This window comes from Dama dama, chromosome 1 (genome assembly GCF_033118175.1).
Source record: "Dama dama isolate Ldn47 chromosome 1, ASM3311817v1, whole genome shotgun sequence".
Classification (NCBI taxonomy): domain Eukaryota; kingdom Metazoa; phylum Chordata; class Mammalia; order Artiodactyla; family Cervidae; genus Dama; species Dama dama.
The window spans coordinates 43,572,594-43,694,489 of NC_083681.1; the positions used below are offsets into that span (position 1 = coordinate 43,572,594).

The window sequence follows — 121,896 nt, forward strand, 5'->3', positions numbered from 1 at the left end:
TCTCCAATCCAAGCTTTAACAATACGTGAACCATGAACTTCCAGATGTTCAAGCTGGATTTAGAAAAGGCAAAGCAACTAGAGATCAAATTGCCACATCTGTTGGATCATTGAAAAAGCAAGAGAATTCCAGTAAAACATCTGCTTCTGCTGTATTGATTACACCAAAGCCTTTGATTGTAGATCACAACTAACTGTGGAAAATTCTTCAAGAGATGGGAATATCAGACGACCTGACCTGCCTCCTGAGAAATCTGTATGCAGGTCAAGAAGCAACAACTAGAACTGGACGTGGAACAACAGACTGGTTCCAAATTGGGAAGGGAGTACGTCAAGGCTGTATATTGTCACCCTGCTTATTTAACTTATATGCAGAGTACATCATGCAAAAGGCCGGGCTGGATGAAGCACAAGGTGGAATCAAGATTTCCAGGAGAAATATCAATAAGCTCAGAAAAGCAGATGACACCACCCTTACGGCAGAAAGTGAAGAAGAGCTGAAGAGCCTCTTGGTGAAAGTGAAAAACCAGAGTGAAAGATCTGGCTTAAAACTCAACGTTCAGAAAACTAAGATCATGGCAACCAGTCCCATTCTTCATGGCAAATAGATGGGGAGACAATGGGAACAGTTTAATTTTCTTAATTTTCTTGGACTCCAAAATCACTGCAGATGGTGACTGCAGCCATGAAATTAAAAGACACTTGCTCCTTGGAAGAAAAGTTATGACCAACCTAGACAGCATATTAAAAAGCAGAGACATTACTTTGCCAGCAAAGGTCCATCTAGCCAAAGCTATGGTTTTTCCAGTAGTCATGTACAGATATGAGAGTTGGACCATAAAGAAAGCTTGGTGCTGAAGAATTGATGCTTTTGAACTGTGGTGTTGGAGAAGACTCTTGAGAGTCCCTTGGACTGCAAAGAGATCCACCCAGTCAATTCTGAAGGAAATCAGTCCTGAATATTCATTGGAAGGACTTGATGCTGAAGCTGAAGCTCTAATACTTTGGCCACCTGATGTGAAAAACTGACTCATTGGAAAAGACCCTGATGCTGGGAAAGGTTGAAGGCAGGAGGGGAAGGGGATGACAGATGATTGGATGGCATCACCAACTCGATGGACATGAGTATGAGCAAGCTCCGGGAGTTGGTGATGGACAGGGAAGCCTAGCATGGTGCAGTCCATTGGGTCACAAAGGGTTGAACATGAGTGAGCAACTGAGCTGAACATAGTCAAAGGCTTTGGCGTAATCAATAAAGCAGAAGTAGATGTTTTTCTGGAATTTTCTTGCTTTTTCAATGATCCAATGGATGTTGGCCATTTGATCTCTGGTTCCTCTGCATTTTCTAAATCCAGCCTGAGCATCTGGATGTTCTTGGTTCACATACTATTGAAACCTGGCTTGAAGAATTTTGAGCATTACTTTGCTAGCATGTGAGATAAGTCCAATTGTGCAGTAGTTTGAACATTCTTTGGCATTGCCTTTCTTTGGGATTGGAATGAATACTGGCCTTTTCCAGTCCTGTGGCCATTGCTGAGTCTTCCAAATTTTCTGGCATATTGAGTGCAACACTTTCACAGCATCATCTTTTAGGATTTGAAATAGCTTTTAGGATTGGAATATCATATAATCCAACAACTGAGCTCCTAGGCCTTTATCCCAGAGAAATGCAGACTGTTCACAAAGAAATTTGCATATAAATATATATAACAGCTTTATTCATAATAACCTCAAACTGGAAACAATGCAAATGTCTTTTAATGGGTGAACCATTAAACTGTGTCCCATCTATATCATGGAATACTGTGCAGCAATAATAAAGAATCAGTTATTGATTCATGAATCACCTGAGTTAATCTCCAGAGAGCTATACTAAGTGAAAAAAAGCCAGTCACAATATAATAGATATGATACATCTGTGTAACATTCTAGAAATGACAAAATTATAGACATGGATAGATGCTAGTGGTTGCCAGAGACTAAGGAAAGGGTAGATGTAGGACAGAAATAGATGTGGCTATAAAAGGATCACATTAGAAATTGCTGTAGCATGGAAGTGTTCTGTATCTTGACAGTAACAATGTTGATATTCTGGTTGTGGTATTGCTTTGCAAAGTATTGCTTTTGGAGGGAACTGGGTAAAAAGTAAATGAGATCTCTCCATATTATTTTTTAAGTGAAAATTGCTCAGTTGTGTCCGACTCTTTGCTACCCCATGGGCTGTAGCTGGCCGGGCTCCTCTGTCCATGGAATTCTCCAGGCAAGAATACTGGAGTGGGTTGCCGTTCCCTTCTTCAGGGGATCTTCCCAACCCAGGGATCAAACCCAGGTCTGCAGCATTGCAGGCAAATTCTTTACCATCTGAGCCATCAGGGAAGCCCCATTATTTTTTAAAGCAACACATAAATCTACAATTATCTCGGAAAAAAATGCTTAATTAAAAAACAAACAAATCTAAACAAGATGAAGAGGCAAAGAAATACCGAACAGGTAAAGGAACATGAAAAATGCCCACCAACTCAAACAAAAGAGGAGGAGATAGGGAATCTACCTGAAAAAGAATTTAAAATAATGATAATAAAAATGATCCACAATCTTGAAAACAAAATGGAGTTACAGATAAATAGCCTGGAGACAAAGATTGAAAAAATGCAAGAACTGTTTAATAAAGACCTAGAAGAAATAAAAAAGAGTCAATTAAAAATGAATAATGCAATGAATGAGATCAAAAACACTCTGGAGGGAACCAAGAGTAGAATAACGGAGACAGAAGATAGGATAAGTGAGGTAGAAGATAAAATGGTGGAAATAAATGAAGCAGAGAGGAAAAAAGAAAAAAGGATCAAAAGAAATGAGGACAACCTCAGGGACCTCTGGGACAATGTGAAACGCCCCAACATTCGAATCATAGGAGTCCCAGAAGAAGAAGACAAAAAGAAAGGCCATGAGAAAATACTCGAGGAGATAATAGCTGAAAACTTCCCTAAAATGGGGAAGGAAATAGCCACCTAAGTCCAAGAAACCCAGAGAGTCCCAAACAGGATAAACCCAAGGCAAAACACCCCAAGACACATATTAATCAAATTAACAAAGATCAAACACAAAGAACAAATATTAAAAGCAGCAAGGGAGAAACAACAAATAACACACAAAGGGATTCCCATAAGGAAAACAGGGTTTCAATAGAAACCCTCCAGGCCAGAAGGCAATGGCAGGACATACTGAAAGTAATGAAAGAGAATAACCTACAACCTAGATTACTGTACACAGCAAGGATCTCATTCAGATATGAAGGAGAATTCAAAAGCTTTACAGACAAGTAAAAGCTGAGAGAATTCAGCACCACCAAACCAGCTCTTCAACAAATGCTAAAGGATCTTCTCTAGGCAGGAAATGCAGAAAGGTTGTATAAACGTGAACCCAAAACAACAAAGTAAATGGCAACGGGAACACACCTATCAGTAATTATCTTAAATGTAAATGGGTTGAATGCCCCAACCAAAAGACAAAGATTGGCTGAATGGATACAAAAACAAGACCCCTATATATGCTGTCTACAAGAGACCCACCTCAAAACAAGAGACACATACAGACTAAAAGTGAAGGGCTGGAAAAAAATATTTCATACAAACGGAGACCAAAAGAAAGCAGGAGTCGCAATACTCATATCAGATAAAATAGACTTTCAAATAAAGGATGTGAAAAGAGACAAAGAAGGACACTACATAATGATCAAAGGATCAATCCAAGAAGAAGATATAACAATTATAAATATATATGCACCCAACATAGGAGCACCGCAATATGTACGGCAAACGCTAACGAGTATGAAAGAGGAAATTAATAGTAACACAATAGTAGTGGGAGATTTTAATACCCCACTCACAACTATGGATAGATCAACTAAACAGAAAATTAACAAGGAAACACAAACCTTAAATGACACAATGGACCAGCTAGACCTAATTGATATCTATAGGACATTTCACCCCAAAACAATCAACTTCACCTTTTTCTCAAGTGCACACGGAACCTTCTCCAGAATAGATCACATCCTGGGCCATAAATCTGGTCTTGGAAAATTCAAAAAATTGAAATCATTCCAGTCATCTTTTCTGACCACAGTGCAGTAAGATTAGATTTCAATTACAGGAAAAAAATTGTTAAAACTTCAAACATATGGAGGCTAAATAACACACTTCTGAATAACCAACAAATCATAGAAGAAATCAAAAAAGAAATCAAAATATGTGTAGAAATGAATGAAAATGAAAACACAACAACCCAAAACCTATGGGACACTGTAAAAGCAGTGCTAAGGGGAAGGTTCATAGCATTACAGACTTACATCAAGAAACAAGAAAAAAGCCAAATAAATAACCTAACTCTACACCTGAAGCAATTAGAGAAGGAAGAAATGCAGAGCCCCAGGGTTAGCAGAAGGAAAGAAATCTTAAAAATTAGGGCAGAAATAAATGCAAAAGAAACTCAAGAGACCATAGCAAAAATCAACAAAGCTAAAAGCTGGTTTTTTGAAAAAATAAACAAAATTGACAAACCATTAGCAAGACTCATTAAGAAACAAAGAGAGAAGAACTAAATTAACAAAATTAGAAATGAAAATGGAGAGATGACAACAGACAACAGTGAAATACAAAGGATCATAAGAGACTACTACCAGCAGCTCTATGCCAATAAAATGGACAACTTGGATGAAATGGACAAATTCTTAGAAAAGTATAACTTTCCAAAACTGAACCAGGAAGAAATAGAAGATCTTAACAGACCCATCACAAGCAAGGAAATCGAAACTGTAATCAAAAATCTTCCAGCAAACAAAAGCCCAGGACCAGATGGCTTCACAGCTGAATTCTACCAAAAATTTAGAGAAGAGCTAACACCTATCTTACTCAAACTCTTCCAGAAAATTGCAGATGAAGGTAAACTTCCAAACTCATTCTGTGAGGCCACCATCACCCTAATTCCAAAACCAGACAAAGATGCCACAAAAAAAGAAAACTACAGGCCAATATCACTGATGAACATAGATGCAAAAATCCTTAACAAAATTCTAGCAAACAGAATCCAACAAAAAAATCATACACCATGACCAAGTGGGCTTTATCCCAGGAATGCAAGGATTCTTTAATATCTGCAAATCAATCAATGTAATACACCATATTAACAAATTGAAAGATAAAAACCATATGATTATCTCAATAGATGCAGAGAAAGCCTTTGACAAAATTCAACACTCATTTATGATTAAAACTCTCCAGAAAGCAGGAATAGAAGGAACATACCTCAACATAATAAAAGCTATATATGACAAACCCACAGCAAGCATCACCCTCAATGGTGAAAAATTGAAAGCATCTCCCCTGAAATCAGGAACAAGACAAGGGTGCCCACTCTCACCACTACTATTCAACATAGTGTTGGAAGTTTTGGCCACAGCAATCAGAGCAGAAAAAGAAGTAAAAGGAATCCAGACAGGAAAAGAAGAAGTGAAACTCTCACTGTTTGCAGATGACATGATCCTCTACATAGAAAACCCTAACCAGAAAATTACTAGAGCTAATCAATGAATATAGTAAAGTTGCAGGATATAAAATTAACACACAGAAATCCCTTGCATTCCTATATACTAACAATGAAAAAACAGAAAGAGAAATTAGGGAAACAATACCATTCACCATTGCAACAAAAAGAATAAAATACTTAGGAGTATATCTACCTAAAGAAACAAAAGACCTATACATAGAAAACTATAAAACACTGATGAAAGAAATCAAAGAGGACACAAACAGATGGAGAAACATACCGTGTTCATAGATTGGAAGAATCAATATTGTCAAAATGGCTATTCTACCCAAAGCAATCTATAGATTCAATGCAATCCCTATCAAGCTACCAACGGTATTTTTCACGGAACTAGAACAAATAATTTCACAATTTGTATGGAAATACAAAAAACCTCGAATAGCCAAAGTAATCTTGAGAAAGAAGAATGGAACTGGAGGAATCAACCTGCCTGACTTCAGACTCTACTACAAAGCCACAGTCATCAAGACAGTATGGTACTGGCACAAAGACAGAAATATAGATCAATGGAACAGAATAGAAAGCCCAGAGATAAATCCACGAACCTATGGACACCTTATCTTTGACAAAGGAGGCAAGGATATATAATGGAAAAAAGACAACCTCTTTAACAAGTGGTGCTGGGAAAACTGGTCAACCACTTGTAAAAGAATGAAACTAGAACACTTTCTAACACCATACACAAAAATAAACTCAAAATGGATTAAAGATCTAAATGTAAGACCAGAAACTATAAAACTCCTAGAGGAGAACATAGGCAAAACACTCTCCAACATAAATCACAGCAAGATCCTCTATGACCCACCTCCCAGAATATTGGAAATAAAAGCAAAACTAAACAAATGGGACCTAATGAAACTTAAAAGCTTTTGCACTACAAAGGAAACTATAGGTAAGGGGAAAAGACAGCCCTCAGATTGGGAGAAAATAATAGCAAATGAAGAAACAGACAAAGGATTAATCTCAAAAATATACAAGCAACTCCTGCAGCTCAATTCCAGAAAAATAAATGACCCAATCAAAAAATGGGCCAAAGAACTAAACAGACATTTCTCCAAAGAAGACATACAGATGGCTAACAAACACATGAAAAGATGCTCAACATCACTCATTATCAGAGAAATGCAAATCAAAACCACAGTGAGGTACCATTACACGCCAGTCAGGATGGCTGCTATCCAAAAGTCTACAACCAATAAATGCTGGAGAGGGTGTGGAGAAAAGGGAACCCTCTTACACTGTTGGTGGGAATGCAGACTGGTACAGCCACTACGGAAAACAGTGTGGAGATTTCTTAAAAAACTGAAAATAGAACTGCCATATGACCCAGCAATACCACTCTTGGGCATACACACTGAGGAAACCAGATCTGAAAGAGACACGTGCACACCAATGTTCATCGCAGCACTGTTTATAATAGCTAGGACATGGAAGCAACCTAGATGTCCATCAGCAGATGAATGGATAAGGAAGCTGTGGTATATATACACCTTGGAATATTACTCAGCCATTAAAAAGAATTCATTTGAATCAGTTCTAATGAGATGGATGAAACTGGAGCCCCTTATACAGAGTGAAGTAAGCCAGAAAGATAAAGAACATTACAGCATACTAACACATATATATGGAATTTAGAAAGATGGTAACGATAACCCTATATGCAAAATAGAAAAAGAGACACAGAAGTACAGAACAGACTTTCGAACTCTGTGGGAGAAGGTGAGGGTGGGATGTTTCAAAAGAACAGCATGTATATTATCTATGGTGAAACAGATCACGAGCCCAGGTGGGATACATGAGACAAGTGCTCAGGGCTGGTGCACTGGGAAGACCCAGAGGAATCGGGTGGAGAGGGAGGTGGGAGGGGGGATCGGGATGGGGAATATGTGTAACTCTATGGCTGATTCATATCAATGTATGACAAAACCCACTGAAATGTTGTGAAGTAATTAGCCTCCAACTAATAAAAAAAAAAGAAAAAACAAACAAACAAACAAAATGCAGTACATTGTTAAAAAGCCAAAACCAAAATGATGGAACTTTCATTGTGGTCCAGTGCTTAGGATTCCATGTTTTCACTGCCAAGTGCTGAGGTTCAACCTCTGGTCCACAAACTAAGATTCCATAAGCCACACAACTTGGCCAAAAAAAAAAAAAAGAAACTAGCAAGCAAATTATATAAATATGCTGGAAACAGAGAAAAAAATCAAAGCCCAAAACAAGACAAACAGAAAACAAGAATAACAGTACAAATTAATGAAATAAAGAACAAAAAGGCAATAGAGAAGATTAACAAAATAAAAATAAGTACTTCAAAGATTAAGTTACATGTTTGACAAGACTGATCAAAGCAAAAAAGGAAAATGTGCAAGTAAATAAAACATAGACAGAAGAAAAAATGGTTATATGTACAACAGAAAATTTTTATATTTGTGAATTAAAATTTGTGAATTAAATTGAAATTTGTGAATTAAATTGAAAAATTGTGAGTTAAAATTTGTGAATTTGTGAATTAAATTGAAAAATCTAGATGAAATGGATAGATTCTTGGAAAAACTTCAAAAATATACAGTGGGGACTTCCCTGGTGGTCCAGTGGTTAAAAATTGCCTTCCAATGTGTGGGACATGGGTTCAATCCCTGGTTGGGGAACTTAGAGCCCACATGCCATGGGGCAACTAAGCTGGCATGAACCTCAACTAAAAAAAAAAAAAAAAATATATATATATATATATATATATATACATACATACACACATATACAATGCCACAACTGGCAGAAGAAAAAACAGAAAGCTGTACAGACCAAAATGTATTAAAAGAAATTACAAGGAGAACCAGACACATCGCTCTCAAAACCCAGGTGTTTCTCAGGTAAGTTCTAACAAATTTTCAAGGAACAGTTTATCCCTATCGTATACAAGCTTTTCCAGGGGGTAGAAAAAGATAGAAAACCTTCCAGTTCAATGTGCAAGCCTTTTATAATTTTGATTCCCAAACCTGGTGAGAATAATTCAGGTAAAAAAAAAATTAGACACTTTTTTTATGAACACAGATGCAAAAATTCTAAGTATTGTATATCTAAATCCAGCTCTTATATTTAAACACATCAAGAATGAATAGAATTTATTCTTAGAGTATAGTGATAGTTTAACATAGGAAAAATTTATCAGGGTAATTTGCTATATTAAGAGGAGAAAAATATATATTATCTTGATAGCTGCGGAAATTTTTTTTATAAATTTCAATCTCTATATATGATAAAATTATAATTTTTACAATTACAAATCAGTAATAAAGGATTATTTCTTTAATTTGATAAATTGTTTACCAAAACCTTATAACAAATGCTATTCTTTTTTTTTAATTTTTTTTTTTTTTATGTGGACCATCCTTAAAGTCTTTATTGAATTTGTCACAACATTGCTTCAGTTTTATGCTTTGGTTTTTGTCCTCAAAGCATGTGGGATCCTAGCTCCCCACCAGGGATCGAACTTACACCTCCTGCATTGGAGAGCAAAGTCCTAACCACTGGACCACCAGGGAAGTCCTCCAAGTGTCATTCTTAATGGAAAATTTTAGATGCATTCTCTTTAAGACTGGGAAACAAAATAAAGATTCCCACTGTGATTGCTACAATTTGATGTGGTACTAAAGGTCTTGGCCTAATGCTGTAAGGAAAGACTAAGAAATATTAGTTGTAAAGAAGGGAAAGATTTAACTGTCATTATTTGGAATTGCTACAATCATTGACATTAAAACAGCAGAATAAACAAAACAATTGAAACTAAAATGAGGCTTTAGCTGGTTTGTCAGACACGAATAAATGGCATACTGGTTAATAGGATCTACCCTGTTAAAAGGTTATCTTTGGACTCTCAGCCTTAAACCACAAGACAGTCTCCTCCATGAGGAAATTTTGTACAGCTGCTAAAGGAATAAATGTTCTCAATGTAGTTAGGTCTATTTACTCTTAAGTAACCACGAGTATTTTGAGGACAGGAACTTTGCTGTTGAGAGGGAAAGTTGATGAAGTTCCAATCAACTGGTAATTCCTTCAAGATTGGAGATATAAACTTCCAGTTGGAAAATAAATGAGTCATCTGCCAGGAGGAAGTATATAGCATGGGGAACACAGTCAATAATATTGTAAAAATGTTGTATATGGCAAAAAGTAATTAGACTGATCACATTTGTCATTTTGCAATGTATAGAAATATTGAATCACTATGTTGTACACCTGAAACTAACATAGTGTTGTAGGTCAATTATACTTCAGTTAAAAAAAATAACCATGATCAAATGGATGTGGAGGCAGGGAAGTATGCCAAATTCCTTTTAGCAGCATCCTGTTACTAAACATAATTAGATAAAGTCGTGGGAAGAAGTTGCATTGAAGTCTCACTCAGCTACAGTGTCTGTATTCCAGATTCCAAGTCCAGCTCAAATGCCATCAGACAAGACAGAAATCATGAAAGCACAACAAAAATATGGTGCTATCTCTGAGGGTGGCATTGTGGGTCATTTTATTTTCTTCCTTATACTCTTATGTATGAATTACTTGTATAATAAAAACTGGCATTAAAAAAACAAACAAACAAAAAAACTGGAAACAGAGTCATTGATATGGAGATAAAAACAGGTGGTTGCCTAAGGGGAGCAGGGCTTGTAGAGGCAAAATAGTGGAAGGGGATTAACAGGTACAAACCTCCCATTATAAAATACAAGCCATGGGGATGTAATATATAGCATAAGGAATATGGTCTATGGTTGGGGAAAGATGGGTACTAAACTTATCATGGTGATTATTTCATAATGCATGCAAATATCAAATCACTAAGTAGTACACCTGAAACTTACATAGTATTGTACATCAGCTATATTTCAATAAAAAAGAAAACAAAATGCAGAGCTCCTTTTTCAAAAAGCAGGGAAGAAACAGTGCTATTAAAAGTACTAAAATGTAGAGGTTTTTCCTTCCTTCCAGGATCTTCTTCTTGATGTGTCCTGGCGTTTTTATTTAATGTTGGTCTAAGCAAAGAAAAATTAAAATAGTAAATTATTAGCTTGAATTTTATATTTGATTTTATATTGTGCAGTGGCAGTTTTAAATGCAAGTATCAGAGGGTTTTACTGCATGTAGACTTGCCAAAATTATACAGTTCTGCTTTGAAACTCATATATGCATATGCATTTTATTCTTACATGAATAGTGGAATTACTGCAAAAAGTAACTCAACCGATTTTATTTCACTTCTTGATGAGCACATGTTCTACCAATATTCTTTGACTTACTGATAAATGAGAAATGCCTGAAAGGAAAAGAACTATGGGTTTCCCTGTTTTTCCCTTTCCTTTTATGTCACCAGTTTTGGCAACTCATTGGTTACCACAAGGAAGTCACATAAATAAGGATATGATAGGGTTCTTCCATTGTCTGCATTTTTAAATTTTGTTTTAAGTATTGTTTTATTTTCTTAACTAATAAACAAAAATTAGGCTTTGAATAGAAATTGAGATTCTTATTTTTCCAAGTGAAAATGCTGATGCCAGCTAAAGTTGATTATTTTCAAGAAAGCAGTACTAGTAGATTACTTAGAATTATGGCAGCAACCACCAGAGGAAACAGCAATCAGGAGGACTAGGAATGAGATGGCAGATTTTTCCTTATGTAGAACTAGGCAGCAGAGTCTCTTAAGATGATTTGGGCTTACATACAGTATTATATATAAAGTACATCAGGATTTCAAGTGCCTTCAAGAGCTTAGAAAATCATCTTAAGTAAAGCCAGGCACATAAAACAAAAACCAAGAAGAACCAATTGTACATATTAGTTGGGTCCCCAGGTAACTGAAAATTGTTTGTTTGTTTGTTTTTAAACCATCCCCACCATACCTTTAAAACAGGTTTTATCCTCACGGGGAAAGTAGCCATGTTCAAATGAGTTAAGGGATAAGTAAAAAGGAATACAACTTTATTAAAAGTAAATAAATGTAACATATAACATGTACAGATAGCACATGGTGCCAATTTTATTTGCAGATAGTATCCCAAAGTTCACAAGTTACACCTTTGCCACAGCCTTGGCTAAATCTTGAACTAGTGCAGAATTCAGCTGTGCTGATCTTAGCATGCTTAGATGTGGCATACTTGTTCTTGATAGTCATGTGCTTTGTCAGCCCACGATTCACCATGACCATATTTTTGCTAGGTGTTGCATAACAACAAGAAGGGATTCTTCAGTGTATGACAGTAATGCTGTAGAGTTGGTGTCCATTCACCATTATCAAGAATTTTCAGTGCCAAGCAAAAAGCTCCCGCTGCAATTTGAGGAGGAAAGTACACCATATTGTAGTCCAGTATAGTTAGTTCCATCAGATACTTGGCCAGATTATATAGCTCAACATCAACCTCTCCAATCTTAGATGCTCTCTGAAGGAAATGCAGGGGTAGAGGGTGACCCTGACTAAAATTTACAGCTCTTAGAATCTTCATTTCCATCTGTCTGATATGGACCTTGGTGTAAGTGTTGTCAGTCACAAAGGCCAAGTCACTGATTTCTGGAGGGTACGTTTCCTCGTATTTGCTTGCACCAAACATGGCAGTGACTCCAACCAGCTGCAGCATCTTCTTGGGCACACAATTATCCTGCATGAACCGATCAATTTTGGAACAGTCATGTACATGTTCTCCTGCCGAAACCTGAATTTCATTTGAACATGGGCTTGCCAGTCAATTAGGATGGCTCTCATGTTTCCAGTGACTTCACGACCCTTTAGGTATTTTGGTTTGACGGCTTGCTCTTCCTGAAGTTGTCTCAGATAAGCATAGATATCTTTTACATATTCACTACAGAGGTTTGGATACACTCCGTCTTCTGCATCCACATCACTTACTGCAAGAATTATATCCGAGAAAGCCTGACACAGATATTCTTCTGCAGGGGCACAACCAGATGTTTCCATGGGGCTTGGAGAGGGAGTATCGACCAAAATGGGCTCAGGGGAAAGTTTCTCTTCCTTAACAGGCTCCGGTTCTGTCTCCAGCCCCAGCTGGGGCTCCGACACAGGTACTGGAGCCTTTTCCAGAGGCTTTGTTCCTTTTTTAGCAGTAACTTTTCCTGCAGCTATAAGTTTTTGCTTCCTTTTTCTGGGGCAGTTTGCCTGCGGCTGTTCACTGACTTTGTTACGGATGTCTCCAAGAGCTGTGTCGGGGCCTCAGCCCAGGCTTAGAGGTTGCAAGAGTGGCCACAGCAAGCGCTTTGCCCCTGCCATACTGATCTTCAGCTTATTTTCAGCATGAGTCTTCGTGTCCCTGGTGATCCGAAGCACCATGGCTTCTTCTGCACCAGGGGGCAGCTCAGTGGGGATGAGGAGAGCACTGGAGCCCCGGGCCAGCCTGGAACTTGATGGGTGTGCCACAGGCCAACCTATTGTCTGCATTTTAAAAGAATTTTTTTCTTTTTTAAATTTTGGGCTATGGTGCATCTTCATTGTCCCACATGGGCTCTCTCTAGTTGCAGTGTGCAGGCGTCTCATTGCGGTGGTTTCTGTAGTCGGGGAAGAAGGGTTCTAGGCCTGAGGGCTTCAGTGGTTGCAGTAGGTGGACTCAGTAGTTGGCAGCACATGGGCTTAGCAGCTCCTCAGCATGTAGGATCTTCCCAGACCAGGGATGGAACCTGTGTCCCTCGCATTGCAAGGGGGATTCTTAACCACTGGGCCACCAGGGAAGCCCTGCCTTTCTTAGAATGCCATTGCCTTCTTTCTGTGTTAGAAGCGAGTTCTGGTTTGAACAGAAAGCACACCCTGTCGGGATAGTCAGCGCCCCTGCTTATGCAGCTGTAGACATCACGAGTTTGCCTTGTACTGGCTTTGAGTCTCTTGAATTACTGGGCATCATAGGTCCATCGGAATTCATCACACGTGTAGTACTATAGAGGTTGTACGGGAATGAGACAGCAAGGAACACCATCTGCTCATGAGCCTCCTCCTTCATCCCATTAGACTTCACTTACAAAAGTTCAAAGATAAAGTTACTAAGAATTTTAAGGCAACTCTCTGGCGGTCCAGTGGCTTGGCGCACTCACTTCTAGGGCCCAATTCCATCCCTGGTCCTGGAATTAAGATCCAGTAAGCCCCTTCGAAAGACCAAAAAAAATAAATAAATAAAAATTTAATGCTGGCAACAACCCAGCATTAAATCAAGTTCTCAATACAGAGTCCTGTGCATAGGACATACATACACCCATGGCAGTGGCCCTGGGTGTAAGAGAAGGCGGTAAGAAAGGTTGCAGACTCCAGTTACTATATCCAACATAGTGCACTTGTAAACAGATGAGTAAGGAATGTGGATGGAAGGTGAGGGGGAAGAAAGAGCAGAGGAACTGAAAGAAGCCAAGAGAGACAGAGAGAGAGAAAGAGGGAGAGAGAAGCTGGTGTTGACTTTCTAGTTCTGTGAGGCCCAGTTCGACTTCGTGCGTCCTGCTGTTTACCAGCACTACATTGGGCAATGCAGAGAAAATGGAGCCCCACTGGTAGTTCATGCTGTGATTTGGGGTGAACTAGAAAAAGATGCCCCTTTCTTAAGATACTTTACTGCCATCTGTTGGGAAACTGTCATAATAACTATGTGAAGGAATAGTGACCACGATGAATGGTATCTCTTGGGCAGAGCTCAGTCTGTATACTTGTGAATGGCAGCCCTGCCTGTTACCCTCAGGGTTCCCACGAGTCAGAGGCGCAAATGGGGATAACTTACAACCTGAGCTTAGCAAACTTAGTGGGTAGCAGGCAGCAGTTGAGACAACAGGCCAAGGGGAGGCCCAGACATACTTCTGAATGGCAGCTTCAGAGACATTCAGTTGAGAATCAAAACCAAATCTTCAGTTTTTATCGCCTTGCCCCTAGGAGCTTATGAAAATTATCTTGGTGAGAGCTTTTGGCCAATTCCAACATTTGAGAAAGTCTAGTGGAGGAGAATAATATTTCCATCTAGGAGAAGCCTGTGCAGGCCAAAAAACCCCACCAAGCTTCCTTTTCTTTTGCTTTTGGCTAGAATTACATTAACTTGCTGTGGTCTACATATATTGTGTTAATTAAAAGGTCTGAATATAAGATTAATGTATCTTTTATGAATAAAAAATGGGAAATCTATGCAGTTTGTTTCAGAGATATCTTTCTAATTATAGGGTATCTGAGGTGGGAAAGCTATAAAAGGACTCTGAAAGTTGCAGTTATTAGAAACTGTATTTCTATGTAAAACTGGGTAAGCCAAAGACTTGAGAGAATGAGAAATCTGCCAAGGGTCACATCATCCGAGCACATTGCATAGTGAGGATTCTAACCCGGTTTCCTGGTTCCTGAGTGCCATTTACTGAGTGTTTCCAGTCCCCAGGAGTGGCATATACATCTTTCTTCTTCCTCCTCCTCTTCCTGAAATTTCATGAACTTTTATTCAGACTCAGAAAAAACCAAAACCATTTCTTTAACATTTGCTAAAATCTATTGAACATTGTGAGTGTATTGCAATGAATAGCAATTGTTAATATTGCAAGCTCCACAGTTACAAGCAACCCAGTAATATCTCTTCTTTGTCCACAGAGTACATTAAACTGTACTCTTAAAAGAGAACATCTCTGGAATTCCCTGGCTGTCCAGTGGTTAGGACTCATCACTTCCACTGCAAGGGGCTTGGGTTTGACCCCTGGTTGGGGAACTAAGATCTGGATTACTGTGTGGCACAGCCAAAATAAAAAAGGAACATTTTCTTATGTATGAATAAAAACAAAGAGGACCCCAAATATAAACTAGGACATAATTCTGTGAAGTTTTTTTAGAAATTCAGTTTGATTATAGGTAATACTTGATGTGTTAAAAGTGTTATGCTGTTTAATTCTGCCAATTCATTATTATAAATTTAATCATTTCAATAATTGAATTTCTTTAATTTTTCTATATGTAATTACTCTTACATGGTTTTTTTGTCTGCCATACTAAAGACAAATTGATATAAACTAGCAAATTGATAGTGTGACACTGGTTTTGTTCATAGCTGAAAAAATATTAAATTATTCAATTGTCAATTATACAGACTTTTTCCCATTTTTAAATTAAGGTATGATTTACAGCAAAATTTACTTTTTTGGTGTACAATTCTGTAAGTTTTGACAAACATACACAATTATGTAACCACCATCACAATTAAGATATATAACAATTTCATCACCTCCCCCTCCAAAATCTTTGTGAGCTCAGCCACAGTTAAATATATCTTCCTCTTGGGATCTGGTCCAAAGGCCTTTCACTTCCCCTCAGCAGACCACCTGGCCTTTCCCAGAAAGCTCTTGGCTCTTGAGTTGATGGGAATAGTAAGGGGCTGTGTTCACAGCCTAAGGGATGCAGCACATATAAGGTCATCCACCCAGACTCTCAGGCTTTCCTGGTGGCTCACTCAGATGGTAAAGAATCTGCCTGCAATGCAGGAGACCGGGTTTAACTCCTGGGTCAGGAAGAGCCCCTGGAGTAAGGAATGGCTACCCACTCCAGTATTCTTGCCTGGAGAATCCCATGGGCTAAAGTTTATGGGATCGCAGTTGGACACGACTGAGCAACTAACACTTAGACTTTCACCCAGAACTCTCAAAAGACTCTCAACCTAGGAGGATAGAAGGGAAGAGGGGACAGAAGGGACCACCAGTGAGTCACTCCTAGGTTTGTCAAGAGTCTCTGCTTATCTGGTCTAGCAACTTGTTCAGCCTTCTCAGATACACACAGCACACACACACACACATACTATTATTAACACATGCAAATATGAAGACACATCTAAAATATTTAAGTGACTACATATACATGATCAACTCTGTATACAAATGTTCACTCACATATAAGTAAACAGACACATACACGTGGTCATGTACAACTTCTGGGAATGTTGCATCATTGTGAACATTATCAGCAATTTGCTCTTCCTGTTGCTCAATTTTATACTTCCTCAGGCCATGGGGCAGGAGAGGCTGCTTGCTGCTGACTCTTCTTTAGGGCTTCTTGGTTGCTGTGAGTTATGGTGGCTAAATGTGATGTCTGATTTGCAACCAATTTAGAGCTCTTGGGTCAATGAGCGACATGAGGAGCCTGATGCTGGTTATGAATGAGGTACTGGGGGCTGGTGGGACAGTAGGGCATGGATCAGTGTACAGAGGGACCTGACTGCCTGAGATGTTGTGAGTGTGTCGCTCTACACCCAGCAGTGTTTGCATTTTCTTGTATTAAGAAAGCTTGTATTGGGACTTCCCTGGTGGTCCAGTGGTTAAGACGCTGAGCTCCCAACACAGCAGGTCCAGGTTCGATCCCTGGTCCAGGGAACTAGATCCCACATGCCGCAACTGAGAGTTCACATGCCACAACTAAAGACCTGATAGGCCACAATGAAAATCAAAGATCCTGAGTGCTGCAACTAAAAGCCACCATAGCAAAATAAATAATTTTTTTAAAAGGAAGAAAGCCTGTATTATGAAGCTTGCATTTTTCTATATTATCAGTGGGATTCATTTCAGTTTGTACATGGTGGACTCTTCATGAACATTGGAGAGGAGGGGTTTTGAGCACCTGTGAGTTCACCCGCGGGCCTTTCTTGAATGCCGTACTGTGAACTGGGAGTGGGCAGGTTCAAGCCACCCCTGAAGGTCAACCCACTGATCTGCCCCTTCCTCATCCCACTTAAGGGATCAACTCACTCCCCTCAGGGAGTGAGCAAGGGCACATGTTACTTTGTACTGCAGCAGGAGTCCCAATAAAGCCTTGCCTGAATGTCTCATCTCATTCTTATCAACTTCTATCAATTAAAGGGTCCAAGGGTCCAAGGGTCTCTTACCCTGGTGGGTAACAGAGGAGGAACCACAAATGAGTGATTAACTCTGGGCTTTCCAAATGAGGATTGGTTATGGGTACTTCGTCCCAAGTGGGGTGACTGCTGGGAAAGTAGTGAGTAGTAAATTTTGACTGGAGATAGACGGTGTGAAGGGGGATGTTGGAAGAATAATAAGGTGGGTGGGTTGAGCCTGGATCATACAAAGCCTTAGCAGTCACACTGGAAAGAGTTTGTGCCCTACCAAGGATTCTGACTGGGAGGGTGTAGCATGACCAGAGCCGTGTATCTGGAGGATTAATCTTGCTGTGTGAGTAGGGGGCAGTGGAGAAAGGGTATAACATTTTTAAAAGTTTTAATATTGTCTGTTTTTTGAGTAAATAATGCATTCTTATGGTTCAAAAGTCAAAAAGTATGAAACAACATATAGAAATATTTCCCCTCTATTCTTGATCCCTGTCAGTTTCCATTTCTAGAACAATACATTTTAACAAAATTATTTATTCTTCCAAAAACAGTATATGCATATACAAGAAAGAATAAAGTACATATTTCTTTTATCCTTTTTACACAGATGATAGCACAGTATACACACATTCTTTTTTATGTTTATCACTTTAATTCACACGACAAACATATGAGACAAATAATATTATTGTCTTCCTTTTACAGATGAAAAAATTAAGGCACAGAGAGGTTAAGAAATGTACCTAAAATTACAGATTTCATAAATGGTAAAGTTGAAATTTGAGCCTTGGGTGTCTGACTTCAGAGATCTGTTTAGAGCTCCACTCAGAACTCTTCTTTAGTAAGTCTGTTTGCTTCTTCTACATTTTATTTATTTTTATTTTTTGAAGAAGAGTTGATGTAAAAATTATGAAGGTTACAAGTGTACAATATAGTGATTCACAATTTTTAACGTTCTTATGTCATTTATGTTTATATATATTAAATATTAGCTGTATTCCCTTGTACAATATATCCTTGTAGCATATTTTCTAGCTAATATTTTGTATCTTTTAATCCTCTACCCATATATTGTTTTCTTCCACATTTTAATTGTATCTTTAGCTCATATCTACCTTTTCATTTTTAAAAACCAGGGTCCAAGAAATAAGTTCAGAATAACTGAAGAATTGTGAGTTACTTTGAAATTATTTATTTATTTATTTTTGGCTGTGTTAGATCTTCGCTGCTTTCCTTGAGCTTTCTCTAGTTTCAGCAAGCAGGAGCTACTCTTTGCTGCGTGCACAGGCTTTTCACTGTGGTGGCTTCTCTTGTTGCGGAGCACAGGCTCTAGGCCTAGGGGTTCAGTAGCTGCGGCATGGGTGCTCTAGGGACTTAGTTGCTCTGCAGCGGGTGGAATTTTCTTGTACTAGGGATTGAACCTGTGTTTCTTGCATTGGCAGGCAGATTCCTATCTACCATACCACCACAGAAGTCTACCTTGAATTTTTATTTTATTTTTACTGTGTATTTTTTTTCTTAATTTGAGAAATTGTGATAAAATACACATAAAAGTTATCATTTTAATCATGTTTAAGTGTACAGTTCGGAGGCATTAAGTGCATTCATAATGTTGTGCCACCACCATCGTCATCCATGACTCTTTTCATTGTGCAAAATAGTACTCTATGCCAATTAAACAAAAATGCCTCATTCCTCTCCCCCTGCCTCAGCCCCTGACAACCACCATTCTTTTTCTGTCTCTATGACTTTGACTTTTCTAGGTACTTAAATAAGTGGAATCACACAGTGTTTGTCTTTTTGTGACTGGCTTATTTCACTTAGCATGATGTTCTCAAGCCTCACTGGTGTTGTAGCCTATGTCAAAATTTCCTTCCTTTTTCAGGCTGAATAATATTCCACTGTATCTATTTATCACATTTTGCTTGTCTAGTCACCTACTGATGGCCACTTATGTTACTTCCATGTTTTAACTATTATACACGCAGTTTTGCACCCTGGTTTTTACATTAGCAAAGCAACTTGTATTTTTTCTGTGTCAGTATCTAATGAGTCTCCTTTTTTCTTGTCTTTTCTTTTATCCTTTTCTTCTTGTTTTGTTTTACAGGTGCATATTTCAGTATTTGTACAAGCTGTAGTTTCTTTAACCTGGTCCCTAAAGCTGGATATCAAGATTGTTTCCAGTTGGCTTTGTCTGCTTTGTTTTGTCTTGTTTTGCTCTTACAAACAATACTGCAATGCAAATATATATAATTTTGCAGTTAGTGTTGATCCAAGATATACCAATGACCTCATTCCAGCTTTTAAAGGAAGGTTCGGCTCTGTAAGTGGACCTGTGTGGACCATTCCTAGGGGCTCGCTTGCTCTGCTCTTGAGCTGATCTATTGGGATCACATCCTCCCTCCTTCCCTTTACTTTGGTGCTTCTCTGTAAGGTACAAACTTGCAAGATTAGCCCTGCTATTCCTACATTTCTCTAGGGAATAACTGACATCCATGGGAGTTATAAGGCAAGTAACCCTGTGTATTTCAAACTGATATTTTAAAAATGTTTATTGACTATATATTAAGCAAAGGGGAATAAACTGACTTATTAATAAAATTATCTACTTTTTTCTTTATATTAAAAATAAAGGATTTATTATTGTATCTATCATTATATTTTATACAAAATGAATTTGTGTTTTTCCTCAGTTTTTCTATTATTGATATCATTATCCAGCAATACTAACTAAAGGTACGGGTAACTTATAAGATAGTTACAAAGTGTTGGGTTGGTCAAAATGTTCATTCAGATTTTCCCAATAGATGTTATTGAAAAACTCAAATGAACTTTTTGACTAACCCAGTATTTTTCAAACTATGCTTAATGATTTTCTGGAATTCATGTAACCAAGATGTTTCACACTTTCAGAAACCTGTTCTTTCTCCAGCTTCCTTTTATAACTTTCTGAACCAAACAAGGATTAAAAGTAGACAACTTGCTATGCTTTACTCATTGTTAAAATTTTCAAAAGCAATAGATTTTCTAATGGATACGATATGGTATGTGTGCATATGTGTGTGTGTGTGTTTGTGTGCATGTGATATAGGTGTGAAGAGGGAGGGAAAGAGAGAGCGAGGAATGAGTGTGAAGTTTTTGAACTGAACTGAAAGCATGAAGTTGCCAGTTACTGAGATAGGGAAAGTGTATGCAAGGAGCATCGTATTACGGGTATAAATTAGAAATTTGATTTGGAATATGTTAACTTTGAGATGTCTCTTAGCGACTTCCAGATTTATATGATAAGAAGTTGGTTGGATATACAAATCTTGAGTTTAGGACGAGTTCTAGGCAGAGTTAATGTATATAAAATGCTTAAAATGGTACCTTTTGTTGTTCAGTGGCCTAGTTGTATCCAATACTTTGCAACCCCATGGACTGCAGCATGCCAGGCTCCTCTGTACCTCACTATTTCCTGGCATTTGCTCAAACTCATGCCTATTGATGATATCAATATTGATATATCAATAGCATCAATGATGCTATCTAACCATTTCATCCTCTGTCACCCCCTTCCCCTTATGGCTTCAATCTTTCCCAGTATAAAGGTCTCTTCCAATGAATTGGCTCTTTGCCTCAGATGGCCAAAGTATTGGACCTTCAGCTTCAGCATCAGTCCTCCCAGTGAATATTCAGGGTGGATATCCTTTAGAAATGGTTAGTTTGATCTCCTTGCTAGCCAAAGGACTCAGGAGTCTTCTCCAACAGCACAATTTCAAAGCATCAATTCTTTGATGCTCAGTCTTCTTTATGATCCAACCCTCACATTCATATATGACTACTGGGAAAACCATAGCTTTGACTATACCTTTGTCAGCAAAGTGATGTCTCTGCTTTTTAATACACTGTTTAGGTTTGTCATAGTTTCCTTCCAAAGAGCAAGTGTCTTTTAATTTCATGGCTGCAGTCACCATCCACAGTGATTTTGGAAAGTGAAAGTGCAGTCGTTCAGCCGTGTCTTACTCTTTGCTACCCCATGGATGAGAGCCCACTAGGCTCCTCTGTCCATGGAATTCTCCAGGCAAGAATACTGGAATGGGTTGCCATTCCCTTCTCCAGGGGATCTTCCTAACCCAGAGATGGAACCCAGGTCTCCCGAATTGCAGGCAGATTCTTTACCATCTGAGCCACCAGGGAAGCACAAGTAAAAGTGATTTAGGAGCCCAAGAAAATAAAGTCTATCACTGTCTCCTTTGTTTCCCCATCTATTTGCCATTAAGTGATGGGACCGGATGCCATGATCTTAGTTTTTCGAATGTTGAATTTTAAGCCAGTTTTTTCATTCTCTTCTTTCACCTTCATCAAGAGGCTCTTTACTTCTTCACTTTCTGCCGTTAGAGTGGTATCATCTGCATATTTGAGATAGTTGATATTTCTCCTGGCAATCTTGATTCCAGCTTGTGAGTCATCAGCTCAGCATTTCGAATGATGTACTCTGCATTTAAGTTAAATAAACAGAGTGACAATATACAGCCTTGATGTACTCCTTTCCCAATTTGGAACCAGTCTGTTGTTCCATGTCCGGTTCTCACTGTTGCTTCTTTACCCGCATGTAGATTTCTCAGGAGGCAGGTAAGATGGTCTGGTATCGCCGTCTCTTTAAGAATTTTCCACAGTTTATTGTGATCCGCATTGTGGATCTCCAGTGATTTTTCATTTTATTCAGAGACAAAGGTAAAATGTTTACAATGTGCCTACAAGGCTCTCTGTAATCTGTTTCCCCCACTGCAATGTCTTCTACTTGAGTGATGGTAATGCTAGTTGCCATAACAAAAAACAACACACTACCAGTGGCTTAACACAACTGAAGTCTGCTTTCTGTTCACCAAACAGTCCTAAGTGGGTATTCTTGGTCAGCTAGAGCCTTTCTCCATGTAGTTGATTCAGAGATCCGAGTTTCTCTGTCTTCTGTTTTGCCATTCCTTAGAACCTCTGAATTCTCTACTTCTAGCTGGTGGAAGGCAAAAAAGAGAGATGGAAAAAGCCTCATTTGTTTCTTAAAATTTTAATTAATTAGTTAATCTCACTTGCTTCTTTTAAAAATTTTATTTTTTTTGACGTATAGCTGATTTACAATGTGTGCCAATCTCTGCTATACAGTAAAGTGACTCAATTACAGACCACGTAGACATTCTTTTTAAAAATATTATTATTCTTTTTTACTATAGTTTATCACAGAATATTGAATATAGTTCCCTGTGCTATACAGTAGGGCCTTGTTATTTGTCCATCCTGAAATAGTTCATGTCTGCCAGTCCCAAACTCCCAGTCCTTCCCTCCCTCACCCTGTGCCCCTTGGCAGTCACAAGCCTGTTCTCTGTCTGTGAGTCTGCTTCTGATTTATAGATAGGTTTACTTGTGCCATATTTTAGATTCCACACATAAGTGATATAGTATTTGTCTTTCTCTTTCTGACTTCACGTAGTATGTTTATCTCTAGTTGTATCCATGTGGCTGCAAATGGCATTTTCATTTTTTATGACTGAGTAGTATTCCATTCTGTGTGTATGTGTATATATATATATCACATTTTCTATATTCATTCATCAGTAGATGGACATTTGGGTTGTTTCCATGTCTTGGTTATTGTGAACAGTGCTGCTGTGAACATAGGGTACATGTATCTTTTCGAATTACAGTTTTGTCCAAGTATATCCCCAGACATGGAAATGCTGGATCATATGGTAATTCTATTTTTATTTTCTGAGGAATCTCCACACTTTTCCATAGTGGCTGCACCAACTTACATTCCCACCAACAGTGTAGGCGGGTTCCCTTTTCTTTCATTTGCTTCAGTACCCTAATCTAGCTGTGAAACACAGAGTCTTTCACATAGTCTATCGGTCAGAACCAGTCACATGACCAATATCTGAATGCAAGTAGCGTGGGAAATGTTTTCCCTGACCAGGCAGCTGCTCCCTAGGAACAACTCCACACACTGTGGAAGGGGAAACATGATTATTTGGTGAATTGTAGGCCCATCTTCTCTCATTCCTCCCTCCTCCAACACTCTCTAGCCACCCTAGCTTTCTTATTGCCCCTTGATCACTCCAGGCACACTTTTGCCTCATGCCCTTTCCTATATTTGTGCTGTTCTTAGTCGCTCAGTCGTGGCCGACTCTTGGCGACCCTATACTGTAGCCCCCATGCTCCTCTGACCATGGGGATTCTCCAGGCAAGAATACTGGATTGGGTTGCCATGCCCTTCTCCAGGGGATCTTTCCAACCCAGGGATCAAACCCAAGTCTCCTGCATTGCAGAATGCTTTCCCATCTGAGTCACCAGAGAAGCCCAGGAGTATATCCTGTATTTATCTTCCCTCAGACGTCGACTTGCTCTCTCTCAGATCCTCAGTGCTGAAATGGATGCCCCAAGTTGCCGCTTATTAAGAGTATGTTATGGAGACTTCCCTGGTGGTCCAGTGGTTAAGAATCCATCTTGCAGTGCAGGGGACATGGGTTGGATCCCTGATCAGGGAACTAAGATCGCACATGCCATGGAGCAACTAAGCCCGAGCCACAACTACTGAGCCTACGTGTCACAACGAAGATCCTGTATGCCATGACTAAGACCCAGTGCAGCCAAATACATAAATAAATATTAAAAAGAAATATTGTCTTAAGAACAAAAGAGTATATTATGTTCCAGATATTTAAATTCCTTTCTTCATTCATTAAAAAATATTAGGAATCTTGAAAACAATCTTGTGGGGGTAAGAATGATTATTCCCATTTCAGAGAAGTTAACTGATGTACCTCTGCTCACATAACTAGCAAGAGTGGAAGTGAGGATTTAATCTAAAACTTAAGAGCATGTAGCTCTGTTGTTTTCCTCTGAATCTGGAAGAAGCAATCACTCTGCCAAACATATTTCTTACTGGAAAGAGATCACAGTTGAATATTCGGGGCCTCTGAGCAGTTACATTTCCCAGGGCAAATTAATACAGTCTTTTGTTTCTAACTTGTTTTAAGAGTTCAGTTAGTGTGAGAGGTCTCCTAGCACCTGATCACCCTGGACACATTGGATAAAAAGTTTCTAGACTTCAAACCGAGAATAATCAAGCCCTTTTTTAAGTCTCTTCTTCCACATGACTCCCAGAGTGATCATTCTAAGATGTAAATCAGATCTTGTCACTCCTCAGCTTAAATTCCTCCAGGTTACCATTCCTCTGACACAGGGTAAATTCTTTAGCCTGGCATTTGAAGCCTTTCCTGCTTTGTCCCTCTTCTCTCTCCCTGGTTTCATCTTTTAATTCTCTGTCTTCCAGAGAAATGAATTATCTTGTTGCTCCTATGTAACCATTTTAACCTGTCACTCCCTGTGTGTTGTTGCACATGCTGTCTGAAACATCTTTCCCTCCCTGTTTTACTTGAGATATTTCTTTTGATCCTTTGGAACTCAGGTCGGATTATATCTCCTCCTGGAAGCCTTCCCTGACCATCACCCATCCTGGAAGGATGCCCCCTTTCTAGGCATTGTAACCATTTAGCTCTCTGAGCCTCCTCTCCTGTCTCTGTGTCCCCAGCATGCAAGACAGGATGAGGCACCTCCCTCAATGCACTTTGTAAAGCTACCTTTTCTGCACTTTTTTTTTTTACTGGTTCAGGCAGGTTACATACAAAGAGGATCAGGTGCTATGGTTTCAAGTGACATCGGCTGTGACCTCTAAGTCACCCTCCCTGTGGGAACCAATACTTGAGAGTGGTACCCAGGAGAGAACTCAGGGTGAGCCTTTGTGGAAGCCAGCTGCCTTCTCAGGCCTTTAGCAGCAGCCTGTCAGAGCAGACCCTAGGCACACCTCTTGTTGGAATAATAATATAATCTCTAATATTTATTGAGTGCCTTCTACTTTCAGACACTACTCTGATCACTTAACCTGTATGAGCATTCATCTTATGTAATCACAAGAAAGATGACTGCTGGCACCTGGAAACTGCCCAAGGTCACACAGTAAATAATAATGTCAAGTTTCGAATCTGAGCACTCTGTTTCTAGAGCCTACTAGAAGTAACCACTATACACATTGCCTTCTTGATTTCCGATCTCCAGTTTTCTGCTTAGATTCTGTGGCAAATCAAATCGGAGGGTCCCAATCCAAGTACCAGGAAGCAAGTTTCTCTCCTGGTCCCCCACTTCTCTAAGGAGAACTCGCTCAGGGATGGAACTAAGAATTGTCAGAAGCAGAAGGGGAGCTCGCAGTGACAGGGGCCTCCGGAGGCTCTAGGAGAGAGAAAGGCACAGCCATGTGCAAGAGAAAAGCCATGTGCATGGAGTGGGGGTGAGAGGGCAGGGACTGATCTCAAGCCCAGGATTCAACTCCAGGCTTTGTCTTGCAGAGTTTATGTAACCATGGGGAAAGGCCTCGCTTCTTTCTGAGCCTTAGTTTCCCTATTTATAAGCCAAGGGTAAATACAGAGCGGGTTGATCACCTCTGGCAAAAGAGGAGACATCCCCAGCTCTACTCGAGAAAGTCAGCCATGGACGTCAGGGAGCAGTGCTAGGGAGAAGGCTATCTGCGGTTTAGGCCGGTGGGCTTCCTAGAATGAGGATGAGCTGGGCTTCCTAGCTCAATCTTAAGACCTATTCCGGAGACAGAGTCCAGCTAGGGAGCTCTTCCGACCTTTAGTGGGAGGCGGGGGTGGGGGCGGAGCATGGGCCAGGGGCCAGGCTCTGAAGGATGCGTCCACTCATCCCGCACCTCCGCTGCCCTTCCTAACGGAGTCGCAGCCCCGAGGGGGGTGGCGGATGCAAGCGATCCAGCAGTTGCCTGCCGCGCTGCGGCGACCGCCTGGGAAGCTGCGGCCCGCTAGGCCAGAAGAGCATCACGTCATCCTTTCCGCGAGGAGCCCTCCCCCTCCCCAACGGCGCCTGCGCAGGCGCGGCTGGAGGGAGCATTGGTGGGGGCTCTCCTCAGCGCTTTTCGCCCTTCTCCGCGCTCGCTCCGGCCGCAGCGCTCTCGGCTGGCGACAGCGGCCGCGAAGCGGAGGGGAAGGAGTCCAGGATGCGGCGCGGGGCGGCCCGGTGCCCCCCTGCCCCGTCACGGCAGCCGCGGCGGCCGCGGGGACCGGGCCAAGGCCGGGGGCGGCGGCCGGAGCCGCGGTAGCGGCGGCGGCGGGAGGGGCGGCTTGAGGGCGGGCGGGCGCCCGGGTGCGGGGGCTCGACGCTCCGCACGGCCCGGCCCGGCCCGGCCCCGGCGCCATGAGCGGCGGCGGCGGCGGCGGAGGGGGCTCGGCGCCCAGTCGCTTCGCCGACTACTTTGTCATCTGCGGGCTGGACACCGAGACCGGGCTGGAGCCGGACGAGCTGTCGGGTGAGTGCGCGCTGAGTCCGGGGCCGCTTCCCCGCGCCCCGGCCGCCGGGGACCCCGAGAAATCCTCCTCCACCCTGGCTTTGTCCCGGGAGGCGGGCGAGGGGCGAGCGCGGGGAAGGGGACGTCGGGCTGAGGAGGGGAAACGGGCAGAGGGGCTCTGAGCCGTAACGGGTCCCAACGGTCCCTGCTCCCCGCTGTGCTTGTGGCCAGGTCCTCCCGGATGAGGAGGGAAGGATCGGGTTCTCAGTTCGGTGAAGGTTGAGTGGCTTAGTGTAAAATAAAAGGGAAGCTTGTTCTCGAACACCCGTTAGGGAGGGAAAAAGGCATCCCACTCCTGGTGAAAGTAAGTTCCACCCAGACTTAAAAAAAAAAGGAAAACAAAAACTTCGTGAGTTTCGTTTGGCCTCCTCCCAAGAAACCTGTGATCGCAGTTCCTCAAAACAGTTCTAACCCAGCCCTGGGCTAGGCCCCCTGAGTTGATGGGACGTGAAGTAATAAAGTGAACTTGGGCCACACCAAGGAGGGCGAGAACTCCCTTCGTTCTGGAAAGGGTTTGTAACCCGGGGCCGTACCTTTTTTTTTTTTAATTGAAAATAATTTATGCCCTTTATGAGACCAGCGTCGTTGGTGAATAAAAGGGCAGCAGCCTAGTTGGAGAGCCTGGGTTGCGTAGTGATGCTTCTCAAGTCATCTTTCAACGGGAAGTGGTGGGGAAGTGAAGATAAGGCCCAGATCATATCTGGCACTAATTGTCAGAATTGTAAAATCCTGTGAATTCCACTGCATCGATGTCAGAGTTGTAAAGTCCCCGCGAATTCCACTGCACCGTCATTGGTTTTGGAAAAGTTTTCGTCTGGAGTGTCCAGTTTGCAGGTTTTATGTAGGTGGAGGTTTGTTGTGTCATCCTGCTTTGATGAGAGATACTCCTTTTTACTGATGTGTTTACTGTAAAGTTTTTCTCCTGAAAGCGAATATCCTGTTGACTAATTTTCCTTTGCTTCAGAGATGACAGGACAAGTTTTGTGTGTTCCTTCCCCCCAGAAAAATTTCAGTATTTCTTATGAAAAAAAATTAGATGCATACATCAAAATGGACTGTCTTTTTAAAAAACGATAAATTGATGACCTTTAACAAGGTCAGAGCAAATACACTACTTCCTCAAACTAATAGCAGGTGGAGAAAAAAATCATGAAGCAGTAATACAATTAATACTTGGTCTGATTAATTCTTGGTCTATTGTTGGGGTAGTTTTAAATTCTCTTTTTTAGGTCTTTGAATTCCTGTAATCTGATGCTGATTTTTCATTTGTGTTTCCTATTTGTTAAATTTATGACTTTGAGATTTAGTTGTTGGAATTCAGTTCATGGTACTGGAGCTGGAAGGACCTCAGAGAAGAAAATGAGCCCAGGAAGGACAATAAATTGCCTCACTTTGATCCAGTGCCCCTCTTGTGCCATAAACTGTATTTCATTGCTTGGCTGGGTTTTTAGAAAACATGTTGACATGTTTTCTACATGTTAACATGTTGACAAAGAGACTTAAAATGACACAGTTCTCCTCAGTAAAAGAAACTTTAAATTGATGAAATAAACCAGTGTTATTTTTATGCTGTGCTTTTGAGTGTCTATTTGATTTTCAAAAATAAAATGATTTGCAGATGATAAAGCTTATGAGTGGAACTGGGAATGATTTGATTTGTTAGTGAGAACACGAGTTTTGGGGTTAAACATTCTCACTCTGCTATTGACTGTCTCTGTGACTGGAGGCCAAGTTATATAACTGCTGGGGTCCTCATCTCTAAAAAAGAGAATGTAAGTAAAAAGTGTCTTATCAAGTAGACTCTCAAAAGTGTTAATTCTCTTTTAGTGAATATCTGTTAATTATCTGGCTTTTCAGGAAGCTAAAATTATATCCTTGTGAAAGCTTATTGAGCTAATAAAGAGGGGGATGAGATGTATAAAATGTGTAAAGAAGGGTATCTTTCTTTTTAAATATGGTTGCAGTAGTGGAATGCCAAGACTGTTTATTCAGTAGGTGGCCTTTGCTAGAATAAGCACTGATTGAAGGATTTCTTTTTTTTCTTCATTTCATTTCTGGTAGGTTGATAGGGGAATCTGGACCCCAGGGGGAATCTTTAAGGAAAACAAAACAATACAAATAGCTCTATGCTGGTCAGTCTTGAAGCTCTCCAGGGTGCATTTTCTCTCTGCCTTATAGCTCCCAAACTGATGATGTCATAGTAAATGAAACTATAGGAAATTGTGAGTTGCACCCAGATTCCCTAGGGAGGTACTAAGGAGTCTATGTTCTCTTCAAACAAATTAAGTTATATACCTCAGATAGATTCTATACTCTTAGTAAGTGAATCCAGAACAAACAGATCAAAGATGCTGTCTTCTTCTGGCTTTGTGGAGAAAGATTAAGATTCCTTCTTTTCTGTTTGCAGCAATAACCATAACTTGCACTGTCGAAAAAACACTTTGATCATTTAATTTTATATGAAGTCTCTCCCTGTCACCTCTTCCTCTTTCTTGTAGACTTAAGCATTTAGGCAAGTTGTGTAGTTACTTCTTGTGCAGGAACTGAAGAAGGTATGAAAATTTATTTTGTCTCTCTTTGAGTTAGTTGAGGAAGTACTTTGGGTGGAAGGAAAGAAAAAGATAATCTGTTGGTGAAGCACAGGTCTAGCCAACTGGAAGAAATGGTATCTGCTTGTTTGGGTTTTGAGTTTGTCAAGGAGATAGGGAATTCTGGAAGGAACATTTTTGATTTTGATTTTACAAAACGTTGACCCATTTTGTTGGCCCGTTCTAAGTGGGGAAGCAGATGGTAGTAGATTCCAGTCTCTCTTTCTACCTCTTTGATAGATGGGTATTCTGGACATCTTCATTTTCGCTTTTTCTTCTTATGGTCACCACTAGGTGACTGCAGCAGAAGGTTTACCAGGACATGGGACTCTTGAGTTAACTTTCCCTATCTCTGTCTGAGAGTTAAGTTTCCGGTATGCTTGTAACCTATTTCTTACTTTGGAATCTTTACATTCCTTTTCACTGACCTGCACCCAGCACTGAGATATAAGTATCCTAGGTTCATGAATCTGCTACTCCAGTTTCTTAGGCTCTGAATAGTGGGTCTTGCCAAGAATTAAAGAGAGGGCTTGGGAACATAGATGGGAAACTAGCCAGTGTCCTGTATGAACCTACTTAGAACACAGTACCCTGAAATCATCTTTTATTTATTTATTTATTTTTGAAATCATCTTTTAATATCATCATTAAAAGAGAAAAAATGGTTCACTGTCCAGGAAAGCCAGAGGACTGGTCAGATCTTACTGCCCCTTAACTATATTGGACAGTGAAGTTAGAACAACAGAATCATGGAATGTCAAACATGGAAGCACCTTTTTTTTAAAAAAATATGTATTTATTTGGCTGCATCAGGTCTTAGTCGTGGCATGCAGATCGTTGCATCATTTGAGACTTTTGTTGCTGTGCTGTGTGCAGATGCTCTAGTCGTGGCACGTGGGCTCAGTAGTTGTGGTGCCTGGGCTTAGTTGCTCCAAGGCATGTGGGGCTTTAGTATTGCATGGAGAATACACAACCACTGGACCACCAGGGAAGTCCTTGCCAGCTCTCTTAGAGATTATATAACCTGATTTTTACTGATGAGGAAACTGAGGTCCTGAGAAAGTTGGGGAACATTTGTCTAACTTGCTACATTTTATCCTTTTTTTCTTCTCTTAGAGTGTATGCTTTGCAGGACTTTGATGGGTGGTGGGGAGACAGTAAAACGTTTGTTTGGCAGGAGCAGACCTAAGATTGTTTTTTTTCTAGGGCAGGTTTCTGTTTCATGTTAAGCAAAGATACTGTGTGTGATTAACAAGAGAGAGATCATGTCTTTTTTTTTTTTAGTTTTTTCTTTTGATGTAACTTCACACCAAACGTTGTCATTCAGTACAAAGAACTCTAGTGCATCCTTTTTCCAGACTCAGTGTTAACATTTTGCTCCATTTGCCTTATCACTTAGTATGCATCATCTTTCTCTTTCTAATATATAAAAATGTCTTTATTGAGATATATATGTCTTCTATTTAAAATACACAATTTTGTGTTTTTTAGTATATTCACAGAGTTGTACAATTATTACTACAATCAGTTTTAGAATATTTTCATCATTTGCCCTTCAAACCTATATCCATTAGCAGTTACTACCTGTATCCTTCCAACTCCCTAATACCCCAGCTGTAAGCACCCACTATTCTACTGTTTTTTTTTGGGGGGGACCTTTTATTTTCTTATCACTAAATCAATACTAGTTCACATCATTATTCACATCCATAGTATAAGAAAAATGTAATCTCTTCATGCAGAAATAGTAGTTAACATTTTAATATAGATTCTTCTAGACCTTTTATTAAAATGAAAGGTACTTCTATTATTGTAATTATAATTTTGTAAAAACAAGTGCTGATGAGTTTGAGAAAGAAGAGAATTTGAAGGCGGTAGGTTGTCTGAGAACCCCTAGATAGCATATTAAAAAGCAGAGACGTTACTTTGCCAACAAAGGTCCATCTAGTCAAGGCTATGGTTTTTCCAGTGGTCATGTGTGGATGTGAGAGTTGGACTGTGATGAAAGCTGAGTGCCGAAGAATTGATGCTTTTGAACTGTGGTCTTGGAGAAGACTCTTGAGAGTCCCTTGGACTGCAGGGAGATCCAACCAGTCCATCCTAAAGGAGATCAGTCCTGGGTGTTCATTGGAAGGATTGATGCTGAAGCTGAAACTCCAATACTTTGGCCACCTGATGCGAAGAGTTGACTCATTGGAAAAGACCCTGATGCTGGGAAGGATTGTGGGCAGGAGGAGAAGGGGATGACAGAGGATGAGATGGCTGGATGGCATCACTGACTTGATGGACATGAGTTTGAGTAAACTCCGGGAGTTTGTGATGGACAGGGAGGCTTAGTGTGCTGCGATTCGTGGGGTCGCAAAGAGTCGGACATGACTGAGCGACTGAACTGAACTGAACTGAATCTATCTTTGATCTTTATGGATTTGTCTATTTTGGACATTTCATACAAATGGAATCATATAATATATGGTCTTTTGTGACTGGCTTCTTTCACTTAGCATGTTTTCAGGGTTCATCTATGTTGTAACATGTATCCGTACATTGTTTCTTTTTATGGCAGAATGATATTGTATATAGATATACCACCTTTTGCTTATCATAGTTGATATACATTTGGATTATTTATATACTTTTCATTTATTACAGATAATGGTATTGTGAACATTTGTGTATATATATTTTCATTTCTCTTAGGTATATGCCTAGGAGTGGAATGGCTGGGTTAATGGCCAGTGTTTAACCTTTTGAGAAATTGCAGACTGTTTTCCAAAACAGCTGCACTATTTTACATTCCCACTAGTGGTGTTTGAGGGTTACACGCTCTGTATCCTCACCAGCACTTACTATCTTTTTGATCACGGGTGGCCTAGGGGGTGTGAAGTGGTATCACAGTGTGGTTTTGATTTGCATATTCCTGGATGACTCAGAAGGATATTTTACTTAAAAGAAAAGAAAAAAAGCTTATCTCTTCTCAGAGATGAAGTGAGTATAAAAAGTTTGATGAGCCAGTTTCAAACAGGTAGTCAATTTGAACTAACCTTGGATTTTATTTTCCTCTACCAGTCTGGTCAGTTCTGGGCAGATTCTCTCAGATTCTCTTTATAAAATAATCATTTTATAAAGGCATCTTCTCTGAAGCTCAGACTCCTAGCTGAAGCAAAACTCAAATCCTGATGGCTTACCTCAGGCATTTGTGGATACTTCCAGAGGTCAGGGTAGGAGGAGGAGAGTTCTTAAGTTAGGTCCTGTGTTTCCTTTTATAAGGTAGAGCAAATAAGAAGTCTGGAGGAGAGACTAACACATAGAAAACAATTACAGAGCAGCCCCAAGGCAGTTTAGAATTATATGCTAAATTTAGTTGGAGAGACTGTGTTCTTAACCGAAGAGCACCTACTTCACACACCCTTAGGTAGGGAGGATCACATTGAAGGTAAGTGGATTTCACTTTAATAACACTAGGGCTCTGCTCCCCTTTTCTTAGGAGGAAATCCTGAGTAACAGTGTTTGGTGTTTAAACCAAATTCTTAGACTCTGTTTAGCCCTTCCTTCCTTTTGTAGTAGATTATAAATAAAGTTTTTCTAGCCTCAGTCCTCCTTCAGTAATACCCATTTCCCGTCCTGTATCCTTTTATAAGTCTAGTCCTATATCCTTTTGTATATCCTTGTGTTTTTGGCTAACTCTGGTGGAAGATAGGCTTGACTCAGCTCCTCAATTCCTATTGCCATCCTTGGATTTGAATTACTGTCAGGTAGTCCTAGAGGTCTCTCAGGAACCTGGGTACACAGGAGGGGACCTATACTTGATATGTTTTAGGTTACTCCTGGATAGGCATAGGACCTAGTAAAAGAGAGAAATTCTTGCCTTTTGGAAGCTGGTGTCTTCTTGTGAAATTCATTGATAACACACAGGCTATCACTACTAGATTTTTAGATTTAGTTCTCAAAAGTTTTTAGGTGAGGCAGATACTGGTTAAATGTCTGTGTTCCAGATGTTTTGTGATGACTGATTTTAGTTCAGAGTATGTAGAACCCTGGATGTTGGAGTCCTGTCATGGTGGAAAATGAGGGCATGCGCTATTTTCAGTGTGCTTCCTAGGAGTCGGCTATGGCTCCAGGAAGTTAGATGAGAGTGGCTATTGTTTAGACCATCAGGTTTTCAAATATTATACTTAGGATATTTGCTTGATTGTCATCCATGGGATCTATCATAGTTTTCTGTTATAGAAAGCCAGGTTAGTAATTTGTTTTGTTCATTAGTGTGATGGGCATTTCAGGTCAAAACTTTGCTAGGCCATCTGTGATGTACTCAATGGTCTGACCTAGCTGCATTAATCTAAAATGTTTTTATGGAGTGCTGAGGGGCGTTGAGCAGGGAGAAGATGTGTGGAGGTTCCTCTTATTAATGAACCTTATTAAGGTTCATCCCTCTGTGAGTGTGAGTCCAATTCTTTGTTTTCTAAACTACTCCTAGTTGGCAAAGCATAATATGAGTATGAATTCATTTATCTTGGTCATAGAATCAAAAACTGTCAGAGCTAGATCTGAAATAGTCCAGCTCCCACTTTTGACATATTAATATTTATAAATGACATAATAGTTTTTAAACACTTTTTAATGTTTTCAGCCCCATTTGAGAATATATTTTTTGGTCCACTGTTGCCCAGCAATTTAGAAAGAACTGTTAGAATCCACGTCTTCTGTCTGCTTCTCACCGTTGATGAGATTACTCCTTTTTTTTTTTTGGCCATGCCAAGTGGCTTGCAGGATCTTACCTGGGGTTTGACCAGGGGTCAAACCTCCCCCCTTGGCAGTGAAAGTGCAGGGTCCTAACCACTGGACCACCAAGGAATTCCTGAGATTATTATTTTGAAATGATAGATTTGTCAATACTTAAGCAATGATGTAAGTATTAATACCAGACCACCTTACCTGCCTCCTGAGAAATCTGTATGCAGGTCAAGAAGCAACAATTAGAACTGTGCATGGAACAACAGACTGGTTCCAAATTGGGAAAGGAGTATGTCAAGGCTGTATATTGTTACCCTGCTTACTTAACTTATATGCAGTGTACATCATGCAAAATGCTGGGCTGGATGAAGCACAAGCTGGAATCAAAATTGCTGGGAGAAATATCAATAACCTCAGATGCACAGATGACACCACCCTTATGGCAGAAAGCGAAGAAGAACTGAAGAGCATTTTGATGAAAGTGAAAGAGAGTGAAAAAGTTGGCTTAAAACTCAACATTCAGAAAACTAAGATCATGGCATCCGGTCCCATCACTTCATGGCAAATAGATGGGGAAAAAATGGAAACAGTGACAGACTTTATTTTCTTGGGCTCCAAAATCACTGCAGATGGTGATTGTAGCCGTGAAATTAAAAGATGCTTGCTCCTTGGAAGAAAAGCTCTGACCAACCTAGACGACATATTAAAAAGCAGAGACATTACTTTACCAACACAAGTGTCTAGTCAAAGCTATGGTTTTTCCAGTAGTCATGTATAGATGTGAGAGTTGGACTATAAAGAAAGCTGAACGCTGAAGAATTGATGCTTTTGAACTGTGGTGTTGGAGAAGACTCTTGAGAGTCCCTTGGATTGCAAGGAAATCCAACCAGTCCATCCTAAAGGAGATCAGTCCTGACTATTTGATGGAAGGACTGATGCTGAAGCTGAAACGCCAATACTTTGGCCACCTGATGCGAAGAACTGACTCATTTGAAAAGCCCTTGATGCTGGGAAAGATTGAAGGCAGTAGGAGAAGGGGATGACAGAGGATGAGATGGTTGGATGGCATCACCGACTCGATGGACATGAGTTTGAGCAAGATCCAGGAGTTGGTGATAGACAGGGAAGACTGTCATGCTGCAGTCCATGGGGTTGCAAAGAGTTAGACACAACTGAGCAACTGAACTGAACTGACTGAAGCAATAACTTAATCTTTGAGTAGCAGAACTGTTGTGTGGCCTCTTTGATTCAGTCCCCAAACCACAATGCAGTAGAGGAGCTCTGTCAGGAGAGGAGTCAGGTTACTTGTTTTTTGAATTGTTGAGGCTGGTTGGTATTTTTTAATATATATTTTCCTATCTCCCCATTCTTATCAGTTCTGGAATTTTTTTTTTTTTTTTAAGACCAAATAGTTACTGGGGTTTTGTTTCTAAGAAGCTCTCTTTGGTGAATCTGTTTCAGGATGTTTTATGCTTTTTGTCTTAAGTCAGTTTTCTTTGAAAAGAAAAAAAAAAAAATGTTTGCACTTGCTAACCTCAAAAATCCCTCCCTGTAGCCTGCAGTTTGCATCTTTTTCTGGTTGTCATTGGGTGCTGGCTGTGACTTCTTTTTTAAAAAATAATTTTGTTTATTTTTGGCTGTGCTGGGTCTTTGTTGCTGCGAGGGCTTTTCTTCAGTTGTGGTGAGTGGGGGGCTACTCTAGTTGCAGTGCAGGGGCTTCTCATTGCAGGGGCTTCTGTTGTTGAGGATCTCAGGCTCTAGGGTACACAGGCTTCAGTAGTTGTGGCACGTGGACTCCATAGTTGTGGCTCCCGGGCTCTAGAGCGCAGGCTCAATAGTTGCAGTGAGGGGGCTTAGCTGGTCTCCTCAGCATGTGGGATCTTCCCCCATCTTGGTTCAATCCCGTATCCCCTGCATTGGCAGACATATTCTTTACCACTGAACCACCAGGGAAGCCCTGGTTGGGACTTCTGATTTACCATATTCTTTATAATGAAAAGATATGGAAAACAACTAAGAAATTTTTAGGATTTTTAAAGTCAGAAAGGAAAAAATGATTTAGAAATAATAATCATAAATCACAATTAATAAGTGGATAAACCCAATTTACAAAAACTTAGATTCATTAAAAAAAATACATTAGAATTACTTTTCCAGGAATTTCAGAAGAATTCCTTTCTCAGTTGTGTCATCTCTGGTGTCCTTTTTCCCCTTGTTTTGTGTAGTTGTAGAATAGCTTTTTAACAGTGTCATGAAGATAGGTATTAATTATTGCTATACTGTTGAAGAAAACCAAAGGTTTTATTTTGAGTATGTTAGATATCTCTTTTCTTCTTTCCCCAGAGTCTTTATTTGACAATGACCATTACATTAAAATTTTTTCCTGATTATAAAGACCATAGGTCTTTATACAAATTAAAACATTACAGAACCATATTATAACGTCACTTGTTCTAGAGTCAGGTAGACAAATTTCTTAGCTTTGCTAGAAGACCATGCTTTATCTAGTAGGTATTTGATAAATATTGTATTGATTATGAAAAGATAAAGCCTGCTTATTCGGGCTTTCAAAGAATTGTATGTAACCATGCTTTTTTTTTTTCTGCTATAAGACATAGTACTTAACTTTTTAAAACAAATAAGCCAGACTTCCACAGCTTTTCCAAGTGCTGAGTAATAAAGAATATGGAGGTTTGTAGAAGAGTAGTAATGATTGTTTTCCCATACTCAAAAAGCTAAGGGTCAATGGCAGATTTGGAGATAAAATGGTGATAGGAGAGGTATTTTGTATTGCTGCTGCTGTTGCTGCTGAGTCACTTCAATCGTGTTCGACTCTGTGCGACCCCATAGACGACAGCCCACCAGGCTCCCCCGTCTCTGGGATTCTCCAGGCAAGAATACTGGAGTGGGTTGCCATTTCCTTCTCCAGTGCATGCAAGTGAAACGTGAAAGTGAAGTTGCTCAGTCATTTCCGACTCTTAGCGACCCCATGGACTACGTCCTACCAGGCTCCTCCGTCCATGGGATTTTCCAGGCAAGAGTACTGGAGTGGGGTGCCATTGCCTTCTCCGATTTTGTATTGCACTGTGATTATTTCATAATTTTTAATAGAGCTAAATTTTATAAAGTTTGGATGAACTTTTTTTTTTTTTTAAAGTGAATCCGTATAGTTTTAGTTATTTAACCAGTCCTATTGACAAGTTGACTTAGGATCACAGTCTCTTGTTGGGAAAAATAAAACAAAAACCTAGAAGTATCACCTGCTAAACTAACCAGTTGCGCTTAATTCTGAAATTCTGTATGTTCAAATGGTTTTTAATCCTTTTCTTTGCTAAATAATTATCTTAATAATCACCCTTTACGCCCACTGTGAAACACATTCTTTTGGCTGCAGTTTTATTGTTTGAAAAGTTGATATTTAAGTATTTGTAGTTTTATCTTCTAGAAGAATGTTTAGTGTTTTGTGGAGGATTATTGGTCTGCTGGTCTAGCTCTGTTGGTTGCTAGCTCAGTTGGGAGTGAATGTGATGAATTTAATGAGGCCAGGGTCATTGAATTAATCTTCCTAAGGACCAGTTAGCTTTGTTCTACCCATTTTTATGCTACCCTCTGTACTCACAAGTACACTAGGTCATGCGGAACACAGTCAAGGAAATGAGGCTAGAGTAAGCTGGTCCATGCCTAATAATTAAATTAATAGATATTATTTATTGAATAGATTTCATTGCTAGGTACCACAAGACATTATCCTCGCTTTACAGTTTACGAAAGCACTGGTAACTGCTGAGCCCACACTTCAGAGCCCAGGAGCCTCAACACTGAGCCCGTATGCCACAATTGCTGGAGCTGGTACGCCTACAGCCCTGGGTCTGCTACAAGAGAAGTCACTGGAGTTAGAATCTCCTGCACCACAACTAGAGAACCCCACGTGCAGCAGTGAAGATCCAGTGCAACAAAAGTAGCTAACTAAATAAATAAACAAGTGTATTTTAAAAATGAAGTGAAAGTAAAAGTGAGAGATATTGCCAAATCAGCTTCCTCAAAAGGTTAGACTCTTTGTGCTCAGTCACTCAGTCATGTCAGACTCTTTGTGACCCTACAGTTTTTAAGATGCTACCCAAATTTCTCTGCATCTGTAATGGAATATTAGCTGCTTTTCTAAAGTGTTTTCAATCTTCTAGGAAGAAAATGTCTGTTTTAATCTAAATTTAATGATTTGTGAGTCTGAGCATCTTTTCATATAGTTCATGTACACTTGTATATTTCTTCAATGAATTACCTGTTTAGTCCTTTGTTCATGATTTCTGTTTTGTTGTTTATCTTTTTCTCATTGATATGCATAAACTGTCTTTTGGAATATGTTGATTGTTAGGAAATATTTCAAAAACACTTGCAGTGAAAAAATATGTGGACACTAATATAGATTTATAAAATTGAGATCATAAGAGAAAAAAATGTATCCTGCTTTTTAAATTTACTATTATATGTTGATCATTTCCCCATATTTTTAAATGTGTCTTGAATATTTTCCATGTCATTAAATATTCTTCATAAACATGATTTTAATTATTATTTGTTTTTAACAAATAAGTTAAATTGTTACTTGGTTTTATTTGTAATTTGTTATCCAGAGTATGAGTGAACTATACAATTTTTAATGATTAACTGGCACTTGGGTGGTTTGTTTATACTCTTTTATGATAAGTAATTTTACAACATATATACTTTATATAAATTTGTATCTATTGCTCTAGTATATATAACAGTAAGACAGTTATTAAGTTAGATAAACCTTTAAGCACATTTCGTATGTATGATGAATTTCTTCTTGGAAGTGTTGTGCCAATTTATGCTCACTTCTAGCGTGCTATCATTTCACCATATATATATATGTATATATAAATTATATATATATTATTTTGAGAGGGGGTAGTAGATTACATGTAACATAAAATTTACTGTTTTAGCCATTGAAAAACGTGCAGTTTGGTGGCATTTAGTTCACTTCACAATATTGTGCAGCCATCATCATTATGTAAGTGCTTAACAGGTTCATCACCACAAAAGGAAACCTCCATCCATTGAACAGTCATTCGCTATTCCTCTGTCCCCCAAGCCCTTGCCAACCTCTGACCTGCTTTCTGTTTCTTTGGATTTGCTTATTCTGGGTGTTTTTGCCTATTCTGGGTATTTTTGCCTTTTCATACTTCAGGAAAGTTAGAGATACCAAGGGAACATTTCATACAAGGATGGGCACAGTAAAGGACAGAGCAGTGAGGACCTAAGAGAAGCAGAAGATATTAAGAAGAGGTGGCAAGAATTCACAGAAGAACTATACAGAAAAGGTCTTAATGACCCAGATAACCATGATAGTGTGTTCACTCACCTAGAGCCAAATATCCTGGAGTGTAAAGTCAAGTGGGCCTTAGGAAACATTACTCCAATCAAAGCTAGTGGAGCTGGTGGAATTCCAGCTGAGTTATTTCAAATCCTAAAAGATGATGCTGTGAAAGTGCTGCACTCAATATGTCAGTAAATTTGGAAAACTCAGCAGTGGCCACAGGACTGGAAAGGTCAGTTTTCATAACAATCCCTAAGATGGGTAGTGCTAAAGAATGTTCAAACTACTGTACAGTTGCGCTCATTTCAAGTGCTAGCAAGTTAATGCTCAAAATCCTTCAAGCTAGGCTTCAACAGTATGTGAACCGAGAACTTCCAGATTTAGAAAAGGCAGAAGAACCAGAGACAAAATTGCCGACATCCACTGGATCATAGAAAAAGGAATTCCAGAAAAACCTCTACTTCTGCTTCATTGACTGTGCTAAAGCCTTTGACCTGTGTGGATCACAACATACTGTGGAAAATTCTTAAAGAGATGGTAATACCAGAACACCTTACCTGCCTCCTGAGAAACCTGTATGCAGGTCAAGAAGCAACAGTTAGAATTGAACATGGGACAAGAGACTGACTCAAAATTGGGAAAGGAGTACGGCAAGGCTGTATATTGTCACCCTGCTTATTTAACTTCTATGCAGAGAGTACATCATGTGAAATGCCAGGCTGGCTGCAGCAGAAGCTGGAATCAAAATTGCTGGGAGAAATATCGGTAATCTCAGAAATGCAGATGACACTACCTTTATGCAGAAAGCGAAGAGGAACCAAAGAGCCTTTTGATGAAGGTGAAAGAGGAGAGTGAAAAAGCTGGCTAAAACTCAACATTCAGAAAACTAAGATCATGGCATCCAGTCGTATCACTTCATGGCAAATAGATGGGGAAACAATGGAAACAGTGACAGACTTTATTTTCTTGGGCTCCAAAATCACCGCAGATGGTGATTGTAGCCATGAAGTTAAAAGAAGCTTGCTCCTTGGAAGAAAAGCTATGACCAACCTGGACAGCATGTTAAAAAGCAGAGACATTACTTTGCCAACAAAGATCCATCTGGTCAAAGCTGTGGTTTTTCCAGTAGTCATGTATGGATGTGAGAGTTGGACATAAAGAAAGCTGAGCACTGAAGAATTGATGCTTTTGAACTGTGGTGTTGGAGAAGACTCTTGAGAGTCCCTTGGACTGCAAGGAAATTCAACCAGTCCATCCTAAAGAAGATCGGTCCTGAATATTTATTGGGAAGACTGATGCTGAAGCTGAAACGCCAATACTTTGGCCACTTGATGCGAAGAACTGACTCATTTGAAAAGACCTTGATGCTGGAAAAGATTGAAGGCAGGAAGAGAAGGGGGTGACAGAGGATGAGATGGTTGAATGGCGTCACTGACTCGATGGGCATGAGTTTGAGTAAACTCTGGGAGTTGGTGATGGACAGGGAGGCCTGGCATGCTGCAGTCCATGGGGTCACAGAGTCAGACACCACTGAGTGACTGAACTGAATGACTGACTGATATGTCTTACGGGTGAAGATAATTCTCCTCCGTTATTGAGGGTAACGTGATAGGAAGCTCATAGATTCTTAAATCTGTTCACCCAGGGAAGAAGACTGTTGGGTGCTTCCTGATAAGCTGTGGTTTTAAGTTTGGATTTAGGGACATATTAGTGTTCCTGGTGCAGCCATGTCTCCTTCTCTGAATTCTGCTTCAGTACTCATTCTGTGAAGCTGATATATGCTGTCACTTTCATGCAGTAGAGGCTTCCTTTTGGCGAAGCATTTGAAAATTTACAGGGCATTTCTGTGTCTTGTTTCCATGGTTAAAGATTTAGATGTGATTCTTGCATGTTTAGGACTTCCCTGGTGGCTCAGACAGTAGACAGTCTGCCTGCAGTGCAGGAGATCTGGGTTCCATACCTGGTTTGGGAAGATTCCCCTGGAGAAGGGAATGGCTACTGACCCAGTATTCTTGTCTGGAGAATCCCATGGACAGAAGACCTACAGTCCATGGGGTGGCAAAGAGGTGGCCATGACTGAGCAACTTTCACTTTCACTTGCATGTATGGATTTTTTTTTTTTTTTGCCTCTGTGCTCCATACAAGAATATGGTCATAAGGAATGTTTCCCATATTCTTTACACATATTTACACACTCAGTCCTCTCAATAAACCTGTGAAATAGGTATTGTTATCTATATGATACAGATGACAAAACTGAGATTTATAGGAGAGAGACCTTGGCAAGATTAGTTAAAATTCAACAAGACATGGGACTAGTATTTGAATTTAGATTTGCCTGTCTTTAAAATCCTGTTTGTTCGACTATAGTATCCATAGCACAGTACCTTCCTTAGCTTCCTCTAGATGAGAGACCCATTCAGATCTGTGAGGCCTGTATGCTTTGGAGAAAGAGATACAAGTTTATTCAAACTGTGTTCATGAATTCCAGGAGGGGTTGGTTTTGAATGATAAATTTTTGTGTCTCTGCAGCACTTAGCCTAGAGCTGGGTGCTACACAGTAGGAGCTTAGTGAAGGTTGAGAAATTGCTTGCCTATGGAATAGTGTAGTAGTGTCACATAGTAGGCAAGTGTGGGGTAGACAATGTTTCTGTCCCACGGTGGCTGAGTGGAGAAAATGTCATTCTGTGCCTATGTTTATAGCTTGGATTTGTTGAGAGGGTGTGAGTATGATGTTAGGTTTTGAATGAATTGTTTTGATTAAATGCCCTGGACATTTAGTAAATATCTGTGGGTTTATATGTTGATGAATTTTGGGGATATTTTCACCTGAGAGACAATTAAAATTTTTGGCTTGACACATTTTCTTCCCTGTCTTTGGCAGCAGTATATTCATTTTCAGAATTCTTCTTTAGCCTGATTTTGTAATACATTGACTAATGTGGTGTTTGCTGCTGTGGTAAGAAGAACTGTGCTATAATTAGCACCTCTGCTTCCTCTAACAGTTTTATGGATTTTCTTTGAAGAACTGTAAAAAAAAAGAAAGTTTTATTGTGATAAATATTTCTTCAGGAAGGATGTTTTATACAGGGTGATACTCTAAATGTGAAATCCCAAATAACCACATTTGAAAAAAATATCTCCACAAGACTGAAATGGCCCCAGAAGCCCTCCCCACAATGCTCATTGTCAGGGTAAATTATCAGTAGATTGGCAAGGATAGAACTGAATTGGTAAGAGGAGACTGAAACCTGAGATCATTAAGCATTTACATAGAAGCATTTAATTCCTCTGAATAAATTCAAGTCTCATGACCCAGACAAATTATACCCTAGTGTTCTGAAGGAATTTTGGGTTGATTATAATGATGATTAGTCACTGTCAGTAATCTTTAAGGAATCATAGAATTACCACAGTAGACATATTTTCAAGTCTGAGAAGAAGATAAGAGCTTGGCATATTCCTAGTCAAAATCTCGGATGGTTTATTAAGGATTTAGTATGAGGATTTAGAAAAGAAAGTTGTGATTATTAGGAGCCAACGTGGACCCATTAGGAATATGTTGGTGACTTAATAACCACCTTTATTAAGGGAGTGGACTTCTAGAGGAGGTGAATACCATCAGCTATCATTTTTTGATTAAAGAATGTTTTGAAGGGAATGATTAGAATATAGTTGGGGATAAGAGATTTGAGTTGTGTGATGAAATAGGTGATGGAAGGAGTATCTAGGCGATTCAGTGGTTAGAACTCTGTGGTTTTACTGTCATGGCCCTGTGTTCAGTCTCTGGTCAGGGAACTAAGATCCTGCAAGCTGCTGGGGTGGGGGGGTGGTGGTGGTGTGTGTGTGTGAAAAAAAACCTAAGGAGGAGGAAAAGAAATAGGTGATGCAGAAGTATGGTGTGATAGAAGGGAGGTGTGACTTAATAGCAACACAAAAATGTAAGGCTTGTTCAGTTCAGTTCAGTCACTCAGTTGTGTCTGACTCTTTGCGACCTCATGAATTGCAACACGCCAGGCCTCCCTGTCCATCACCAACTCCTGGAGTCTACCCAAACCCACGTCCATCGAGTCGGTGATGCCATCCAGCCATCTCATCCTCTGTCGTCCCCTTCTCCTCCTGCCTCCAATCCCTCCCAGCATCAGGGTCTTTTCCAATGAGTCAACTCTTCACATGAGGTGGCCAAAGTATTGGAGTTTCAGCTTCAACATCGGTCCTTCCAATGAACACCCAGGACTGATCTTCTTTAGGATGGACTGGTTGGATCTTGCAGTCCAAGGGACTCTCAAGAGTCTTCTCCAACACCACAGTTCAAAAGCATCAATTCTTTGGCGCTCAGCTTTCTTTACCATCCAACTCTCACATCCATACATGACCACTGGAAAAACCATAGCCTTGACCAGATGGACCTTTGTTGGCAAAGTAATGTCTCTGCTTTTAAATATGCTATCCAGGTTGGTCATAACTTTCCTTCCAAGGAGTAAGTATCTTTTAATTTCATGGCTGCAATCACCATCTGCAGTGATTTTGGAGCCCCAAAAAATAAAGTCTGACACTGTTTCCACTGTGTCCCCATCTATTTGCCATGAAGTGATGGGACCAGATGCCATGATCTTAGTTTTCTGAATGTTGAGCTTTAAGCCAACTTTTTCATGCTCCTCCTTCACTTTCACCAAGAGGCTTTTTAGTTCCTCTTCACTTTCTGCCATTAGAGTGGTGTCGTCTGCATATCTGAGGTTATTGATATTTCTCCCAGCAATCTTGATTCCAGCTTGTGCTTCTTCCAGCCCAGCGTTTCTCATAATATACTCTGCATATAAATTAAATAAGCAGGGTGACAATATACAGCCTTGATGTACTCCTTTTCCTATTTGGAACCAGTTTGTTGTTCCATGTCCAGTTCTAACTGTTGCTTCCTAACCTGCATACAGGTTTCTCAAGAGACAGGTCAGATGGTCTGGTATCCCCATCTCTTTAAGAATTTTCCACAGTTTACTGTGATCCACACAGTCAAAGGCTTTGGCATAGTCAATAAAGCAGAAATAGATGTTTTTCTGGAACTCTTGCTTTTTCTATGATCCAGCGGATGTTGGCAATCTGATCTCTGGTTCCTCTGCCTTTTCTAAAACCAGCTTGAACATCTGGAAGTTCACGATTCACATTTGCTGAAGCCTGGCTTGGAGAATTTTGAGCATTACTTTACTAGCGTGTGAGATGAGTACAATTGTGCGGTAGTTCGAGCATTCTTTGGCATTGCCTTTCTTTGGGATTGGAATGAAAACGGACCTTTTCCAGTCCTGTTGCCACTGCTGAGTTTCCCAAATTTGCTGGCATATTGAGTGCAGCACTTTCACAACATCTTTCAGGATTTGAAATAGCTCAACTGGAATTCCATCACCTCCACTAGCTTTGTTTGTAATGATGCTTTCTAAGGCCCACTTGACTTCACATTCCAGGATGTCTGGCTCTAGGTGAGTGATCACACCATTGTGATTATCTGGGTCATGAAGATCTTTTTTGTACAGTTCTTCTGTGTGTGTTCTTGCCACCTCTTCTTAATATCTTCTGCTTCTGTTAGGTCCCTACCATTTCTGTTCTTTATTGAGCCCATCTTTGCATGAAATGTTCCCTTGGTATCTCTGATTTTCTTGAAGAGATCTCTAGTCTTTCCCATTCTGTTGTTTTCCTCTATTTCTTTATATCGATCTCCGAGGAAGGTCTTTTTATCTCTCCTTGCTATTCTTTGGAGCTCTGCATTCAGATGGGACTATCTCTCCTTTTCTCTTTTGCTTTTTGCTTCTCTTCTTTTCACAGCTATTTGTAAGGCCTCCTCAGACAGCCATTCTGCTTTTTTGCATTTCTTTTCCATGGGGATGGTCTTAATCCCTGTCTCCTGTACAATGTCACGAACCTCCGTCCATAGTTCATCAGGCACTCTGTCTATCAGATCTAGTCCCTTAAATTTATTTCTCACTTCCACTGTATAATCATAAGGTATTTGATTTAGGCCATACCTGAATGGTCTAGTGGTTTTCCCTACTTTCTCCAATTTAAGTCTGAATTTGGCAGTAAGGCTTGTAGTTGTCTGTAAGTTGGATTTATGGCAAAAATGTGGTTTGGTTGACAAAAAGTTGTAGTTTTAGCCAGCATTAATAGCAACTGTTGAAAGAGTGAATGGATAGTGTTGTTTTAAACAATGTTAGGCCACATCTATCTAGGTAGATTTTAGTTCTAGGAGCTCGGATGGTGAGGGACCTGAAAATATGATATGAACTACTTTCAAAGGAGCAGATTTGTTTTTTGATCAGTAAATAGCTCTGACAATAGCTCCCACAGAAGAGTTCCAGAAGAACTTGGAGAAATGGCAACATTGTTGGAATACCATAGATTTTGATAGCATTCATTTGAAAAAATGTAAATTTTGGCTAATCAGGCAAAGAAGGGTATGAAGGTCATTCTAGGCAGAGAATAGCATCTACAAAATGAAGGCATGAAAAAGCATGCTACATTTGAGGAACAAGTGAGTTAGTACAGATGCTGTGTAAAGAGGGAGAGGTGTGGGCTATAGGAGGTAAAAGTAGGGAAATTGGCAGGTGTTGTATATGAAGGTGGAGAAACTGGAATCCAGGAAGATAAAAGTGACTTGCATAAGCCTTGATTGTGTATTGAACCAGGCCTAGAATTCCAGGCTTTCTTGTGTCCTTTCAGGAGTTTGTGCTGTCTTTCTTTTCTTTAGGTATGTTGTTCCACATTTACTTTAAAATGGCCAGGGCATGCCCTATATTTATGAAAGAATTCTAAATAATCATGTAAGGCTATCTTTTACTTTCTTTAATAAGCTAAAAGATCTTAAGTAGGTGTGACCTATAAGCAGTATAACTTTCCCAGTTATCAGTGCCAGATATTATGGTTTTAACTTTTAGAGACCAGCAGCCTATATTCTGGATCATGCTAGAATCAAGAACTCTTTCTACTTTCCCATGCTATTTGTTTAAAAGAGGATTCTTTCTTTGCCTAGTTCAAATGATAGATGCTTGGATTAACAGTTGCAGCTGTAATGATCAGTTACAGCTGTGCAAAGTAGAAGGTAAGTTTATCAAGACCTTGTGGCAACTTTGCTTGTGACTGCTGTGGTTGTAACTTGTTGTTCCACTGCAGACGGGGGTGAATTTCACATGGGAAGCAAGTTCCTGAGGCCTCTCTGCTTGTTCCTTAGTCACAGTTCTATCCAGGGTTGATGTCCAGCCTGTATAACATTTATGAATATGTATATGGCCAGCATTTGTCCTGACTGTTTGGTGCCACATTGTATTGACTGTTAACTATTTTGAAAATCATGTCTAACTCTCACCATCCATCTTTCCTCATTTTATGCCAGACCAAAAGTTTCTCTAATTTGTTTGTGGTTTATTCATACAGAGAAATTGCCACCTTTTCTTCTTAGGCTCTTAAACAATTTTATTAAAAAAATTCCTGGAGAGACTTACCTGACGGTCCAGTGGTTAAGAATTTGCCTTCTTAACCACTTAACCAGAAGGCAATGGCATCCCACTCCAGTACTCTTGCCTAGAAAATCCCATGGACAGAGGAGCCTGGTGGGCTGACGTCTGTAGGGTCGCTAAGAGTCGGACACGACTGAGCGACTTCACTTTCACTTTTCACTTTCCTGCATTGGAGAAGGAAATGGCAACCCACTCCAGTGTTCTTGCCTGGAGAATCCCAGGGATGGGGGAACCTGGTGGGCTGACGTCTGTGGGGTCGCACAGAGTTGGATACGACTGAAGTGACTTAGCAGCAGCAGCGACCACTTAACCAGTCTGCGAGGGGACACAGGTTCAATCCTGATTGAGGAGCTAAAAGTCCTACATGCCCTGGAGATAGCATGTGATCTGGAGTTGCAGATCTGATGCTGCAGTGCTGCACGCTGCAACGAAGAACTCGTGTGCCATAACTAAGACCTGATGCGGCCAAATAAATAAATATTTAAAAAATTCCTGAAAACAAAATTTTTTAAATTATTAAGACCACTATGTACTATTTTCCTGTAGGTCCACTTAGTGATTGGAAAGCTAGTTTCAAACATTTATGCAACAATTAAGGAAATCTGAACACTGATTAGATATTTAGCTTTAAGTATTCTTTTGGTCAAATTTTTCTAGGTGTATTAATAGAATTATGGTTATGTTAAAAGAAAAAGAAGTCTTATTTTTAGAGACACGTGGTGAAATATTGTAGATAATGTCTGCTGCTGCTAAGTCACTTCAGTCGTGTCCGACTCCGTGTGACCCCATAGACTGCAGCCCACCATGCTCTGCCGTCCCTGGGATTCTCCAGGCAAGAACACTGGAGTGGTTTGCCATTTCCTTCTCCAGTAGATATGTCTAGATTTGCTTTAAAATAATCTAGATTTGCTTTAAAATAATTTGGTATGAGGGTGTACAGATATAAAGTAAGATTGGACATGCATTGATATTTGTTGAAACTGGGTGATGGATACAAGATAATTCATTGTACTTTTTATAATAAAAAGTTAGAAAAAGTTTATGTATTTTTAACCCCCCAAATTTATAAAACTATAATTGGATTTTTAAAAATTTTCAAAGGTATATTATTGGCAATTATAACTTCTGATTGCCTTGAAATAATTATAAGTACAATTTGGGGTTAATATGGGCATACCTCATTTATGTGCTTCACTTTATTGGGCTTCACAGATATTTCATTTTTACAGAGTGAAGATTTATGGCAACCCTGCATCAAACCAGTCTGTCAGCACCATTTTTCCAACTATATTTGCTCACTTCATATTGCTGTGTCACATTTTGGTAATTCTGGCAATATTTCAGACTTTTTTCATTATTATTATATTTGCTCTGGTGATCTGTGATTAGTGATCTTTGTCTTGCTGAAGGCTTCAGTGATGGTTAGCATTTTTTAGCAATGAAGTATTTTTAATTTAGATATGCATATTAATTTTTTAGACGTAATACTGTTGTACACTTACTTGACTACTGTGTAGCATAAACATAACTTTTACATGCATTGGGAAACCAAAAAATTCGTGTGACTTACTCTTGCTTTATTGAGATAATTTGCTTTATTAAGGTGGTCTGGAACCAAACCCACAGTCTGTCTCAGGTTTATCTTTGTATGTCCGTGCTAAGTCGCTTCAGTCTTGTCAGACTGTGACACTGTGGACTGTAGCCGCCAGACTACTCTGTCCATGGGATTCTCCAGCCAAGAGGACTGGGCTGGGCTGCCATGCCCTCCTTCAGGGACTCGTCCAACCTAGAGATTGAACTCACGTCTCTTAATGTGTCCTGCATTGAAAGGTGGGTTCTTTACCACTGGTGCCACCTGGGAAGCCCAGGTATGTCTGTAGTTCCAGCCACAGGCAAAGAAATTTGACCTTTTCGTTTATGTAATATTTTAAAATATGTTTTAGTGTAGCTTTTTGAAACATTGGAAGTGGTGCCCCTGTCATTACCATTTCATTTATGGGCCTCTAGTTGGGAACCATTAACTCTAAAAAAATTTTTTTTCTATCTTTTGGCCATATCATGTGGCATGTGGGATCTTCTTTCCCTGACCAGGGATCATACCCTTGTCCCCCTCAGTGGAAGGGCAGAATCTTAGCCACTGGATTGCCAGGGACTGGCTCTAAAAATTTTGATCAACCTTGTTTGTATTTTAGACTTCTTAACTCAATTGTGTTAATATTGTAATTAGTAAGGAATTCTTTCTTTTTCTGTATATTGCTTTAATGGTTAGATTGTATCCCTTTGCCTTAATGTACCGAACTATCCTTTTTTAAAGCATTTGCTTTTCTTCTTTTTCTTGCAATTATAAATAGCTTTATTATGAGAAATTGCTTTTCTAAAAAATGCTCCTTCAGTGCTATTTTAGTGGGGGCTAGTTTTTTTCCTGGTGCCTTTTGGGTGGTATTTTAGTGGATTTAGCAGATCAAAGGGTATGGTTTTTTTTTGTGTTTTTTTTTTTTTACAGTTTTTGTGATGTCGTGCTACTTTGGTTGAGCTTCTTTCAAAGGTGTCACTTTGTGGGTTGGAACCATTTCAGTGTTTAAATCTCTGCTGAACCAAAGTTTTAAGGCATGTTAACAGTCTTGAAAAAATGATAAATTGGACCTATTCAAAAGAACTGAGCTTTCATTGGAAACAGGTGGAAGGATAGAAATGCATTAACTGTAAATCTTGAAGTCAGTTTATTAAGACACTGCTGTTTAGCTTAATTAGAGAGCTGTGTAACAGAGGTGGCATTTGAATGAAGTGTTGAAGGATAGCAACGACTTAAACTTGAGGATGTGAATTGTTGTTTAGTCGCTAAGTTGTGTCCGACTCTTTTGCAACCCCATGGACCATAACCTGCCAGGCTCCTCTGTCCATGAGATTTCCCAGGCAAGAATACTGGAGTGGGTTGCCATTTCCTTCTTCAGGGGATCTTCCTGACCCAGGGATCAAACCTGCATCTTCTTCATTGCAGGTGGATTCTTTACCGCTGAGCCACTGGGGAAGCCTGAGGATGGTGGGGATGGGTAAAAGGTGGGTGAACATGGAACTCTGGGGCATGTTTAGGCAATCTTGAGTCATACTATTTGGCCATAACATATGCTATTTAGAGTGCAGTAATGGTAGCTAGGATTAAAGAGTTAGTTAGGGGAACAAGTGAAATAAGAATATACCAGGTAGCTTGTGAAAAAATAATATTGGGAAAAAAGAAATGATAGTAATTGACTGTTATAGCTGAAGACTATCAGCTGCCACTATTGCTTCTATAAATAACTCTTGCAGGAAAATTACTACTCTGTTAGTCATTCTGCTAGGGTCCTCATTTTAGCAGACCTGTGATTTTCTAGGAAAAGTAGGGTCACTGTTTGTAGGGTTGTTGATGTAGGTAGAACTGATTCATTTTCATAGTCTGTTCAGATAAGAGACTATGAGAGATACAGAAGACAATGGACTTGTAAAGTAGTTAGGCTCCAACTACTAAAAATAAATGGAAAAAAAAAACAAACACCTGGGAAAAAAAAAGACAATGGACATTGAGAAGGTGGAGAGGAAAAAAAAAATGAAGTAATGTTTGCTTCTTGGGATCTTTCTAAGAAGTTTTTCATCTAAAGCTTCGGCAATAGTGGTGGCTTTTAGTTTTGGTTTTCTTCCAAGGACTGATAGAAGGCCCTAGTCTTATGTGTTCATGTTACTCTTACTAAACTCAGTTACTGGCAGGTTGGGCCCCCAGTTTAACTTCATTTATTACTCTCTCTGGATCTCTAGTACCAAGAGAAGACTCTGAGGGGCCATCTTTGTCATAACTGCAATTTGAAGATTGATGGTGCTTGGAGCAGTGAAAGGATCCAGGAGACTTGGGTTGCTTTAGTTGGGGAGGAACCCCTCTTATGACCTGTGGGTTGAGGATACTGCTTTGTGTCAGTGTAGAACTTGAGGTTTTATGGCTTTTTGACCTTCTGATGAAGATTACTTACTCTTAACATCAAGGTTGTACTTCTTAACAGCTCTTAATTCTAAAGTTTTAAGAGACATCCACTCTCGTGCAGTACGGGTAAAGAACATTGGATGGGATGTCTGGAGGGGTTTCTAACCCCATTTTGCCTTATACTCATTGGTGACTTACTATCTCTGAGCCAGTTTCCTTATCTGTAAAAGCCCTCTGAGGGTTGTGGTGAAGCTTAATGAAATAATATGCAATGTGAAAATATTTTCAGTGAATTTCAGGTGGTATATATTTTTTTGTTTTTCTTTATTCAAGGTTTCTCATTCCATATCTTGCCAAGCAAGTAGGAAATATGCAGAAGTAATGTGTAAATAATTATGAAAAATTTGGGTTCATGAAATTGACCTTTTGAAGAGGAGTGCTTTTCACTTAAAAAGATATATAGGAAACTCTGTCCTTACTGCAAAATTCAGGCTTAAGAAAGTAGGGAAAACCACTAGGCCATTCAGACCACTAGACGTAAATCAAATTCCTTATGATTATATAGTGGAGGTGATGAATAGATTTAAGGGATTAGATATGGTAGATAGAATGCCTGAAGAACTATGGACAGAGGTTCCTAACATTGTATAGGGAGCAGTGACCAAAATCATCACCAAGAAAAAGAAATGCAAGGCAAAGTGATTGTCTGAGGAGGCTTTACAAATAGCTGAGGAAAGTGAAAAGCAAGGGAGAAAGGTAAAGATATACCTAGCTGAGTGCTGAATTCCAGAGAATAGCAAGGAGAGATAAGAAGCCCTTCTTCAATGAACAATGCAAAGAAGTAGAGGAAAACAACAGAATGGGAAAGACTGGAGATTTCTTCAAGAAAATTTGAAATATCAAGGGAACATTTCATGCAAAGATGGGCACAATAAAGGACAGAAACAGTAAGGACCTAACAGAGGCAGAAGAGATTAAGAAGAAGTGATAAGAACACAGAAAAACTATACAAAAAAGGTGTATACAAAAAAGATGACCTGGATAACCACAATGGTGCGGTCACTCACCTAGAGCCAGACATCGTGGAATGTGAAGTGGACTTTAGGAAGCATTACTATGAACAAAGTTAGTGGAGGTCATGGAATTCCAGCTGAGCTATTTCAAATCCTGAAAGATCATGCTGTTAAAGTACTACACTCAGTATGTTAGCGACTTTGGAAAACTCAACAGTGGCCATAGGACTGGAAAAGGTCAATGTTCATTCCATCCCAAAGAAGGACAGTGCCAAAGAATATTCAAACTGCTGGACAATTGCCCTCATTTTGAATGCTAGTAAGGTTATGTTCAAAATCCTTCAAGCGAGACTTCAGCAGTATGTGAACAGAGAAATTCCAGATGTACAAAATGGGCTTAGAAAAGGCAGAGGAGGGTCAGGATGGGGAACACATGTACACCCATGGCTGATCCATGTGAATGTATGGCAAAACCACCACAATATTGTAAAGTAATTAGTGTCCAATTAAAATAAAAAGAAAAAAAAGGGGGGGGGGGCAGAGGAACCAGAGACCAAATTGCCAACATTTGGTGGATCATAGAGAAAGCAAGGGAATTCCAGAAAAACATCTGCTTCATTGACTGGGCTAAAGCTTTTGATTATGTGGATCACAACAAACAGTGGAAAATTCTTAAAGAGATGGGAATACCTGAACACGTCACCTATCTCCTGAGAATCCTGTATGTAGATCAAGAAGCAACAGTTGGAACCAAACATGAAACAAAGGACTGGTTCAAAATTGGGAAAGGAGTACAGCAAGGCAATAAATTGTCACCCTGCTTATTTAACTTCGATGCAGAGTACATCATGAGAAATGCCAGGCTGGATGAATCACAGCTGGAATCAAGATTGCCAGGAGAGAACTATCAACAACTTCAGATATGCAGGTGATACTACCCTAATGGCAGAAAGTGAAGAGGAAGTAAAGAGCCTTTTAATGAAGGTGATAGAGGAGAGTGAAAAAGCTGGCTTAAAACTCAACATTAAAAAAACTAAGATCATGGCATCTAGTCCCATCACTTCATGGCAAATAGAAGGGAAAAGGTAGAAGCAGTGACAGATTTTATTTTCTTGGGCTTCAAAATTACTGTGGATGGTGACTGCAGTCGTAAAATTAAAAGACACTTGCACCTTGGAAGGAAAGCTATGACAAACCTAGACAGCATATTAAAAACAAGAGACATCATCTTGCCAACAAAAGTCTGTATAGTCAAAACTATGGTTTTTCCAGGGGTCATGTTCAGATGTAAGAGTTGAACTGTAAAGATGGCTGAATGCCGAAGAATTGATGATTTCAAATTGTGGTGATGGAGAAGACCCTTGAGAGTTCCTGGGACTGCAGGGAGATCAGACCAGTCAATCCTAAAGGAAATCAACCCTGAATATTCACCGGAAGGACTGATGCTGAAGCTGAGGCTCCAGTACTTGGCCACCAGATTCGAAGAACTTACTCATTGGAAAAGACCCTGATGCTGAGAAAGATTGAAGGCAAAAGGAGAAGGGGAAAACAGAGGAAGAGATGGCTGGATGGCATCACCGACTTAGTGGACATGAATTATCACCAGCTCCAGGTGATAATGAAGGACAGGGAAGCCTGGTTTGCTGCAGTTCATGCTTTACTCACTTGTGGTAGACTGGGTAGGGAGAACCATGCTGAGTTTAGTTGGAAACTGAACCTAGTTGGAAACTGAACTTAGAGTCTTGGTAGAGTTTTCACTGTAAGGTAGTATTGGGTCATGAATTTCAAATACTTTTTCCTTCTAAGAGGAATTTTAGTAACAAGGCAGGAAGTGATGGTGGTTCTCCTTTTTCCTGTCAGTGAGTAATATAGCTATGCTAGTCCCTTTTGTAGGTGATGAGTCAGGACTCCTACAACTGTTTTGGCTTTGAGTTAAATTTTAAGTTTTGTTCATTTCAGTTTTCAAATACTGTGTTAATATTGTGGAATTATTTTAATACATGTTTCTTTGGTTTAAAAGAACTACATGATCTATTAGTCTTCTAATATTCACCCTTAAATTGGAATATGTAAATAGGAAGAGTTTTTCTTTGTTTTTTAATTTTTTTATTAGCTGTGCCGGGTCTTAGTAGTGGCTTGTGGGATCTGGTTCTCTGACCAGGAATTGAACTCAGGCCCCCTGCCTTGGGAGCATGGAGTCCTAACCACTGAACCACCAGGGAAATACCGAGTTTTTATTTTAATCCTGTACTTTAATATTATTAAGACATGGTAAGTTTGCAATATAGAAATTAGGAATAAGTTAGTATTATAAATCAAAGTTGAAAAGAATCTCTTACCAACTGGAGAGAAACGTGCTATTATGCATATTTTTTTACTATAATCTCTTTATCTTGAGATCATATGTGCTCAAAGTAGGAAATTTAGAAAGTAGATAAAAACATAAAAAATAGCAATCACCCATAGTCCAGCATTCTAGAAGTAACTTGAAAGTGAAAGTCTGTCAGTTGTGTCCGACTCTTTTTGACCGCTTGGGCTATACAGTCCATGGAATTCTCCAGGTCAGAATACTGGAGTGGGTAGTCTTTCCTTTCTCCAGGGGATCTTCCCAAACCAGGAATTAAACCCAGGTCTCCCGCACTGCAGGTGGATTCTTTACCAGCTGAGCCACAAGGGGAGCCCAGAAGTAACTTAGTCATGTTTAATATGTTGTGTATTTCTTTCCATAATTGTTTCTGTGTTGAATTACTTAAAAATACATTGTAATTCACCTCAGTGTTCATAGCAGCACTGTTTACAGTAGCCAAGACATGGAAGCAACCTAAATGTCTCTTGAGAAGTGAATGGACAAAGAAGATGTAGCATATATACACAATGGAATAGTACTCAGCCATAAAAAGAATGAATTAATGCCATTTGCAGCAATATGGTCAGAAAACTTAGAATCATGGCATCTGATTCCATCACTTCATGGCAAGTAGGTGGGGAAACAGTGGAAACAGTGACAGACTTGGGCTCTAAAATCACTGCAGATGGTGACTGCAGCCATGAAATTAAAAGATGCTTGCTCCTTGGAAGAAAAGTTATGACCAAGCCAGACAGCATATTAAAAGGCAGAGACATTACTTTGCCAGCAAAGGTCTGTCTAGTCAAAGCTATGGTTTTTCCAGTAGTTATGTATGGGTGTGAGAGTTGGACTATAAAGAAAGCTGAGTGCTGAAGAACCGATGCTTTTGAACTGTGGTGTTGGAGAAGACTCTTGAGAGTCCTTTGGACAGCAGGAGATCCAACCAGTCAATCCTACAGGAAATCAGTCCTGAATATTCATTGGAAAGACTGATGCTGAAGCTCCAATACTTTGGCCACCTGATGCGAAGAACCGACTCATTGGAAAAGACCCTGATGCTGGGAAAGATTGAAGGCAGGAGGAGAAGTGGATGACAGAGGATGCGGTGGTTGGATGGCATCACTGACTTGATGGACATGAGTTTGAACAAGCTCCGGGAGTTGGTGATGGAACAAGGAAGCCTGGCATGCTGCAGTTCATGGGGTCGCAAAGAGTCTGACACAACTGAGTGACTGAACTGAATTAAACTGCAGCAACATGGATAGATGTAGAGACAATCATACTAAGTAAAGTAAGTCAGACAGAGAAAGACAAATATCAAATATTATATATCATTTATATGTGGAATCTAAAAAACATCCAGATGAACTTATTTACAAAATAGAAATGGCCTCCTGGACATAGAAAACAAACTTATGGTCACCAAAGGGGAAAACGTGGGGGGAGGGATAAATTGGGAATTTGGGATGGATGCACACGGCGATATATAAAACAGATAAACAGCAAGAACACACTGTATAGCACAGGGTGTAGTATTCAGTGTCTTGTAGTAACCTATGATGGAAAAGAATCTGAAGAACACACACACACACATACGCATACACACACATACATAAACAGTCACTTTGGTGTGTACCTGAAATGTAAATCAACTGTGTGTGCTTAGTCGCTCAGTCGTGTCCGACTCTCTGCGACCCCATGGACTGCAGCCCACCAGGCTCCCCTGTCCATGGGGATTTTCTAAGCGAGAATACTGGAGTATGTTGCCATGCTTACACTTCAATAAAAAATCAAGTAAGCAGACTATCATTTTTTGCAATTTATGGGAAAGTTATAGGTACTTAAGAATATCTGTTTCTTTGCTTTTATGTTATTTTTTCTGATTTAAATTTTTATATGATTTTTCTTATCATATATCATTTTATTTTTTGAGATTGGTGGGACAGAAGTCACAAAATTAAATAAAATACCACTATCTTCAGGCTGTCTTAAGCTCTGTAGAGTCAGTTACCAAGTTTCATCTGAAGTGACATTCACAAGGCTTCTTGAGTGCTTTAACTGTGCCTCAGTTTCCTTTCTTATTTCTACATGATCATATCTAATTTTAGTATATGTGCTGCCGAAGTGAGCACTGCATGATCATATCTAATTAGGAAAACTGTATTAATCTTTATTACTCTCTGTATTTCTTCTCTTTGAGATTTGCAACATCTGAAATATTCTTTTTGTTATAGGAGTTTGTTGTGGTTTGACTCTTGAGTGAGATATGTGATGAATACTTTACCTTAAGGAAATTGTTGGTTCCCAGATCCCTTTGAGAATCTGATACAAACTATGGATCCTTGCTCTAGCTTTGTCAATCTGTTTTACTTGAAATCTTGGCTTGTCTATTGCACATCTAATATTAATACCTTAGGTTGTCCTTTTACTTTATCTTGAAGTTATACTTGTGACACTTTAATGTGATAGATCCAGTTTCCTGTATCTCATATATACATCTTTCTTGGTTAATTTAGTTTTGGCAGACAGTCTTTTAAATTTCCACAAAGCTTGCTGTTGTTTCTCTCTTTTTAAGCAACTTTATTGAGATATAATTTACATACCACGAAGTTAATATCCCCCCAATGTTGGCAACTACAAATCTACTTTCTGTCTTTGTAGATTTGCTTATTCTGGACATTTTGTTTAAATGGAATGTAATTTTTAAAATCTTTAAAATAAACTTTTTATTTTAGAATAGATTTTAACTTACAGAAAAGTTGTGAAGATAGTACAGAAAGTTCCTGTATGCCTCACACGCAATTGCCACCTAATAGTAATATCATTACACTCATTTGTCACAATTAGTGAGCCAGTATTGACACGTTATTAATTAAAGTGTGGATCTGTTTTCATCCACTTTGCTAGATCTTTGAAGTGCACTTTCAAATTTGGGAATTCATGGCACTTCATTTCTGGAAGATTTTGTTGAATTATTTTTTTGATCTTGCCTTTTATTTTCTCTTTATGGGATTCTGTTATTTGGATATGAGACTTCCTGGACTGACTAGATACTTTAGTCATATTTTCTTAGTTTTTGCATAACTCTCCTTCTGTTCCAGTATTCCCATTCAGGATACCATATTATAAATAGTAGCTATGTTTGCTTAGGCTTCTTTTAGCTATAATCATTCAACTGGCTTATTTTCTTTTTGATGACTTCAGCAGTTTTTAAGAATATTGGTCAACTGTTTTGTAGAATGTTCCTCAATTGGGATTTATGTGATATTTTTCTACTTGATTAGGCTGGGATTATGGTGTTTTGAGAGGAAGATTACAGAGGTATGTATATCAGGAGTACACACATATTCTGAACATGACTTAACCATTGTTGACATTTATCTTGATATCCTGGTAGCATTTATCAGATTTTCCCAATGTTAATCGGATTTGTCACATTTGGTAGTGTTTGTCAGATTTTTCCTGTGAGCAGCCCATACTTAAGGAGTGGGGAGTTATTTTCCACCTCTTTGAGAGCAGAGTATTTATTTACATAAATTATTTGGAATTTTTCTGCACATGAGATTTGTCTGTTCTCCCTCTATTTATTTAATGATTTATTTATAATAGTATCACTCATCACTCATGGATATTGATTTTATTCCTTGGGTTATAATTCAACTTCTTTATTATTATTATTATTGGCTGTGCTGAGCAGCTTGCAGGATTCTAGTTCCCAGACCAGGGATCAAACCCTGGCCCTCAGCACTGAAAGCATGGTGTTCTAATTATTAGAGCACCAGGATATTGCCTCAGCTTATTTATTTTGTTGTTCAAATTATTCTAGTTTTGGCCCTTGGAAGATGGTTCAGTGGGCTCTTGTGTCTGATGTGCCTGAATCACTGTGGGACTTTTTTGAATACTTCCTTCCTTTTTGGCACTACAAGATGCTCCAGGCTCCTCCTGTATATTTCCTGCTCAGTTAAAGAACCAGCTGTTTCCCTAAGTAGCCTTAAGTTGTTTTATTGGAAAATAATATTAGAAACCAAGATCTTGGTATTAGTTGTGCTCTTGTTACTGAAGTACTCTTGGCTGTAAGCCTGATCAATAGTATTTTTGAAACTTTTTTTTCTATATAATTTTCTGTTTCCTCAGAGTTGCATTAATTGATCGATTGGGTATGCTGTGCTTAGTCGCTCAGTCGTGTCCGACTCTTTGCCACCCATGGACTCTATAGCCTGCCAGGCTCCTCTGTCCATGGGGATTCTCTGGGCAAGAATACTGGAGTGGGTTGCTATGCCCTCCTCCAGGGAATCTTCCCAATCCAGGGATCAAACCCAGGTCTTCTGCATGGCAGGTGGATTCTTTACCATCTGAGCCACCAGAGAAAGCCCTTCATGTCTTTCTTTAATCGTAGTCTTTCCCTAAATGCCTCATGATCTCTGGCTATACATTCACATCTAAGAATAATGCACCAGGAAGCTGATTGGGAAGCTCTGTGTTCATAGGTGGGGTTTAATTACTGAGAGGTTAACTATAGAATTGATTTGGCTACATAGTTTTTTCTCTGGGCCACCAGTATCTCTGGGTCTTTTTTCTTGTGCTGGTCAGGTTCACGTAAAAGGCTCCTCAGATCTCCGCCTTGAAGTCATAATCCTTGCTGCCAGTTTTCTTGAGAGCCAAGGGTTTCTTGAAGAGAGGCCAAGGGAAGAGCTCTGGGGGTCTCAGTGTTCAGTATGTAAAAGTTCTATTTCCCTATTTTTATTTTTAAAAGTAATTTTATTTATTCGTTTATTTTTGGCTATGCTGGTTCGTTACTGCACAGGCTTTCGCTGGTTGTGGAGAGCGGGGTTCTCTAGTTGCGGTGTTCGGGCTTCTCATTGTGGTGGCTTCTCTTGTTGCCAAGCATGGGCTCCAGGGCACGTGGGCTTCAGTCGTTGTGGCGCGTGGGCATTAGTTGTTGTGGCTCGTGGGCTTTAGTCGTTGTGGCGCGTGGGCTCAGTATTTGAAGCTTCCAGGCTCTGGAGCACAGGCTCAGGAGTTAACGGTGCACAGGTTTACTTGCCATGTGGTGTGTGGGATCTTCCCTGACCAGGGCTGAACCCATGTCTTCTGCACTAGCCGGCAGATTCTTTATATATATACTGTGAAATGATCATGTAAGTCTAGTTCATATCTATCACCAGACATAGTTACAAGTTTTCTTCCTTGTGATGAGAACTTTTACTCTCTTAACAGCTTTTGGATATATAGTATACTTCTGTTAACTATTGGAAGGACTGATGGCTGAAACTGAAGCTCCAATACTTTGGCTACCTGATGGGAAGAACTGACTTATTAGAAAAGACCTTGATGCTGGGAAAGATTGAAGGCAGGAGGAGAAGGGGACGACAGAGGATGAGATGGTGGGATGGCATCACCGACTCAATGGACATGAGTTTGAGCAAAACTCTGGGAGTTGGTGATGGATAGGGAGGCCTGGCGTGCTGCAGTCCATGGGGTCGCAAAAAGTCGGACACAATGGAGTGACTGAACTGAACTGTTAACTGTGGTTACCACACTGTGAATTACATCCCCAGAACTTAACTTAACTTATAACTGGAAGTGTGTAGCTTCTGACCACCATCACCCATTTTGCCCTCTCCACTCATTGTTTTATTTACCCATTGTAAAGGATAAACTTTCCTTTTTCTTCAATGGAGGAGCCAGGTGGAATGGGAAAGGTGTGGGGTGAGGTGGGGTGGGATGGGATGGGGTCCAGCTAGTTCTTTTCTTTTTTAATTGAGATATAATTCATGTAACATAAATGTGCCATTCTGAAGTGTAGACTTTAGTGGTTTTTAGTGTATTCACTGTGTTGTGCAACCATCACACTCTCTAGTTCCAGAACATTTCCATCATCCCCAAAAGAAACTACATAGCTATTAGCCGTCTGTCCCCTGGTATTACTTTTTGTTTCTATGAATATGCCTATTCTGGACATTTCATATACATGAAATTGCACAACATGTGGCCTTTTGTGTCTGGCTTCTTTCACTTAGCATAACGTTTTCAAGGTTCATTTGTATTGCAGCATATAACAGTACTTCATTTATTTTTATAGCCAAATAATGTTCCATTGTGTAGTTATACAACGTTTTGTATTATCTGTTCATGAGTTGATGCCAGCTGGTTCTTAAATAGACTTTCAATTAGTCCTTCTGTTTTTAGCCCCATCTTAATCCCTACTTCCATAAGTACCTGATGCCACAAGTTCCTGAGCTTTTTGGAGATTATCTTCAATTTTTCATTCTGTAGGTTTATGCTTCCCCACCTCTGCTATTGTTTCAGTAGGATTTGGGGAAGAGAGAGGCAACAGAGGAATAACCAATGCCTACAATTTGAGAGGTAGGATTTCCATGCTTGGTCAGACCCAGTAGTCATTAAGTCATGGAATGATCGAGCTGGAAAAACCTGTACAGATCATCAACAAGTTCTCCACTTTTTTTTTTTTTTTTTAAAATCTTTCGGTTGAGGAAAGTAAGATCCACAAAACTCAGTAAATTGTTAAGGGTCGTACAACTGGTAGTCAAGGTAGGACCTTGACCCTCTCTCCTGCCTTCTACCCTAGTTTCTTACACTCAATTTAGACTGCTTATTTTAAAATTTGGTTTTGTGAGCATGGGAACTGTTGCTCAGATTTGTCCTCTGCTACTTCTTTCTTAGAGATTCTAGTCCAGTGGGTTTGCCTAAGCCTGGTCTTCTGGACAGCCCAGCTTTTAGAGAAAAGTGCCCCAGTGTATGCACATGTGTAGCCTCTGGGAGCCCTCATTCTGTTTAGAACAGTATGTGTATTTCCAGCTCACAGGACTGAGTTTGTTAGACTGGCTTGAAATACCATGAATTTGAGACCTTTTTACTTCCCCCACTAAACACCAGCAAATTACATATCTTAGTTCAATATGTTAGCTCAACAGATGTGTCCCCTGCAGGGTATTCAGCTGGGCTGAAAGGGAAGCAGTGTCTGCACCTGATGCCTTGCTACCTAAATTCTGTCTTATCTGTGGTTTGGAGCAGTCCTCTTTAGATAGGTTCTCAAATCTCAGTCTCTTGTTAAAATTGGGTATGTGAGAAGTTCAGCCATTTTAAGCATACTACTTGCATGAGTTGGACTAGGTGTGGTGCCCTGATGATATCAAGTAGGAGGCAAAGCATCAATAAAGGTAGTGGCCATGTGTACAAATCTAAAGTTAGTCTGACAAAGAAAATACATTGAGAAAGAAAGTGAACAAATTTGCCTCAGGGGACCACATAGGGGTAACAGATGGTTTCTGTTGTTCTTTCTTTGAAAGCCTGGTAAACAGCTTTACTGGGTTAATAGTGCCTTAGAAGAGGCCTGTGGCTTGTCCAGATGGGGGGCAGCTCACTATCTACATTCTGGATATTTGTGAGTGTCTGTTTCCTGAGCACCACAGTCATCTGGTGATGGGGGGGCCAAAGTACAAGGCTGTGAATTTACCTCAACTTTGTGTGTACAAGAGAGAAGGAAGACAGTGATGTGAGCAGTGTAAGATGATTTTCTTTAGCTACCAAAACTCTGCGTTACTTTAAAGCTGTCGCTATTTTAAAAGTGCTGATAGTAATGAAGTAGTCATCTAAAAGTAATAACAAGTTAATTTAGTTAGAAATTTTCATTTCCTTCTCTTTCTACATTGTGCCCTGTTAGAGTTGACAGAAGGTGATCTCTGATTTGTGCACAAGTTCAGAAATTATCTAGAAGACAAGGAAAATTGAGATACTGGGGCAGTAAGTGAATCGAAGATACAACAGTTGGTTTTCAACATGCACTAAAAACCTAAGAATAAGTTGGTAATAATAATACTATTCAGTTGGGCAATCAATTTCAGAAATGTTTGTAACAGGAAATATATAGTGAAATCTTTTAATGCAGGAAAGAAATTGACTGTAGCATGAGTAGCACTGAATTGGTGACCAGCGTCACTGACATGATCAGCTCTAGGACATCCCAGGTTGTCACTGTGCAAAGGATAGCATAACCATCTGATTATATCCATTCCCAAGGGCTTCCCTGATGATTCAGTCGTTAAGAACCCACCTGCCAATGCAGGAGAATCAGGTTCAATCCCTGGGTCAGAAAGATCCCCTGGAGAAGGAAATTGCAACCCACTCCAGTATTCTTGCCTGGGAAATCCTATGGACAGAGGAGCCTGTGGGCGACTGAGCACGCTCACACGCATGCATGCATCCATTCCTAGGGAAAAAAATTTCATCACTCTTGCTGTAGGTAATGTGAATTAGACCTTATAGGATTGGTGTTGTTGTGGTGAGGAGAGGCAGTTTATGTGACACTTCTGTCTTCAGCCTGGAGAGAGGGAGAACATTGCTGTCTTCAAAGAACTCTGTCCCAGGTATAGCTTTGAATGCTGATTTGTGTTGCCTGCAGCTTCTGCTTAAAAACCTTGGCAGGTTGTTTAAAACATTAAAACACTTTTTTAAAATTAAAATACACTTTTTAAATACATTGAACTTTCTATTTGAAGTAGTTGTGGAATCAATTATACTGCTGTAAGAAATAATACAGGGAGAGTACCCAGTTTCCTTTACTCAATGGTAACATCTTGAAAAGCTGTAGTGTACTGTCACAACCAGTGTATTAACATTGATACATGTTGATATCAGGATATTAACATCCTGGTACAGTCAGGATACAGGATAGTTCCGTCACCACAGGAATTCTTGGAGTTGTGCTTTTATAGCCTCCCTCCACCCATCCCTGACTTCTGATCATTCATTTCTGTGATGAATGAATGAAAATCACTATCGATCTGTTCATTTCTATAATTTTGTCATTTCAAGAATGTTATATAAATGGAATCATACAGTGTATAACCTGTTCTCATTCTTGTAAGTGCAGGTCTGCAGCAGTGAATTCTCTCAGCTTTGTTTTACCTGAAATGTGTTAATTTTTGCCTTCATTTTTGAAGGATTTTTGTTTGTAAAATTCTAGGCTGACAAGGCTTTTTTTTTTCTTTTAGTATATGTAGAATGTTTTCCATGTCTTATAATCACTATTGTTTCTGATAAAAAGCAGTAGTAATTTCAATCATTTTTCTTCTTAATGTAGTGTATTCTTTTTCTTTGGCGCCATTTAAGATTTTCTCTTAAAAATTTTCTTTTTTCAAGAATTTGATTGCATATAATTTTCTTGGTATTTATCCTGCTTGGAATTCTTGACTGAGCTTCTTGACTCTGTAAATTTATATCTTTTACCAAATTTGGGAAATTTTTCTTCATTATTTCTTCAAATATTCTTTTTAACCTCATTTGCTCGTTCCTTTGGGGCTCCAATTATATGTATGTTAGACTTGCTGTCTCCCATATCTCTGGTTTCCTTCCCATGGCCCCCCTTTTCTCTCTAATCTTTTTTCTTTCTGTTTTACAGTTTGGTTACTTTGTGGTTGATTTGTTTTTCAATTCTTGAACTCTTCTGCATCTCCATTCTACTTTTCCCGTCCATTTAATTATAGTATCTATTTCTTTGCTGAGATTTACTGGCTTTTCATTCATTATGAACACCCCTCTTTTAAATCCTTGACTGCTAATCCAAACATTTGAATCAATGCAAAGTCAGTTTCTTTTTACTCTTCTCTTGAGAATGGGTCATGTTTCTTGTTTCTTTACATGCTAAACAATTTTAGATTGTGTCCTTGACATTGTGTATGGTGTGTTATAGAGACTCTGAATTCTGTCACTTTCCTCCAGAGAACATTGAATTTTGTTCGTTTCCCAGCAGTGAGCAGCAGCTTAAATCTCAGTTCAGTTCTCTTAGCCCTAATTTAGCTGTTTGGGGCCTGTTCCCTGCACTTACAGTTCAGGGATCAGTCAGAGACTCGAGCAGCATTTATACAGTTAGTGGTGCCCCCTCTCTGGCTCTCCTTGGCGTTTCCCTCCCTCACTTCTCAGCTGTTGTGGTTGCCTTTAAAGTCTGTTCTCTGGTTCTTTAAGCTAATAAGACTGGATTTTTATCTGAATTTTAGCCACCTCTCATGGCACAGACTTGGACCTGCCTAGCCAAAAGGGGACTCTTTTCCAGTGTTATCACCTTTTCCCCAGAGTTGACCCTCCATCTGCTTTCATAATCTGCCTATTTTTTGTTGTCTGTTACCTTTGGATGGGCTTCCATGGTGGCTTAGACTGTAGAGAATCTGCCTGTAGTGCAGGAGACCTGGATTTGATCCCTGGGTGGGACGATGCCCTGGAAAAGGGAATGGTAACCCACTCCAGTATTCTCACCTGGGAAATTGCATGGACAGAGGAGCCTGGTGGGCTGTGGTCCTTGGGGTTACAAAGAGTCAGACAAGACTGAGCTACTAACACACACACGCACACCTTTGGGTAGTTGTTTCTTATATTTTGTCTGGAGTTTGTAGTTTATCTGCAAGAGAGTTGGTGTCATAGGAGACTTTCTGCCATGGCTGGAAGTAGAACTTCCATCAAACTAGATATAAATTACTCTTTTGACAAAGTCAGTTTTTTTTTTTTTTTTTTAGTTTCACCGATATGTATATTATCCTCCCTATGTCCTCCAAGGGACCAGATATAAAAATATTCTTAGCTTTTTTTTTTTAAACTTCGAATTTTATATAAAGCTCCTTTAGTGTATCCCAACTATGAATACTGATAGTTTAGAAATTGAAATACTCATTTTATTTGGTGTATCTAATCCAAGATGTAGGTATAACAGATGTATTCTATAAATAGTTTCCCAGGAAGTAATGGTTACTTTCATTTTGCTTGAATCTAAGCTAGCTCTATGATCTGCAGAAGTTAGGTGGTTCAGCATAAACCAGGTTGAGATTTAACTATATTGGGTCTTCCTCAGGTAGACCTACCTTTTCATATCTGCTCTACCATTTAAAAACACAAACGTAATAAGTTTAATATAAATGTGGAGGTCTTGATGAACATTTTCTGATGACCTGGACTTCAGACAGAAGTTTTGAGGATATCTTCTATTTTAACTTGCTCACAGGAAGCAATCAACATAGGCTTTTCATGGTAAGAATGGAGAAAATAATGTCCTAATTTGGGTCATTATCAACCTGGAAAGCAGTTATTTAGTAGTATGTGTATTTCATTTTAGACTGTGTGAAAACCTGCTCATGTAGGTTAACTTTTAAGTGGTCAAAATATTTTCTGCCCAAATTAGAAATATTTGGAGCTGTGGTTTTAACTTTTTTGAGTCATGAAATCCTTTGGGATCTGATAGAAATTGTGTTTTCTCCCCAGAAAAATGCAGACGTCTTCCTACAAAAATTTGTAAAGCATTGCAGAGTTTGGGGGTTCCTTTGAAGCTTCTCAGCATGAGCATCCCTCATTCAGGGTTATTCAAATCAAGCTAGTACCAAGAGGCTAATAGCAATACAAATGTCGGTTTGTTTCTGGCTTGGCCAAAGCAGGACAAGTAAACAAAGAACCTATTAGAAGTCCTTGTAAGGCATGCAGGCTTTTAAAGAAAATCTGTTGTGATTTTATCTGAACTGTACTTTCCAGGGGGCAGATGCACAAAGATAGACTGATACCTAGTTGACTAATTTTTCAGTTGTTAGAAATGGGTTTTAGTTTTGATGTTCAGACCTGCTGACATTTGTGTTGGGCAAATAATTAGTTGTTGTTTATAGGACAATGGAACAGCTGTGGTTGTGATGTCATATTCCTGGTATTGTTTGAATTTCCAGAGGTCTAAATAACTGAGGATTTAAGGGATTTGAGGAGGTAGGGCTATCTAGATGTTCCTGAGGCAATATGTGTGTGTTGCTTATTCTCTGAAAAACTCAGCCCTCAGTAAATGATGAATGATTAAGTTGTTTTTAATAAAAAAAAATCTTAGTTTGTGATCTCCTTCCTCTTATTACTTTGTGACACTTCATATGGTGTCTATAATGAACATGATTTGGTCTCAGGGCCCTCATACCTATTCTTTACACATCCTCTTTCCCCTTGCAGTGAAAATACTGTGCTCCTGCTACTGGTTCAGTCTAATACACAGCAGGACTTTTGTCTAAGAGGCACTGTCTGCTGTGCGTTTACTCAGAACCTGACTATTTAACAAGATTTCTTTACTCAACTTGTTTAAAGAAGAAGCAGGAGGTGGAGAGGTGGTGGTGGGCACAGAGGATCTGAAGACCACTTCTGTAATCATAGCTTTCCTCCTTCTCTTTGTCTACACTCCAGGTCAGCTCATCATGCTCACTTTTGGCTGCATTCTTCATCTCACTGCTTTGAAATTCTCCCCCTAAATAGTCCCCTGTTCCATCTTTTGAATGCTCTTTAGGTCTTAGGGGGTACCTCATAGCCATCTGAGGAAAATGTCTTTCTCTGAAGACTTTCATATAGGACATTGCTAACCGCCCTGACTCCTGTGTATGTTCAGATGTTTTGTGGTTTTTACTGAGGGGATTTTTTAGCCTACTAAGAAAGAAATGAGAAAACTGACAATTTAAAGAAGCTTATGAGGAGGAAATAGTTTATCTTCTCTCAGAATTGGATACAGTTTAAAAATACATTCTGAGAATGTCAGAATGTAGACAAGATCTTTTGTCAGCTGCTTGCAGTTTAATTACTTTGTACAGTGAGTGCAGGCTTGCATGGTGGGCTCTTTGCACTCTGCAGGTGTTAGTGAAAGCTCTGAGACTTGCTTGACATAGCTGTAGGGCTTTGTTGCATTGCTTCCAATATCACCAGCTGCCTGCTGATTTTGCAAATTTTCTTCAGTGAAGATTACCAAATGTATTTTGAGAAATGAAACTTGCTAGATATGAATTTCAGAAAAATCAGTTTGGAAGACGGGATTGGATGTGAGAGAAATTGAAATTGTAGAACTTGCTTTATTAACAGAAAGAAGGTGGGGCCTTCTCAGAAGTTGAAAATTATGAATAAGTGGGCTTATGATGACAGTGATGGACAGAGCCTGACAGAAAATGGAAGTGGAGGTTTTAATTATAAAAGCAGTAACTTTCTGACTGGAATGATTATTAGTTTCTGGAACAGGTGCCTTAGAATTAATATAAACTTTTTTTCCCCCAGAAGCTTTCAAGACGCCTCTAGGCTGATTTAAAGTGAAGGACTATCTGACTTTAGGTTCATCCCAATCTTGTGTTGGTGAGAACTGCATCTTCCTTAATAATCACCAGCCTCCGGGGGTTCTAAGCCAACTTAGAAAAATGTTAGTTGGAGCAGAATTTATTCTGTCAGCTAGAGCACATGAACAGGATCCTGTGCAAGTGTGCTCTGAATGGATAGACCACATAAGCTGGAGCCTCCCACCTAATAACCTAAAAGCTGCAAAATTGTTATTCGTGTATGTTCTTTTTCCTATAGAATGTTTCATATACGTTTGATGGAACGGTTCTTGAGGATAGGTGGTTCATCTCTATCCTCCACAGTACCTAAGGCCCTTGTTTAACACGATTACTCAGTAAATAGATATGCAATTCAATTGAATTGTCCTTGGTCATGTTTCCCACATATTTTTCCATGATTCCTAGTAAATTTATTATGTTTGAAATATTTAGGTTCTTTTAACTTGTCCCCTTCTCCCTCATTCCTTGGGAAAAACAGTATTTGGTGGTATACTTTCAGAGAAAGCACTAGTGGCTTTATAGTACTTTAACATCTGTTGAGTTCTTTATCCCATTGTACTATATTGTAATGTTTTTCAAACTGTGAATCGTGGCCATTAATAGGTCTGCAGGTAGCATTTTGGTTTTAAATGATATAGAGTAGAAATTATGAAAAGACATCTCATGTAGTAAGGGTAAGTATTTTTTGGGTGAAATTTTTGTTTTAAGTGAATTTATGTATACATATCATGTATGTGTTTATTGCTTCATGATGTAAACTTTGTTTCATACTGGAGTCATGGTCAAAAAAGTTTGAATAACATTGCTTTATTGTAATCCTGTGTTATTTTATTTATCATGTAGCATTATGCCAGTACATACAGGCTTCTAAAGCCAGGGATGGTGCCAGCCCTTTCATTTCAAGTACAACTGAAGGTAAAAACAAAGTTGAAAACACCCATAGCATTCTGGTGGCCCTTATATAAGTCTCTCCAGTGGCGTTTTGTACCCTTTGACATTCTAACTTTCTTACGCCTTTTTCGACCAATAGATTTTTCATATTCCTGTCCTTCTAGGTGGTGGGTTCTTTGATTCTTCCTCTTTCCTCCTCAATGTTCTTATTTCTGTGTACTCTAATGTTTTTAGGAGGGGACGGAGGAAACAAAGGAGGATTTCAGAAATTTCAAATGATTCTCAATTGACAAGTAACTCATTTATCCTGAAGTCTACTTTCTTAATGTTCTTGAATTTTTTAATCCCCCTTGTATTTTTTCAGAGATCATAGAAATGCATACTTTATTTTGAATTTAAAATAATTTATGCTTCTGTCATGTTTTTAGTTGACTTTTACCAAATTAAATATTGCTTTTAGGGGGGAAAAATGATATAATCCTTCATCTTTCCTTGTGTTTTCTCCCCTCTTCTCCCAATAAGATTAACTATTGGATTTATAGTAATGATTTCATTTTAAAGAAAAGCCAAGGTATCTAGCAGTGTCCAGTATTAACCATGCTAAACGTTTCCAGCTTCTTTACTGATCTATAATCTAATAACCATAATGCCTTTCCTGTTCTTAGATGGTTGACATACTAACCCTTTTGCCTTCGTTTCTGTACCTTGCTGGACTGCCAAGCTCAGATATTCATAACCCTGTGGTTTCAAGGGACTTTGTAGAGATGATTTGCTTTGTTCTTTTTCTTGCAGGAGAAAATTTTGAGCAGACACCATTAAGACGAACATTCAAGTCTAAGGTCCTTGCACGATATCCTGAGAATGTGGACTGGAATCCCTTTGACCAAGATGCAGTGGGAATGGTTAGTATTTGTTAGCTACAAGTGTGAGATAATTTACAGAGTAATTTACAGTAGGATTGTCAGTTCAGACTATGGTAGCTGTGATTCCACCAAGTATCAGTAACTTCTGAAGATGGGGTAATATGCATGTTGTTCATGATTCTGCATTTTGATCACTGTATCACATACTCAGAATATATCAGATATACCAAAAGTCACAGTGTGCTTCTGTTGAGTCAGACAAGTACTTAGTATTGGGTTAGTGAACTTTTTTGTGAGATTGAGCTGTTAGTTGCTTATAGCATTGATACTGTATGATGAGATTTAAAGCGGTTTCCTCTTAATTTGTACTGTATATGTCTGAGTAATATGGCAGAAATAAATCTTTTTGTTTTAGTGTAATTTTAGCACCCAGCTGGTGCCAGTGGTAAAGAACCTGCATGCCAGTGCAGAAGACCTAAGAAACATGGGTTCAATCCCTGAGTTGGGAAGATCCTCTGAAGGAGGAAATGGCAACACACTCCACTGTTGTACCTGGCAAATCCCATGAACAAAGGAGCCTGGTGGGCTACAGTCCATGGAGTCGCAAAGAGACACGACTAAAGTGACTTAGTACACAGATAGGGCAGCATTTTTAATCTCTAGAAGAATACTACCATGAATAACGTTTATTGAGTATTCAACTTATGCTAGGTACTGTAATAAGTACTTTACATGAATTAAGTCATTTAATTCTCATAGTACCCCTTACATGGGCTACCCTGGTGGCTCAGTGGTGAAGAACGCATGTGCTAATGCAGGAGATGTGAGTTTGATCCCTGGGTTGGAAAGATCCCCTGGAGAAGGAAATGGCAATCCACTCCAGTATTCTTGCCTGGGAAATCCCATGGATAGAGGAGCCTGTTGGGCTACAGTCCATGGGGTCGCAATGAGTTGGACATGACCTAGTAACTAAACAGCAAAAAATGAAATCCTTCATGTAGATAATATTAAATAAACACAGACAGACATATTTTATGGGTTAGGAAACTAAGATCCAGAGAGGTTAGGTAATGTATTCAAGTCACATGGCTAAGGAACTGTTTGAATAAGCTTAAATACTAGTTCCAGAACTCTGCCCTTGACCACATCTTTGTACTTCTTTTGTTATTTTTTTCATAGCTTTGTGAGGATGATCTTGTTTGATGGACACAATAAGCCTGTGAAGTAGGCAGAGTAAACAGTATTATCTTCATTTTACAGGGGAGGAATCTGAGTCTAGAGAGCCTCAAGTGTTTTGACTCCTAGTCTGGTGCTTATTTCCTTTTAACATGGTATATTCTAGAAACATTTAGGCTTTGAGAAGTCAAGTTCAAGAATAATGGAAATACCATAATGTAGCTCCTTGTACTTGTTAACCCTGGCTCCTCAAAGTCCATTTGTATGACCAGGTTGGTGGAAAAGTAGAAAATGAAAACTGATTGATTCAGGTCAGTTTGATTAGCTATTCAGTTTCTTTATATAACCCGTCTGAGTTAAAGTGAAAAAAGTACATCTTTATCCTGATTGTGTCATTTCTTTGCATTGTATGAAATGAACATCTCCCCCTTCCCCCCCTTTTTTCCCTCTGAAAAGAGAAGATTTTGTCGATGACAGAATCTTGTGAGCTGGATAGAGTCTAAAACTTGGTTTATTTTTAGGTATGAAGTTGTGTCTATCTGGTTTTTAGATGTTTCTAGCATCATCTCCTAATACATGCTGTCATGCTTGACCACCTACCTAAATTCTCCAAGCTTTCTTTAACCTCCTTTATGCATTTTCTTTGTGCCCATGAAATACCCTTCTTTCTCTTGTCTACCTAATGAGTTCAGGCATAAGCTCATCTCTGAAGCCTTTTCTGATGAAGACTGAGACTGAGTTGTTTTGTGTTCCTCTGATACTTTGTGTATACTTCCATATAGCCTCGATAACTACATTGTAATTTTAGTTATGTGTGTGTCTTAGAATGGGAGTTCTTTAGGGCAAATAGTTTACTGTGTTGGACTTGATATTCCAAGAGCATAGTAGGTGCTCTTTAAGTGTTAATAAATAAGTAGTGAAAAAAAAAAAAAAAAAAAAGTAGTGATGGTGTTCTGAGAAGAGGAATAGCAGTGTGTTCTCACTCATTATTTTCTTGTTGTCTTTTACAGCTATGCATGCCCAAAGGGCTGGCATTCAAGACCCAGGCTGATCCCAGGGAGCCTCAGTTCCATGCCTTTATTATCACTAGGGAGGATGGTTCTCGGACCTTTGGGTTTGCTCTCACGTTTTATGAGGAGGTGACTAGCAAGCAGATCTGCAGTGCAATGCAGACCCTCTACCACATGCATAATGCGGAGTATGATGTCCTCCATGCTCCACTTGCTGATAGCCGAGACCTCAGTGGCATGGAGGATGGTGATGGCACTCCTGGGACCAAGCTGCAGCGCTTCAACTCCTATGACATTAGCCGGGATACACTCTACGTCTCTAAGTGCATCTGCCTCATCACGCCCATGTCCTTCATGAAAGCATGTCGGAGTGTGCTGGAACAGCTTCACCAGGCAGTAACTTCGCCTCAGCCCCCTCCACTGCCCCTTGAGAGCTACATATACAACGTACTATATGAGGTGCCACTCCCACCTCCTGGCCGGTCCTTGAAGTTTTCCGGGGTCTATGGGCCAGTCGTCTGCCAGAGACCAAGTACCAGTGAGCTTCCCCTGTTCGACTTTCCTGTCAAAGAGGTCTTTGAACTGCTTGGGGTGGAGAATGTGTTTCAACTTTTTACTTGTGCCCTTCTGGAGTTTCAAATCCTGCTCTACTCACAGCGTAAGTCAGTGCTTACTAGAGCTCTCTTCCTGCATAGGGCCTCTTTTTTCCATATCCGGTAACAGTGGGGGTGACTGTAAAGGCCAAGGGCTATTAGAGTTTGAGCAGAATCCAGATCTTCTGCTTTCCATGACTCATCAGCTTTTGTAAATTCCAAGTATGTGAATTTTCAACCAATTGCAAAGAACAAATATAGAATTCCCTATTTAGCATCAACTAAATTAACTTGTGGCGCTAGTGGTAAAGAACCCACCTGCCAAGGCAGGAGACATAAGTGATGTGGGTTTGATCCCTGGGTTGGGAAGATGCGCTGGAGGAGGAAATGGCAACCCACTCCAGTTTTCTTGCTTAGAGAATCCCATGGGCAGAGGAGCCTGGCGGCCTATGGTCCATACAGTCCCAAAGAGTCAGATATGACTGAAGTGACTTAGCATGCACACACGCTGGATGGTAAACTAAGGGAACATGAGAGGTCTACCATTTCTTACTGACTATCATCATGGCCTTTTGCTGGACTCTCCAGTCTGGGAGGGGAACCCTGCCTCCTGAAGTCTGACTGATGCTAAAAAGAGGAGGCAGGAGTTGATGTTTGTGGGACGCACTTTCTACCAGTTTGTCCTATCACTCTGCAAAGTTGTTTCTGCCCCTTCCTCAGCCTGACAGTAGTGATCACCCTTCATATATTTGAAAAAAATATATTTGAGAAAATGAGGATGTGTTGCTTTTTTCTGTTGTTTGTTATAACTGAATTGTTTTTATAAATGAGAGGTTAAGTGATTTTGAGCAGCGGATTTGGACAAAACAATAAAGTAGAGCAGAAGGAAAAAATATTAAGGGAGTGAATTAAGTAACATAAAATTCGTTCATTCAATACATATTTACTGAGAGTGTGCTGTGTGCCAGCCGTTATTCTAGGGGCTAGAGATTCAGGGTGGACAAAATAGATAAACATTCCTGCTATAATAGAACTTACATTTTACTGGGAAAGAGAGGTGATTTTTGGTTGCTTGGCTTGTGAGCTCTTTGTTCCCCAACCCTAATCCAAACCCCGAATCTAGGCCCTGGCAATGGAGGCACCACGTCTTAATCATTGAGCCTATAGGGAGTTCCCCCCACCCCTTTCTTTTTTGGAGAGGTGATTAAATAGATAAATGTATAGTATGTCGGGTGCTGATAAAAATAATATAGTAATTTTAATAAAAAGTTAAACAGTAAAGAGGGTAGTGTTGGGGGAAGGGAAATTCCAGTGTTTAATAGAGTGATTAGATTAGGCCTCTCTGAGTGATCCATGTTAATGTTTGTAGGGAAAGTTTTCCAGGCAAAGAGCACAAGAAATAGAAAGGTTCTGAGACAAAAATGTAGTTGGTATGTCCAGGAATAGTGAGGGTGCCTGATGGATATAATGGTGTGAGAGAGCGGCGCTTAATAGCAGATGGTGTTAGAGACTTAACAGGAGGCCAAATTGTAGAGTCCTATGGCCACTGTAAGGACTTTGTTACTCTGAGATGTTTAGTCATTGGAGGTGTTAAGATTTTTGACTTTCTGTTTTGAAATCATTCCCAGCTTATAGAAGAGTTGTAAGAAATGTTCAAAGAACTCTTGTATACTGTCCCACAATTCACCAATTGTTAACATTTGGGTGTATTGTTTTATCATTCCCTGTGTATCTCTGTATGTGTGTGAACATAAATGAACCATTGAGAGTCATTGTAGATTCCATGTTCCTTGATTCCTGAGTATTTCAGCTTTTATTTTGTAAGAACAAGAATATTTTTTAATGTAGCCATAATATGATTAATAAATTTAGAAAATTTAACATTGATAAAATAATAATACTGTATTCAGGTTTTATTTACCATTGTCCAATAATGTCCCTTATGATAAATTTTTAAAAATTGAGGTATAGTTGATACACTATTATATAAGTTTCAGGTGTACACCATAGTGATTCATGATTTTTAAGGGTTATATTCCAGTTGTAGTTGTTATAAAATATTGTCAGCGAATACAGACAATTTTCCCTGTGTTCCCTGCATTGTACAGTAGGTCCTTGTAGCTTATTTTATACAGAATAGCTTTTACCTCTCATTTGTTTGTTCTCTATATCTATGAGTCTGTTTCTTTTTTGTTATAATCTAGTTTAATATCTTAGACTCCACATAAAAGTGAATGATAATTTAAAAAAAAATTCCTGGTCCAGAATTTTAGTCCAGTAACATATGCAGTATGCATATTGCTTTTAGTAGTCAATTCTTCATGTCTCTCATGACTGATGTTTTTGTAGAGTACAGGCAAGGTATTTTGTAGAATGAACCTCCATTTGGGTTTTTCTTCTGATGTTTCCTTCTGGCTAGATTCAGGTTATACATTTTTGGCTATGATGTCACAGAAGTGATGTAGTGGTTCTCTCAGTGCATTATATCAAGAGGCACACCAGGTCTATTTTTATCATAGGAGGCACATGATGTTCGCTTGTCCCATTTTTGATAATGTTAATTTGATCACTTGGTTAAGATGATGTCTGCTGAATTTCTTAACTGAACGTTATCATTTTTTCCCCTTTGTAATTAATAACTAATTTGTGGGTTTATACTTTGAAATCCTATAAATTTATTGTTGCTCTTCAAAGTTTTACTTAATAGCCTTAGCATCCTTTGATAATTCTAGTCTGAGTTAGTTACCAGGCTGGTTGCTTTTTACTGTGAGGAAGAACATTTCATTCTCCCTTGTTTATTATTGTATAGACTCAGAGATTTTTATTTTATTCAGTAGGTTATATCGTCCATTACTATAATTAATTATTTTTATTTTGAGCTCAAATTGTCCCAGATCTGGTCCATAGGCAGTCTGAATAATGTTAGTTAGGAGACCACTGTAATAATCGAAGTGAGACTCTATGTTGTCTCTTCACTAAGGAGGTAACAGCAAAGTGGTGTGAAATGGTTGGATTCTGGATATGATTTGAAGTAATAGAGACTGTATTGAATTGAAGAGCATATACCCTGTCTAAAATGGACAGCCAGTAGTTAGCTCCAATTAATTCCTGTGGAAATCCTGGCCTGATGTTTCTAGATTTTCCAGTTTTTCATGAGGACCCAGATTTTTTATGTGAAGTTTTTGATTTTTAAACAATGGTAACAGTGTTCTTGTTAAACACTGCAGAACAAACAAGAGAAGCCTCTGTTGACCAAGTGTGGTTCCTGAGGCTTCACTTTGCAACTTGTTCTGAATAATGATGTTTCAGAGTCCTGTCTCTGGGTGATGAATAGACTTGTGTAAGTCTTGTTGCTTTTTTAGTTACTGTTTCTTGACTGTACTCAGTCACTCAGTTGTGTCAGACTGTGGCCCCATGGACTGTAGCCCGCCAGGGTACTCTGTCCATGGTATTCTCTAGGCAAGAAAACTGGGGTGGGTTGCCATTCCCTCCTTTAGGGGATCTTCTTGCCCTAGGGATGGAACCCGTGTCTTCTGCATTGGCAGGCAGATTCTTTACCACTAGTGCCGCCTGGGAAGCCCATGTTTCTTGACTAAAACTGGGTGAAACAGCTGACACTGAAAAACATGGGTTTGAATTACATGGATCCACTTATATGTGGATTTTTTTCAATAAATATGTACTATAAGAATGAACAGTCCATGGTTGTTTGAATCCTTGGATGTGGAACTGTGGATAGAGAGTGAAGTGAAGTGAAATGAAAGTCACTCAGTCGTGTCTGACTCTTTGCAACCTGATGGACTGTAGAGTCTATGGGATTCTCCAGGCCAGAATGCTGGAGTGGGTAGCTGTTCCCTTCTCCAGGGGATCTTCCCAGCCCAGGGATTGAACTCAGGTCTCCCTCATTGCAGACAGCTTCTTTACCAGCTGAGCCACCAGGGAAGCAGAGGGCTACCTGTAAATGTTTGAGATGGTGAAGTTTTAGTCATCAGTTTTTAATTATTGCATTACTAGTTAAACAAAAAAACCAAAAACTATTTCCAGGTCATGCTTGGCCAGGATCAACGTGTAAGCTGCTCCAGAGTTTTATTGGTGACTACACAGGATGCTTTGCTAAAACTTCTCTATCTAGTTGATGCATATCAGCTTCTGCTCACTTCCTACTCATTTGTCTTCATTTTCTGGAAAGCTTTTTGTTAACTTATAACTCCTTTAAGCTGTGATTTGCTTAAATGGTGGGCTGAGTTTTTAGTGCATAGGCTGTTTAAACCCTGTGAAAACTCACTCATTTGAAATCAACCGTTCCAGGAGGATATTACTCATACGGTTTTAAAATTTTTGTTCCTACTTTGTCCGTAAGTATCTGAAACCATCATACCATTTGTAAATAGTAACTTGTTAAATTTTGATTTTAATAAATCTGTTGTGTTGACTTTGCTCCTTTAAAAAATAAAACAACTCCAAAAACAAACAAAAAAGAAAAAAAGTCTAGAAATTGCATCCTGAAAAAAAACCTAAACTTTGAGCATAAGCCTTCTCTTCCAAGCTATGCTCTCTGACCTAGAATAGGCTTTTGAGTAATGAAAATCAGTCTTCTGGGTCTGTCAAGTTCTAGGGAAGCTTTTTATCAAAGTGTTAAAATGATACTTTCATACTGTTTTCATTCAGGCTGAGTTGTCAGGTTGGGGGCAGACTTGGCTAAAGGTAGAAAACCAGCTTCTACTTGGTTGGTGGTTCTTTGGGCTTGATCTTGATGGCAAAGTTCACATCAGATCTTTATAGAATGCAGATGCATGTAAGTGGTAAATGAGGTGTTTGGCATTCATGCTGAATAGCAACCAGACCACAGTTCCTTTTCTTTTTGTTCTAGTTCTCTACCCTCTTTCTACTTAAGAGAATCTACTTAACATTCTCATTTAGTATTTAGAGCAAGGTGCCATTTATGATTTCTATTGTATTTCTATTAAATGTTATAACGAGCATGGACCTGTGTGTGTGTGTGGGGGGGGGGGTATACTTCAGCATGTGATCCACTGAGGTTTCTGGGTTGTCTCTCTGATACCCATAAGGGAATCATGCTCTGAGCATACCCTTGCTGAAGTTTATACTGTTCTTTCTATGTGTGAAATTGTATTAAGAACTTTTAATTACTATTGGAGAAGCAGATGCCTTGTTTTTGACTGGTTTGTGTGTATGTGTTTATTTTTTTGACCTAGATTACCAGCGACTGATGACTGTGGCGGAGACAATTACAGCTCTCATGTTTCCTTTCCAGTGGCAGCATGTCTATGTTCCTATTCTCCCGGCTTCTCTCCTACATTTCTTAGATGCTCCTGTGCCGTACTTGATGGGCTTGCATTCCAATGGTTTGGATGACCGGTCAAAACTGGAGCTGCCTCAAGAGGTAAGAGAAACCTGGAGCTTGGGTGCTGGTGCCTGTGGCCCTGATACAGGATTTGGGAGAGAAGGGCTTTGGGATGAGTCCAGGGTGGTATCACCAAGTTTATTTTCTTTTATTTTGGAGAACATAAATAACTTTCCAGGAAAAAAGTAAAAATAATAACATTTAGCTCATTTCTATCATTCCGGAAACACTTGTTTATCACCTGACATACGTTTATTGTAATCTCTGTGTTTATACTATTATGAACTGCCTTTTTCATGCACATTTTTTCAAACATAGTATTTTACATATTTTTAAGACATTTATTAGAAAATCTTATTATGTAAAATTTTAAATTTACATGGAAGAGTAGCATAGTGAATCTGTTTGCAATACTTTTAGCTTCAACAGTTATCATACATTTAAATTGTATTTTATTTCTATACTATTTCATACTATTTAAATAAATTCCACATAATATAATTTTATAGCTACTTTAGTAGCCAGACTTGTGTTAATAAATCATTGGTTTTCGTTTATAGGCCACAGTTGCTCTGTAAAAGTCGACCAGATCATAGTGATTCTTGTAGTACTGAGACATCTTTGAAAATTTTCCTTGCTCAAGATAATGAAGGCCTTGAGATAATGCTTTTCCTCTCTTGCTGTGAGAATGGCCTGTTCGTCTTTTCTGTTGTTTCAAATACTAAAATAACTGATTAGAAATAAGTATTTATTTATTTAGCACTTCATTCTAAAATAAATTTAAAGCCCATTAGAAATAAGATTGTTCACTGTTTATTTTCCTAGAATTACAGGTAAAACTCATCTACCTCTTTTGGTCATTTGGTGGCTGGTATGAAACTAGCTGGGGGAATTGGGCTTTACTACTCTGAATTTCATAGTCAGTGGAAAGGCCTGGGAAGAACAGTTTGGAGTATTCACACAACGGTCTCATTCCTTTACCAATGATTTTTGGGGGAAGATTTTTATGTATAACTGAGGAATGTGAGTAAAAGGACCTCCAAAGAAGAGACCATTCTCATGGAAGTGGGTCTGAGCAGCCTCTTGTTGTTGGGCATGTCTGGGTAGCCACCGTGATGAACAATCCTGATAATTAGATCATAACTGTAATATTTAATTTATTTTCAGATGCATCTCTTTTTCTCTTTCCTTTGGTTTTAGAATCAAAATTTCTTCTTTGTAGTTTTTGCTTTTCTACCTCCTATGCTTCTTTGATTCCATAGTGCTTTGTGCTTTTTGAGGTGGGACAAGATTAACTAAGAAAGAAAAGATCTAAATGGTGTCAGCTAAAAAAAAAAAAATTCAGGAGTCTGCAAAAAGAACAGAGTTTATTTGGGGACTTAAGATTTGCAATTGGGGAGACTCAGATTTGGTAACCCTGAAAGAGTGTTCCAAGGAAGAGAAAGAATCAGGGCCTTATAAGGACAAAAAACCATCAAGTTGTTAAAAGTTGCCCTGTAAGAGTTGTGATCGACTCTAATCTAAGTCAGAATATTTGTCCTTAAGAAATTGCAAGTTATTTTAGGGTAGGGGTCCTATAAATATATAGACTGTCACAAATTGTTTAAGGGTAAGGGCCTTTTAGTATCTTGAGATTTTGGAGGTGTTCTGGGTGACTTTATCAGGCCAAAAGGTCTGAATCCATCCAGATTGAGTTGTGCAAACATGATACTTCCTTAGTGGCCTCCTAAACTCCATTTTAGAGGTCTCTCTCAGCAATACTGACTCCATTTTGACTTTCACAATGATGGAGAAAGCCATTGCATTTTGGAGTATTGGGTTTTTATATGTATTTGTCTACTGATACATATGCCTGAAGAGTAGATATCAAAGATTGGAGTGTGCAGAGCTTTTTGTTGTTGCTTTAAATGATCGCATATTTAATATTGACACTTCTTACTGGTAAACCTAACTATAATTTTGTAAAAGTCAAATAAGAATAACAATAGAAATGATTGAAGGTAGAAAGGCAAAGAGGCATGCATGATCTGATAAATAGGTCACTAGGCAAGAAGCCAGATTTCTGTTTTATTTTCATCTTTGGCATCAGCTGGTTATACACTTGCGGTCAAGTTCTATTTCCTGTAGGGTCTCTCGGTATCCTTCTGTGTGTGCTTCATGTATGTGGGTGTGTGAAGAGGCTGCTGGGAGACCAGCAGTTTTCTTAACAGGACTGTTTGAGAAACTGTGGGTTGTTTGAGAAACCCAGAATTTCACTCTGTTCTGGGATGTTGGAGCCTCCACTTTTGCAACCGCCACCATTGCTGCATCTTTTGTACTCTGCCTCTCCTTGTGGTCCCCTTAAGAAGGAGTGGTAGGTTGGAGAATACCTGTGTGTACTTTATAAGCAGTTCTAGGGTTTCAGAGTCCCACTTCATCCAGCCAGTCCCTCTGAAGATCATGTGTTTGTGGGGATAGTTACACAGCTGGATATTTTCTACCTTAATTTTTAGCAGATGACCTCTGGGATATCTGAGTCTGTGTAGTCCCCGTGGTAAACTTTAGGCTGGTAAGGAATGACAAGGTTTCTCAAGGAGCAAAACATCATCAAAGGTACACATAATGAATGGAGAGTGATAATATTTTTGAAAGATAATTTTAGGATGTCTCAGAGATGATACATTTATAGTTTCAAATTCTAACAGTGCACAGAGGTATAAAGTAAAAAATTACCTCAGATTTTACCACCCAGAGATGACTAAGGCTGGGAAATTCACTTAGGCCTTTGCAAGTGGGCATCATTAGGGTAGTGGGGTTGGGCACACTTGATGTATAAAAGGGACTTTATCCAGAGACATAAAGAGTGTACATTCCCTAACCTCCCAAGTCAGAATTCATCAGTTGCTGCCCCATCTTTCGGCATCAGAAGTCTGTGAAAAGCCCTTTGTTTCTTTTTACACCAACACATGAGCTCAGCTGGCCCTGAGCAAGTGAGAGTGCTGTGCTGCTTTTGTGAAGCTTTCTTTGTCCTGTGCTTCTCTTTTGGATTTCATTGTCTGAGCACAGGAAGGAGGCAGTTCCTCCACGACTGTGTTGGGGGAAGGGGTATTCCTTCTTTCTGTCTTGGGTCCCTCTTTCTTTCCTTCTTTTTCAGGATACTTTTTCAGTACCTTTCCCCCAGTAATCTCTTGAGACTAACCAGTGAGGCTGTCTGTGATTTGGTGCTAGGAAGTCAGGGCTGGAAAAGACCATTGTGACCTTTTGCAGGAAGGGATTTAGGAAACTTCTGTGGTTTGGGATATCCATGTGATCACTGCCCCAGAGTAGCTAAGTCTTCCCATGGCCTCTCCCGATGAGACAGAAGGTTAACTGAAGAAAACTAGTCACTTGGGTTCAGTGCCTCTTCCAAGCTTCTTGTCCCTCAAGCTGTTTGCAGGAGTTGGCCTTTTTTCAGATAAGGAAAGGGGTTTGAGGTAGATTTCAAGTTACTTCTGTTTGGCAGAGTCCTCTGTGTCCTGACAGGAAGGAGCATGAAGCTGTCATGTTAGACTGGTAGCTGAATGGCCTTTTCATTTTGCCTTCTTATCCCTACCAGCCTCAGCCCAACTCGGCGAAGAATGGCTAGTAGTGTTGTCTCAGAGGCTCCTGTCTTAACCCCCGAAGTGCGCCTGAGCTGCTTTCTTTTTTCCAGCCGCCTCTGTCCAGGAGTATCTGCAATATGTGGATACAGCATTTGGGGTTTATCAGATTCTTTGCAGATGTTCTGTGTTTGGTCAAGAGCAGTGGGAGAAATGGCAGCCAAGCATTGTTGAGTGGATATAGTGGTGTTTAGTTGCCTCTGTGTTTCCTATTGAACAAACTTTTTTTCCCCCCTCTAAAGAGAGGAGAACCAAGAGGATAAATAATTGCACTGTGTGCCTCTGGCGGGGGAGGGGTCACAGTGCTTGCTTCTGTTAGCTGTATGGACAAGGCTTGTGAGGCAGGTGATTTTCAAGACTAGATGATTTAATTCCGTCTTTACTGTATTTTTTAATTGCTTGATCCTAAAGGCATTTATGATTTTAAAATCTTAAAGGAATAAACATAAAAGTAGGTGTTATTTTTAGGTGTTAAACATGTATTGGCTCTTTAACAAGGAAGCATTTAACAAGGGTTTAAAGTTGTTTTCTAGTGGAAGAACTCTGGAAGGTAGAATTTAAAGTGATTCTTCTAATTTTTGAATCTTGGTTATGGGAAAGTTCTCTTTAGTTATAGATTTGTTAATGGAGTAATTTAAGCACTCAGCAAATATGTATTGAAAGAATGCATACATGGCACATGGACATGTTAAAACATGAAGTTTTCATAGATTGAGAGTTTGTGGAATAGTTAGATAAAGCTGGATTTACTGTACAGTCCGCCTGCCTCCTAGAATATAAGACTTACTGATATAGGGATAAATAGCAGAAACAGTGGAACAGCGTTTTGATATATAATAAACATACCATGCCAAAGAACTTTTTAGTAATGGAGCTGGAAAAATTGCTTGTCCATAGGGAAAAAAGGATTCTTACCTTAATCGTTTAACAAAATCAACTTGAGATGGAATAAGCATTTAAGTGTCAAAAGCAAAAATTTAAATCTTCTAGAAGAAAACATTAATACAGTCTTGATCTTGGGGTAGGGACTTTGTAAACAAGATGAAGAAAATACTTTCCATAAAATAAAAGATTAACAAATTTGATCTCTTTAATTAAGAAAAAGACATTTTAAAATGAAAAGATAAAAGCTAGGAGAAGATATGTGTAGGACACATACAGCCTATAAAGAGTCGGCATCAGGAGATTATAAAGAACTCTAGCAAATCGGTAAGAAGATGAGCAACCCAACAGATAAATGGGCTAAGCATATGAAGAGGGATTGCATAAAAAATACACATTTCTTGTAATCAGGAAAGTGTAAATTAAATGTACCCACTCAAGTGGAAACAATGGAAACAGTATCTGATTTTATTTTCTTGTGCTCTGAAATCACTGCATATGGTGACTGCAGCCATGAAATTAAAAGATGCTCCTTGGAAGAAAAGCTATGACCAACCTGCTGCTGCTGGCTGCTGCTGCTAAGTCGCTTCAGTCGTGTCCAACTCTGTGCGACCCCATAGACGACTGCCTACCAGGCTCCCCCACCCCTGGGATTCTCCAGGAAAGAACACTGGAGTGGGTTGCCATTTCCTTCTCCAATGCATGAAAGTGAAAACTGAAAGTGAAGTTGCTCAGTCGTGTCTGACTCTTAGCGACCCCATGGACTGCAGCCTACCAGGCTCCTCTGTCCATGGGCTTTTCCAGGCAAGAGTACTGGAGTGGGTTGCCATTGCCTTCTCCATGACCAACCTAGGCAGCATATTAAAAAGCAGAGACATTACTTTACCGACAAAGGTCCATCTAGTCAAAGCTATGGTTTTTCCAGTAGTCATGTATGGATGTGAGAGTTGAACCATAATGAAAGCTGAGCGCCGAAGGATGGATGTTTTTGCACTGTGGTGCTGGAGAAGACTCGAGAGTCCCTTGGACTGCAAAGAGGTCAAATCCTAAAATCCTAAAGGAAGTCAGTCCTAAATATTCATTGGAAGGACTGATGCTGAAGCTCCAGTACTTTGACCACCTGATGCAAAGAACTGACTTATTGGAAAAGAACTGATGCTGGGAAAGATTGAAGGCAGGAGGAGAAGGGGACAACAGAGGATGAGATGGTTGGATGGCATCGCTGACTTGATGAACTTGAGTTTGAGCAAGCGCTGGGAGTTGGTGATGGACAGGGAAGCCTGGCATGCTGCAGTCCATAGGGTCACAAAGAGTTGGACACGACTGAGTGACTAAACTGAACTCAAGTGGGTATATTAAGAGATCTGATGATACCAAGTTTTGGAAAATACTTGGATTATTAGTAGGATCACTTTAGATTGTTGGCAAATATATAAATTGTTATAACCACTTTGGAATGCAGCTAGGACTTATATTGTAAAATTGAACATTTGCATACCTTATGACATAACAGTTTCACTCCTAGGATATAACCAAGAGAAGATCTTGCACATGTGTCCAAGAAAACATGTGTAACAGTGTAAAAGCAATATACAGGAAGCTAGTTGAAGGCCTTTTGATGAGAAGGTTGATAAATTGTTGTATATATACCCAGTGGAATATTGTATAAGAGTGAAAATGAATAATGTGTAGTTACATAAAACAAAATGGCTGGTTGTTAGTAACTTAATGTTGAGTGAAGAAAAGTAGTACCACAAGACTACTTAAAGGACAGTGATCCTTTTACAGAATTTAACACAAGCAAAAAATTTAAAGGCATATGTGTTAAATGAAAAAAGGCAAAAAGATAACAAACATAGAATTCAGGATAGTGAAAAAAAAAAAAAAGAATTCAGGATAGTGATTACCTGGGGGTGAAACTGTGTAGGTTGGGGAGAAGTACATTAGTAGATAAAAATATTCATAATTTCTAGTTTCTGGGTTGGACTGGTTAAAAAAAATAATGTCTTTAAGATTGTTCCCAGAAAGTTGTCAACTCACATTCCCAGTAACAGTGTTTGTTTCCTAGTAACTTTGCCAGCATTGGACACTGTAAATCTTTTACATTTTTGCTATCCTAGTGGGTAAAAAATATTTTGTTTGCATTTCTTGGTTTATTAGTGAAACTGAACATCTTTTCATATATTTGAAATTAACAGAAACTTCTTCTGTTTGCCTTTCATAACCATTTTCCAGCTGGGTGAATTAGCTTTATCTCAATAATTTCTTTGAATATTAATCTTTTACATGTTATGTATGACAATTATTGTTTCCCAGATTATTTTTAAATTCTTTTAATGGCAGTATTTATACAAGGTTTTTAACCTTTGTGACCATGGGGTCACAAGAGTTGGACACGACTTAGTGACTACACCACTATTACCATCACCACCACCAAAATTTAAAAAGCCCAACTCTCTACCCTAAGGCATAATAGTAATCATTTATATTTTCTTTTAATACTTTTGTGAATGTTTTTATTTTTTCACTCTTTGTTATGGAAAATGTTGAACATATGTAAAAATAGGCTAGCATCCATCATTGCATAATAATAATAAACTCATGGCCATTCTTCTTTCTGTATCCTCCACCCTTTCCCCATTTACCCTACTGGATGAATCCTACTGGATTATTTTGAAGCAAATCTCACACAACATTATTAGGTCATCATATATTTCATATGTGTCTCTGAAAGGTAGAAATTCTTTTTTATGACATAAAGTGGCTTTATTTATATTTAAATCTTCAGTCTATCTCAAATTTATTTTGGAGTATGATATTATACTTTTAACATTTCTAAATGTCCATTTGTCCCCAAAACATTTATTGAACGATCCATCCACAATAGATTGGTCTGTTCAAGACTATTCTTTTCCAGCAGATTGTTGTTTTACATCTGTATTAGAATCCAGCCAGGCAGTTCAGTTCAGCTGCACAGTTGTGTCCGACTCTGTGACCCCATGGACTGCAGCATGCTGGGCTCCCCTGTCCATCGCCAACTCCTGGAGCTTGCTCAAACTCATATCCATTGAGTCGGTGATGCCATCCAACCATCTCATCCTCTGTTGTCCCTTCTCCTGCCTTCAATCATTCCTCGCATCAGGGTCTTTTCAACTGAGTCAGCTCTTTGCATCAGGTGGCCAAAGTACTGAAGCCTCAGCTTTAGCATCAGTCCTTCCAATGAATATTCAGGACTGATTTTCTTTGGGTTTGACTGGTTGGATCTCCTTGCCGTCCAAGGGACTCTCAAGAGTCTTCTCCAATACCACAGTTCAAACGCATCAATTCTTCGACACTTAGCTTTCTTTATAGTCCAACTCTCAGATCCATACATGACTACTGGAAGAACCAAAGCTTTGACTAGACGGACCCTTGTTGGCAAATTAATGTCTCTGCTTTTTAATATGCTGTCTAGGTTGGTCGTAACTTTTCTTCCAAGGAGCAAGCATCTTTTAATTTCATGTCTGCAGTCACCATCTGCAGTGATTTTGGAGTCCAAGAAAAGAAAGCCTATCACTGTTTCCATTGTTTTCCCATCTATTTGCTGTGAAGTGATGGGATCAGATGCCATTATCTTAGTTTTCTAAATGTTGAGTTTTAAACCAACGTTTTCACTCCCCTCTTTCTCTTTCATCAAGAGGCTCTTCAGTTCTTCACTTTCTGCCGTAAGTGTGGCCTCAGAATTTTCTTGGCTGTTTATTTCTTTTATTTTTTTTAGGTAAGATTCAGTCAGTTCATCAGATATGCCCTTCATAAAAGTAAAAATCTTTCTGGGATTTAAAACCATTTTACATTAAATTTACAAATGTGGGGGTTATTAGCATCTTTTCATTATGGAATTTTCCTATTTAATAATATATAGTGTGTACTTGTGTGTATATTCATTTATTGAAATTTTATATTCCACAGTGATAATAAGTGTTGATTGACGTTTATTGTATACTAACACTGTCCTAAATCCTTGATGTTGGTTGTCTCTTTATCCTTGTTATAACAAATGCTTAATTAAGCACATAATAATGCTCTGCAGTGAAGCAAATGACAGTTGTCTTGGCTACAGCAGGTTCATGGTTATAAGATAAATATACAAATCAGATAGAAGACTTTTCTAATTTATAGCTGCATTACTCGAAAATTCCAACAGGGATGAGAATGAAATATTTAAGTTAAACTGAACAAGAAACATATAAGACCTCTCAGGAGAAGAGTGGATGGTTAAGAGCTTGAGGGTACGACTGAAGTCAGGCTAAGTTCAAATCCCAGCTGTACTACTTACTAACTGTGTGACTTTGGACAAGTTTCTTAACCTCTCTGTGTCAGTTTGTCTGTAAAATAAGGGTAACTATTGCCAGGTTGTTTTTTGTTTATCCAGATTACCTACCTCCCCAGCAGTGTATAAAGTACTGTCTCTCTGTATCCTCTCAGAAGTAGTCTTAAAGCCAGAAGAAAGCACAGAAATCAAGACCAGCCACCAAATCCTACAAATCAGGAATGAGGCTCAGAAAGGAATACTGGCATGCTCAGGGCCATATAGGGAGATAGTGACAGAGTCTGATCTGGGACCCAGACTTTCTGACACTCTCCTAGTATTCTTTCTACTGTTGTAAGAATTTGTGAGTTCAGCAAATATTCTGTGAGCATTTACTATGAAGAATTTGGTGCTATATGCTAAACATCTATGTACTTATATAATCCTTATCACTAAGAGAAGTATTTTTATCTTCATTTTATAACTGAGGAAACAGAGTTTCATAACTTTCCCAAGATCCCAAGAGTGGAAAGCATCAGGGCATGATTGGGACCCAGGTCAGCCTCCTTCCACCCCATCCTTATGCCACACCTAACTTGTGCCCATTGCAGATGTTTGCTCTTTCCTGTCTTGTTCATTATTCCTCTGATAACTCTGGAGTTGTTCACAGTCCTCCTCCTGTTTTGACTACCAGGCTAACCTCTGCTTTGTGGACATTGACAACCACTTCATTGAGTTACCAGAGGACTTGCCTCAGTTTCCCAACAAATTGGAGTTTGTCCAGGAAGTCTCTGAGATTCTTATGGCATTTGGCATTCCGCCTGAAGGAAACCTTCACTGTAGCGAGAGTGCTTCCAAGCTGAAGAGGCTGCGGGCCTCTGAGCTCGTCTCTGACAAGAGGAATGGAAACATCGCAGGCTCCCCTTTACATTCCTATGAGTTCCTCAAGGAGAATGAAACTATCGCCCGCCTGCAGGCCTTGGTCAAGAGGACTGGGGTGAGCCTGGAGAAGGTAAGATGCTATGTATGGGTCTGAGCTAAGGTGATGACCTGGTGAAATAAAGTATAGGATAAGAAAGTACCCAGATCAGGGCAGTGCATACCTGTGAGTAGTGAAAGGATGCTCTGTGTGGGAGACTCTGGATTTGGCTCTGGCAAACATGATCCTATGTGAATGCTACTTGAATCTAAATCTGGGTAGCTTTTCACTTGGACATCAAGGAGAAACTGCTGTCATTCTCTAAACACTGCAGCAGAGAGACTTGGAGGGATGATGGTGGCAGTCTGAGTTTGGACCTCTTTCAGATCCATTGCCAGGTGAGTGTCACAGCAACCTAGAGCACATAGAGCAGGAATTGTTGACTTAAGAGAGTTTGAGGGTTTTGCTTAAGATTAAATGCCTCTATGTGGTTGACTTGAAGTTAGAACCTGATCCTCTTGAATTCTAGGCCTCTGCTCTTCCCGGGGATGTATTAGCTTTCCATTGCCTAACTTGATGAGACTGTCTGCTTTCCATAGCTGTTTACTCATCTCTTCACCCTCTCCATTCTCACTGTTATATCACTTTCTTAAATTACATATAAACAAAATAGGGTAATCATTTTGTTGGGCTTTTTTTTTTTTTTTTTTAGTGCAGTGTGAAACATGTCATTTTCCTGGTTTGTTAGTAGCACAGATATTAAAAAAGAAAAATAATGGCCAGTTAAAGAAGAGCAGAGAAATAGTTAGAGAGATTAAAAAGGTTAAAAGAGACCAGTAAGGAAAAATTTTGGGGGATAAAGGGAACGTTAATATGGGGGAGAAAAAGAGATGGAGAACAAGAGTCTAACGTTGGTGCTTTGTATTATCATTTTCTTGTTGCCTTCCCAAATTTCTTCTTTCCTGACCCTTGAGATAACTAGTGCCTTTTCTTCTATTGCTATTTCTCTGCCTGTAATGAATTTCTGTCCACTTTCATTGAGTTGCTGGATTCCTGCAAGTGGAACACCCTCATTTATCTCTTCTTCATGTCAGAATTCTTTTTTTCCCCCCCATTTTTTCTCTTTTGTTTTTTTTTTCTCCATTTGCTACAAAGTAAATGACTTGTGGGGAAAAAAGGATGAGTTGCCTTTCTTTGGGATAAAAAGAAAAATTTTGGTGTTCTCAACTGTTTTATTTTGTTTTGTTTTTGTAGCTGGAAGTTCGTGATGACCCCAGCAGCAATAAGGATCTCAAAGTTCAGTGTGATGAAGAAGAACTCAGAATTTACCAGCTAAACATTCAGATCCGGGAAGTTTTTGCAAATCGTTTCACTCAGATGTTTGCAGATTATGAGGTGTTTGTCATTCAGCCCAGCCAGGATAAGGAGTCCTGGTTTACCAACAGGGAGCAGATGCAAAATTTTGATAAAGTAAGTATTAATATAGTCCTGCTGGGGAGGTGGTAAGAAATGAGAACATGTGAGACTCTTAAAGATGTGACTGAAGATGAGGTTTTCTTCCATAAAACATGCTGGAAACAAGTTCTTGGTCCTTGTGATGTTGGTAAAATGTGGTTGCTTTAGAGCAGAGTGCTGGTTTTTGCTATCAGGTGATTTACCTTCAGACAGAGCTCTTTTAGGCAAAGATGCACATGGAGGTTGAACATTAGGATTCTGGGAACGTTGATTGCCACAGTAGGTTACCTGAGTAAGTTTAGGCCAGTGTGTCAAAGTTTCAGGATATCTGAAATATATAAATTTTTTAAAATGATGAAGAGGTTTTGCTCTTTGCTTTTTATAAAGACCTGGGAAGCTTCAGAGAACAATTAACCTACTGAATCCCATGGGTATGTAGGCTTGGTTGATTGAGGCTGACATGACCTCTTCCCTCTCGATGACTCTCTTGTTTCCTTTTGGTTCCACCAGGCATCTTTTCTGTCAGATCAGCCTGAGCCCTACCTGCCTTTCCTCTCAAGATTCTTGGAGACTCAGATGTTTGCTTCTTTCATTGACAACAAAATCATGTGTCATGATGATGATGATAAAGATCCTGTGCTCCGGGTGTTTGACTCCCGAGTAGACAAGATCAGGCTGTTGAATGTTCGGACACCTACTCTGCGCACATCCATGTACCAGAAGTGTACCACTGTGGATGAAGCAAGTGAGGCCTCCTTGTTGCTAGCTTTCTAGCCTCTTGGATTATATCACTAACATGTCCTTATTCCTAAACATGTCAGCTTCTTTCTCTTGTTTTCTCCTTTTGCATAAGTTGTTCCCATTGCCTGTAATGCTCTCCTCTTTTTTGCCTGGCAAACTTTTTCTCATCCTTCAACACTGTGTCAGTTAAGAATGGGTCCTGCTGTAAGTACTAGAGAATCTAATTAGCAGCACATTAAATAAATGGGGGTTATTGTTCTCAAATTATCAAGAAGGGCAGAATTGGTGGTTGTTCGGCTGCTCAGCAATGTAGGAAATGAAATTCTATCTTTTCACTCTGATATCCTTAACATGTTGACTTTTATTATATTCATGCTTATTGCTTCATTGTTACAAGAGGCCTTCTATGTTCACATTCAGGGCAAAGGGGAAAGTTGATGCCAGCTGTTTTTTCCCTCTTATATCAGAAAGCAAAAGCTTTCCCAGAAATTCCCAACAGCTTCTGTTGTCTCATAAAAGCGTATTATGTGACTACCGTTAAGTGCGAGGGAGGCTATGAAAGTGAGTATTGACCTGGTGTAATATTAGCCCAAACTGTATTGAGATTCTGTTAGCAAGAAAGAAGGGATGAGTGAGTTATGGGTAAGTAAGCTGCTAACAGAAATCCAGCTGATGTTTCTCTTCCTCTGAAGCCTTCTCTGATGTGCTCAGGCTGAGTTGATTTCCTCGCTAAGCTCTGTGGTGCCTTGTTCTTGCCTCCCCTTTATAATCTCTGTTCTGAGGTATCATTATCAGGGAGCAATTTAAGATCTGAGACTGTATTTACTCATTGTCTTACTCCCAGTCCTCTAACATTGTACCTAGAACATATAGATGTTAAAAGTTGTTTGCTACTTGCATGGTGGAGTATACCTTTTTGTTTACAGAGATTCTGTCTGGATCACTTTAGCTAGAGAATAGTCTCAGCCTGCGGTGTCAAATTAAGTAGTGTGCTCACTTCCATGAGTGATATTCAGTGTCCTTGTAGCTTATTGGTATGTTTTGTTTGTTCATTTACTAAACATAAATATTTCGTGCCCAGTGTATGGTAAGTACTTACTGAATGAATGAATGAATGTGCCAGGCATTTTTTTAGGTTTTGAAGATACAAGTGGTGACAGTTTGGACAATGTCCTGGCTTCCTCAACCTTATGCTTGGTAGCCTTCTGACTTTATCTTTTAGCTCATGCTCCAGGCCTTTCATTAAGATGATAGTCCTCTTGGCCAAGTCTTGAGGACATGTTGCCCATACAGGTGGAGTACTCTGACATAGTCATCTTTGCCTCCTAGAGCACATCCAGTTTCAGATTCTAGAACCCTGCTTAAGGCTTTGGTCCTGGGGAGCAAAGTGATCTCCTAAACCATCACTTTAAAGCAGGACTTCCCAATCTTTTCATGTTGTGTTACACTTGAAAGTGACAATATTTATATATGACTTTGAGAGCCTAGGTCTACCACTTAAGGCCAAGAAGCCTTGAATTTGGGCCTGCCTGGTCAGGATGCATGTCCTCTTCCCAGGAGACCCACATCCTGAAGTGTCCTCCAGGTATGCCGATTAGAGCTGGTCAGGCTGGTCCCCCACGGAGCAGGGATTGTATGCCCACACACGTGTGCCTTGGTGCTGTGTGCAGAGCTGGCCTGCCTGGGTGTGTGTCTGTTTCTGCAGCCAAGAGTGTCCAGAGCAGGAGCCTGCTTTTGTAGATAGCTCTGTGGTTTCAGAGAGCTTCCCAGGTGGCGCTAGTGGTAAAGAGCCTGCCTGCTAATACAGGAGGCATAAAAGATGCAGGTTTGATCCTTGTGTAAGGAAGATCCCCTGGGGGAGGAAATGGCAACCCACTCCAGTATTCTTGCCTGGAGAATCCCATGGACAGAGGAGCCTGGCAAGCTATAGTCCATAGAGTCACAAAGAGTCAGACACAACTGAAGCGACTTAGTGTAACATTGTGGGACTAAAGGGAGGAGTCTGCTTATACTGGGGACTAAAATGAGAGGCTGTAGTGACTTGAGGCCTTGTTCTCCTGCCCAGAGGTTGAAGCAGTCAGTCCTCAGCCCATCTGTAATTCATTTGTGGAACACCAAATACTGATATGAATTACATGAAATACTGATATGGTCTCATTTGTGTCCAGAACATGAATTCTTGTGGTCTTGTTAGAATATGGGGTTTGGGATATGGAAGGAGAGCTAACTAACCCTCATTTCTGTGACTCATTTCAGAAAAATGAGTATCAAAGACCCTCCATGCAACTACACACTCTGTTCCCAGGAGTAATGCCATTGGTATATTCCTGAGATATGTACTCCAGCAATGCTCATTCAGGGTTCTTCCCGCTGGCTTCAGATTTCTAGGCTAGAGTAGCTCAGCTGTCTCATCTCATTCTGCATGGACATCTCAGTTTCTTGAATCAGTCTGATTGGAAAACGGTAAACACATAGCTAATGGCAACTTTTTAGAGATTCTTTAAAACGTGACACTTAGATGGGATCTTGGAAATTCTTTTTTAAAGAATGAAGTTCCACAAATTTTGTTATTTTGTGTTTTCCTTTTTATTTAGCTCAAAATACTTTTATTTCCTTTTTTGATTTATGACCGCTGGTTTATTTAGAAATGTGTTATTTAGTTTTAAGGTATTAATGATTGTTGTTGGTCACAGGACTTACTTTGTCTGATTGAAGTTATTTCAGATTTATTGAGACTTGTTTTATTGCCCAGAATTTGATACATTTTTTAAAGTAGTAGACTTTCTTTTTCATTCTTATCCAGAGAAAGCAATTGAGCTGCGACTGGCAAAAATTGATCATACTGCGGTTCACCCCCATTTACTTGACATGAAGATTGGACAGGGGAAGTATGAGCCAGGCTTCTTCCCTAAGCTGCAGTCTGACGTACTTTCCACTGGGCCAGCCAGCAACAAGTGAGTCAACCCCAGAGATTCCCTGGTCCAGCTCCCAGATCACAGTGGTCATACAGTATCTGGACCTAGACTGTTATTTCTAGGAAACCTTGACTTTTGTAAAGCAGATGTGGAGAAGATACAAACTGTCCAGGTTGTTCACTTGTTTAAACAAGGAAACAGGTGACAGAGCATCATCAGTTCCCGTCTCCACTGTGCAAATTGGAATAGCTCCATGTATCAGCAGCTGTAAAAGGCCAGACTGCAGATGGGTTGAAATCATCTGCAAATCTCATAACTGGACCCAGACAGCACCTAGCTAGCACTGTAAGCGGTGGAGTAGAGTAAGTGGTGGTTGAAATAATTGGAGTCTGACCTGAAACCCAGTAACTTAGCAGAATTTTTCTTTGTTAACCTTTGGAGATAAGTTTGTCGGAGGCCAGGCAGAGATGAGTGAAAATAGTTTTGGATCTGCAAGTGAAGTTTCTGTAGATGTTTCAAGAGAGAGAACATCTCGATTCCATGGAAAGATATCTCCTTATTGCCCAGTCACTGATCTTTAAGCTGCCCTTATATCAAGGTTTCTGAGCTACCTCTGGTGACTTCTTGGTAGCTTCCCATTGGTTCCTAGGTGTTTAAGTTTTCTCCTGTAAGTTGACCTTACTTTCTTAGCAGAATATTCTTAATTGTCTGCTTTGATTCTGTCAGATGGACAAAAAGGAATGCTCCTGCCCAGTGGAGGCGTAAAGACCGGCAGAAGCAGCACACAGAACACCTGCGTTTAGACAATGACCAGAGAGAGGTAAGATACCTTGAGAATGATAAGAAATGACTCTGTTACCGTGCTGTACCCTCCTCTTTCTTACGTCCTTGGTCTCTGATCTGATTCAGACATCCTTCCCACAGGGAAGAGTTAATAATGAGTTAATTCCTGATACCTGATACGGGCCTGGCTTGTGACAAATCTAGAATGTACAGTGGTTCACAAGTGGAACCACGTGCATCCTCTCTCTGAGCCAGACTTGCACTCGTGTTTAGTGATACTCCCAATACTTGGAAGAAAGCCTTTCACTGTTGTTTCAGTAGTCACTCATGCATGATACTCACTCTCTCCCCGGTGTAGGGAGAGTGGTAGGGGTGACAGGAACATCAGGAGATAAGATTCTGCAACTTGGAAAAATTCCTTTGAAAATTCTTGAGGCTTTTGTGTGTGTCTGGTATGATAGAAAATAAGTTAATTTGTTAGAGTGAGATGGAGGAAAAGCTGAACTTGGGGTAATGCTATAAATCTCTGAACCTGGGGAGGAGAAGCCTTTTTTACCGATTTTTTTTCTTCATCTTAATTTAAAAGAGGTAATCTTGACTTTTTTCTCAGAGGAGCCAAGGGAATATTATTATCAGGTGCCTGGGGATTGAGGATTCTTGAATTGACCTGAGTCCTCCTTGCTTGTAAGCAGAGTTTTTCAGCACTGCTATAACTTGTTCCCAATAAAGTTTCTAGTTATAAACCTCAAGTTGCAGACCCTGCCTTACTGAGTTGCAATGAAGTTGTGAAAATGGAGCTTAAGCTTCAGAAACCTATTTCAGCAACTTCTCTTTAAGAAAAGACCCTGAAGTTTGCATTTTATACAAAGTCAAGTAAAGCATATTATTTTTATATATGTCTAGCACCACAGTGGATGGGAAAATATTTTGCTTTTGCTGTTTTTTAAATATGAATAAATTAAAATTGCAAAGTATGGTCATGAATTTTAAACTGCTGGTTTATAGGGCACAGTTGTACTTAGTGTTTTTGTGAGGAAGGCATAATGGGTGTAGGGTGTGGGTGTTATTTTTAAAGTCTCCTCTAGGGCTTCCAACTAACCTCCATAGTATTTCTTTCAGCAGGGTTTATTGAGCACGATTTCTTGGTCAAAATCCCTATAGTAAACACTTTGAAATATAAAAATGACAAGGCGATAGCCTTGTCCTCAGGGAATGCCAGTTTATTAAGGGGACAAAGGCAGGTATGCAACTGTCTTTAGTAGAAGAGTCTTTTGAAAGAGCTGTATGGGAGGCATGCCAGTGTTTGATTACTGATTAGAGAAATTCTGTCCGGGATAATCTCAGACAAGACTGCCTAGAGGAACTAGCATCTCTTTTAGTCTTGAGGATGATAGGATTGTTAGGAACAAAGATGAGCATTGCAAGTAGAGGAGATGGCAGGACCCAAAGTGTGGTGGTGGATTGTGTAAAGGAGACCGTGGGCAGAATATTTTGGGAGCAAGAGGTACTGGAGGTAGCTAGCAAGTTAGGAAGCAGATGGCAGTAGTGCTGCTGCTAAGTCGCTTCAGTCGTGTCCGACTCTGTGCGGCCCCTTAGACGGCAGCCCACCGGGCTCCCCCGTCCCTGAGATTCTCCAGGCAAGAACACTGGAATGGGTTGCCATTTCCTTCTCCAATGCATGAAAGTGAAAAGTGAAAGTGAAGTCGCTCAGTCGTGCCTGACTCTTTGCGACCCCATGGACTGCAGCCTACCAGGCTCCTCCATCCATGGGATTTTCCAGGCAAGAGTACTGGAGTGGGGTGCCATTGCCTTCTCCTAGCAGTAGTGCAGGTGACAGTAATTGAAGCCTAGTCTTGAGGGTTGGTAGTAGGGGCAGAATGAGGGGCCAGAAGATAGAACGGACAGAATTGTACCTCTGGAATAAACATGGGCAAGAAAGAAGTTGAGTACAAATGTTGGTTATGAAATTGGGGTTCCGAGAAGGTGTCAGTGAACAGTTAATTGCGTTGATGTGGGTTCTGTGTTAAAACAGACAGCATGTAGGGAATCACCAGCAAATTATAGAAAAGCAGAAAATACAGTTGTTTTGAGTGTGCACACATGCAAGAGTACTTCATGCAAGATGCTGGACTGGGTGAATCACAAGCTGGAAGCAAGATTGCCAGGAGAAATATCAGCAACCTCAGATATGCGGATGATACTACGCTAATGGCAGAAAGTGAAGAGGAACTAAAGAGCCTCTTGATGAAAGTGAAAGAGGAGACTGAAAAAGCTGGCTTAAAACTCAACATTTAAAAAACTAAGATCATGGCATCTGGTCCTATCACTTCATGGCAAATAGGTGGGGAAAAAGTGGAAGCAGTGACAGATTTTACTTTCTTGGGCTCCCAAATCACTGCAGATGGTGACTGCAGCCATGAAATTAAAAGACACTTACTCCTTGGAAGAAAAGCTATGACAAACCTAGATAGCATATTAAAAAGCCAGAGACATCACTTTGCCAACAAAGGTCCGTCTAGTCAAAGCTGTGGTTTTTCCAGTAGTAGTGTATGAATGTGAGTGTTGGACCATAAGGAATGCTGAGTGTTGAAAAATTGATGCTTTCAAATGGTGGTACTGGAGAAGACTCTTGAGAGTCCCTTGGACAGCTAGGAGATGAGACCAGTCAATCCTAAAGGAAGTCAGCCCTGAATATTCATTGGAAGAACTCATGCTGAAGCTCCACTGCTTTGGCCACTTGATGCAAAGAGTGGACTCATTGGAAAAGACCCTGATGCTGGGAAAGATTAAAGGTGAAAGGTAAAGGGAGCGGCAGGTGATGAGATGATTAGCGTCACTGACTCAATGGATATGAATCTGAGCAAACTCCAGGAGATAGTGAAGAACAGGGGAGCTTGGCGTGCTGCAGTCCATGGGGTCACAAAAAGTCAGAGACAACTTTACAACAGTTTAGCAAAGATGGATATCTTTGATATGAGCAGAGGGATTAAATTCCTCCCAACTTGATGGGGAAAGTGATTTTTCTCAATAGTACTCTGAGGTTAGAGTTGGTTTGTTCACACATAGGAGTTTGCACACTCATACATGTTGCAGCTGTGTGTTTTTTACCTTTTGTGTCATTAAAGCCAAGATAATTCCAGCACTCATGGAGTGCTTTATGTCAGAAAAAGCAGAATTCACCCTGTTCTCTTAGTTTTCTCTAAGATACAAGTGTTGCTTTTTAAACTTTGCCCTGAGCCTAAGAATGAGGCAGTAAGATAGTGCAGGGTGATAGTGCCCTCTTCAGGCACCCATCTGTACTGGTTGCCTGTGATTTGTATGCATGGGCACAAAGTTTTTGATTTTTCCTTTTGCTTTAGAAGTATATCCAGGAAGCCAGGAATATGGGCAGCACCATCCGCCAGCCCAAATTGTCCAACCTCTCCCCGTCAGTGATTGCCCAGACCAACTGGAAGTTTGTGGAAGGTCTGCTGAAGGAATGTCGCAACAAGGTGAGCTGTGGACTCTTCTGAATGTGTATTTTCCTTGGCAGCCAAAGTGGAGACCAAGGCTTAGCTCTGACCATTCTTCTCTTGATTTTTAAAATATTATTAATATAATGATATAGTACTAATGTTAAGATCCTGTTAACTTGGAGTTAGATGTAGTTGTTTTACATAAAATGTAACATTGATTGAGAGCAAGCATAGTTTGCTTGATAAAAATTTAATATGTATTCTTTAAAGCTGAGAGACAGTGGTAGTTTTTAATTTTAGACATCTTGTGTTACTTACTTAAAATCATTAGTTTTAATGTGGTTAAATTGTCAACAGATTCATTTTACACACAGGCAACTGTTTTTGCCCCTCTAATTTAATCTGATGACACTGACCTCATGTGTCTAGAAACAAAAGAGCTCACTGAGTGCCTACTGTGTGTCAGACCAAAGCGTGTTATTCAGTTTGTTTGCTGTTGGCATGTTTTTTGCCATTCTATAGGAATAGTAATTTTTTAAAAGGTATTTTATTGAGATGTAATTGCTGTATTAAAAATGGCACATATTTATGTATATGTCTTGATCATTTTTTTTTGAGGTATCTATAGGTGATTTTAAAATTTTTTTTAATTTATTTTTAAATAGAGAATAATTGCTTTACAATATTGTTTTCTGCCATATAGCAACACAAATTGGCCATAGGTATATGTATATCCATATGCATACACTGGTGATACTGCTAGCACAATCAGGATGTCTGTCACTTCCAAAAATTTCCTTATATTCTTTTGCAATTTTTTTTGTGTGTGCTAAGAATGCAGCATGAGATTTATCATCTTAACATATTTTAAATTGCACAACAGATCTGTTAAGTGTGCATGAATATCACAGACATAAAGTTGAGTGAAAAAGAAGAGAAAAGAAACTACATTGTTAATCATTTCTTTGCTTTTCTGTAGTTTTATTGTGTAAGTCAGGACAGTGATCACTTCTAGAGTGGGAAGGTGATTGGAGAAGGCACATAGGGTTCTTCAAAGGTATAGATGGGCATTATTTTTTTTCCTTAACTTAGGTCATGTTAGTCTAATAGTATACACTCACATAAACACATATGTGTATGTATATGAGATATATTTCACAATAAAAATGTTAAAAATAGTAGCACTGGAAAAGAAGTATGCCAAAGTGTTAAGAGTTGTTGCTTCTGCAAGGTAGAGTATGGGGTGATTTTTTTCCTTGCTCAGATTTTTATATGTCACACATTTATAACATGATTAAATCTTCCTTAAGAACTTTGATTCAATATTCAGGCAGCTTTAGATTCAAAGACCAGATGTGCTGTTACTGTGCTGTTTGAATTTGGGCAAGTTACTTAAGTTCTCTGACCTCAATTTCATTATCAATAAATTGTGAAAAATAATAACTTCTTACAGAGCTATTTGGCTTAACTGAGGTAATGTTATACTTAGTACAGTGCCTGGCACATAGTAATGAAACCTGCAATTATCATTATACAGCATGGTTTTTGTTTTACAGTGAGCACATGAAAATTTTTTAACCTAAAAGTAAATTACTCCTCAACTTTTTATCCCCTTGGCAGGTACTTCAGATATATTTCTAGGATTAAATGCCTTTAAAGATTTGTTTAAAAGGTCAATTAGGCAATGAGAATCAGAGAATGTCTGAGGTGAGCATGACCAAAGGGTTTTATTCAACTCTTCTCATCTCATAAGTAAAAAAACTGAATCCAGAGTGATGAGATCACATGCCCACGGTCAGTGATTTCTGTGTTTTTATCTTCTTTAAAGAAGGCACTTTACTATATAACCTGACCGATACGGTGAAAAATAAACACACTCTTTACCTGTGGGTCTTCCTCTCAGCCCAACAGATGTACCTGGCAGGTGGCCACAAGCCTGTCTCGTTGAATGTGATCTGGCTGACTTGTGGGTGTCTTATCTTACCGACTGATTTTTTATAGACCAAGAGGATGCTGGTGGAGAAGATGGGGCGAGAGGCTGTGGAACTAGGACATGGGGAAGTGAACATCACAGGGGTGGAAGAGAATACCTTGATTGCCAGTCTTTGTGACCTGCTGGAAAGGATTTGGAGTCATGGGCTACAGGTGAAACAGGTAATGAATGTCTGGCCTCTCCCTTTTGAGCAGACTGTCTTCCTGTTTTTGCATACTAGTTTTCCCACTTTTCCAGCTGGCTGGCTTTGAAGAATGGCACATGGTGCTTGTGGAGTGAGATTTGAAATTGATTTTTTTTTTTGGTACAGAAAATTGTACACCTAATAAGTGTCAATTTTATGGTAATATGAATTATGTCTCAATAAAGGTTTTTTCTTTTTTTCAATTCAAATAAGATCATCCTATACATAATATTTTGGAACTTGTTTTTTCTTGCCTCAGAATGTCTTCTCCATGTTCTTAACTAACTTGGGTGATAGTGTAGTAAGTATTTAAGAGCTGAGACTATAAATCAGATAGTCCTGGTTTAATTCCTGCTTTCTGTCTGTGAAACTGAGCACGGTACCTATCTTCTGTAAGATTCTCTTTCCTCGTGTCCATGATGGAATTGTAAAAGAACACACCTCCATAGAACTCTTATGAAGATTTGAAAAGATAATTTGTGTGAAGCACTAAGTTCAGAGCCTGTTATCTGGGAGGTTCTCTAAAAATGTTTATGGTTATTCTTCTAAAAGCTCAGTTTTAATTACTGTTTTCACTGTATAGATGTGCAGTACTTAAATCAGTCCTTTATTATTGATTATCTTATTTCTGATTTATCAGTATTAAGAACAGCACTGTGACTTTTAAAAGTAAGCTTTAAAACATAAGCTTTTAAAAATGTTAATAATTGTGTATCACATCCCTAAAATGTTGAGAGTTTTGTAGTAGAGTAGCAACACACTATAGGCATTGGAATCAGAAAGACTTGGTTTTTCCTAGCTCCTCTTGATAACTTTAAGTGACTTGCAATTTATGAGTCTCATCTTCCTTATCTATACTACAGAGTTAATAAAACCTAGCTTTCAGGGTTGTTATGATAATTAGATATGGTTAAAAAAAAAAAGTACCTGGCATGTGGTAGGTATGCAACATACAGTAACTCTTATTAGTCCAGGTTCTACGTGATAGATTTATGTTTCTTTCCTTTTCTCTGTAATAAATGAGTAGACTATATATGATCATTTTATCATTTTCTTTTAAGTTTAGCAAGCCTGGCAATATAGTTGAGCTCTTTCAGTTTTTTAGTAAAATATATGCTCCCCCCACCCTACCCCCCAAACTTTATTCTCCATAAAAGTCTTCAGGGAGTTAGGCATTAACAAATAGTAATACCATATCATCACAGGTGTCTTAAACTTGTCCCCTGAGGCTTTGCAACCGTATCCTTTAGGAATTCCCACAGCCTGGGGAATATTGTTTGGAGCCCGTTTGATCCCCCTCTCAGTCTGGATAGACAGAGGCTACTTACTGGTGAGCAACCAGTACAGAATAGTGGGAACTTTTCAATTGAGCTTCCATTTTGTTCTGAGTTCTGCTTTTGGAGCTCTAAATGTGAAGCACTGACAGTGTCACAGAAGGAATTGAAGATCTGTGCCTTCTGGCAGGGACACATGTTCAGCTGGGGATTGAAATCCCTACAGTGTGTTCTCCTTAGGCCTCCATTTTGTTAACCTTCGTTTAGACCACTTTTCTCTCCTGCTGAGAAATTCTTCAGTTACCTTTCAGTCCAGGGATTATAACCTGGCTCCCTGGTCCCCTCAATCGTGATCATCTCAGTCCCCTCTGGGGGCACCTTGTTGAACAACTACTTACCTGCTGAGAAAGTCAAAGAGAACGCAAACTCAGTTTGTTACCAGCTGCCTGCCTGAAAGGCTGCCTACAGCAAGTCCTCATAAGAACCTGTGTTAACCTCACCACTCTCTTTGGCTTCCAGTGACATTTTCCAAGGATATGGACTTCCTTTAGTATATTTTTCTGAGGTTTGGTTTTTTCATACTGGTTTAGTAACTGCTGCCATTTCAGGACTGGTCAGTGAAAAGGGGTTGTTTCTCATCTTTCATGCGTGTGACAGTCTTGGAGAATCTGGTGCTATATATTGTTTGGCCACATTCCCAAATGGGTAGTTGGGCTGTATTGTGAATCTTGAAGTCCCAGTCAGCCCCTTTGCAATCACTGAGCGCCTGGGTGTCCTTCTGGCACTGTGGCTGGTGTTGCTCTTGCCTTTGGCTCTTTGGCATCATTACATGTGAGGACTCTGGTGACCAGCTGTATTTCTGTGTCACATCCAGAGAGTTGTGTTAAAGGAGGCTGCCTTCTTAATCTGCCTAGATTTAGGGGATACAGTGATGAATAAGGCAGTCTCTGCTTTTTCAGGAGCTATAATGATTTTGGTAAATGGATGGATATATGGGTTTCTAGAAGTTGAATTAACTAAATCAAAGATCGTGAATATTTTGAGCTCTCATATTGTTTTCTACTTATATTAGTATTAATATGCCAGTTTGTAACAATATAAGAATTGTAAGTCTCATTGATTTTGTTGAACATCTGTTTTCTCAAACATTTGTTATTTCAGTGAATTTAAAAAATGGTCTTTTCTAGTTGTGTGTTTTTTTAAAAACTGCCATTAAGGTTGTTGGGTTTTAAGTTGGTTAAATCTTGTAGGAAATCCAAACATACAGAAAGTTCATGTCAACAGCTTGCTGATCTGTAGATGGGGGATTTTTCCCATTCAAATGCTTGATTCCCCCCCCACCCCAAATCAGGTTAATTGGTGGATAAAAATAAAACAGATCCTTCATATTCTCATGGGAAAAATCTTGAGACTTAATTCCCCACATTCATTCCCAAATGTAAAATTTTCTTCAGAAAATAAGCTTCAGAAGTTGAGTGCTGTCTTTCGGAAGCTCCCCGTATAGCATCATTGTTAACAGTAATGGTTCTAGTATTAGCTGTACTTAAACTTGCGTCCCAATATTCTACTTACTAGTTGTATGATCTTTTACAAGTTACTTAGTTGATTCTCAGTTTGTTCTTTTCTAAGAACATACATTGTAGGATTGTTGGAAGCATTAAATAAAATATTATATTTTAAACTTTTAACATAGTGCTTAGTTCATAGAAAATGTCAAGACATGGTAGTTTCTGTCATTATTACTCTTGTAAAATACAGCACTAAATCACTTGTAAAATGACCATAATAAATCCTATTATTAAAATTATACTACATTTATATTATATCTGCTATGTAAGAATATTTATCATGAACCTGAAGTAAAATTTTTAATCCTGTAACAAGTTAACATAGAGACAAGGGTTTCTGTACAGAAGGATGACTAGACTAAGGAAACAAAGCAGTTGTTAGGTGACCAACTGGGCTCACTTACTTTATAAGCAAATTGCTCCCTTAACATCAGGCTTGACAATGCTGTTCAGATTTGTGTCTTGGTGAAATGACAAAATGCAAAAGTAGGAAGTAAAGAAACACCTCGAGTAACAGGCAAATTTGGCCTTGGAGTACAGAATGAAGCAGGGCAAAGGTCAATAGAGTTTTTCCAAGAGAATGCACTGGTCATAGCAAACACACTCTTTCAACAACACAAGAGAAGACTCTACACATGGACATCACCACATGGTCAACACTGAAATTAGATTGATTATATTCTTTGCAGCCAAAGGTGGAGAAGCTCTATACAATCAGCAAAAACAAGATCAGGAGCTGACTGTGGCTCAGATCATGAACTCCTAATTGCCAAATTCAGACTTAAATTGAAGATAGTAGGGAAAACCACTAGACCATTCAGGTATGCCCTAAATCGAATCCCTTACGATTGTACAGTGGAAGTGACAAATAGATTTAAGGGACTAGATCTGACAGAGTGCCTGATGAACTATGGACGGAGATTCGTGACATTGTACAGGAGACAGGAATCAAGACCATCCCCAAGAAAAAGAAATGCAAAAGAGTGAAATGGCTGTCTGAGGAGGCCTTACAAATAGCTGTGATAAGAAGAGAAGCGAAAAGCAACGGAGAAAAGGAAAGATATACCCATTTGAATGCAGAGTTACAAAGAATAGCAAGGAGAGATAAGAAAGCCTTCCTCAGTGATCAGTGCAAAGAAATAGAGGAAGACAACAGAATGGGAAAGACTAGAGATCTCTTCAAGAAAATCAGAGATACCAGGGGAACATTTCATTCAAAGATGGGCACAATAAAGGACAGAAATGGTATGGACCTAACAGAAGCAGAAGATATTAAGAAGAGGTAGCAAGAATACACAGAAGAACTATACAAAAAAGATCTTCACGACCCAGATAATCACGATGGTGTGATCACTTACCTAGAGCCAGACATCATGGAATGTAAAGTCAAGTGGGCCTTAGGAAGCATCACTACAAACAAAGCTAGTGGAGGTGATGAATTCCAGCTGAGCTATTTCAGATCCTAAAAGATGAAGCTGTGAAAGTGCTGCACTCAATATGCCAGCAAATTTGAAAAATGCAGCAGTGGCCACAGGATTGGAAAAGGTCAGTTTTCATTCCAGTCCCCAAAAAAGGCAATGCCAAAGAATGCTTAAACTACCGTACAATTGCACTCATCTCATAGGCTAGTTACAAAATGCTCAAAATTCTCTAAGCCAGGCTTCAGCAATATGTGAACTATGAACTTCCAGATGTTCAAGGTGGTTTTAGGAAAGGCGGAGGAACCAGAGATCAAATTGCCAACATCTGCTGGATCATCGAAACAGCAAGAGAGTTCCAAAACAAACATCTATTTCTGCTTTATTGATTATGCCAAAGCTTTTGACTGTGTGGATCACCACAAACTGTGAAAAATTCTTCAGGAGATGGGAATACCAGACCACCTGACCTGCCTCTTGAGAAACCTGTATGCAGGTCAGGAAGCAACAATTAGAACTGGACTTGGAACAACAGACTGGTTCCAAATAGGAAAAGGAGTACGTCAAGGCTGTATATTGTCACTCTGCTTATTTAACTTATATGCAGAGTACATCATGAGAAACGCTGGGCTGAATGAAGCACAAGCTGGAATCAAGATTGCCAGGAGAAATATCAATAACCTCAGATATGCAGATGACACCACCCTTATGGCAGAAAGTGAAGAAGAACTAAAGAGCCTCTTGATGCAAGTGAAAGAGGAGAGTGAAAAAGTTGGCTTAAAGCTCAACATTCAGAAAACTAAGATCATGGCATCCGGTCCCATCACTTCATAGCAAATAGATGGGGAAACAGTGGAACAGTGGCAGATTTTATTTTTTTGGGCTCCAGAATCACTCCAGATGGTGACTGCAGCCATGAAATTAAAAGACGCCTACTCTTTGGAAGAAAAGTTACGACCAACCTAGTTCAGTTCAGTTCAGTTCAGTTGCTCAGTCGCGTCCAACTCTTTGCGACCCCATGAATCGCAGCACGCCAGGCCTCCCTGTCCATCACCAACTCCTGGAGTTGACTCACTCATGTCCATCGAGTCGGTGATGCCATCCAGCCATCTCATCCTCTGTTGTCCCCTTCTCCTCCTGCCCCCAACCCCTCCCAGCATCAGGGTCTTTTCCAGTGACTCAACTCTTCGCATGAGGTGGCCAAAGTATTGGAATTTCAGCTTCAACATCAGTCCTTCCAATGAACACCCAGGACTGATCTCCTTCAGGATGGACTGGTTGGATCTCCTTGCAGTCCAAGGGACTCTCAAGGGTCTTCTCCAACACCACAGATCAAAAGCATCAATTCTTCAGCACTCAGCTTTCTTCATAGACCAGCTCTCACATCCATACATCACCACTGGAAAAACCATAGCCTTGACTAGATAGACCTTTGTTGGCAAAGTAATGTCTCTGCTTTTTAATATGCTATCTAGGTTGGTCATAACTTTCCTTCCAAGGAGTAAGCATCTTTTAATTTCATGGCTGCAATCACCATCTGCAGTGATTTTAGAGCCCCCCCGCAAATAAAGTCTAACATTGTTTCCACTGTCTCCCCATCTATTTCTCATGAAGTGATGGGACCAGATGCCATGATCTTAGTTTTCTGAATGTTGAGCTTTAAGCCAACTTTTTCTACTCTCCTCTTTCACTTTCATCAAGAGACTTTAGTTCCTCTTCATTTCTGCCATAAGGGTGGTGTCATCTGCATATCTCAGGTTATTGATATTTCTCCCGGCAGTCTTGATTCCAGCTTGTGCTTCTTCCAGCCCAGCGTTTCTCATGATGTACTCTGCATATAAGTTAAATAAGCAGGGTGACAATATACAGCCTTGATGTACTCCTTTTCCTAGACAGCATATTAAAAAGCAGAGACACTACTTTGCCAACAAATGTCTGTCTCGTCAAGGCTATGGTTTTTCCAGTAGTCATGTATGGATGTGAGAGTTGGACTATAAAGAAAGCTGAGTGCCAAAGAATTGATGCTTTTGAACTGTGATGCTGGAGAAGACTCTTGAGAGATCCTCGGATAGCAGGGAGATCAGTCAAATCGGTCAATCCTAAAAGAAATCAACCTTGAATATTCATTGGAAGGACTGATGCTGAAGCTCAGGTACCATTACTTTGGCCACTTGAGGCAAAGAGCTGACTTGTTGGAAAAGACCCTGATGCTGGGAAAGGTTGAGGGCGGGAGGAGAGGGGGACGACAGAGGATGAGATGGTTGGATGGCATCACCAACTCGATGGACATGAGTTTGAGTAAACTCTGGGAGTTGGGGATGGACAGGGAGGCCTGGTGTGCTATATAGTTCATGGGGTTGCAAGGAGTCAGACACTACTGAGTGACCGAACTGAACTGAAAGTGACAAACTTCTACGTGTCTCCAACAGTTTAAGCGGCAGCTTTTACATTTTCAAGTGCCAAGGTTCTGCTGTGTTGACAGTAGTATATCTTAGACGTGCAGTTAAGTACCAGCCACCTCTTCTGCAGGCTTCTTCAAAATAGCTTCCACAGTAAATCCTCATCCTTGTGATGATGTACTCTCCCTAGGCTGCAGAGGGCAGGAATGCTTTTAAATATTTTAGGAAATTTGGGAGCTGTTACAGAATCTTGTAGTCTGGGTATCTGTTCCTCTGCAAAAGCCATCATGCACTACCCAAGCTGATCTTCAACCAACCAGACCATTTAGAGATTAATAGGTTATTTGCTTTTTTCTTTCTTATCCACTGGTCCATTCTCAGGCTCTTTTTTTGACCACGTCCTTCCTATTCCCAGTGGGGGACCATTTCTTTTTTCTGTTCCCTTCCATTCTTTGTATTTCTCCTGAATTTTAGGTAGGGGATATATATTTATATACATTGCATATGGGCATATATTGAGAGAAAAAACAGGACAGCTACTTTTTAGCAAAAGCCCACATCTGTATGTTCAAATTATCTCTGACTTTGCTCACTAGATGACTTGCCCTTATAAATCTAAACTGATAGATATTTCTCCCTTGCATTGGTTCCAGGGGAAATCAGCTTTGTGGTCCCACCTGTTACATTATCAGGAAAACCGGCAGAGAAAACTCACACCAGGAAGCCTCAGTACCTCAGGTAAGATGGTCTCAGCACCACTGGGCAAGCTCCCTTCACTCACTTTCCCATCCTCCACTGAAGTGATCCTCTTTAGCAGACTGTTCCACATCAGTGAAGCCTTCAATCTGTAGTGTTTAAGCCACAGGGCTCTTTGGACCACAGAACATGCCAAGGGTGTGCTTTTATTATGTGTTTCTATACACTTTTGATTAGTGAGATAGAAGATTTATATCACTAAGAGGCCACCCTTAGAATAAATATGGATTTTAAATGAATTTGGATTGATACTGATGTCCTGTTTTTGGAGCAGGTGTTTTCAGACTCTCTTGTTTTATTTCTCTGAGATGAGCATTGAGATGATTTCCTATCAATTAAGAGAGCCTGTTTGTTAGTATCCTGCCTTGGAACTTCTCAAAGTCCAGGCCTGGTGTGCATGATCCCTTGAAGTTGCTTTCTGTTTCTATTTAATAAAAATATCAAAGTTGGCAAGGACCCCAGAAATCATCTAGTTCAGCCCCCTGGTTTTACAGGAGGTGGAAACTGGGATCCAGAGAGGAGTTGAATTTACTTAAGATCACACAGTGAATTGATAGAAGAGGCCAGATCAGGAGTCAGGCCTCTCGTCTCCTGGTCTGCTGTTCTTTATAACCTCGTGAAGTGTCTTTTCCAGGACTGTCTCCCTTCTTCCTTTTCTTCTTGGCAGCATCTCCTCTGCATACCATCCCTCATTCTCCTCTCTCTGCCAGGGAGTTTGTTTATTTTTCTTAAATGTTCTTGTCCTAATGGTAAAAATCACTTTAAGTGGAGGTGAAAAGGTAGTCATGAACTCAGTGTTTGTTGGCTTTGCCCTTGAACTAGTTGATCTCAACAAGCACTCACTGCACGTGGGGAAAATATCAATAGTTGGCAAAAAACCAGATTCAAAAGCTCCCTGAGTAACCTCATAAGGAGTTTTTGAGTCCACTTTCTGGATATGAGAACAGAATCTTCTTAGGAAAGCCATGGAAGTTATTGCCAAGGGATAAAGTGTAGCCAGAAAGTCTCAGCAACTGAATGATGAAGATACTAATTTTAAACGTTGGGCCAGACATGGGGATATACAGGTATTGTGTCTAGAAGTCCTAAGCATTCCTTACACATTCCCTTGGTCTTTCTGTAGTCCATTTGAGGCAGGAATAGGACAAGAGTATAGCTCTGAGCGGAAGCACTGCTTCCAAGGATTATGATAAGAACATGTTGGATTAGGATCCAGAGGATCTGTGTTCCTTCCAGTGCCAACTTTGCTACTTGCTGACTGGGGGCAAAGCAGCTCACCTCTGAATTTCAGTTTTCTCCTCTGTGATAACTGTTCATGGCTGTCTTATAAGTTGTTGGAGAATTAAGTTATACAGCATGCATAAATATATAAAATCTGGTACCTAATAGGTACTTAATGTTCATGAAATGATTGATTAAAGTGTTTTCAAAGTAACCAGCTTTTTTTCTTTAGAAATTTGTGGTTAGAGATCAGAAGAGTAGTTAGCGATTTCGGTAGTCAGATCCCTTTGGACTTAAGCAAAAATTTTTTTTTCTAGGAATATTTCTTGATTCAGAACGGAGGAAGTCTGATGCCAGCTCTGTCATGTCTCCCCTGAGAATCTCCCTCATTCAGGATATGAGGTCAGTCTGGGCTCATTTGTAATTAGCCACTCAAATTCTGTTCTCAGTTGCTGCTTAGGAGTCCACTTTAAATAGCAGAGTCTCAGTGACCTGGGTTTCTACAACCTCTCATTTAACCAGGAAGCCTCCTCATTGGTCCTGTGTTTCATGATGCATTTGTAGAGCTATACAAGCAGTTGTGTTTCCATACATTTTTGGAGAATTACACCAGAGTGTTTCAAGGCCTAAAAGCTCTGGGATTAGCCTTGCTTTTTGAAAGCTGTACTGTCTTCCTCACCAAACCCCTAAATTATGATGAGCCTATCGTTCAAAGCTTCATGGAAGCTCAGGATTTTGCGAACAAGAAAGATGGAGTCTCTCAGGATGGGGTGGGACTGCCTCACCAGGCTTCCTTTGGCATTACAGGTGAGGTGTTGGTAGTGAGTTCATTTCCCACCCCACCCTCCACTTCGCTTTCCCCATTTGTCCTTCAGGCACATCCAGAACATTGGAGAAATCAAGACTGATGTGGGAAAAGCCAGAGCATGGGTGCGTCTGTCCATGGAAAAAAAGTTACTTTCCAGACACCTGAAGCAGCTTCTCTCAGACCATGAGCTCACCAAGTAAGGCCATTCCACTTGGAGTAGAACCAGCTCCTGGGAGTGGAGGGAGGGATTGGAAACCCATGGGAAAGGAGAGTATGTGGTGTATCATTACTGCTGAATTCAGCTAAACTCAAATTGCATGTGAAGGTTTTGCAGCATTTCTTCTTTTCCTTTATTCCTTTCTGTGTAGAACACTACTGTGCACTTATACTGCAAAATATATTTTCCTCTTGATGAATAATAACTCTTTTGGCAGTGCTCAACACAGCATGCTTGTTTTAGTAGGAACATTCAGACATAAACGGTTGACTGGGTGCTCTCTGAACTGAGTTCTGAAGGCCTGTATTCTTCAGACTAAGCCACAACCACTACAGGAAGCCCTGGTCCTCCCTTTTAGCTATTGGTTCCTCTTACGGGACCTCCTGTGGTCTGTTTTGGTTCCTTCAGCCGTTGGTCAGCCGGTGAGCTCTTGTTGAGTTCTTCTTTGGGTCAGTTCCCATAAAGAAGATGGGAGGACTTTTCTTAATTGGATGATTTTTGTGATGCAGCATTTCTTCTTCTTCTTTATCTGTAGAAGAAGAATTCTGTTATTATCTGTTATCTATTCTTCCTATTTTCTCAATCCGCATCTCTCACCTCCCCAAATAGCTTTCTTGCAGAGGTAGTGAGAAGAATGGAATCCTCATTGGGTACCTTAGAGTTTTGGGGGTCGTCCTCTCTTTGTGGCACTCAAATGACCTGCATACTTCCTGGGCATAGGATGTTTTCTTGGTCTCTTGTCTTCAGGGGGAAAGGATTGGAGAATTAAAAAGAAACTTCTAATATATCCGCTTATCTTTTTTGTTCTCTCCTGAGCCTAGGGCCAGCCCAAAGTAGCTAGGTCCTTGCTTTTCCTTGCTCCTAGAATCGCTAACCCTTCAGTTCCCTTCTCTTGATTTTATGTTTGCATTCATTCTGTACCCAGGTTACTAGAGCAGGAGGGAGAAGAAAGCTGTCCCCCTTCTCTGATTACCATCTCTCAGTCTTCTTCTGTATATAATACGTTTGATTCTTTCATCATCAGCAAACCTATTGGGCATTTTTCTTTTTGGCATTTCCTTGGGCATTTTTTAATGGTATCCTTTATTATGTGACTTGCCTGTCGATGATAAAGCAGAGAAGCAGACCTTGGGGAAATTTTGTGTAAGCGAATTGATTAAACCTGCAGAATCTTTTTATTTAAAATGAAACTGTGATTTTTTTTTTTTTTTTTAAAGATTTTATTGTATGTTTAAACCACAGCAAGAAACTAGTTTCAAAAGCTTGATAGGTTAGGGATCTTATTTTGAGAGGTTATGAAATAGCAGTTCTTAAAGTGCTTGAATTTGATTCCCTTTAAGGATGAAAAGGTATAGTAAAATTTGAAGATTGGAAGACAACTAAAAGGAAACAAGTGAACATTTAAGCCTGAAGTTTGGAAGGGAATCAGTTGCATACCAGTTTCTAAAGGCCAGCTGTGTGTCCTGGAAAAATCTGTGGCTGTGTGGGCCCTGGGGTCTGACAGGACAGGAGAGGTTCCTGTGGTGTGGTGTGGGCATTGTCTATTTGGAGATGGCTGCAGGTTGGCAGCAGGAAAGGGTTCAGAGGTAGCTGAAAGGGGGCCCAGTCCAGGAACATCATGAAAGAGTCCAGGGCAGTAGATAGGTCTAGGGCCTGTGAACTTAAAGGTCTAGGGCAGGAGCAGACAGGGCGCAGACCTTGGTGAGGAGGCTCATTTTGGTTTTTTTAAACTGTGGCCCTGTTAGAAGACGACAGCTCAGAATTCATTTACTGCATAGTAACTTCTCACATGATATTCTGACCCCTGTGCTACTTCAGTGACTACAACATGAGGAGAGTTTTGCTGCCACAGACTGCATTTTGGGTGGGGTATAGGGAGAGAGAAAGACGTACTTCATCAAAACCTACCTACTCCTTCATCCTACCCCTCTCATCTTCTCAGTGTGCTTCCAGCTCCTGCTGCTTCAGACCCCTCACACTTCTCAGGATGTGTTAAGCTCTTCAGGGCCTAGTCACAAGTTTTCTTTGCTGGAGTCTGCCCAGACACCCCAGCGGCCTGGTCCATCCCTCCTCAGGCTCCCATAGCATTTGTTAAAGTACTTGTTCATGCCTTTTTTTTTTTAACCACAGGTGAGGTGTGTTATCATTATCATTATTTGTTTGCCACTTATTAACATTTGCTTTCTTTAGAACTGTGAACCATACACCTTTCCCTCTATGCATTTTCCCTACTTAGGTTCCTGGTTTTGAGTCCGTGTGACTCCTTGCTTAGCTTTACCTCCCATGTACACATTTCAGGTCCTTAGCTACTGTTCCATCTGTCTCCTTATTTATTGCAGACTCCCTGGGTTTCACTTTCATGCCCCTTTTACCCTTCAGCTGTGCTAAATTTAAATTTATTGAAGTTGGTCATGTCTTTGCCTTTATCTCTAAGAAAACTATTACTTGTAGAGCAGATTGTAAACTCTTTAGCCCGAATATTTAGGCCTGCCTTCATTTTACCCTAGCCAGACATTTCAGTCTCATTGCTAATTGTTTACTTCCCTGAGCCCTCAACTCTAGCCAAACTGACTTTTTTTTTTTTTTTTAATTAGTTGGAGGCTAATTACTTCACAACATTTCAGTGGGTTTTGTCATACATTGATATGAATCAGCCATAGATTTACACGTATTCCCCATCCCGATCCCCCCTCCCACCTCCCTCTCCACCCGATTCCTCTGGGTCTTCCCAGTGCACCAGGCCCGAGCACTTGTCTCATGCATCCCCAAACTGACTTTTATACCCTGTCCTTCTCCTTCTGCAACCCCTGTCTGAATGTGTACTGTCCTTCAGACCCCTTCTGTTCCAGGACTGTCATAGCTTATGGCTCTTTCAATTTCCAGAGAGAGGCTTTTAGAGCCTTTTATTTGGCAACTTGTTATATTATATATTGTGGCCTTGAGCAGGTTTATTCATCTAGACCGTATTTGAGGATAGGCTTCCCTCTCTGGCTCCTGGGTTGGTGAATTATCTGTGTGAAGAACTGTATAAACTGTCTAGGTAGAACCTCACAGGTCTGCTGAATCCCGCACTTCTCTGGCATGGTGATGGCAGTCTGGGCAGGCAGGACAGGGACCTTGCTTTGTTCTCTGTGTGTTTCTCTGTGCTGTGGTCCTCTGCACTGGGCTCTTTGTGTCCCTAATACTTGGGGAAGGTAGGCGCTCTGTGCCTGCAGTATCCAGCAGAGGAGTGAGCAATGGATGATGGATGGGGATGGGAGGAGGTTTGAAAAGAGGGTAAGAATGTTCTCTGTACAGCTTTTCCTTGTCTGTGACCTGGATCATTCAATTCCTTGCCTCTAACATGTTCAGAGCAGTGTTCTGACCTGTGGGTCTCAGGTCTGCTGAGGGTCTGAGACTAGCCCTGGTAGGAATGATGACCACGACCTCCAGCCATTGCTACTTGCATGCCACACACTGGGATGATGCCCTGTAGAAGCCTTCAGGTTAGGAAAGAAGTCCCACAACCTCTGACACTTTATAGTAACGTCAGCTCTTGGACACGAGTAGAGCTTGGCTTGTATTGTCCTCTGTAGGTTAAGCCACTTTCGCTCTAGCCCTCAGATGGAGTTGCTGGCTTTGTTCCTTTTTTAGGTGGCTACAGAACTTTGAGGCTTGCCCTCATGTTCTTTCCTTAGCCATCTTCCTCCAGAGCTGAATACTTCTAGCCTCTTTCCTCCCATTTTGCCTGAGAGACTGACGTGTTAACCTCCTCTCCGACAGAAAGCTCTACAAGCGCTACGCCTTCCTGCGCTGTGACGACGAGAAGGAGCAATTCCTCTATCACCTCCTCTCTTTCAATGCTGTCGATTACTTCTGCTTCACCAATGTCTTCACGACTATCCGTGAGTGGCCCTGTGCTCCCCACTAGCCTTCCCAATGCCAGTCTCCATGAACCTATCAGAGGCTAACTTACTGTCCCCTTTTTAAATAAAGATGATCACTGGTCCTTTCTTCTGTGGGGAGAGAGGTCCTTACTAGCCCTCCTTGGAGGTTGTTTTTTCTCTGAAGTTTCTTCTTCTTGTTTTGAACTAGGATGCTCATACTTTTGGCCATTGTGTTATCACTGTGGTCTTGGGCACAGCTCTGGGGGCCTAAGATGCAGTGGGTTGGTGGTGGTGAAGTTCACTGCCTGCTCTGCACACCTGTAAAGAAATCCCCCTTTTGTTTTGGGCTGAGAAAGTCATTCAGTATCAGGGAACATTTCAGACTGGCTTCCAGGGAAAAACAGCTCCTGAAGTAGCAGGAAGAACTCCAGACGGCTGTGGGAGGTTTGGGTCTGGGCCCTGTTCTGCCCTAACTCACTATGGATCTGTGAGCAGTGTCTGCCCGTTCTGTGGGCCTCCATCTCCCTGTTTGCAGAGTGAGGAAAAGGGTTTGAAATGGTCTCAGAAAGGCCCCTGGAGCCTTATTGTTCGTTGGTGCCAGGATGCTCTGTTAGGTAGACAGTCACTGCAGTCCATGGGGTTGCAAAAAATAGGACATGACTTAGCGACTGAACTGAAGTGAGTCTGAATTTGCCCATGGCTAGTTGTTTGGCCAGTGGCTCAGCAGTGTGGACTTTTGTTTTCATATGACACTTATCCTTCTCCCCAGAGAAGAGGGTCATAGACTTTAGTGGAAGCAGCACTGGACTGGAATGTAGGAGGCCTGAGGGAAACTGTTTCCCTCTCAGTGCCTTGGGAAAGGATTATGATACTTGCCTGACTTTTCTGAAGATTGTTACTAGAGTCCTTGAGATGACATAGAAAAGTGCTCTGAAAAGCCATTCAGTACAGTGTTGAGTTGGCGATCGTGTTTAAGGGACAGTTTTTCTTAGCTCTGAGCTCACAGATGGGCTTGGGTGTGGATGTTTGGGTGATAACCCTGGGAGGAGTGAGATTGAGAAGACTGGTAAATATTCTAAACTGGCCCTGCTGCTCCAGGCTCTGCACCAGGAGCCGCAGACATGCCAGCACACCTGGGGCAGGGCAGGGCCTTCTCAAGTACGGGAAGGACTCCTGATCCTCTCCAATGCCTCATGCCTTCCCCTAAACAGTGATTCCTTACCACATCCTCATCGTACCAAGCAAGAAGCTGGGGGGCTCTATGTTCACCGCCAACCCATGGATCTGCATCTCAGGAGAACTGGGTGAGACACAGATCCTGCAGATTCCCAGGAACCTGTTAGAGATGACCTTTGAGGTATGTGTTACCCAGGGACCACATCCCCAGGCTCTGGGGGTCTGAGTTTCAACTGCTACTTTGGCACCTTCCTCCAGGGTTTTACGGAGGCCTGACTGTATACAGTATTATGTTTCAGCACAGCTGACCTGTCCCAGGGTGACCAGAGGCCAGAGCCAAGGGTTGAGCTGAAGAGAGGGAGCCTGCCTTGTGTACATGGTCTCTGGCCAGAAGGTGCCCATCTGGACTTGCATACCTCCCTGTCCATGCTGTGTGGAGGAATTCTTGAATTCTTTCAGCTGCTGAACCCAGGGATTCACAGAGACCTCAGACTGCTCTGCCACTTCCAGAGCCTTTTGTTCCCAGGCCTTAGTTCTTCCTCTAGGCTGTAGTCTCTTTCTTCCTCAGCTTCGTTCCTCATGAGATAGTACTGTATTGCCAGCTTTAGTGGCAGGTGGAGCCATGAGCTCTGCCCCTGCAGATAGTGGGGCCAGCTTGCAGGCAGCCAGTCAGATCTGTGCCTCTGAGCAGTGTGGCACTTTTCTCCTATTTTCTTGACCTTCCTATCGTCTCTGTTTCCCTGTTCTCTCACAGTGCCAGAACTTGGGGAAACTCACTACTGTGCAGATAGGCCATGATAACTCTGGACTCTATGCCAAATGGTTGGTGGAGTATGTGATGGTCAGGAATGAGATCACCGGACATACCTACAAGTAAGTGTTCTTCAGCTCTGCCCTGAGACAGTGGGGCCTGGTGTACTACCAGGGGCTGTGTTTGATGCTTGGGTATGTGGACTTCTCAAGAAGACCTTTTAGGTGTGATAGGCTGAGGCTTCTTGTTGGAAACGACAAAAAAGGAGGGTTTTCCAAGTGGGAGTGTCTGCTACCACTGTCCAGGCCACCCATCACTCAGGTGGCTCCCTTGATGCTCCACAATGGGATGAGGAGCAGGGCCATGACGGGTCCTAGGCCAGTTTCAGAGCCTGTCCCCAGGGATTGGCTTTGATGATGGCCTTTGTGGATCAGCAAGGGGAAGGATGCTGAAGGAGCTGACAGCTCTGACAGGCTATTGCCTGAACCTCAGGTTTCCATGTGGCCGCTGGTTGGGGAAGGGCATGGATGATGGGAGCCTGGAGCGGGTCCTGGTCGGGGAGCTGCTCACATCCCAGCCTGAGGTGGATGAGAGGCCGTGCCGGACCCCACCCCTGCAGCAGTCTCCCAGCGTCATCCGGAGGCTCGTTACCATCTCACCCAACAACAGACCCAGTAAGTTGAAGGGGGGGCTGGGCCCTCACACTGCCCAGCCTGGAGAGTGGGTAGATTTCTGGGAGCCCTGCTGAGGGAGCCCAGATCCGTGCCTGCACAGCTGCCTCAGGCACCACCTCTGCAAAGCAGCATCAGGCGTTGCCACCCTCCTCTCATGAAGCAGTGCGGGGATTTGGCACTCCAGTTAGAGGACTGGCAGGAGAGGGGAGAGCTCCTAGAGCCAGGCCCAGTCCTCTCTGCTATTTGTATGTGACCCTTTGGAGGAGAGGGGTCTGCCTTCTGGCCTTCCCTGTTTTCACTATCAAGTTCCTGGCTTCACTGTCAAGGCTTGGCACTCTTTTGGTTGCCAGAGTTCCAGGGCAAAGAATAAATTTTACTAGCTTCTATTAGAGACTAGACTCCAAGGTATTAGCTGTTGCTTTTTGTCCTAAGATTTTAGGAAGAGCTAGCTCCACAAAGTTGGGTGAGCCAAGAGCAACTCAACTCTTCCCAGGGTCCAGGCCGCCCCACCTCTCCTGTGGGCCTTCCCTATGTCCTGAGTCTTTTGCTCTCTCAACCAAGCACTATTAACCTCTGAGATTGGATATCTGCTTGATTTTTAATCAGAGCTGAACACTGGGCAGATCCAGGAGTCCATTGGTGAGGCAGTCAATGGCATCGTGAAGCACTTCCATAAGCCTGAGAAAGAGGTGAGCCTCCCTACTCTCCAGCCCAGGGCCTTATATTGAGTAAGAGAGAATAACCTTGTTCCAGGTTCATGTGCTGGGGACAGCCTAACACATAGAGAATGTGCCTCAGTTAGTTTGAGATTCAGCATATTCCTTCCTCGGGGGACCTGTGCCTGGAGTTACCCTGTTTTCCTTACATTTTGACAACACAGCAGAGTCCAGTGAGCTGTGTGTATTTCTCTTGTCTTATGACTCCGTCTGCGTCTCCCTAATAGTGGCCACATTGGTTTTGTCCCTGCTGGGGACCCAGAACCATCATCTGTTCACTCAACAACTTTTCACTGAGACCTGCTCTGAGTTGGGCCCTTCCAGCTGCTGGGAGACTAGACAAGGTCCCTGCCTGTGTGTTGCTGCCCTCCCAGGTGTGGGTGGTGGGCTTGGGGTGTAGTGGTTGGACGGCATCTTGACCAAGGCTAGCCTGGCACTCTCCCCTGTTTCCTTATATAGCGAGGTAGCCTGACGCTGTTGCTTTGTGGAGAATGTGGCCTTGTCTCGGCCCTGGAACAGGCTTTCCAGCATGGATTTAAGTCACCACGGCTCTTCAAAAATGTCTTCATTTGGGATTTTTTGGGTGAGTTGCGCTAGGATTTGAGGGTGGGAAAAGCATGCAGACATGAGGGGGTCATCAGTCTAATGTGTGGGTGCTGACCACTGGGGTCTGAGATAATAGAAGCCAAATCAACCGAGTCTCAGGTTAGATCTGTTGTTTGGTGGCCCTGGCTTTTCTTGAAGGTAATGAGAGAACATGCCCACCCCCACCCTGCCCCACTGTTCACCCCTCATCTTCTGCGAACTGGTTTGGAAAGACTGTTTCCAGGCATCTGTTATATATAATACAGGCTTAGTCATGACCCCTCACACTTCCTGCTCATAGGTCCAAGAGGCCAGTTGATAGCACTGAAGTCCAAGCCCTTTGTTAGACCCACTTGGAGAAATTGATGCAAGAAGCTTCTTCCTCAAGAGTTTTGTTGAGAAAGGACCATCTTTATATCAAGGGTCACATTAAGGAATTTAGAACACAGAGCTAGGGAATATAAGGATCTTTTTGAACTGTGCCCAGGGACATCAGAACACCCTTGTTCTCACTGAGTTACCTGCATTGACATGGAGGGGCCTGTGGTAGGACAGTCAGGGATAGGTTCGTTTTGAAAGCCTCTGTCACTGGCAAACTTTTCTCCTCTTCACAGAAAAAGCACAAACCTATTATGAGACTTTGGAGCAGAATGAACTTGTCCCTGAGGAAAACTGGCATACGAGGGCCCGGAACTTCTGCCGATTTGTCACGGCAATCAACAATAATCCCCGGAACATTGGCAAGGATGGCAAGTTTCAGATGCTGGTGTGCTTGGGAGCCAGGTACTACAGCCCCGAGGCCCGGCGTGCAGGCAGCCAGCCTTGCAGGCGGTGCTGGAGGTGCCGGGGGCAGGGAGTATCCTATGACCCAAGGGTGGGTAAGGCCTTGTGGGCTTGGTGGAAGCCCTGAATTTCCTTCATGTATGGTGTGTGTGGGGTGTGGGGATGAGAATGTGTGTCTAGTTGGGGAGGAAGGGCCACATTTTGATGGGAAGGAATAAAACTGCCCCCCTGGTAAAATCTGAAGCAGAGTATACATATCTAGTCACTCCTTTAACAAACATTTGAATGTGCTAGGCCTCATGGAAGATGTGGGAATAAAGCTGAATAAAACATGGTTCCTACCATTTAGAAGTTTACTTGTCCTAATTAAGTACAGTACAAAGCAGAAGTTTGGGAGAGTTTGAAAAAGTACTCATTCATAAGGTTTGCTGAAAATGTAGAGGAGAAAGATCAGAGGAGGCTTCGAGAAAGAGGTGGTATTTGAGGTGAGCCTTAACAAAAGGATAGAAGTCAGGAGGGAGCTTGAAGCAGACAAAACTAGCAGAGAGGCCCTAAATGAAGCAGAGGATGTGGGATTAGGAATTAGCAGGTGGAATGTTAGAAGGGCGGTAGAAGGATGGGGGCCTTGAGGAGCTGGGACAGAGTTGATTTTAATCAGGGGACTGAAATGATAGTCATTTGACATCAGGGATGGTACACATCAGAGTGGACAAGATTGTTAGGGGTTATTCCAGGGGTCAGGTGAGAGCACAAAGACCAGATAAACAGGGCGGTTTATTTTAGGCCATGGAAGGGAGGAATGTATAGTGGTTAAAGACAGACTCTGGAACCAGAGTCACCAGGTTCACATCACAGATCAGACACTTCCTGGCTGTGTGCTCTTGAATAAACTGCTTATCTCCATCAACCAGAAGATGTTTCTTCATCTCTACTGTGGGGATAATAATAGCACTGATAGCAACTCCCTCACATCATAGGGTTGTCATGAAGGTTGTCTCTTATAAAGGGGCCTGGCACATGCTAAGTGCTATTTGTGTGTCAGTTTGTTGTGTATTCCTGGTGGTGGTGGCTGTGGAGAGGAGTGAGGTTCTAGGAGATGGAGGATTTGATGCTGAGGGGACGTAGTGTCTGGTTGATGGTGTGTCTGGAGGGAAAAGGGGGCAGGCAGCAGGGGAGGAGGAGCAGGCCTTGTGCAGATGACAGGGTCTGTTATGGATTGGCATTCCTGGGGCTGGGTTGCCTCCCACATTGATCCTGATTGTGCTCGTGCTCAGTCTTGTCTGACTCTTTGTGACCCTATGGACTAGCTGGACAGGCTCCTCTGTCCATGGAATTTCCCAGGCAGGAATACTGGAGTGGGTAGTCATTCCCTTCTCCAGGGATCTTCCGACCCTGGGATCAAACCCAAGTCTCCTGCATTGGCAGGCAGGTTCTTTACTACTTAACCACCTGGGAAGCCAGGTAGCCCCCAGTGGGAGCCTTTTAAAGCCTCGTAAAGCATCTTCTCCAGGTGCTCTTAGGGGAGCGGAAGGGGACTGTGGGGAGAGACCTGCTTCTCCTGCTTCACACTTGGTTCAGGGGGTGATGGGGCAGGTTCCCCCTTGGGCTTTTGCTAACTGTCTCCTGTCCCTCTGACCCATTGGAATGGATCCTTCCCTGCCAGAGACCACCTCTTGCACCACTGGATCGCCCTGCTGGCCGACTGCCCCATCACCGCACACATGTATGAGGATGTGGCACTGATCAAAGACCACACACTTGTCAATTCCTTGATCCGCGTGCTGCAGACGCTGCAGGAGTTCAACATCACGCTGGAGACGTCCCTGGTCAAGGGCATCGACATCTGACCTCCCGGCACCAGCCAGCAGCAGGACCCAGAGACTCGCCTGCAGCTTTGCCCCTTCTTCCCAGAGGGACCTAAGCGAGTTGTGCAGGAGATGAGAGGAGATGTACACTCACTGTAAAAAGAAAAGTAGAGGATTTTTGGAATAAATAATCTATTTTAGAGTTTATTTGCTGATTTGCTTTTTACACACTTTCATGTGAAAGAGTGATAGGGAGAGGGAGATGAGGTTGGTGCCGCTTATTTTGAAGCTGGTGCCCTCCCTCGCCGTGGCCACGCTGGAGCCTGCGGCCTCCCTGGACTGAGCCTGCGGTGCCGCGGGGCAGTTCTGCCTCCTCGCCCTGCCGCGTTAATGAGGCCATTCCACATTGTTTTTAAACTAATGTTTTCTATATTAACATTATTATGGATATTTGGCTTTCACGGGCCACACAGGTGTGCTGAGCAGGAATCCCCATGCTCCAATCAAAGGGATTTTTAGTAGTGCCTCTGTAAGCACTGATGAGTCAGCCCTCTGTCTTTTCTGTTTTGTCAGTATTATTTGGGAAGGTGACATGCCAGGATGTATCATCGTGCAGAGAATCACGTTTCCTCTTGGCACACAGTTGCACAGAAGTAAATATAAGCATGTTTTAACAGGTTTTCCTTTTTTTTTTTTTAATGTATTATTTATTTAACCCTCCATTGTATGTTTTAAGTCTTTTTCTTTTCTTTTTTCTATTTTTTTTAAGGAAAGAAAAAGCTGTCCCAGTCTAACTGGCTATGTTATTACTGTTAAATTTATGTTGTTTTGCAACTTAGAAACCAGCTGCAGTATGGCCCACTTAATAAAACACCTGAAACGAAACTGTGTGGGCCCCTGACTTTGGCGTGGGGGCCGTGAGGAGTGGGGGTGGAGAGCACGGTTTGATCTGGGAGGAAGGGGCTGTAGCACTGCCTGCCCCGCCAGGCCTGCCCAGAGGGGTGAGGGCTTTGGGTCCTGGTTCCTACCCACTGTGGCGCCAGGAGCTTCCATGGCTGTTTGAGAGGAGTGCAGGCAAGGGTTATTTTCCCACCGTCCAGAGGAGGAGGCTGAGGCAGGGGGGAAAAGACCTAAGTTGCAAAGGTGGTCACTTGACTGAGACAGGATGGGCCTTTTCTTGAGGGTAAGAAAGACCAGATGTGAGAACACTGGGCACGTGAGATCCTGTCTGCCCTCGGGAAAGAAAGCTTTTTCCCAGTGTGGCAGGTGATAGAGCTTTGTCAGTTTCCCAGAAATCAGCTTGTGTGTGGTGTGCTCGGTTATGTCTGACTCTCTGCGACCCCATGGACTGTAGCCCACCAGGCTCCTCTGTCCAAAGGATTCTTCAGGGAAGAATACTGGAGTGGGTTGCCATTTCCTCCTCCAAGGGATCTTCCTGACCCAGGGATCGAACCTGTGTCTCCTTTGTCTCCTGCATTGGCAGGCGGGTTATTTACCTGCTGAGCCATCGGGGAAGTCCTGTAAGTCAGCTTGATTTGGTTTTATTTTTCAACCAAGCTGCTTTGGCAGGAAGCCCCAGAGGTGTAGCACAATCACGTATAGCCCCTCAAGCCAATCAGTGTCCTCTTTTATGCTTCCCTGACTTGGCATGTTCTGTTCCCTCTGCCTGGAATGCCTGCCCTCATGTCTGCTTGTGTTCTTTGTTCAGGGTTTAGTTTAGGAATCACCTACTGACTCCTCCCTGGGCACCGTTAATCATTCTTTCGTTGTGCTCCTGTAGTTTCTTAGATGCTAGAACTTCCTTTCTGGGTTGGCATTGTCTGCTTTCACATTGGGCGCACTTCTTAGACTGAGCTTCTAGAGGGTGGAGAGGGTCTGTGGTTCATCTCCCGCCCTGGTGACAGGCATTCTTCAGGTGAGGCTTTTTGAAGAGGTGAGGAAGCAACTGGAGGTTTCAGGGCAGCCGCAGTGCACCGTCCTGCCAGCAGGGGGTGTGAGTGGGTCGCGGGAGTCCAGGTGTTTTTGGAGGCTGGGGCTGGGGGAGTGGGAGGGAAAGTGCCTCAGAGCATTTGTGTGTTGTTGGGCGCTGGGCCAGAGATGACCTTAAGCCCGATGCTTTGCACGCACACCTCTCCCTTTTCCTCATAACTCGCAAGGCAAGTTTAGATTATTCTGTTTATAGGTGAGGAAACTGAAGCTTGGAGAAGTTTAGTCACTTGCCCAAGGCCACACATCACTTAAGTCGTCTGCAGTTACCAGAACTGTTTACTCCAAGCTTGTGGCTTTGGAGCTGCTCCCTTACTGGATTCAGGTCTCTGCTCAGATGTCCACAGAGAGACCTGCCCTGACCACTCTAAAATACCAAGTCACTTTTTATTCTCTGTTCTTTATTTTCCTTCCTAACACCTGTAACCTGAAAATACTAGTTATTTGCTATTTTTAAATGTGAGCTTTATGAGGGAAGAACCTGATCGACTGTTCATGAAGTACTGACTGGCACCTGTTTTGTACCTAGTAGGTGTCTGTGGAATATGTGAATTCATTGGCAGTTGTTATTAACATCACAAACTGTGGGCCAAAGTCCTTTGGTTGAATCCTTGCTCTGCTACTGGGACTGAGAAAGCAAGCTGTTTACTCACTGTCGATGAAATGGGAATGATAATAGTGACTGTGTCACAGGCTTGTTGTAAGGACTGAGTAACTCTGCATGTATATGTAGAACAGGTCAAGTGTATGTAAATGCTGGTCATGGCTATTACTGTATTGTATCAAGCCCTGTCCTAGTTCCTATGACCCAGACCCCCTGTCCTCAGAGAGCTCAGAGGCAAGTATTTTGGGGGGAGCAAAGAGTTGGACACGACTGAGCGACTGAACTGAACTGGTGACATCAGGAGAGATACTGCTCACCGTGACCATATCTGCTTAGGATGGAGGATTTTCAGATGAGTGGAGACTGCATGTAGAGCGAACTGCATGGGCGAAGGTGTGACGATGTGAATGTGCCCTCCCAACTGGGATGCTTGGGGAAGTTCTAGAGTCGAGTCAGACAGGGAGGAGAGCAGATGTGTGGGCCCACAAAATGGAAGACAAAAGGTCGACAGGTGTCTCAGGGCCTTGAACGTCGCTGGTGCTCAGTAGATGTGGACTGAATGAATGAACGAACGCATGCTGCTGACACCAAAAACCAAAGCCATGCCACCTGTACACGGCCCTTCTTGTGCACATGTACACCTGTGAAGAATGTTGCTGCTGCTCCAAGCCCTCTTTGTCTGATGTGTGGAATGGAAACCTGGGGTCAGAGCATAACTACTGGGCTAAGACATGACAACTGC

General features: G+C 40.6%; 1 protein-coding gene and 1 pseudogene across 1 annotated transcript; one reads left to right on the forward strand and one right to left on the reverse strand.

Moving 5' to 3' along the window:
• Nucleotides 1–11,666: 11,666 nt before the first annotated feature.
• Nucleotides 11,667–12,936, reverse strand: LOC133048801 (G2/mitotic-specific cyclin-B1-like; annotated as a pseudogene).
• A 13,704-nt stretch (nucleotides 12,937–26,640) lies between these two features.
• On the forward strand, nucleotides 26,641–119,449 carry DENND5A (DENN domain containing 5A). The gene is made up of 23 exons (XM_061147892.1): nucleotides 26,641–26,786; nucleotides 68,261–68,332; nucleotides 69,101–69,210; nucleotides 71,358–72,015; nucleotides 77,167–77,354; nucleotides 86,797–87,114; nucleotides 88,276–88,491; nucleotides 88,987–89,221; nucleotides 92,021–92,171; nucleotides 92,859–92,952; nucleotides 96,275–96,406; nucleotides 98,372–98,524; nucleotides 105,860–105,944; nucleotides 107,501–107,585; nucleotides 108,059–108,187; nucleotides 111,971–112,092; nucleotides 113,286–113,431; nucleotides 114,005–114,123; nucleotides 114,494–114,675; nucleotides 115,282–115,364; nucleotides 115,851–115,974; nucleotides 116,591–116,759; nucleotides 118,423–119,449. The coding sequence occupies exons 1-23, from the start codon at nucleotides 26,675–26,677 to the stop codon at nucleotides 118,604–118,606; spliced, it is 3,867 nt and encodes a 1,288-aa protein (XP_061003875.1). The 5' UTR covers nucleotides 26,641–26,674; the 3' UTR covers nucleotides 118,607–119,449.
• The last annotated feature ends 2,447 nt before the right edge of the window (nucleotides 119,450–121,896 follow it).

Coding starts and splice junctions, on each gene's coding strand:
- DENND5A (XM_061147892.1), top strand. CDS start 26,675: ATGAGCGGCGGCGGCGGCGGCGGAGGGGGCTCGGCGCCCAGTCGCTTC. Junction 112,093..113,285: donor CAATGTCTTCACGACTATCC/GTGAGTGGCCCT, acceptor TCCCCTAAACAG/TGATTCCTTACCACATCCTC. Junction 114,676..115,281: donor CTCACCCAACAACAGACCCA/GTAAGTTGAAGG, acceptor ATTTTTAATCAG/AGCTGAACACTGGGCAGATC.